At 35.4% G+C, this 139,589-nt stretch overlaps 8 protein-coding genes and 3 long non-coding RNA genes across 14 annotated transcripts; 4 read left to right on the top strand and 7 right to left on the bottom strand.

Annotated features, from left to right (window-relative positions):
- Positions 1–8,753: 8,753 nt before the first annotated feature.
- On the bottom strand, positions 8,754–11,774 carry LOC126713167 (heavy metal-associated isoprenylated plant protein 30-like). The gene is made up of 3 exons (XM_050412844.1): positions 11,210–11,774; positions 9,832–9,907; positions 8,754–9,314 (listed from the first exon to the last, which is right to left on the bottom strand). The coding sequence occupies exons 1-3, from the start codon at positions 11,357–11,359 to the stop codon at positions 8,992–8,994; spliced, it is 549 nt and encodes a 182-aa protein (XP_050268801.1). The 5' UTR covers positions 11,360–11,774; the 3' UTR covers positions 8,754–8,991.
- A 12,608-nt stretch (positions 11,775–24,382) lies between these two features.
- Positions 24,383–26,900, bottom strand: LOC126713165 (TNF receptor-associated factor homolog 1b). Its single transcript, XM_050412840.1, has 6 exons — positions 26,754–26,900; positions 26,053–26,182; positions 25,740–25,909; positions 25,213–25,504; positions 24,794–24,960; positions 24,383–24,669 (listed from the first exon to the last, which is right to left on the bottom strand). The coding sequence occupies exons 1-6, from the start codon at positions 26,785–26,787 to the stop codon at positions 24,512–24,514; spliced, it is 951 nt and encodes a 316-aa protein (XP_050268797.1). The 5' UTR covers positions 26,788–26,900; the 3' UTR covers positions 24,383–24,511.
- A 3,323-nt stretch (positions 26,901–30,223) lies between these two features.
- LOC126713166 (TNF receptor-associated factor homolog 1b-like) lies at positions 30,224–61,204 on the bottom strand. Of its 3 annotated transcripts, none has more exons than XM_050412842.1 (6): positions 61,105–61,185; positions 33,025–33,154; positions 32,721–32,890; positions 31,724–32,015; positions 31,334–31,503; positions 30,224–31,106 (listed from the first exon to the last, which is right to left on the bottom strand). In XM_050412842.1, exons 1-6 carry the CDS (start codon positions 61,133–61,135, stop codon positions 30,949–30,951), a joined length of 951 nt encoding a protein of 316 aa, XP_050268799.1. In that variant the 5' UTR covers positions 61,136–61,185; the 3' UTR covers positions 30,224–30,948. The 3 variants fall into 3 exon arrangements, with proteins under 3 accessions (XP_050268799.1, XP_050268798.1, XP_050268800.1); XM_050412841.1 differs by lacking the exon at positions 61,105–61,185 and adding an exon at positions 34,121–34,246 and having other exon boundaries at positions 30,800–31,106; XM_050412843.1 differs by lacking the exons at positions 30,224–31,106; positions 31,334–31,503; positions 31,724–32,015; positions 32,721–32,890; positions 33,025–33,154 and adding exons at positions 57,779–58,166; positions 58,396–58,562; positions 58,711–59,002; positions 59,688–59,857; positions 59,991–60,120 and having other exon boundaries at positions 61,105–61,204.
- Positions 61,205–65,693: 4,489 nt separating this feature from the next.
- On the top strand, positions 65,694–73,471 carry LOC126706290 (uncharacterized). The gene is made up of 2 exons (XR_007648548.1): positions 65,694–65,863; positions 73,064–73,471. It is a non-coding gene; the product is annotated as an uncharacterized LOC126706290 (long non-coding RNA).
- Positions 73,472–86,510: 13,039 nt separating this feature from the next.
- LOC126713161 (protein MAINTENANCE OF MERISTEMS-like) lies at positions 86,511–94,481 on the top strand. The gene is made up of 7 exons (XM_050412837.1): positions 86,511–86,870; positions 91,303–91,394; positions 91,506–92,287; positions 92,396–92,483; positions 92,703–93,098; positions 93,191–94,016; positions 94,111–94,481. Exons 2-7 carry the CDS (start codon positions 91,305–91,307, stop codon positions 94,158–94,160), a joined length of 2,232 nt encoding a protein of 743 aa, XP_050268794.1. The 5' UTR covers positions 86,511–86,870; positions 91,303–91,304; the 3' UTR covers positions 94,161–94,481.
- On the bottom strand, positions 87,466–110,414 carry LOC126697039 (uncharacterized). Its single transcript, XM_050393852.1, has 4 exons — positions 110,404–110,414; positions 109,861–110,165; positions 105,504–105,535; positions 87,466–88,775 (listed from the first exon to the last, which is right to left on the bottom strand). The coding sequence occupies exons 1-4, from the start codon at positions 110,412–110,414 to the stop codon at positions 88,437–88,439; spliced, it is 687 nt and encodes a 228-aa protein (XP_050249809.1). The 3' UTR covers positions 87,466–88,436.
- Positions 94,765–95,436, top strand: LOC126713163 (uncharacterized). The gene is made up of 3 exons (XR_007651294.1): positions 94,765–95,024; positions 95,101–95,215; positions 95,338–95,436. It is a non-coding gene; the product is annotated as an uncharacterized LOC126713163 (long non-coding RNA).
- LOC126713164 (uncharacterized) lies at positions 101,309–102,803 on the top strand. Its single transcript, XR_007651295.1, has 2 exons — positions 101,309–101,698; positions 102,341–102,803. It is a non-coding gene; the product is annotated as an uncharacterized LOC126713164 (long non-coding RNA).
- Positions 110,415–111,116: 702 nt separating the features above from the next.
- Positions 111,117–111,698, bottom strand: LOC126713162 (uncharacterized). The gene has a single exon (XM_050412838.1). The coding sequence runs from the start codon at positions 111,552–111,554 to the stop codon at positions 111,381–111,383; it is 174 nt and encodes a 57-aa protein (XP_050268795.1). The 5' UTR covers positions 111,555–111,698; the 3' UTR covers positions 111,117–111,380.
- A 2,820-nt stretch (positions 111,699–114,518) lies between these two features.
- LOC126713160 (protein NTM1-like 9) lies at positions 114,519–118,309 on the bottom strand. The gene is made up of 6 exons (XM_050412836.1): positions 117,910–118,309; positions 117,000–117,292; positions 116,572–116,892; positions 116,035–116,394; positions 115,359–115,766; positions 114,519–115,275 (listed from the first exon to the last, which is right to left on the bottom strand). The coding sequence occupies exons 1-6, from the start codon at positions 118,079–118,081 to the stop codon at positions 114,985–114,987; spliced, it is 1,845 nt and encodes a 614-aa protein (XP_050268793.1). The 5' UTR covers positions 118,082–118,309; the 3' UTR covers positions 114,519–114,984.
- A 7,039-nt stretch (positions 118,310–125,348) lies between these two features.
- LOC126713157 (uncharacterized) lies at positions 125,349–129,348 on the bottom strand. Of its 2 annotated transcripts, none has more exons than XM_050412834.1 (7): positions 129,186–129,348; positions 128,615–128,919; positions 127,340–127,474; positions 127,211–127,253; positions 126,004–126,060; positions 125,791–125,905; positions 125,349–125,697 (listed from the first exon to the last, which is right to left on the bottom strand). In XM_050412834.1, exons 2-7 carry the CDS (start codon positions 128,917–128,919, stop codon positions 125,567–125,569), a joined length of 786 nt encoding a protein of 261 aa, XP_050268791.1. In that variant the 5' UTR covers positions 129,186–129,348; the 3' UTR covers positions 125,349–125,566. The 2 variants fall into 2 exon arrangements, with proteins under 2 accessions (XP_050268791.1, XP_050268792.1); XM_050412835.1 differs by having other exon boundaries at positions 126,004–126,057.
- Positions 129,349–139,589: the final 10,241 nt, after the last annotated feature.

Genomic DNA, 139,589 nt, shown 5'->3' with positions numbered 1-139,589 from the left:
TAATATAAATAGAAATGAATAGAAAAAAAATAAAGAATTTAAGGAGAATTATAGTGGAGAGACAGTGAACCACGTAGTAACGTGGCCTGTAATATAAAAAAAAAAAAAAAAAAATCAAGTGGTAATGGTGAGTAAATTGTTGTGTTTGAAAGGACTATGAAACAAAGAAATAAGACAAGAATTCGGAAACATTCACTATTCATTTGTAATATAAGAATTTAAAGGGGTCCACACTCCACAAACTGATTGATTAACAGATGATTAAAGTCCATACAATCCTATTGTATTGTATATGGTTACCCTTTTTTAATGCTGAGTGCATATTATATGATAATACTAATTCCTTTTCAATGAGAATCCAACGGTGTAGATTCTACACCATTCTGCTTTCTTTTAGTCCTTCTTGCCTTCTCAACGAAGTTTCCAACTAGGACAAAATTGAACCCACCAAAAAAAGAGAGAGAAAATAAAAAGTAAAAGTAACCTGAGAGTGAGAGTGAGAACTTGACAGATTCTTTGTACGAAGGTACCATGATTTTTCTTTTTCTTTTTTCCTTTGTTTCTATTTTCATTTGGTATGGAAAATTCATAACATTCTCATTTTTATTTATTTATTTATTTTGGTGAACATAACATTTACATTCTCTTCCTCTAAAATATGGAGCTGTGTACCCGTTAATTCCAATGTTTATACTCGGATTATTTAAGAATGTGAAACTTCTTTGTCCTCTTTTCTGCTGTATATAACAAAGTCTCTTCTTTAATTTTCTTTTATTATTATTTTTTGTTTAAATAGAAGCTTGTTTATCTATCTATAATATTTATAAAACTAAGGCCTTGTTTGAATTTCCCTAAACTAAGTTAACAAATCCCAGTTTTGTTAACTCATAACTCAAAATCGGTGGAGCCCATGGGTAGCATGCTTGTTTGGATGAATTTCCAAACCATTAACTTAGTGATAATATCTCATAATTTTGAGTGATGGGTGAGCAATTTTGAAAATATCGTGAGACTGTTTTTAAGTTAAGAGTTTTGAGTTATTAGTGGCAGTTTTGTAAATTTCCAGCAAACACAAGTCCCACTGCAGGCTTTTGTGGAGAGAATGGAGAGAGAAGCTGATGAGATTTTGTGGGAAGGGCATGAAGAGGAGAGAGGTATTACACGTGGGTAGTTTGTTGCCGTTGTAGTGCTTTTGCAATGCAATCAATGCTATATGGGACTCAGTGAGTGACAGAAAGGTGGGTTTTTGAATTTGAGATAATTGTGAAAATTTTCAGCCAAACGAGTATAAGAGTGAGTTATGGGTTTTATTGAGATAGAGTTGTGAGATATTGGGATATGAGATTGAGTGAGGAGATTTGAGTAATGAGTGTTGGGATATGAATGAGTGACAAACCAAACAAGGTCTAATACTCTCTCTCTCTCTCTCTCTCTCTCTCTCTCTCTCTATATATATATATATATATTTTTTAAAGCAAAACTCAAGAGTCAAAAGCTTTTAAATGAAAGCTAATTTATTTATATATAATACACATTTACATATATAACAAAGTCTCGTAAGAAAATCCGTTATGTATATAATTATTATTTGACCTCATAATATTTTGCTAAACAAATTTTGGCTATAATTTCACTTAATATCTTTTTATTTAAAGTGAATTTTAACAAATTTACTAATATATTACATTTTCTTTTGATATCCTTCATACTTGTAAATTTTCCATAAAATCAAATATTATTAATTATGTTATCAATCAAATGTTTAAATTTTAAGTTTTCGTAATATAAAATTATGCATAAAAAATAAGTTTATGGATTGAATAGTAAATAACTTTTGATTGGTACACGAAATTTGACATGTGTGTTAAGGACATAAATAACATGTAATTCAACAATTAGATTTTCAAAATATATAGTTATGTTAATTTTTTTAGTGAAAATTGTAGACATTGTAGCAAAATTTTGTCCTATTTTACTACACAAACTTTTAAGGGTCTTACAATTTTACCAAATAAGTTAAAAACACAATAAAGTTTCACACCATTCCTAAACTAATCTATCGTCTCACACTTGAGCCCATCACAATTTGCAATTTAATTTTTTTTAATGACCCATATGTGAGGCGATAAACTAATTTAGGAATGTGGTGAAATTATTGCAAATTTTTGTTGTAATTATTAGGTCTACCAAGAGAACCAATAAAATGATGTCACTTATGCAAATGTATGAGTCAGCTTCCTAATTAGCACAAAAAAAAAAAAAAAAAATCACTAGGTGATGTCACATTTGTATAAATGACAATTGTGGGGCCTAAAATTTGAAATCCCAGCCCACTTCACATTAAGGGCCCAAAGCCCAAGCTGAGGAGCCTACTGCCGAGGACGTATGATGAAAGCCCCTTAATGGCCCAAGAATGTGGCCGAGGACGATCTCACGCTCAACACCTCACAAAACGCTTGAAGAAAAGGACAAACTCAGTACAAGAGCAGTACAAACGAGAAAGCTGCCAACACCATAATGTGGAGCCCAGCGCCTGACAAGCCCATACTCCATACCATGTTATCCAGCTTTTCTCAACCACTCTGACGTATGGATTGACAGGACGAGTAATTACCCCAAATAAGGAGAAACTGACACGTAGATGAAGAAGGGGAAGTGAATACTAGTATAAAAGGGAAAAGAGAGCTAAAAAGAAAGGGGGGGAGGCCCCGGAAAAAGGAGGAGAAAAAAGAGGAAGAATGGTGAGAATGGGACGCTCCTCGGATTAAGTCCGAGGAGTCAAATCCTTCAAGCTATATTGATGTAAAGCTCAGCTATTCAGGCCAAACCTACCTTTGTATGTGCTCTCATAAAATTAGGACTAGGCCATTGCCTTGCGTCCAAGGTCATGCCTTTCCAAACCCACTCTCTACAAATCATATTGTTCGGGCCCTTTATATACGAGTCCAACGTGGTCGTTAAAAATCGTGTCCCTACAATTGGCGCCGTCTGTGGGAAGGCTTGCGCGTTGGCGCAGATGGCAGTGGAGTCAAGCCTCTATCAGGCAGAAGTTCGTGAAGTTTCCTCCATCTCCAGCGACATGCAGTTGTTGCCCCGGCATAAACTTCAGCTAGGGGCTACGCCTTGCAGTGCCAATGGCACGGGCAGCCCTAGGGGCTTCCAGCTTTAAGCTAACTCTCCCCCTTGCATGGTCCTCGGACTCAAGCCTATGAGGAAACCAAGTACTCAAAAGAAAAATTACAAGTTTTGGACAGAACCAAGGCCTTGCATGGTCCTCGGACTCAAGCCTATGGGGAAACCAAGTACTCAAAAGAAAAATTACAAGTTTTGGACAGAATCAAGGCCTTGCATGGTTCTCGGACTCAAGCCTATGGGGAAACCAAGTACTCAAAAGAAAAATTACAAGTTTTGGACAGAACCAAGGCCTTGCATGGTCCTCGGACTCAAGCCTTAGGGGAAACCAAGTACTCAAAAGAAAAATTACAAGTTTTGGACAGAACCAAGGCCTTGCATGGTCCTCGGACTCAAGCCTATGGGGAAACCAAGTACTTAAAAGAAAAATTACAAGTTTTGGACAGAACCAAGGCCTTGCATGGTCCTCGGACTCAAGCCTATGGGAAAACTAAGTACTCAAAAGAAAAATTATAAGTTTTGGACAGAACCAAGGCCTTGCATGGTCCTCGGACTCAAGCCTATGGGGAACAGAAAAACTACAAGCTATGGACATGACCTGGACGTTATATGGCCCTTAGAATCTACCCCGGAGAAGAGTTCCCCATTGATACGTGGGCTAATCCCAAAGATGCATGGATTCCCCAGCTTACCCTCGGATTCTCGGTACTAGGGGAATTGGTGCAACTGCAATATAGTGTCATACGTTGTCAAAACGCAGTTAGTCCCTCACTGCTCGGCTACCCCCTCGGATGAATCATTTAGAGTTTATCGTTCTCGGACGGTCTCCTCGCACGCATTACGGAGTATTCAACTGTTATCTCGGTTAGTTTCATGAGTTTAATTTACTGGAAATTATCATTATTATGCCTGGTAATGTCGGTAAATTAGAATTAGTCGGATTATGTTTCAAGGTTTCCTGCTCTAAGTATCATTGAAGAAAAACACACATGGAGCACACCCATTCACAAAATAGTTGTTGCAGAAAGGAAAAATATTTAAAACAAGTAAATAAATTTATCTTTTATTAAGACGAAGAAATAGTACAGTGTACAACGAAGGAGCTTAAATAAGCTCACACTGAAGCTAACTGCAAAAAGCGAAAAGAAAAGATACAAGGGAATAAAAAAAAAGCCGAAGAGGAAGTGCAGAGAGGAGACGTGCTGCCGCTTCAAAATTTCGTCTAAGGAAGTCATTCCTCAATACTTTTACATGCCTATAACTCAGGCAGCCAAAGAGCCCCACTCGGGGCCTGCACCGTTGAAGAAAAGGCGCCGGGAGCCCGACTTCGGGCTAGCGCAGCTGAAGAAAAGGTGCAGGGAATCCAACTTGAGGCTAGCACCGTTGAAGAAAAGGTGCAGGCAGCCGGAAGTTGATGGGCCTCCACGGAACCACGCCTGCGGTATAGCAGACAGCGTTGATGGCGGAAAACCTTTCTTCTGACACACCAAAAATTTGGTATGACCAAAACCTGCTTCAGATTTTGACTGAAAGAGGTAGGGGTATCGTTCCCACCTTATCCAAGCGGGAGGATACCTTAAATCTGTGCCTCCCCTGCCCAGACCACACCACCTTAAGTCTTGGAAGGGTCCGGTGCCTCTATGGCGGGTGAAGTTCCTCCACCTCCACCCAAGCCTCAAACATATTGCACTAAGGGAAGACGACACTGGATGTGAGAACTGGTTATAGATCAAGGGTTATGATTTTGAAGAGGGCAGAAGGGTTTATATGCCAGGAGAATAACCACCTATCCTGCTTATATAAAGGGTAAGGTAGTGTCATTTAATTTGAGCAGATTCCCAAGAAACGCTGCGGACAAGGCAGCTTTGGCACAATTTCCAACACTATCCGTCACCATAAGATTTAAAGGTCCTCGTGAAGGCGCGCCTCAAATACTGAAACATCAAAGGACACTGCGTGGGTGAAGAATAAAGTAATGCCTCTTAATTCGGCACATCTCCCATGCAAATGGAAGAACACAAACAGCAATAAGGTGCGGAACTTGAGCAAACCGCGAGGTGGGCCCAACATCACCAAAACCCTCCTCCCTAACTAAAAAGTCGGGAAGCAGGATTTTGAGGGGCTATTGTGGGGCCTGAAATTTGAAATCCCAGTCCACTTCACATTAAGGGCCCAAAGCCCAAGCCGAGGAGCCTACTGCCGAGGACGTATGATGAAAGCCCCTTAATGGCCCAAGAATGTGGCCGAGGACGATCTCATGCTCAACACCTCACAAAACGCCTGAAGAAAAGGACAAACTCAGTACAAGAGCAGTACAAACGAGAAAGCTGCCAACACCATAATGTGGAGCCCAGCGCCTGACAAGCCCATACTCCATACCATGCTATCCAGCTTTTCCCAACCACTCTGACGTATGGATTGACAGGACAAGTAATTACCCCAAATAAGGAAAAACTGACACGTAGATTAAGAAGGGGAAGTGAATACTAGTATAAAAGGGAAAAGAGAGCTAAAAAGAAAGGGGGGGAGGCCCCGGAAAAAGGAGGAGAAAAAGGAGGAAGAATGGTGAGAATGGGACGCTCCTCGGATTAAGTCCGAGGAGTCAAATCCTTCAAGCTATATTGATGTAAAGCTCAGCTATTCAGGCCAAACCTATCTTTGTATGTGCTCTCATAAAATCAGGATCAGGCCATTGCCCTGCGTCCAAGGTCATGCCTTTCCAAACCCACTCTCTACAAATCATATTGTTCGGGCCCTTTACATACGAGCCCAACGTGGTCGTTAAAAATCGTGTCCCTACAACAATGTTTTATTATTTAGGAAGATCAAGAAGGATTACCTCAGCAGTCCTTTGGTGGACCTAATAATTTTTCACCTAGAGGGATATTGATTTTACATGTTTCAGATTTTATTCTATATTTAAACATTCCATTAGAATATTGTCACAATTAAAATAAAATATTATTAGTAACTATCATAATTATCCATTAGTAATTATTATAAAATCAAAATTTATATTTATACAAAAGTAAACAAGACAATTAATAGCTGCTGTAGTTATCAAATTTTATAACTAAAAATAATAGAAAGAAAAAAAATCATATTTTATTTAAATTTTTTGCACAATTTATTGAGTACAAAAAGAAAAAGGCATAGGCATGGTGATTATATATCTTACAAAAATAGGTATCATAAAATTAAAAAAACTCAGTACACACGAAAGAATGTCTTTGACTATGAGGGTTATTACCTTTATTACTTTAAGAAAAAAGCCAATGGATGCCGTTAGGGTAATAGTTAATAATTTATTTAAAGAAAGTTTTTATGGGGAAAAAAAATAATTAATATTTTAACAGTTTTTTCTATTTCCCATAAAAAATAGTGTCAAAACTTTCTTAAAATAAATTATTAACCATTACCTTAGAGGTACCCGTCCGTATGGCCATTCCTTTAATAGCCCAAGAACATAATTTAGATTTCCCTTTCTTTTCCTTTATTACTTCTTATTTTGCCTCCCAGGCCAGGCCCACCACACAGTGTTTAATAAAATCTTTCGATCTTAAAGTAGGTTTTTCTCAAGCCCATTAGTTGGGCCCAATCCGAATACCAACCTGACTACTCGAGTTAAAACTTAAAAGGAATCGAGTTTTGCAAACTTTTGTTGTTGTTGTTGTTGTTGATGGGAATCGAGTTTTGTAGCTTGATACTAAATGCTACCACACATTTCTAAAGGATTTTTATATTATGGATTATCCATTAGTTCTTGAGTCTTGGCTCTATATATGTGATGCACTTATGCACCTATATAAACTTAACAAATTTTGACACCATTTTTCTTTAGGTTGCGTTTATTAGTTAGCAAGGTATAACAAGGTTTTTTTGAAAATATTTTCATTCTTTATAGGTGTTTGGAGCAACATTAAATTCTGGTCAAACTAAAGATGTTTATGAGGACACCCAAAAAAAAAAAAAAAGTTGTAAAATAATTTAGTTTCAAACAAAATAGATCAAAACCACCATTGCAACAACCCATCGACCAACCCCATCCTCGTCAACTGATCATTGACCTACCCCAACCCTTGAAAACTGACCCATCCTCATCCCACTATCAGTCTATTACTACCCATCAAACCCAAGCACTTTCTATCTTTCTCAAAACCCCACTTCCCTCTCCCAACTGGATCTTTTACTATGCTAGTGTCAATTTATGATTGGATTATATTACTTATACATGAAACCACCATTGATATACCTTGATGAAAAAAAAAAAAAAAAAAAAAACTTCTACTATGTCTACTTACAATAAAGCTTACAAGTTTTAACCTCTCACACTTTGATTAGGTCTTCCTCTCTCATTGATTTGCAACAAAAATTTACTAGGAATTATTTTTTGAAAAAAAAAAAACGGTTTATTTCGTAATTTATTTCATAAGTCTTGACCATGTGATTTTTAATTCCCTTTTTAAGTCCATTGTTTATTTTCTATCACTCTTGGGTTGAATTAATCATTTGTTGATAAAAGAAATGATCTAAATAATACTTATATGGCCGACCTGCGTATCAATAACGTGTTGCTTGGGTACGTACTTATTGCTAGTTATTAGTATGTAGATTGGAATGAATTGGAAGTTTCAGATTTTTGTTGGCCAACACTTAGTTTGAGGTAATGCAGAGAGCTGGGTAGCTCAGTAACATTATCCGGTGTTTTTAATAGAAACTTCCAAGAGTTGAACCCCGTCCATTATTTAAAATATATCACTTTTTTTATAAGAAAATATATCAAAAAATTAATTTGAGGTGAGAAGTGATGAAGGCAATTGATGATAATGCCTCTACTACCTTATATATAAGTGTGGATATCTGACACATTCATATTGAGTATTTGATCATACAAATACAATTAATTAATTAATTTTTTTTTGGAATTTACATTTACATGTTTTAGAAGGAAACATCAAATAGCCCAAGTTATAGTTACAAATCGAAATTGGGAAAACCTTCTTCATCTTCTTCTTTTTTATTTATCTTATGAATGAAACTAAAAAAAAATAATAATTTATTTGTTTTCCTTGATGTATCGCAGCCCATTAACTAATCAACCAAACCAATAATATATTAATATCTTCTTTTCATATTTTTTGGATGCTGCACGCACCCAATGAGTGTATTCCCCAAGGCTCTCTAGTACTGAATTCTGATGAGTGATGGAGGCAAGGAAAATAAATGCAAAGCATCGCATGCATATATATATATATATATATATATATATATATATATATATATGGTGATTGCTGTGACATCGAGCAGGGGAAAGCCTGATCCCATGTTTTATGCTTAACTATATATTGTCAGTCATAAAAGGAAATATAATGATGCTAAAGATATTATTATTTTTCTATTTAGAGCTTACAAATTGATGTGTCACTAATTATAAAAAAAAAAAAATTAAACATTTATTTATTAGATATATAGTTGAAATTCACCAATTACATACATGGATAAATTAGTTTGTAAATTTTATATAGTAAAAATAGTAGTACTTTTAGCATTTTCCAAGCAACAATACTAATGGCACAGTAGAAAGCAAATTACGAAAACAACAATTGCATGAAAAAAAAAAGTACTTGGAAGTTGGAACTGTTCCATTGAATATATTCCCCACTCCTACATACAATCAGCATAAATGCAACAAGGCGCTTTGCATACTGTACAGTACAACGAAAGAGATTGATGGATCTTTTTTTTCCATCCAAACCATACAAAATATGCCCCTCTTATAAAATATGATACATAAATATTACACATTATGATGATGGTGATAGTACATTGATACATATGCATGCTTCATATATATTTCAATTACATGAGGCAGCACGCATTGACGTTATCATCGTTAAACATGTTGCTGACCTTGTCATCTCCTCGATGACTTATGGGAATGTTGCCATGCCTGTCCCCAATATTGTAGCCATGCCTGTAATAGTTGTAACTCTCTTTGAACTCATGAGTTGTGTCTTTGAAGTAGTTATTGGTGGACGTGAAGTACAAAGGTATTTCAGGGTAAGGCCAGAATTCAGCCCTCTTTCCAGCCCTCCTCACTGCCTTCAGCACCTTGTTCCGATCAACGTACCCAACTACGGTTACCTTTTCCATCTCTAGGTTCACCTCCACTGAATCAATCCCTGACAAACCATATATAGATGCATGTAATACAAATTTTTATATGTCACTAATTAGCAAACATTTGAAATTCCAAAATTATGTAGCTCAGCTCCATATGTGTGTTGGGCAAAAGGGTTATGGTAGAGTTAATTGCACCTCAAGAGAGTTGATTAATTCCTCTGAATCCAACATTGCCCGTATAAAACCAAGACTTGATACCCTAGACTAAGCAATGACTATGTTGCATGTGTTTCACAACTTTTAGTTGTGAGTCTCAGGCATTATGGGATCCAAAAGTTGTGAGATGCTTATTGCATATAATGAGATAATTATTGTTATTACATGGACAATAACAAGGCCAGTAGCTAAACATACATAGATATAGTATATTATTGCAATAGTCCCAAGATAAGGTGTCTCATGAAGCAATTCTATGAGACCATCCTTTTACAACACGTGTAACCTACACAAATATATGGATCCTATATGTACAAGTTGTGAAAGGGAAAGTAAAGTTAAAAACTAAAAGGCATGTACCTCTAAGTTTGTGGATGGCATTTTTGACTACTCTTTCGCAGCCCGTACAGCACATCCTTACTTTGAGCTCCACGGTCTGTAAAGCAAACACGGTTTCAACACCAAGGAAAAATAATATTATCATACATTACCCCACCAAAAAGAAAAGGCAAACACAATTTGCAGATGCTGCTTCCAGAAGTATTCACAGTTTCTTTCCTTTCTTCTTATTCTATTGTTCCATTTGTTCTTTTAAAGGCCTTTATACTTTGGGCGGTTATGTGTAGGCAACAAATTAAAGGGATTAAGAAAAGCTATATAAGCTTCATATTAATCTAATTGTCGTAGATTCTTTTTTTCACTAAGGCTGGGAAAATCGTCTTTTCAACTATTTAAATTATAACCAAAGCACTTTACAAAGATATTATTGTGATTCAAGGGGATTAACATGAATGAAAGTGAGACATGGAATGAGAACCTACAATAATTTATCAAAAGATGTAGGGATTTAAGTTAGTTCAAGAGATCGGATTTGTTCTCTAAATTTCTGACTGAATTTTGAAGAATTCATTGACATGTAATTTAAGTGACATCTTTTACAAAGTTCGTACATCCATTTTAAAAGTTAGAAGACAGTGAAAACAGTAAAGAATTCATTGACATGTATAAATTTAGGTGATACGTATCTTTTACAAAATTTCTACATCCCGATCTAAATTCTAAAAGTTAAAAGACAGCATCAACTGTAAAGAATTCATTAACATGTGTAAATTCAAATGACGTCTTTTACAAAGTTTGTACATCCCTTAAAATATAGCAACAGCGTCAAAGAATTCAACATATATAGGTAACATAATTTCATCACCCAATTCATGGCTGGTATCATGTTTAGTAAAACCCTATAGTGACTGCAGCACAGATTTATATCATTTTTAGTTTACAATAGTGTCAATACAATAACTTTCCCTACTAGAATTAGATTTTTTTGTTTTTGTTTGTTTCTTCTTTTTGGCTTCTTGTTTATATTCTAATGTTTTCTCTTTGTAGCCCATGGACAAAACAAGGACAAATGAATACGTCGCATATTCCAACAGATGAAATGATCTTTTGATGAAATGAAAGATTGAAACATGATTTGTATTGCCAAACCCATATAGTAAGAAGATCAATCTATTATGAGAGAAAGAAGAACAACAAAAAGAAGAAGACTTAATAATTTTACTTGCTTTTCGTCTGGTATGAGAAACACATATAAAGTCATGTCATGCAAATTGCTATGGTGGCTGAAACTACTCATGTCATGGTTAGTTGAAAATAACAAAAACAACAACAACAACATCATGGCAAAAGCTGAAGCCAGCGAGATACCTCAGAAAACAAAAGAGGTAAGAAAGCGAACCTGCAAAGAAAGGGGTCGACCCTTAGGCATGTTGATGTTGTAGTTGAAGTTGTTGAAGGTCTTGATTTTGTGGGTGTCTCGATAGTGAAAGCAACAGTATTTAATGGCAGATATGATGGTGCCAATTGCTCTCTTTAGTACGGTAGCCATGGCATATATAGGTTCCTTAGAAATAAGGAAAGAAAGAAAGGAAAACTTAAGACAAGCCCAGCCCTAGAAGATATTCTCAATGTGGCCTTAGTATCGCTTCCTTAAGGCTTAATCTCTATCAAAAAGATTCCAAAGTTGTATACTATTCAATGCAAGCTATTTCTTGTGATAAAATTCAGTGGACTTGGAGATAAAGTCTCCCTAAATTATTAGACCCTTTAGGCAGGGAATGGTATCAATATCCTGATCACATTAATGCTTCAGATGTGCGTCAAGCTAACATGGTTGCTATGCTGGTACTTGGGTTCCAGGGAATATCAGCTATATGGATGGGCTTAACGAAGGAAAAGCTGGATTTTTATGCTAAGGGAACATATATTCTCTAAAAATCTTCTTATTCCACCATCTTTGAATTGCTTACTACATAACATATGCATCATCTATCTATAAAAAGCATAACAAAGTTATATTCCCACATTGCTATTTGTTAGCCCTTCTTTTTATTTTTTATTTTTATTTCTATGGGGAGTTGCTAGCCCTTCTAGTTTATAATATGTTGTTCCAATTTTTTTTTACAAGCCTTGGAAAAAGAGAATCTTTGGATGATATACCTTTAACAGTTTAAAACATAATTGAGAATTTAATACTCTAAAGTGAATATGACCAATAGGTACATTTTTCAGTGAGAACAATCGAGTGCTTACCAATAAAGGCATTATTCTTATAGCAACTACACTACTGTCATTACACACCACTAGAAAATATTAGTAGAAAATCTTGTATTCTGTTTATAGAAATTGAACCAAGTCAGTTTTGCATTTAATTTTAACGATAATCTATAGTGCTAAATCACCGATCAATTCTTTTTGTGTTTCAAGGCAATTCTTTCCAAGCCCAGATTCCTTTCAGCGCTTAGGCATGATGATTAAGACTGTTTGAGATAGTGGAGAGGGGAGGTGGATGATTGGGAGTTGGGACTATTTTATATATATTGGCATCAATTAATTAAGTAATCCAAGCTATGCGAATAAGTTTTTTGTTCAAATTAAACTTCCACCTCTTCTAATAACGAGACCAATATCTATATAATAATTATAATAATAATAGACCAAAATAAAGTTGGTTTACCCCCCCCCCCCCCCCCCCCCCCCCAAATAAAAGTAATATTTTTAATATGATAAAGTTTGACTACAAACTTTGTTGTAGCTTAAAACTACAACTTTAATTAAAAGAATGAACATAACTATATGTTTTGAAAATCTAACGATTAGATTATATGTTGTTTATATGCTTAACACACATTTCAAATTTTATGTCAATCAGATGTTATTTACTATTTAATTCATAAACTTATTTTTTATGTATAATTTTATATTACAAAAATTTGAAATTTAAACATATGATTGATGATATACCCTATTTATCTTTAATCTTCTTGAAATTTTGTAAGCATAGAGAATATACTAAGAAAATGTAATCTAATGGTAAATTTGTCAAAATTCACATCTAATAAAAAAATATATAAAATTGTAGCTTTAAGTTACAACTAAGCTTGTTGCCAAACTTTGTTCTTTGTAATATATCTGAAATATTGGTTATTTAAAAAAGAAAAAAAGGAAAAAAAAAAAAAAAAACTACTTTTGCGCTTAATCTTTTACCTAACCATATATTTTCTAAGATCTTGTAAATCACAAAAGAGAGCTCCGAAAAAATATTCATCTACTAATTCATTATTTTAAATTTTATAAATGATGCCGATTTGTGCACTGGAAGATATTATTGATTTATTTTTAACGTTATCTGAATAATTACCTAAAAATGACATGTCATGATGATAATGCAAATGCATCTTTTTCAAAGGAATATGTGATTACCAGATTATTAATTTGCATACTTTTAGATTCTTCCACGCCAAATTGATAGTTTTTCACTACATAGGTAGGCCTGCTACTGTACTATTCATATCTGTTTATTATGAATAGTATAGTATACAATGTTTATTGTCAATGCCATGAACAACATTTTAGCGACAACCCGTATAAAAGAACAAATTTCTTTACATAATTTATCAGCGATACCATCTCGCTTCTAAGAACATGAAGTAGTACTAGTTCCCTTGTTTTTGTAAAAAGCTCCATAGCCAATTGGAAAGGTTGCTCACACTGAATGACTAAAATACTAGAGATTTTCATTTCACAATGCTAATTCTACAACATTTTTACAACAAAAGTTTGATAATAAACTATTAAAAACGAGTAAAAAAATGGTATAATAAAGTTCCACCTAATATTTATTGTAAAAGTATTATCGCGTATTGTTACTCTTTCACATAAGGTGCAAACCTGATATCAATTCATTAAGAGAATTGTGACATTTGTTCCATCGATTCTACCGCATACTTAATAATAGTCAATTATCAAATAAGATATGTTTTTTTAACAAAGAAGAACTTGTATTTCATTATTAAAGGGGAAGCCCTACAATAGAATAAATTAGGTGGGTGGAGGAGGGAATTAAATCATTCATATACAGTACGTCTTTTATATTTAATATAACTAGGCTAGTCATCAATGGACAAACTGCAGTTCTTATTGCCAAAAGAGAAAGAGAGAAAAAAAGAAAAGAAAAAGAGAGAGATATAAGAGCATTCTCATATCCGGCCCATTTTATAAATCGTTTACGTAAATTAAAGTCTTTTTTTTTTTTTTAATCATATTTTAGCTATATACAGTCTTTTCAAGATACAACTCACATAATATTCTATCATGTTAAGAGAGAATGTCTTGGAGAGACTCTAATTGAGTTGCTAATATAATATAGAACACCACTTAACCCAAAAACTTAAGTCTATGAGTTTGAATTTAACTATGTTGTATTAACTATTTATTATTTTCATTATTATTCAATATAGGACTTAACTCACACATGTATTCTCATCATATCATTTTATTGATTACTTCCAAAAAAAACTATTCTTCTAGAAACCAAAAACCATGAGTAGCAGAAGAGGAAATACCTGTGAGGCCCAAGTAAGGACATGGACTTTTGGCATTGACATTCTCTGTTGACTGCCTCAAAGTTCATGCCCAAATCCTTGGTCTAGGCCCTCCATCTCAAGGATCCCTCTTCCCTCCACTTTGAAATGCTCAGCCTTGAGAGAGAGAGAGAGAGAGAGAGAGAGAGAGAGAGAGAGAGAGAGAGAGAGAGAGAGAGAGAGAGAGAGAGAGAGAGAGAGAGAGAGAGAGAGAGAGAGAGAGAGGTGGGATTACATGGCTGCTCTTAGGGCTCACTTAGGACCGCTTTTGCGCATTGATAAGGTCAAACGCACATACAATGTGTTAACACGAGAAAAAAAAAAATAGTCTTTATGCAATTGGCACAAATCAATTGAATGAACAGATGAGTTGGTTATACACTTGTAATTTTAACTAGGAAGACAACTCACAAGTTGAACTTGGACTAGTTAGAATTGAAGAGAGGTATTCCTTTGGTATCATGTCAAAATTGATATATTGGGACTGGAAGTGAGAGGGAGAATGTTGAGATAGAAAGTATAAGCAGTATTTCTCAAAAAAAGAAAAAGAAAAAAAAAAGAAAGTATAAGCAAAATAATGTGATCCAGCCTAACAACCGACCCACACATCTAAGAGAAATGAAGGGATACATATTTACTATATTGAATTGTGTGTTACAACACACTTAATTGGAGGTATATAAAAAAAATAACCCTGGTGTGTAATACAAAAACTACAATATAATAGTAGAAGTAATATAGTACATTGATCTTGGATTAATATCTCTAACACGTCCACTCAAACTCAAGGTGGAAGTTTTGAGTATTTTAATGGAAAGAAACTGTGACCATATAAGAGTGCAAGCAGGACCAAATCAAATATAGAATGGACTAGTTTTGGCATTAAGTGAAACACGAGATAGCTATTGGCAATAGTAGACACTAACGACAATCAGTGATGGATGGAGGTCAAAGTATGATTACTATGGCTGGAGGACGGTTGCACCTATGACTAGATGATGGCTATCATATATAGTATAGCTACTCCAGTGCTATAAAACGAAGACAGAGGAATAGAGGCTCAATAATGGCATAAACGAGATAAATGTTGGTGGTGATCGCAGTTAGCGATAAACAGGGGTTAGAGGGCAATGGTTGAGCATAACATTGTAGGAGTCGGAAGACATTGGTTGAGGACAGCATTTGGCGAGGCGAATGAATAAGTTGGCGGCACTAGGGTAACTATACACTAGCGCAGCACTCGAAGAGATATAGCTCTATTTAATATTTTGTTATAATTGTTGGGTTGAAATTGACCCTAATTAATTACCCAAGTTGATTATTTATGCTAATTATGCAACAGTTCTATTAATTTTTTTATAGGCACATCCATATTATCAACAGCTAAGTACAACAAAAAATAAATTTGAACACAAGCAATGTGATCACGATAAGGAAAACTTTGATAAGGAAAACCTCAATAGGTGGTTAGAAGATCATCACCAACTTGAAGCATTCACTGTGAAAATTGAAATTACAATTACAACGAATACATGTAGACTCAATCCCAATGTAACTACCTACAATAAAATTTACTAACGCTATTCAAATGCTACTCTAATCCAATTGGATTACTCTTTCATGTGAATCTTTTTCGTGCACAAATATGCAATCCAAGTTTTACTTCACACAATCAAATCTTTTGATTGTTGAAAGTGTTGGTGCAAATGTCTTCGCAGGAAAACTTGGATCTCCAATGAACCAGAAAGCAACTCAATTCAAAACCCTCGGTGCACAAGGTCACAACCGCTTCTCCAAGTGTACAGTGCTCTTCCTTTTGGTGATGTGGAATGGAGGCATATGTCACCCCCCACACCCCCCCCCCCCCCCCCCCGCGGAAGTGTGTGCATATATATATATATATATATATATATATATATGTGTGCGTGTTCAGTATTTAAAAAAGTTTACTTATATGTGTTTAGTATTACAATCAATATGTTTGATGTTTGGGACCCAAATTAAGTCAAAAGTTTGAGAATTTAGATTTTAAGTAATGTTGTGCTACATTTCCACGTAAGTGTTTTTTTTTTTTTTTAATTTTCCTGTGTGTTTGATTGTCTTAATTTTCAACTTAACAACACTAATTTCTTTTTTAGTAAGAAGAATATTGGACATATTGTTGGAGCATTTTAATAGTAAGTAATTAAAATGAATGTTATAACATAAATGTAAAGATGTGGGAGTGAATATGGAAGATGAGGAGTTAGTGAAAATATTTAATCTCACATTGAAAAGGAGAGAAACTATTTTATTCTTTTTAATTGTGGTGATTAATGAGCTAACATAAATTGTCTCAGAACTTGGGCTAGATACGTGCGCAAGGGGGCTCATCAGATTAATATCCAACAATTAATCTTGTAACAGCCACTACATCAGAATAATGGACCTAATTAATCAGAATAAATTGGGTAATAATTTCGTGAGGCCCATTGAGCCTATAAATAGACTCATTCAAACTCAATCCAAGTTATTGCAATATACAATACACACACAAAAATAGAGAGGTTATTGGCAAGGAAGGGTGTTCTTTTTGGTGGAGCTTTGGGCTTGAACACTTTGTGCAGAGGTTGTTTTAGCCATACAACACTTGTTGGGCTGTTGTATCCTGGGAAGACAAGTCAGAGAAGGTCTGCATCGGTTACAAAGTTTAGCCAACCAAGGGTTTGAATCCCCTTAAAGAGAGCGAGTGTCGCGCCTCAGTCCAAATAGTGTTGTGTAATTTCATTCTTTACGTTAATAATATTCAGAAGTATTATTCAGTTTCTTGTTGTGTTATTTCCATTATTATTGTATTTGCACCAACAATTTTAAGGAGATTCAACACATGGAGCCTACACAAGAGAAACCAAATGAGCCTGTTGGAGATCTCAACAAGCCCTTTCGTTTTAAGGGAGCCCACTTCAAGAAGTGGAAAGGAAAGGTCCTCTTCTACTTGAGTCTTCTCAAAGTCTCCTACATCTTCACTGACAAGAATCCATCAAAAGTTCCTACCGATGAGATGAATGAGGAATAATATAGTCTCCATCAAGAAAAAATAGATAAGTATACAAAAGATGAATATAATTGTCGCTCTTATCTTTTGAATTGTCTTGCCGATTATTTCTATGATTATTATGATACAACTTATAATTCTGCTAAGAAAATTTGGAAAGCTTTACAAAGTAAGTATGATACCTAGGAGGCGGGTGCAAAGAAGTATGCTGCTAGTAGATTTTTCCGTTACCAAATGGTGGATGGAAAATCGATGGTGGATCAAGCACAAGACTTTCAAATGATTGTGGCAGAATTGAGATCCGAAGGCATAAAGATTGGAGACAATTTGGTGGTAGCTGGCATAATTGATAAACTACCACAATCTTGGAGGGAGTTCCAAAAGACTTTGCGGCACAAACAAAAGGAGACATCCTTGGAGACTTTGATCACATGCATCCGTGTGGAGGAGGAGGCTAGAGGACAAGATGCGCTCATGACACAAGAGAGCAATGGTAATTCCACGACAAAGGTAAACCTTATTTCATCCAATAATAATATGTCCAAAAATCATTTTCCTAGAAATAGTCAATTGAAGCCTAAAAAGAGAGCCTTTAAAAATAATAATAGACCTCAAGGAAGGGGAAACCCGAATAAAAATTATAATAAGAACCAAGGACCCCCTTCATAAGATCAATTTAATAGATCCTGTTTCGTCTGTGGCAAGAGTGGGCATATTGCTTGATTTTGCAAATTTCGGAAACGTGAATCTGTCCCGCAGGCTAACGTAACCGAAGAGCCTTTAGTGGTTATGATTATAGACATTAATATGGTGCAATATGTTGAAGGGTGGTGGGCAGATTCTGGTGCTAATAGGCACGTCTGCTATGATAAAAATTGGTTCAAATTGTACACTCTTTTTGAAGAAAAAAAAACTGTTATGCTTGGTGACTCTAGCAAAACCAAGATTCTTGGGAGTGGTGAAGTTGAATTGAAATTCACTTCTGGACGCGTTCTAACATTGAAAGATGTTCTTTACACTCCGTCCATAAGGAAGAATTTGATGTCAAGTTTTTTGCTTAACAAGGCTAGCTTCAAGCAAATTACGGAATTTGATAATTATGTAATCACTAAAAAGGAATTATTTGTGGGCAAGGGTTATGCTTGTGATGGAATGTTTAAATTGAATGTTGAGAATAATAAAGCATCTACCAGTTCAGTTTATATGCTTTCTTCTATTAATTTTTGGCATGCTCGTTTATGTCATATAAATAGTAGATATGTGAGAATAATGAGTAGTTTAGGATTAATTCCAAGACTGTCAAAAGATTTTGAAAAATGTGAAACTTGTAGTCAATCTAAGATTACAAAAAGGCCTTATAAAAATGTTGTAAGAAATACCGAATTGCTTGAGTTAATTCACTCCGATTTATGTGAATTTGAGGGAATTTTAACTCGTAGAGGAAATAGATATGTTATCACTTTTATTGATGATTTCTCAAAATATACAACTGTTTATTTGTTGAAAAATAAAAGTGATGCTTTTGAAAAATTTCAAGATTTTTTAAAAGAAGTTGAAAATCAGTTCGGTAGAAAAATAAAAAGAATAAGAAGTGATAGAGGCTGTGAGTATGAATCAAGTGCATTCGACTCATTTGTTCAGTCTTTGGGAATTATCCATGAAACTACTACACCATATTCACCTGCTTCTAATGGTGTGGCTGAAAGAAAAAAATAGAACTTTAATTGAGTTAACAAATGCCATGTTAATTGAATCTGGCACACCTTTACATTTTTGGGGTGAAGCTATTTTAACTGCATGCCATGTTTTGAATAGGGTGCCACATAAAAAGTCACACACTACAGCTTTTGAGATGTGGAAAGGACATAAGCCAAATTTGGGATATTTGAGAGTATGGGGTCTTGCTTATGTTAGGCTTACTGACCTTAAAATGCCTAAATTTGGTATAAGAGCTACTACCTGTACTTTTCTTGGTTATGCGATTAATAGTGCAGCCTATAGATTTTTTGATTTTGAAAACAAAATAATTTTTGAATCTGGTGATGCAATTTTTCATGAAGAAAAATTTCATTTTAAATTGAAAAATAGTGGGGGTGAAGAAAATATTTTGTCACAACCTAGTTCTTCTACTTCACATTTACAAAATCAAGAAAATTTTGAAATGGAATCTAGAAAGAGTAAAAGAGCTAGAGTTGAAAAGGATTTTGGTCCTGATTATTATGTTTTTAACATTGAGGAAAATCCTCAAAATTTAAAAGAGGCTTTTACATGCTATATTTTGGAAAGAGGCTGTAAATGATGAGATGGAATCTCTAATTTCTAATAGAACTTGGAAATTAGTAGATCTTCCACCGGGTTGTAAGACCATAGGTTGTAAATGGGTCCTTAGAAAAAAGTTGAAACCGGATGCATCAATAGATAAGTTTAAAGCTAGACTTGTTGCAAAAGGCTTTAAACAAAAAGCTGATCTTGATTTCTTTGATACATTTTCTCCGGTAACAAGAATTACATCTATTAGATTGTTAATTGCTATTGTTACAATTTTTGATTTGAAAATTCATCAAATGGATGAAAAAACTGCTTTTCTAAATGGGGACCTAGAGGAAGAGATTTATATGGATAAACCTGAAGGCTTTGTAGAGCTTGGACAAGAAAGCAAGGTATGTAAGCTAACTAAATCCCTATATGGCTTAAAACAAGCACCTAAGCAGTGGCATGAAAAGTTTGATTTCTGCATGATTGAGAATGGTTATAAATCAAATGAATGTGATAAATGTATTTATTCTAAATCATGGAATAATTTACATGTTATTATTAGCCTCTATGTGGATGATATGTTGATTTTTGGCTCAAATATGCATGTTATAAATGAGACAAAAAATATGCTTAAAAGCCATTTTGATATGAAAGATCTTGGTGAGACTAATTTTATTTTGGACATGAAAATTACAAAAGCATGTGATGGAATATATCTTGATCAATCATATTATGTTGAGAAAATATTGAGAAAATATAATTTTCATGATCACAAAAGTGTAGCTACTCCTTTTGATTCTAGTGTTCATTTATTTCCTGTGAATAATGATGATGAGATTTTTAATCAAAAGGATTATACTAGTATCATTGGTAGTTTGCGTTATGTTATTGATTGTACTAGACTTGACATTGCATATGCAGTAGGAGTGCTTAGTAGATTTACTAGCAAGCCTAGTAAAGATCATTGGCTAGCTATTAAGCGAGTTATGAGATATTTAATTGGTACCAAAAACTATGACTTATTTTATAAAAAGTACCCTGCTGTGATTGAAGCTTTTAGTGATGCCGATTGGAATACTTTGTCAGGTGATTCTCTCTCTACCACTGGTTATATTTTTACCTTAGGTAGTGGTGCTATTTGTTGGAAATCTAAAAAGCAAACAATAATTGCTATTTCAACAATAGAAGCTGAATTAATAGCATTAGCTTCAACTAGTGAAGAGGCAAATTGGCTTAGAAATTTGTTATATGAAATTCCACTTTGGGAAAAGCCAATTCCACCTATATTAATTCATTGTGATGGCACTGCCACTATTGGTAGAGTTAAAAACCTTTACTACAATGGTAAATCCAGACCTATAAGAAGAAAGCACGGTACCGTGCGATCTTATTTGAGTAGTGGCATCATAATTGTGGATTATATTAAGTCTAATGATAATCTTGCAGATCCATTTACCAAGGCCTTGACAAAAGATAGAGTCTGGAATAGATCGAGGGAGATGGGACTAAAGTCCATAGAATCATGAGCCATGTATGAGGATACCCAACCCAAGGACCAGAGATCCTGAGAATTAGGTTCAATGGGAAAAACAAATCATACGATGGTCGTAAGAAATGCACAATTTATTATTTAATTATTTATTTTGTAAATAATTTTTTAATTGTTCATCCCTATGATGTAAGTGCATTTATCCTGTAATGTGGAGAGGTTGAGTAAAAAACTCTTAATAAAATTTGTAGCTCGTATGAGTGGGGTGTTAGAATTATAGGAGCACCCTTGACAAAATTTCACCTATGTGAGTGTGGGGGTGGGGCTGCCCCCTATGAGATTTGGACTTAATCTCAAATACACTCATGAAACCGGGATCAGCACACGGCCGTAAAGTGCTAGCTATAAAAGCTCATGTCAACACCTGGGTTGTTATGTGTAAGCAGTGATACTTAATTTCCCTAAAGCAGTCCTAGTGACCCATCTTTGCCTGGTAATCTCTCTTTAACTAAAATTTAATATAAAAATGAGTGGGGGATTGTTGGAGCATTTTAATATTAAGTAATTAAAATGAATGTTATAACATAAATATAAAGATGTGGGAATGAATATGGAAGATGAGGAGTTAGTGAAAATGTTTAATCCCACATTGAAAATGAGAGAGACTATTTTATTCTTTTTAATTGTGGTGATTAATGGGTTAACATGAATTGTCTCAGAAATTGGGCTAGATACGTGCGCAAGAGGGAGGTGAAGGGTGGAGGTATCAAAATTGGAAATGAATTAGCCTCTTGGATCCTCCTACTTGACAGCCCATTCAGAGTAATTACCATATCCGTTGGTGAGTAAATGGCCCAAATTAATACTCCATTTTTATTATGGACAATGAAGAGCCATTAACCCACTTAATGGACTATCTATTTAGGCCTATTCATTCTTCAGAAACTCCTTATCTCACCATTAATTATGTAACTCTAGCCCATCAGATTAATATCCAATAATTAATCTTGTAACACCCACTACATCAGAATAATGGACCTAATTAATTAGAATAAATTGGGTAGTAATTTCATGAGGCCCATTGAGCCTATAAATAGACTCATTCAAACCCAATCCAAGTTACTACAATATACAATACACACACAAAAATAGAGAGGTTATTGGCAAGGAAGGGTGTTCTTTCTGGTGGAGTTTTGGGCTTGAACACTTTGTGCAGAGGTTGTTCTAGCCATACGACACTTGCTGCGCTGTTGTATACTGGGGGAGACAAGTAGTCAGAGAAGTTTTGCACCGATTACAAAGTTTAGCCAACCAAGGGCTTGAATCTCCTTAAAGAGAGCAAGTGCCACGCCTCAATCCAAATAGTGTTGTGTAATTTCCTTCTTTACGTTAATAATATTCAGAAGTATTATTCAGTTTCTCGTTGTGTTATTTCCATTATTATTGTATTTGCACCAACACATATAATGATGATAAATATGATTCTAAAATTGTGGTTAATATTATTCCTTTATAGAATAGTTGTATTTCTATTTATCTTTTTCAGTTTTTATTGCAAATATAAACCAAGCATTTTCAATAATGAATATTGTCAAAGCTAGTTTTCGCAATATAATAAAAGATGATTTTATAACGGAGTATTTGATTTTGTACATTATAAGAGAAATCATTGTAACATTTAGTCCAGAATCAATCATAGATGATTGTTGCAATTTAAAAGAATGTTGAATTACATTTAGATATATCACAAATGATTGAGTAGAAATGTATTAAGAAATTATCATTTCATATCTTTTTTTTGTTTACATTTTTTTAATATTGAATATGTACTAATTTTAATTTTCAATATATTAATTTAGCTTTAAATTTTACTATATTTCTAATTATAGAATGATTATTCTTTTTTTCCATGCATTTTATTTTAGAGATCGAACCTTAGTGTGATAGTAAGTAACTTCCATCCAAAGCAATGGGTGGTAGGTTTTAACCCAACAATCAGCCTCTAAAAAACTTAAAGGTTAGGCTAAAAATAACCATCACATCTCCTAAACCCCACAAAATTTAGAGTTTTGTGCATTGAGTACAATTTGGACCCCCTAAAGCAATAGTCATGGCTTCGTCCTTGAAAATATGGTATTTAAATTTTTGGGAACCCTAGCACATGAATCCCAAGTCATCATGGGTCACAATAGAAAATTCTACAGTCTCATGGCTCAATCAATCAATTGGTGTCGAGGTTTAATGAATCTCAATTGGTAGGGAAGAATCAAGCCTTGTATCGAGGCAGTAGTTCTTCCATTTTCTTAAGTAGTTCTCTTTTATTTTTAGGATATGTTTGGAAGGAAAATTGAGGAGAGAAAAGTGTAGAGATAGCATTTTAAGTGGTTGTTTGGTTGAAAGGGGGGAGGGGAAAAAAAGTGGTGGGGTCAGGGTACTTTCTCCCTGGGCCCATCAAAATGTTTTCTCCCTAAAATGGGAAAAAAAACTTAGGGAGAGGAAAACTCAATTTGAGTTGACCAAAATGTCTATGTGCACTTGCACATGGGGGCTGTTCTTGCCTTATTTATTTATTTATTTCTCTTGGGTGTTGTTCTTGCCACTTGCTTTTTTTTTTTTTTTTTTTTTTTTGGTGCTCATCTTCCTTTGGCTTGTGCTATTTATTTTTAATTTGAAGTGTCCATACACAATTTTTTTAATAAAAAAAAAGTGTTACTTTTTTGTTTTATTTAATGGGGACATAATTGTAAATTTATACTAACTTCATTTTCCATCATCTTTTTTTTTTTTTTTCAACCAAACAAATAAGTTTTTTTTTAATCTCTCCTCATTTCCGTCCTCCCAAATAAACACAAATGAAAGAAAACTAAATCTTTTTTATCCTCTTACTTTTTTACTCCTCCAACCAAATAGACCTTTAGAGTCTATTTGGTTGGAGTGAAAATAGGAACGATGGAAAATGAGGAAGAAAAAAAATATGAGAGAAAATGATAGCGTGTGCATTTGATTGAAAGGATGGAAAATGGAGGAGAAAACAATTTTCTCTCTAGGCCCACATTTTGTGAAGAGTGAGTTTTCTCTCCAAATCAGGAAGAAAATGAGGGAAAATCTGGTTTAAGATGGGAAAGTACCTATTTTCCTCTCACATTGGTTTCTTTTTCTTCTTCCTCTTGGCCGGATAATTTTTCAACTAAGAGGTATGTGAGAGAAATATAAGTCAAACAACCAATAAATAGGTTGATGCACTTAGTGCCTGCAACCCTATCATTCATAAGTGATAAGTCAAACAATTTCTTTAATGAAGATACAATTCAAATTTACACATGATTTTGTACAACAAACTCAGGACAGTGCATCAACCACTGCATGAACAGTGACCTCTGCTTCCACCAAGCAAGTGTCCTTCACCAGATAACCCATGTTCGTCAGATTCATATAACCGATTGAGATGAATCTCGACCAACCCAGCTCCTGGCTTGAGGCACTGAACCAGCGGCTAACTGCCAGATTAAAAGAAAGATCATAGCTAATTTATGGTTGTGGCCCTATCACATCCTCATAAAAAAATAAATAAATAAAAATAAACCAAACAATTTTGATAAAATGACAAAAGCTGGCATTTACCTTTGCCATAATGATGCTTGCTATACGTTTGGTCTAGAATACGCAATGTGAATTCCGCAAATATTTTCAAACCAGGAGGAAGGCTTGTTGGATCAGCCAGAGCCAAATACAGAGACACATGGCTGCCCATTCCAAGGCCTTTTCCACTGGGATAGAGACGTATCTTCCTGCAAAAACCAGCATTTGAACTATAATTCCTCCCTCATCTCTCCAGGTACAAGAAAGTATCTCATGTATACGATGTATACATCTGATAAATGCATCATTCCTCTCTCATAGTCAGGTAGGCTCACAATGTGTGAATATGACACAACAAAGACCTACACGCTATGAGAGAAAAGTACATATCGAATGCATGAGATAATTATTTTTTCCCATGCACACACACTAAAAAAATCAGGAAGGCTAATCATAAGTACCATTTTTGATCTCCAGCATTGAATGGCTTTGAGTCATAGCTTTCTGCGTTCAACTTAGAGTAGTTCTCAATTTTCCAAACATACTTGTTTGCAATGGCGTCCTTTATTAGAGATACACATTCTCCTTTGCCAGTGCTTCTTTCCTTACAGACAAAGACCTCAGCCCCAAACACACACGTGTCATCAACAAGAAATCCATTACTAACATCATTAAAAGCTTTAATAGAAATGGCTCTATCCAATCCCCATTCAAGCTTCATTCCACGAAAGCGCTTTTCCTTTTTGGTGGTATCTATAGGCAATACGATGTAACAAAAAATACAATTGGCAAATAGCAAATACTTTAAAATTGCATGTGTTTAGGCGTTGAGAGTTTTTGGTGATTAAGGAAAACAAATTTATAAAATGAAAAAATATGTTGTCATTTAATGTAGGAAAAATAAAACTTAAAATTTGGTACGCTGCAATAATTTCAATAATATTATAGTAAACAAAAGTGTATAGGTTAACAGTAAAGACTGGAATACCTTGAATAATCAGGTAGTTGTCCCTGATCTGATCAAGCAAGAAAAACCGAAAAACTGCATGCACTTCCCAACCAGGAGGGAGTGAATCTGCGGCTTCAATTGCCAAGTAGAGAGAGACATGCTCCTTTGCATTCTTAACCTTGTTTCCATTGGGGTAGATAACCAATTTCCTGTAAGCACATCTTTAATTGATTGATACATTCAAACGATTACATGTAAATACTGATAATGAAAGGTCGTGCCCCTACCAAAACTCAAAAACTAGAGCTATGGCTTGCTTTAGATTTAATTTACAATGAAAAAGAAAATGTACCACTTGTAACCTCCAGATTCAAATGCCCCCGTTTCATATCTTTCTATTGAATTCTTTGCAAGTAATGACAATGATTGTATTTTGACTGTGTAATGAGTTGGTGGTGCATCTGAAATAGATCTTGAAATGTCTGCAAATTGTGTTCACAAACATAGGAGGTAAAACGAGATGATCATAAGATTGGGTTATTTGGACATTTTAAGGAATATGAAAAAGCCTCTTGTGTTTGTGCATGTGCATTACAACATTCAAATTTTATTGTGAAATAAGAAGACATCACCTAATTACCACCATGGCAAATTAGTACATCAAGTTATAATAAAAAATTCTTAAAAATGTTATCTTTAAGAAGAGTATATAAGATTAATTGAACTCGACGATCATTTTTCAAATCCAATGAAAATCACAGTAAAGTACTGATTCAATCCAATGACATCGAATTGTCTCAGAAATGAACTATGAAAAATTAAGAAACATGTATTTTACTTGGAATCTCATAAATGAGACAATTTAACTCCCCCAGTTTGCATTATTTTGTTGTGTCCTTAATTGATATGGTGGCAATTGGATAAAGGAGCTAAGTAATAGCATAAAGGAGTAATTTAACTAGTCAAAGAATCTCATTTATGCAAATAATGCTTTCAAGATATGTACATATATAGACACACAAACACAGAAGAATAGAAAGATATATAGTATACCATCTTGGTTATCGAAGATAAGATTGGCCATCATAATGAAATTGAGCAGAGAGCTGTGTGTGTAGATACCCGTAACAACAATAAGATTGGATTGTTTTCTTATAAAGAGAGAGAGAGAGAGAGAGAGAGAGAGAGAGAGAGATAGAGAAAGAGAAGCTATTATTCCTAGCTGAAAAAGTTTCCAATGAATAAGCATCCATTCTCTGCTTGTAGGTGTGAACTTCAGATTTTAAACTAAAGAAACGTACATAACATAACATAGGAGCACGCATTCTATATATTTAATATATAATGCAGATTTTATATATATATATATATATATATTTGCACGCATTCTATATATTTAATATATAATGCAGATTTTATATTAAATAAATATATATATATATATATATATATATATATAAAATCTGCATTATATATTAAATATATAGAATGCGTGCTCCTATGTTATATATATATAAATATATATATATTTCGAGCTGTCCATTTCCCCCACGTCATATACAGCCAACGCTTGTCGTTCACCATCCTAACAACTACATGTCGTTTATCTTATTTGTTCATTTATATGCTATGATTAGTATCACCATTTTTTTTTTTTCTAAGTGAAAGACTTAGATGTATATTTTTTTTTAGTCAAAACATCATGTTTCACATCATTGGTTCAGAGTAAAATTTAGGGTAAAATGCAAATTACACTATTTGAATTTGGCTTAAATTCATATCATGTCTCTAACTTTATTTTTGTTCAATTAAGCAATTTAAGTTTCAATTTATTTCTCAAAAAAAAAAAAAAGGTTTCAATTTATTCAATTTAGGTTTTCGGTCCAATTTCATTAAAAAAAAATTTCTGTTAAAAATGAAATTAAATAATAAAAAACATTTTTTGAAAAAATAAATAAAATTTCTCACATGAAAAAAATCTATAAAATTAATTTAAAAAAATTTTCAGAAAAAAATTCATAATTCCATATTTTTTTTTAATAGCAAATTTTTAACGGAATTAGATGGAATGCCTAAATTGAATAAATTTGAAACTTAAAGGACGAATTGAACGAAAGTAAAGTTTGAGGCCTTAAATAAATTTCAATTAAACTTAGAGAGTACAATTTGCTTTTTATCCTTAAATTTATAATATTATTTGAAATCTAAAGATATAAGTTGCTTGTGGCTTACCCTATAAGATTTGATTTGATTTTACTGATGTTACTTGTGTAACTAAAATTATTTGTACTTTGCGAGTGAATCTTATGTTTTCTTGGTCCAAAAATTATACTTACTACCAAACTCAAAATTTAATCTTATGTTTTCTTGGTCCAAAAATTATACTTACTACCAGCCTCAAAATTTATAGCTTTATAGCTGGTATAAATTAGAAAACTTACCTTTTAAATTTTAAGAACACAAAACAAAATAATTTTTCTCTTTGCTTTAAGCGGCACACTATTGGTTGCTATCCCTGTCTAACTTTTCTTCTTCTCATGCACTACACTCACTTAGTTTTCTTTCTTCGCTTTGCAACATTAATCAAAACCTTACAAATTCTCTTTGATTTTTGTGCTTAGAAAAAATGTTATCGACAAAACCCAAACTTTATTATCTCTCTCCTTGCACTACCACGCAAGTGAAAATACTTTTTTTTTTCCTCTCTTGGTTTCATGCTCAATTCTGACTTTTTTCCTCTCCCCAGAGGGGAGAAGCCTTGTACTAAAGCCAACATATTCTTTATAACATTATCTATTTATAAGATTTCAATTCCTCTTTTCTTAGTGAACAAGTTAGAATGTGCAATACAAATATTGCATTATAATAGTATGAGTATGATAAGTATCCATACATTGAATTTGAAAATTGATATCTATAACAGTACTATACTTGAGCATGCAGTGGCCGGTCTGTGCCTTACAAGTTTTAAACTTAAGGATAGCCAGTGGCGACTTCAGGAAATTTTTTCAGGGTGTTCCTTAAGAAGTATAAATTACACAATTTAATAATTTGTTATATTGTTGTTTCATTAATATAAATTTATTAATTGTTGTTTAGCCTAACATAATTTAATTTGTTTTTCTTTTATTTATAATATTGGTTAATTAAATTATTAATTATTATTTATTAGTTGCTTCCCTTAATTAATTATTGGTTAATTAAATTATTGTTTATTAGTTGCATTAGTACACATCCTATGTGTATTTACTTTCTCTAATTCAAATATTCCACTGGCCCCATGTGTCTATCCACCCCACGCCACTCAACAGACAAGTCTCATGTCTCTAATAAAAAGTTTTCAATTTTAACTAAATAAGTTGTAATAAACCGTCAACAAGGATTGAACCAAAAAAATAAATGCACATACAAGGGAAAAAAAAATCCATTGTTGCACTATGTACACAACACAACACTACAATTCACTAAATTTATTATATCTCAACTCCCAATTAATTTCAAAGTTTCAAACAAACTCAATTTTTACTTTAAAAAAAAAAGACACTAACAAACAAACATAACTATTTACCATTAAAAAATCTGCTATTCATATAAGCACAAAAAGACCAAAAAAAAAAAAAATACAAAATTCAACTCATAGAGCACAACACGTGGGAGTAATGGAGGATATCAATCCACCACTAGACTCTAGACACTTCTACCACGTGTTGTGCTCAAACTCACCAGAGACTTAAACAATGACTTCAACTCACCAGCCCTGCCCCTTGACTTATATCAATCCACCACTAGACTCTCTCAAGACACTACATTCAACTCAATACTCTCTCACTCTCTGTCTTTTGTATCAAACAGTTTAAGAGATTTTTTTTTTTTTGTGCTCGTTGCTCACTTGCTCATGAGAGAGAGATACCAGATCCGGTGAGTTTGGGCTAGGGGCGGGGCTGGCGGCTCTGCTGCTGCCTCTCCCTTCACTGCTTTACTTCAACCATCAGCCGCTAAGTCTCTTGGTTAGGCTTAGGGTTTTATTTGTTTCTTTGTGTTTTTTTTTTTTTTTTTAATCTTTGATGAAATGACATATTAGTTTTGTTTTAAAATTTTGAGAGGCCGAGCTATTTGTTTTTGATAAAATTTGGTTGATTGGGTTAAATTTTCTTTAGCTTTACTATTTTTGTGATTTATGTTGTTGTGCTAAATTTTTTGGGCTTGCTAAATTTTCTTTTGTAGATTAGATTCATAAATTCTTTTTATGGCCTTTTAAAGTGCCAATAATATTGTTGGGCTTTTTGTGGGTTTGCTCTGTTACAAATTTTTCTTTTCAGATTTTAGTTCAAAATTTTTTTGGGCTTTTTTATTTTTTATTTTTTTTTCTGCTTGAAAGTAGAACAAACCTTTTTGTTTTTTATTTTTTATTTGAGGGTTTTTCTAATTTTTCTTGAGGTTGTTCCTAATTTTATTTTAGAGGGTAAACAAATAAAAAAAATTAATTATTATATATATATATATATATATTTTTTTTTTTTCAGTTCAGAGTGTTCCTGGGAACACCCTGAGCTTAACGTGGCGTCGCCACTGAGGATAGCCAGTTTGTTCATATTTATATCACAAAGTAGAAAGTATTGCGCTTATGTAAATTTTATCTAAGATTATCACACTCCTAAATATTTGAGAATAATTAATATTAGGATGGGTGACAACCTCCTGGGAGGTCCTCGCATCGTGTTGCATTGCAACCCTTTTTTGTTTCTAAAAAGAAAAATATGATTCCTATATCAGGTTTTGTTGATTCTCTTAATTTTCTTATCCCGTTCAAGAATTGTTGACTTATCTTATGAATACTTTTTCCGTAAACATTGAAAAGTTCTAAATATTAAGAAATGAGATTATTTATGCCTGTTTGCATATTGCATTATTCCAAGTTACTTAAATCGGGCAGATGATGGTGGTGGCTAGATATACTCTTCCACTACTGCTGTCTTTCACCCTTGCACGTTTCCCCTTTCTCTCTTTTTATTACTTTTGAGTTTTGATAAGTTAAAAGAAGAAGAGATGATATTTGAATTAGAGCTTATTGGCAACTCTATCGTGTCATATAGTGACAAAATTAATGTATAAATTAAAAACCATTTATTGTAATTTTCCACGCAGAATGTATGTGAAGGAAATTTAGGAATTGGATTGATGCACATAGTGCCTGCAACCCTATCATTCATATATACATAATATGATTTCAAATTTATATCAGATAAACTCAGGATGTTGCATTAACCACGGCAAGGATAGTGATCTCTGCTTCCACCAACATCGTGTCCCTCCTCAGTAAACCCAAGTTGGTCAGATTGGAAGAACTGATTGAGATGAATCGGTTCCAACCATGCTCATGGCTTGAGGCACTAAACCATCTGCTAACTGCAAAGAGTAAAAGAAGGATCTTAGCTACTTTTCAGAACCCCATTCCCATTTATGGTTGTGCGTGTGGTTCTATACCACATCTTAAGTTAAACACCTATAAATCTTGTTTCAAAACTTGACAATTAATAATTTAATACCCCCTGATGTCTTATCAAAGCTTGATTTTATGGCATCGCATCCTCAAAGAAAAAACACAAACAAACAAACCAGAAGCTGACAATTACGTTTAGCATATTGATGCTGCCACCCATATACTTGGTCCAGGATGCGCAACGTGAAGTCCGCAAAAATTTTCATACCAGGAAGAAGGCTTTTTGGATCAGCCAGAGCCAAATACAGAGAATTATAGATACCCATTCCAATGCCTTCTCCAATGGGACAGATACGTATCTTCCTGCAACAATCAGCATGAATGGTGTATTGTCAACATATAGCCTGTGGTATCTCATGCGTATATATTTGACAATCAGCATATATAGCACTTCTATCCCAGGATGTGAGTACAGGCATAATATATGTCTGATGTATAAGATATTTATTGCGCACACACACACACAAACACTTAAGGGGTAGGGAAAAGCTAAGAAAGCTGATCATAATTCATACATAAGTACCATTTATGATTTCCAACATTGAATGGCGCTGAGTAATGAGATTCTCCGGTCAACTCAGAGTAGTAATCGAATCTAATGACAGACTTTTTTGTAATGGAATCCCTTATTAGTGCTAGACACTCTACTTTGTCCATGCTTCTTTGCTTACTAACAAAGACCTCAGCTCCAAACACACACGTGTCATCAACAAGATATCCATTGCTGGCATCATTAAAAGTTTTGAGAGGAATGACTTTATCATAGCCCCACTCAAGCTTTATTCCACGAAAGAGCCTTTCCTTTTTTTTGGTATCTATAGAAAATACAATGTGACAAAAATAATTAGCAAAGAGCAAATGATTTGCATATGCGTAAGACAGACGTTTGAGATTTTTATTGTGATCAAGGAAAACAAATTTACAAAAAGAATAAATAATTTGTCATTTAATGTTGACGAAAAAACTGAAAATTTTATACACTTCGATAAAATCATTAAACTGAGACATTGAAGATGTGTTAACTAGACAAGAATACATAAACAATGCTTCATTAGCTCCCAGGAAAAAAAGTTAAAGTTGAGGTTTGATTTAGAGAGTTAACCACTTGCAACCATAAAAAAAGAAAAAAAGAAAAAAAGAAGAAAAAAAAAGAAGGGTTGTATGGGCTAAAAGTAAAAGTTTATTCAAGCTAAGAGAGGAAAAAATAGTAGAAGAAGACTGAAAATAACATTAATAGAAGTAGTAAAAACATAATTAAAAAAAAAAAAGTATTAGTAAAAAATGATATGCCAATTAAGGAAATGACAAAAAATATAACTTCGGATAGAATAAAATAAAAGAAAAGAATACAAGTGATAACTAGTTTGTTGAGGATTTATAACCGACCCCAAAATATTTTGAACCAAGTCTTTGTTATTGTTGTTGTTATAAAGTCATGTCAATAAATATGAAAAAAAAAAAAAGTTATTTAAAAAAATGGTTACGTCCTCAGACTTACTGAGTATGCAAAGAGTGGATACCTTCAATAGTCAGGTAGTTGTCCCTGATCTGATCATGCAAGAAAAATCGGAAAATTGCATGCACTTCCCAACCAGGAGGCCGTAAATCTTCTGCTTCAATGGCCAAGTAGAGAGACATGTGCTTGTCTACATTGTTGTTCTTGTTTCCATTGGGGTAGATAACCAATTTCCTGTAAGAAAATCCTTAATTGGTTGATGCAATTTAACGATTACATGAAGATAGTGATAATGAAAGGCCGTGCCCATATCAAAATGTAGCTATGGCTTGCTACAGATTAAATTAACAGAGAAAAAGAAAATGTACCACTTGTAACCTCCAGATTCAAATTCCCCCGTTTCATATCTTTCCATTGAATTCTTTGCAAGTAATGAAAATGATTTTATTTTGACTGTGTAGTGCATTGTTGGTGCATCTGAAGTAGACCTTGAAATGTCTGCAAATTGTGTTCACAAACATAGGAGGTAAGAGCTAAAATATATATAATAGGGTTGTTTAGACATCTTAAGGAATATGGCAAAGCCTCTTTTGTTTTGTGCATGTGCATTACATCATTCAAACTTTGTTGTGAAATAAGAAGACATCTCCTATTATCACCATAGCAAAGTAGTACATCAGGTTATGAAAAAATCCTTATAAATGTTTCTTTAAGATGAGCATATAAAAAATTGAACTCCTCAATCTCTTTTAAAATCCAATGAAAATCACAGTATTCTGATTCAGTCCAAGGACATCAAAATGTCTCATAAATGAACTACAAAAAAAATAAGAAACATATATTTTATTTGCAATCTCATAAAGGAGCCAATCATTAACTCTTTTGCATTATTTTCTTTTGGTCATTTTTTGCTGATATATATTCTGTTTTTGAATATTACTTTGTTACAAAGCCTCTTTCGCAATTTATTTAGTTATGTCGCCTCTTTTCAAAACTTAATTTTCTGAAAGTTGAGAGTTTTAGCATGGAACTCAATTTGCTAAAGTCGAGTCCTATGCAATTCAATAGAATATAGAACTCGAGTTTGAGAAAATCAAATTCTAAGTTTGCCATATATTACTAAATTGTATAAAACTCAACTTTATGGAAATTAAGTTGATCAACTTTAAACTCGATTTTGAGAAAGTTAAGTTCGTAAAAATGCTACATAATTGAATAAGTTGCAATAGAGAATTTTTAACAAAATAATTTTCAAAAACTGAATATTTAGCTTAAAAAAAAAAAAAAAAAACCCTTTAGTTTTGTGTTCTAAATTGATATGTGGCAATCGTATACGGGGCTAAGTAGCATAAAGGAGTGATAAAACTAGCCAGAGGATTTCATTCATGCAAATAATGCTTTAATATGTAAAAACTAAAAAGACACATACAAACTAAGAAGAACATAAAGATATATATAGTATACCATCTGGGATATCGAAGAAAATATTGGCCATGATAAAGAAATTGACCAGAGATCGAGAGCTGTGTAGACGCCGTTCACAACAATAAGTTTGGATTTTTTCTGCTTATAAAGGCAGAGAGAGAAGCCGTGTTATTCCTAGCTGAAAAGTGTTCCAAGGATATCTGTTGATCACTGTTATCCTTTCCTTGAAGGATTTCATTTTGTCGAAGGACTAAGCATCCATTCTCTACTTATAGGTGCTTTCCTTAAATTTTAAACTATAGAACGTACAAAGCCAGGACCACGCATTCTAATTAGCAAACATAAAACCCTTTTCAATCTCCTTTGACACAGTCACACAGGGCTATATATACCAAGATTATCGATTCCGTACCGTACTGGCCGGAATATACTGTACCGGCTAGCAATCTGGTACGCTCGACCCCCCTGTTTCGTACCGAAAAAAATACCAGCCGTATCGGCATCGTACCAACCATACCAGTGAAATCCGACTGTACTGGTCGGTAATTGGATACCGGACTGAAACATGAAATATACCTTTTTTTTTTTTTTTTAGTTGATGTTAAAGTTTAAAACTATGAATTATTTGTTCTTAATTGAAGTAATGTTTTATGGTAAACATGAATTTTTGAGGTATTGTTTTATGGTAAATAGAGATTTTGTGTGTGTATGTGTGTGTGTGTGTATATATATATACATATATTAAATATATAAAATAGCGGTAAACCCGAAACGGTACACCGGTATTGACCGGTATCCGAAATATATCGTACCAGTGGCCAAACCAGTACGGCCTCTAGTACGGTATTGACATCCTTGATATATATAGCTAAACGCTTATTGTTCATTGTCTTAACCACAAACATGTTTTATCTTGATTGTTCATACATATGCTATTGGACGTCATACGTTGAATATATATATATATATATATATATATATATATATATATATGAGAAAATGGAAAGATGGATAGAACGGAGATGAATGTGACTAGGGTAGTCCAGACGATCTACCCTAGGGACACATAGTACCTTGGAAATGAACTCTAGGGTGACTACGAGATGTGTGCTTCGGAATACCATAGTAAACCTAGGCACAGAGGTATCGATGGCATGTATAATGGAGTAGAATTTTTGTACGAATACACTGGGACACCTCTTGGGTATCTCACATAGAGAAGCCCAACCTCGAGAGCTAAAGACACCGGGAAGAGGAGTGTCTGGAAAATGAGACAGAATGACTTGGTGTTTTGAATGAATCTCCTAGTCAAAAAAGTTCTCATAGAAGTCCTATTTGACCTTCACATCATGGAACCTAAGGGAATTAGGAATGAAGGGAGAAGAAGAGAAAAAGAAACCACGACATGAGATCGGGTTCTTAGAAGGGACAAATTTCTTGGGTGCCATAGAGAGGAAACTAAATAGAGAAGAAAAGAAAATAAGAACACAACAGAAGACAAGGCTCAAGAAAGAAGAAAAAAAATGCAATGCATGATAATGCATGAGCATGTTACGTGCAAAACAAATTACATCATGGACAAAAACCCAATCCAAACTACTACACTCACATTGTTAAATCAAGCACACAACCTAGAATGCATGAAAACATGATTATAATGCTAGAGAATGCAATGCATGAGCATGTGAGAACAAATCAACAAAACCCAACCCAAAAATTTCATAGAAAACTCAAAAACCCAAAAATTTTTCCAAAAAGAGAAAATCTAGGTCTAAAATGCATGAAATGCATGAAGAAAGAGAAAAAGATGAGATTTAGAACACGTACCAAGAGAATGAGGCTTGGATTAGGCTGAAATCTTGAATGGAAAAGGTTTTTGCTGAAAAGAAAGGGTTTAGATTGAGAGAGAAGAGAGAGAGATCAAGATATTTGAGTTTGAGCAAAACTAGGTCGGACCTGAGATATATATAGAAAAACGCAGCTTGATAAATCGAGAAGGTATCGAGAACAAAAACTCGATAGATCGAGAGATATCGAGGAGGTATCAATGGCAAAAAATTCTCAATAAATCGAGGAGGTAATGAGTAGACAGAGACTCCAAAGAATTGACTCGATGGATCGAGCTATCTATCGAGAGGTATCGAAAAAAAAAACCTAAAAATCTTGATAGAAGAGACTTGTATCGAGATGCTATCGAGCTTCTATCGAGAAGGTATCGAGCATCTATCGAGAAGCTTGAAACAAGGTTTTTCAAGAAGGAAAAACAACAAAAGATGAATGCAATTAAGATAGATACCAAAACAAGCAACCAAGAAGCATGTTAAGCACTTAAACACATTAACAACTCTAGATGCAAAGCATTCCTAGATCAAAACACACTAAACAAGTCTAACCAATTTTATTTTTCAAAAACAAGTTTAGACTGTTTAGAGACCATATACTACCACATGTATTCCTTGTGATGGCCAAATCACATTGTACCTGTACAATAGTATCAAGAGTAGCAAAGAGTACGCGTGTTGTGTGTGAAACTTTTGCAAGAGAGCATAAGCAATTTATTATATGAAGAGTAATAATATAAAAAGATCAATTACATCCACACACAATCATAATTTTTTGATGGGGACCATCACCTTTAAGGTATATCATATAACTCCCACATCTCTTAGAAACACGCTTGCAACCATTTTAAAAGCATTTTAATTCTTTTTGCTTTTCATGTTCTTTGCATATTTTTTCTTTTAAGCATATCATGCATGGGCATATAAGAGAGAGAAAAGAAATACTCAATTATGTAAGCTAAACATTCTGTTTTTGCTGTGTAAGTTCTACACCTTACCGAGCACGGCTTTTATGAATTGCATTCAGATGTTTTATGATTGATGGCTTTTAGTGGTGAAATGGTTATTTATTCCTTTCTCTTAGGATTTTTAGTCCCTCCCATCAAAAAGAGTGATAAAGATATGAATAATAAAAGATCAACCAAAACATACAAATCACATAAACAATTCACAAAACTCACATTGCTTAGTTGTGCATGAAGATGCTTATCTAAGCTACAAGAGATACAAAATTGAGAAACTTTGTTTCAAAGGCCATCCAAGGTACACAAGTACCAATGTACACAAACACACATTGTTTTTGTATTTTTCAAACACACAAAAACATAAAAAACTAGACTGACTCAAACCACAACAAAACAACCATGTGTGAGATTAAGAATGTGAAAGAATCACTTGAAATCTTTTTCCTTTGAGATGGGAGACCTGGATGGAGAACCTTTCTTTTGTATAAACCTTTGTTCAGATGGATAAAAAGGAGAGTTGAATCCACTGAAGACATGACAACCTTAAGAAGTTCTCCAGAAGGAGCTAAAGAGAGTTGGAGTTGATTTTGTCTCCCAAAGGATGACACACTATTACTTTGTTAAGTGGCTAGCCACTAATAGCAATTTGGACAAGTGTGCTCGGTTGCTCCATAGTAATGGTAGAAATGTGGCTTCTTTGGTTGAGACTTCTTGTTGGTAGAGCGATGATTATTTTGCTTAGTCTCTTTCTTAAGAACCTTAGGGGGTGCTCCTAGGATGGATTTTCCCTTATCATTTTTATCTTCACTCACATTTTCAGTTTTAGTTCTAGTTACCTCACAGTTATCATCATTAGCAGGGGGGACAAAAATGACTCTATTTAAAGCATTAGAAGATGTCCTGCAAGAAGAGAGAGAATGATCATACCCGAAACTTGTCTTGTTAGATGCAAACTTCTGAAAGTTTAGCATTTCATCCAACTTGCACTTAAGGTCCTTTCCAATGGTGCTCTCACTTGAAACAATTTTGCATCCAGTTTCTTGGTCTTTTCAACAAGAAAGTTGTTTTCAAACCTCAGTGCTCTGATGGTTTGATTAGCTTTATCAACCTTAGTGGAGAGTTCCTCTCATTCCAACTCCACTTCACTTAGCTTCCTTGTAGCTAACCTGTAAAGCTTCTCATGCTTCTCAGAAACTTTATACAACTTAGAGTAGGCAGTGTGGATGTTATCTTGTTCATCCATCTTCTCAAACTTGGATTCCATAAGCTCTTCTTCCTCATTAACCAGTTCTACTACTTCCTCAGGAGCCTCATTGGTAGCTGTGAAAGCACTCACTATCACTATCCCCTCTTGATCACTATCATCAAAATCTCCCTCTAGTTCTGTATCACTCAAGGTGGTAGCTAGGGCTTTGCTCTTGCCAATGGATTTGAGATATGTGGGACATTCTTACTTCATGTGTCCATATCCTTGACATTTAAAGCACTTTGGCCCAACAGGAACATTATTGCTTTGTCCAACATCTTTGAATTCTCTCTTGCCTTTGTCTTGGGACTTGAATTGAGAAGATCCAGATTGCTTGCGATCCTTGTCACTTGCCTTGACTTTTGCATTCTTGATGAACTTCTTGAATTTTCTAGTGATGTATGACTTGAACTTAGTTCCCTCATCTTCAGACGATTCATCTTTATCATCATTATTGACCTTCAAGGCCATGTTCTTGATTCTCTAAACTTTCTTTCAAACAATTAGAAATTTCAATTGTATAAATTAGTATATATGACTAATAAATAAAAAAATAGTATATATGATACTTTTTACCAGTATCAATATCTTTAGATATGAAACTTAATGTTTCTTATGTAAGATAGATTTTTTTTTTTTTTTTTAAATAAAAAGATATTTTACTATTATTTCTTCTTCTCTCTTGCATCCTAGCCCCTGCTCCCCTTTTTATCTTCATAGAATTATTACACTTCCAATGGAATTTTTCTTAAAACTACAAAAGAATGGGTATAAGTTATGGTGCAACAAAACTTCTGGTGCTAGCTTTCAAATTTCTTGGAAATGAAAATTGAATTGTCTTTTTGGGTTTGACTATAATCATATGTTTGGCTTAGCTATAGATGCTTGTCACTTAAGGCTATTACCTTGATGCTTAAGAAGAGCATGACAATCTTATTAAGTGAGAAGGCATTTTGATTTTAATAGAAATGGAATCAATTTGACCAACTTCGATCTCCATTCTGCTCTCACAAAGGTATACCCTTTTTCCTTTTCTATTTTTTTTTTAAATTTTATTTGGAAACTGTGTTCAAAATGTTATATTTTCACCATATGCGAATCAGATTGTAACCATGTAATTTTTGTATTTTGAGTTTACGATTCTAATAAAGCCATTTAAACGCTCAATTTGTTTTTTCTAATAATGAATTTGGGTTAGTATTTAGTGAGAAGTTAAACCTTAAGTGTGTAAAATTTAGTTGTATTTGATTTTTTAACAATGCAGAGAAAATGTGAGTTGCTTTGAATTTTACAATAGTGAATTTGGGATATTTATAGGTATTGGAACAAGTGGGGTTTGAGGTAACTGATGGTGGAGAATGGAAGTTCTAGAAGTATGTGGAGGAAGCTGAGTTTGGACCAAGGCTGCTAGTTCATACTGTTTTCATTATGGGAAAATTGCTGGCAAGGGATCGAAATTTACTAGGTTTGTGTGTATATATATATGCTTTATTAATTTTTTTTAATTATCATATACAAGTTTAATTTTTTTTTTTTTTTTTTTTTTTTTTTGCAATGCTAAATATGAGGGATGTCTTCATTGGGTCTTACATTAAACACATTTGAGAAACAAACTATTTCTTTTTTTTTTAGTGCTTACTTTAAGAGCTTGTCTATTCATGTGGATGCTAGGTCTTTGACACTTTTATACCTTGATTTAATTGGGAGAATTTCTTAATCACATGAAGAATTTCTAAGTGATATCCACTTTAGTTATGCCTACAAATTTTGTTTCTTTACCTCTATAGTTTTACTTGTGTTTAGGATCAGCAAAGTAGGGAGCTTTCTCAATGTCATGTATCTAAGCTAGCCAAGAAACTAAGGGTAAAGGTATGAGTGATGAGTTGGTACTTTTCACCTTTATTTATGATATTACTAAGTTCATTTGTATTATTGCTTCTGTTGTATTTCTTCTACAAGTTTAGTGTGAAGTTTTTTTAACCCTTAACTACCATCTTGTTTTAGTCGTTCGGTTTTACCAATTATTTAGTTTTTATTTGTTGATTATTTTTCAGGAAGAAGAGGTAAAATTGAAGCCTGTTATTGCATTCAATTGTGGTAAGGTCTTCTTATAAGAGTTCTTTCAATGATTTTTGGTTACATCTTGATGTAATTGAGATGTGAAAAGGCTAATGCATTCAGTACTAATAACTGAAAGGTTTTCTGATTTTGGTCCTGTCATTTCATGGCCTAAAATGTGGCCGTTTCTTTTATTAGTAGGTTTTTAGGTTATGGGTCAAATGTCCTTGTCCCACCATCCTTATTGAGTATCTAGACTTGGCTGCGTTATATATATATATATATATATATATATATATATATTCCCCCCCTCTTTTTTGCTAATATGGTACTTTGCAGGGCATTTTTGTCAAACTAAAGGCTTACATTCATCTATGTCAATTCATGTCTGGTTTCTTAGCCAACCATTTTGTCTAAAGTGGACCCAACTCATTGAATTTTGTTTTTTGAGTGCTTAATGTAGCGTTGACCAAGTATACTAGTACTAAAAATATAGCTAACAATTGCAAACAACTAGTTCCAAATAACAATCTGAATTGACTTGAATGACAATAATGTATAAATACTATTATTTAATATGTAACATGCCTTTGCAATTTGACAATGCAATTATTTCTACCATTTTTATTCCTTTTGAATTGATGAGTGAGTTTTACTCTTGACTTCTTGCAGTCTTTTTTATATATATATATATGGTAAAAATACTTGCATAGTGTAAGAGAGTGCAAGATTTTAGATACATCATCTATCAATATATAACCCAAGAGAGAAATAGAGAGAGAGCTACAACTACAACTAGAACAACAAGTCTGCTATGGCACGTCTAATTTATCATTATTTCAAATATGAATCAAGCAAGCGCCTTTAACAATGCTTCTATGCATTAATCTTTCCACTCAATTTAGTTGATAATTTTATTTTACTTTGTCATTGTGTTTTTTATTAAAATAAAAAACAACTCAATTCTGACTATTGGATTTGTTAAATTGCTAGATTAAACATTTGGTGGCTACTGCAATATCTTTGGCATCTCCCGTGGAGCAAAGCAAGGTAGCAACTAGTAAGTTAACCTCTCATTCTCTTACTACATATGATTAAATTATTAAATAGCTCATGTTTACTATGGAACAAATGCAAACTAGCAAAATATTGGAGCTTATCTTTTGGTTTGTATATCTTTGCACACCTCTCCCTATTTTAGTTTATAGTTTGTTCTCTCAATGTACATAGTTTAGTAGTTTCTTCTCTTTTTACATGATTTTGGACGTGAAGTCACCTAATTTACGTCTTTTAAGTTATCTTAGTAGTCTATAATTTAGACTTAGATTTTGTAAGATAGCAACTTGTTGTAAGTTTGAGTTCCTCTTTCTGGGAGCAAACCAATGAATTGCTAAAGGGTGAGTAAAATCTACTTCATAATACCCTATTAGTCTATAATTATATGTCAAATTTTTTTACTGTGGTGGGTTGTTAATTTGGAGAAAGCGGGTGGCTTGCATGGTGATATAAGGTGGTTTACTTTTCATTATTGGGAGTGTTGATTGTCTTGTGAATATTGTGATATTATTGTTCAACTATGTGGGAATTTATTTTATCTCCTCTTAGTAAATTCAAATATTCTATTGTGGTGGGTTGTTGATTTGGAGCAAGCGGGTTGCTTGCATAGAGATATAAGACAGTGTATTTTATTTTGGGAGTATTGATTGTGTTGTTCTTGTGCTATAATTATTGATGATGAACTTAGTCATTCTCACTAGAATTTCCTTAATAATTCTATCTTTTATGTGATCATCTTAGTTTACTTTTGATCTATTACTGCTTGAGTAATACTCATGCATTGGTGTGTTCAGTGATTAGCCCTAGGCAGACCAAGTGTGGATCTAACTTAACTTAGACCTATATTTTTTAGTTTCGTGAACACTAGGTTCCTAGGTGATTGGAGTGGTCTAGCATTTTAAAGCTTTTTCAACATAAGCTATGGAGTCAAATTCAAGGCATTCTTGATTATTACCCATGATTAAGTTCAGATTTTTCATCATCGATAAGTATATGTATGGCTCCTTTGGAAGAATGGGCATGGCAATTTATGGTACAAGGACAATTATTTAATGCCCTTGATGAGAGATTGAGGGCTAGAGGTGGGTTTGATGAGGGGAAGATTGAGTTGGATGAGTTAGAAAGTGAGGACATGGATATATATTTGCTCCAAAAAATGAAATCCAAGGATATGTGGTCTGAGTTTGAACAAAATTATGTCTCTTCATTACACCCAACATTTGAAGATATTCTTGATTATTACCCATAATTAAGTTCAGATTTTTCATCATCAATAAGTATTGTATTTGCTATTGTAAATAATTATAAGTAAATATATTTAGTTTATTGGTTTAGTGTGGAATTGTATTTGTTATTGGAAAATATGAATTGTGATTCATTATAGGTGTTATAAAATAGATATTGGAAAATATGTATTCTAGGTACATTACAGGTGCTAAAAAAATTATAAAAAAAAAAAAAAAGACCTATACCAGAGCTTTTGAAAGCGTTGGCATAGGTCCTTTTAAATTATACTGATTCACGACCTATACCAGTGCTTTTGTGAACACTGGTGTAAACACAAATTTTTCCAATTGTAGAAAATTAAACAATTGAAAAGAAATATGGTTTGCAAATAATAATTTGTATTGATGAATAATGAGTATGTTAGGTTCTAAGAAATTAGGAACTAATGTATTAGAACTTTAATTTGTATTATGTTGGCAAACCATGACCAAAACATAGAGTCTAGGTTTAGGCTTGCTCAAAGAATGTTTATTTGTGAAATTGGAATCGAGTGATTGCAGAATTTATTGGACTAAATCTGCAAGGCTCGATCGATCGAACCACATGCAGATTTATTTTTCTGCAGAGTTCCAGTTCAGCCCAAACTCTACTTAAACGTATTAGGGTTCAAGTAAAACTCTCCTATATATAAGGGAAACCCTAGAACGTTTTTTTGGAGTTGTTTTTAGAGAGATTAGAGTGCCTCTTGTGCCTCTTTTTATTTTTAGGGTTTTGTACCCAAAGGCTCTCTAAAGGTTACTCATATTGCGGTTTGTGTAAATCTCTTGTGAGATCTAGAGGAGCTTTCCTTTACACAAACTTAGGGTTTTCAATGAGGAGATATTCTCTACACCTTGATGATCAAAACAGTTGCTGCCATTAAAGCTTAAAGAATACACAAGCGGGGGTGCTTGTAGCTGGTAAGAATCCAAGAAAGAAGGAGTCCGTGGATTTGGAGCTTGCACGTGGTCGTGTCAGTAAGTTCTACTGGTTGGTAGCATTAGGAAGTCAAGCAGGGGTGCTTGTAAGTCCTTTTGTATGAACTTCGATTCTTTCAAGATAGTGGATTCAGGTTTACCTTGAGGATAGCTAGGTCAAATCCTCCCCAGGTTTTTACCGGTTTGGTTTCTTGGGTGATCATATCGTGTGTTATTTATTTTCCATTGCTTTGCATGATTTGATCTTTATTATTGTAATAACCTAGACTTGTTTAATTGGACTAAGTAACAACTTGGCTAATTACCTAGATTTAATCAATTGTGTGATGGGTCTAAAAACTGTCAAGTGGTATCAGAGCGGGTTGCTCTTTTGTTTTAGATCTTTTGATCTAAGAGCAGATCCTTGACCCCTGTTGTCATGAATAATTTGAAGTGTCTTTCTGATCATGTTTCTGCTCATGCTTCTGTTGATTTTATTGATGTTTGTGAAACTCTTCGTAAGGAATTATTGAAATCTATGAAAATTGCTAAGAAATTCAAGGAAGAGTTAAAATTGGCTAATCTTGAAAAAGAGGAATTGGTTGTTAGATTAGATGAATCTAATAAAAAGAATGAATTTTTGAGAAATGAATTTTTGAGAAATCAAATTTCCTCTCAAGATGAGAAGATGAAAAGCTTGGAACAAGAGTTAGTTGAATCTAAAGCTAAAATTGAAAATTTGACTTGTACCAAGTCTGCTGTTGATAACAGAAGTATTTCTGTTTCTCTTAAGCCTAAAACTGAGAAAGTTTATATCCCTCCTTTCAAGAGGAATAATAAAGAAAAGGCTTATTTTGCTAGGTTAGACAAAGGTAAAAGTTCTGATGTTGACGCTGAAGTTTCTAAACCTAAGTCTAAACCTACTGTTAGAGAGCATAATAAATTTGTTTTTTTGCCTACTTGTCACCTTTGTGGTGTTGTTGGTCATATTAGACCAAATTGTTCTTTGTTGAGGAAAGAACCAAAGCCTGTGACCGGAAACCCCACTAGGAATACTGATGTTCCTAAATTTGTTCCTGTCTGCCACTTTTGTGGTGTCCATGGTCACATTCGTCCTAATTGTCATAAACTGAAATTTAAACATTCTATGTTTCAATCTAGGATTTGTGATGATATTTCTCCTGCCATAAGCCCATATAAACTGTTTCATATTCTTTTGACAAATTTGAACTTGTTGGCTTGTGAAAGGAATTTGCAGGATTTTAGTCTTTCTCAGAAGATTGATATAATTCCTCAAATACACTCTGCTTCTCATGGATTTTCACTTACAAAGCCGAAGACTCGTGCTATATGGGTGAGAAAAAATTCTCTAAGGTGAGTGTTCTTGACTTGTCCCTGATTTAATTCTTTCAATTGTTTGTGGACATGTCTTGTTTTTATTTTTGTTATTTTGTTTTTTAGTTTTTTTTATTAAAAAAAAAAATCCAAAAACATTGGAAAATTTCAAAAAGACAAAAATATTTTATTTTGAGTCTTGTTTTATTTTTCTTGAGGATTACATGAACTATGATATCTCTCTTGATTTAGAACATGCTTGACATTGTGGAGAAACTTGAATTGTATGTATTATATAAGTGCTAAGCTTTTTCTGATTTTGTATAAGTATGTACTAATTTGTACATATACTCAAGGGTTAATTAAGAAATCGATATTTCTTGTTTGTGTACCCTCTATAGCTTAGTTAAGCACTGTCATGCATTGCATTTGCATTGTTCATTTAGCATAATATGTGCTTTTTTGTTTTTGGTCATATAGTTTTTAAAACCAAAAATATTTTTGTGTTTTGTATTTCACATCTTGGATTTATAATCAAGGATTGGCCATATTATCTTTACATAACAAGTTTATGTACCTTGTTTAGCTTTAATGAGCTTATTTATTGCACTTGACTAGTTGAAACTTTGTGTGCATGTTGCGTGGGAAAGATGTTTATAGTGTTTATCACTTTGTTTTGATCTTCAAGTCACATGTCTTTGACTATCGGACTTGAACCTTTTGAGAAAGGCATAAATAACCATCTCACCACTGTTCACTAGCCAATCATGAACACCTTAGTGCATATCATAAGATTTTGTGCTCGAGAAAGTGTAGCACATGCCAAAAAGAACATAAGGTGTAGCCTCGGTTTAATTGCCTAATGCTTAAAATTGGTGTGTACTATTAGGCTTGATGCCAAATCACATAATTAAAATTGGTGTGTATATTATGAGGCAAATCAAGAAACTTACATGATTGCAAACTTGTTTTCTAGAAGATGTAGGAGTTATATGATGTAACTCTTTAGGTGATAGTCTCTTTTAAATTCTATGTGATGAATTTTGTAGACTTTATGATTGATTGCTATTCACATATCACCTCACATGTATCTCAAGTTTTTGCTAGTTGCACACACTACACAAGTTACTCTTTGTTAAACTTGGTACATTATATTGTGTGTGATCTTGTTGTGGCCATCCAAGATTAAAGTTCCTTGATTTTGATGCAAAATGTGCTTAATGTTTGAGTTTTTGAGGACAATTGGTTGAAAAACTTGTTTTTGAAAAATCTTGGTTGAATTCAAGTGTTTTTGAAAAACTTTTCGTCTCATACTCATGCATTTTATTCATGAAATACTATGCTTTGAGGAGTTTCTGAGTTTTTGACCAAACTTTTATCATGCATCATTTATGTTTAGGATTCACATGCATTGCATTGTTTTCTGTATCCATCTTGCAGTTTTGCGGTCATATCTCTCATTGTTTTCACACATAACATGCATACACTTTGGTACATTGGGTACTCAACTTGATTTAAAAATTGATTGATTAATTTTTGAGTTATGTACTTTATAGTATATGCTATTTTTATGTGTGAGTTGTAGAAAATTATTTTCTTAAGAGATATGATGGATAATCAATGTGCAAATATTTTCCCTACTCATGCAACTGTTTATGGGTCACATAGTGCCATGTTTGCATTTTATTGAAAGAGAGAATATTTTTTCTTCATGTGTATCCTCAACTTAGTTTTTTTTTAAAAACTTGGTTTGTGTCTTTTTATTTATCCCCACCCCCCTTATTTTTCCCTAAAACTGTTTTTCCCAAAACTGTTTTTCCCAAAACTTGTTTTGTTTTTCCTATTTTTATAGGGGGAGAAGCTTGTTTTTAACCTTTGTTGTTCATAGGGGGAGTTGTCTATATTTCCTATAGAGTTGAATTGTTTTGTGTTCCCTTCTTTCTCTATTTTCTCTTACTCTGTTGCGTATGTTTTCTGTCAACTCTTTGTTTGAGTTGTCTTTGTCAATGCGTGACAAAAAGGGGGAGAGATTTAGATGAAATGTGTGGAAAATACAAGAATGTTCTGTTTAGGGGGAGTTAACTTTGAGTTAACATTGTTTTTGATGTATCTAACTTAGGGGGAGAGTTAGATTGCATATTTGTTGATTTACTGTATTTGTTTTTCTGTCACACATGCGTTTATGCGTTTGTTGAGTGTTTCAGGAAATATACAGGTTGATTCAGTCATGCTGCTGTCTACACTTGCAACTGATAGATAGTAGTTAGGTTGAATTGTTTTTGGGCTATTTGTAACTTTGAGCATTTCATGTTTGTGATGTGTTTTGTCACAGATTGCCAAAGGGGGAGATTGTTAGGTTTTAAGAAATTAGGAACTAATGTATTAGAACTTTAATTTGTATTATGTTGTCAAACCATGACCAAAACATAGAGTCTAGGTTTAGGCTTGCTCAAAGAATGTTTATTTGTGAAATTGGAATCGAGTGATTGCAGAATTTATTGGACTAAATCTGCAAGGCTCGATCAATCGAAAATTAGACTCGATCGATCGAACCACGTGCAGATTTATTTTTCTGCAGAGTTCTAGTTCAGCCCAAACTATACTTAAACGTATTAGGGTTCAGGTAAAACTCTCCTATATATAAGGGAAACCCTAGAACGTTTTTTTGGAGTTGTTTTTAGAGAGATTAGAGTGCCTCTTGTGCCTCTTTTTATTTTTAGGGTTTTGTACCCAAAGGCTCTCTAAAGGTTGCTCATATTGCGGTTTGTGTAAATCTCTTGTGAAATCTAGAGGAGCTTTCCTTTACACAAACTTAGGGTTTTCAAGGAGGAGATATTCTCTACACCTTGATGATCAAAATAGTTGCTGCCATTAAAGCTTAAAGAATACACAAGCGGGGGTGCTTGTAGCTGGTGAGAATCCAAGAATGAAGGAGTCCGTGGATTCGGAGCTTGCACGTTGTCGTGTCAGTAAGTTCTACTAGTTGGTAGCATTAGGAAGTCAAGCGGGGGTGCTTGTAAGTCCTTTTGTATGAACTTCGATTCTTTCAAGATAGTGGATTCAGGTTTACCTTGAGGATAGTTAGGTCAAATCCTCCCTAGGTTTTTACCGGTTTGGTTTCCTAGGTGATCATATCGTGTGTTATTTATTTTCCGCTGTTTTGCATGATTTGATCTTTATTATTGTGATAACCTAGACTTGTTTAATTGGACTAAGTAACAACTTGGCTAATTACCTAGATTTAATCAATTGTGTGAGGGGTCTAAAAACTGACAGAGTACAATCTCTATTTCAATTATTTTACAAAAGAATACCCTCTGATTCTATCTTCATTGAACTTGACTCGAACAAGGAATCTTCTTGACTTTAGTTGAAAGATGGATTGAACAGTCTTCACAACAAATCTCTAGCGTTGAGCTTAGTAGAGATTTATTGTTCTTCAAGTCTTTGAATATGAAGGCTTTTAGGTTGAAGTTCTTCGGAGCTTTAGAGGCTTGATCCGTTGAGCTTCAAGGATTTGAGATTTGTTGAAGTTTATGGAGGCTTTTTCAACTTAATTCCAATAGAACTTCAAAGAACTTATTTGAATGTTCTTCATGTGTTCTTGAGATAAAATTTCTCCAGAGCTTTGACGTCTTAGAAAAATTGTTCTTCCGAAAATGAAAGGGGATGTCCTCTATTTATAGTGATTTCAGAGGATAAGCTCCACTATGAATTGATATGCTTGAAAGTATGTAGTAGACTTTTGATTGATCCAAATTCTTCTTAGAGATAATTATCTCTATTTATCTATTTTGATAAAGATCATATTTTGATAAAGACAATAATCAACAAAGATAAATAATTATCTCTATTTAATTTATTTAATAAAGATAATTATCTACCAATTTTGAATAGAAAATTTATCTTTATTTTATTTATTTATTTATTTTAATAAAGATAATTACCCATAAATTTTGAATAGGAAATTTATCTTTATCTTGTGGGCCAAATGACACATGGCAAATTTTGATATGCCAATGTGATGCCAATTTGGATGACACATGTCATCATTTGATTTAATTAATTTAGTGACATTAATTCAGAATTTGCCATTAAATTTTGATGTGGCATTTTATAATTGGCTTAAAATTTTGCCTCCTACAAATGCCCCCTCGAGACTTGGACATGTCCACAATTTTGAGTGTGGAAAGTGGTAAGTCTCAACAACTTCATGCTTTGATGCAATTAATTTCAGCACCTTTCATTTATTTGGAAATTTGCAAGCAGACAAACTTACTGGAGAACCATTCCTCCAAGGGCTTTGATATGTGCAAGAGTCTACCGCCATGAGAAGAGCTTCACTCCTGGCCTAATCAAAGTGTTCTGCGAAGATAACTTTAAGAAGGAAATTTGTTTCCTAGTCAAAGTGGTCTTAGTTAGACTCCTAGTACGAATTAAACAAATATCCCCACTATGAGAAGAGATTTACTCCTTATCAAAGTGTAATAGTTAAAGTAAGCCACGTTCAAACTTCAAAGCCTTCACTACTCTTTCTCTATCTTTTTGACTCTATCTCAATGGGTGCTCCTCAACTTTTTTCTTCTCTTAGTTGTGAATTGAGAATCATCCAAGCAAAAAATGTAGAATTTAAGTCCAAAGGTTCCTTTTTTGTCAGATACTATTGTCGAATGAAGAGAAGTCTTCAAAGTATGCCACGTTCAAATCCATTGGCAGGGGTATATCAAGACTTAAAAAGAGTTCTAATGTTACTCATTTATAGAGTTCCAATAGAACTAGATTTCGGATAAGTATATCAAGACTTAAAAGAGTCATAATACATGCAAGAATCCAGCAATGTAATACATGCAAGACTCCACCATGCAAGAAGCCACGTTTTTTTCTTTCTAGTCCAAGCTGAATAAGGATTTGAACTCTTATATCTCAAAGAGTCCTACTTGAACTTGAACACACAACTCAAGACTTCTTCTCCATTTTAAACTCTTCCTTCATACAAGAATTTTCCTTCATTCTGACTTCTTTTCCTAGCCAATCCGGTTTTGACTAGATGAGTCTTAATTGCAGTTGAACTCTCTCTGACTAGCACTATAAAAGGATAGCCGTAGCTGCACATAATTCACAATTTTTTTCATAGTGCGTAAGTTCGGAAATCATAAGCTTTTTCCTCTATAGAAGACGGATAGCAAAGAATATTTTCTTTTCTATATTCTTTTCTTCTTCCTTAGTCAGATAACAAGGCATGATCTCTTCTCTTCCTTTTATAACCTCGTGTATATTATTATTTTTGTTTTTGTAAACCGTACTCATGATTCTTTTTCTTCTTGCAGCCTAACAATTTTCATTGTTTCTAAAGACCATCACAACTGTGTCAAATTTTGCACAAGCTCAATTATGGAACTTTCTCTTCAAGAGGTACATTCTTGTACTCAGTTTTTTTTTTTTTTTTTTTTATATGCAATATTTTCTTTTGCATGTTGTGACTTTCTCTTGACATACATACTTGAGATGTGGGACTTGGGTTATCCATCTCTCTCAAGTGTGTAATTTTTTTTGAAAGTACTTGAGATGTTGGACTTGGGTTATCCATCTCTCTCAAGTATTAAGATTTGAAAGTACTCACTTGAGATGCGGGACTTGGGTTATCCATCTCTCTCAAGTGTGTAATTTTTTGAAAGTACTTGAGATGCGGGACTTGGTTTATCCATCTCTCTCAAGTATTAAGATTTGAAAATACTTACTTGAGATGCAGGACTTGGGTTATCCATCTCTCTCAAGTGTGTAATTTTTTTTTTTTTTTTGAAAGTACTTGAGATGCGGGACTTGGTTTATCCATCTCTCTCAAGTATTAAGATTTGAAAGCACTCACTTGAGATGCGGGACTTGGGTTATCCATCTCTCTCAAGTGTGTAATTTTTTTGAAGGTACTTGAGATGCGGGACTTGGTTTATCCATCTCTCTCAAGTATTAAGATTTGAAAGTACTCACTTGAGATGCGGGACTTGGGTTATCCATCTCTCTCAAGTGTGTAATTTTTTTGAAAGTACTTGAGATGCGGGACTTGGTTTATCCATCTCTCTCAAGTGTGTAATTTTTTTTTTTTTTTATATAGAAATAATTGTGAAAACTGACTTTTGCTTCTTTTCCTCTCTTTTTAGCATGTTCAAGCTTTTTCCTTCGAAGATTTGTATATTGGCGACGAACCGGCCCTATTCGTTTATTCGGAGAAAGACAACAAGGAAGCGAAGCCTTCAACTCTAATCACCCATCCTCCCATTATTGGAGAGTTTTCGAAGATGAGAGGCAGCACTATGCAAACTTTAGAGATGTAAGGCAACACAACTTAGAAGGAAAGCAATGAAATTCAAAAGAGAGGCAATGCAATGCCAACTTTGACAATGCAAGATGACATGACTTTGAAGAGTTGCAATCCAGACTTCAAAAATGCAAGAAGATATCACCAAGTCTCTGAAGATGTTAGGAGATATGTACCACCAAGACTTTATATGTGAAAGGTAGAACTACTTGACTTTAAGGACGAGAGAGAAAGCACATTTTAGAGATGCCAAAAGACATTCTCACAATGATGTTTGCTTTCATGGTGACTTTGCATTCCTTTTGGTTGCAATGTCTTACAATGATGTTAGCCTTCATACGGTAGTATTGTCTTCTTGTAGCGACTATCTCATAGTGATGTTCGCCCAAAAGTATGATTGAACTTAGTGTGACATACCAAGTTTTGCCTGTGTTGCACTTAAGAGAGATCGAGTCATCACGTGGTTCAATAAAGTTTTTTATCAAGTAGTTCAGGAGGAGATTTTTTTATTTTTTATTTTTTATTTTTGAGGATGTGACTAAACTCAATAAATGAGACCAAGCTGCCTACGTACCCGAAAGGGGATCAAGTTAACACGTAGTTCAGAAGGGGATTTTTTTTTTTTTTTTGAAGATGTGACTAAACTCAGTAAATGATACCAAGTTGCCTACGTACCCAAAAGGTGATCAAGTCAACACTTAGTTCAAAAGGGGATTTTTTTTTGAAGATGTGACTAAACTCAGTAAATGATACCAAGTTGCCTACGTACCCGAAAGGGGATCAATTCAACACGTAGTTCAAAAGAGGATTTTTTTTTTTGAAGATGTGACTAAACTCAGTAAATGATACCAAGTTGCCTACGTACCCAAAAGGGGATCAAGTCAACACGTAGTTCAAAAGGGGATTTTTTTTTTTTTTGAAGATGTGACTGAACTCAGTAAATGATACTAAGTTGCCTACGTACCCAAAAGGGGATCAAGTCAACACGTAGTTCAGAAGATTTTTTTTTTTTTTTTTTTTTGTTGCTCTAACTTTTTCCTAGGCTTCCTTTTAAAGGTTTTCAACCTAGCGAGCTTTTAATATCCTAACTTTTGCCTAGGTCGCCTTTAAAAAGATTTTCAACCTAGCGAGCTTTTAATACCCTAACTTTTGCCTAGGTCGCCTTTAAAAAGGTTTTCAACCTATCGGTTTTTTTTTTTTTTTTAAATAAACACTTTCAAGAGTAATGGGAAAACATCATGTACCCTTTGAATGTTGAGGTAGGTAGTTTTAGGCTCTTGCCAAGGAGCATTTCAAATTTCAAGCATAGTAACGTTTCAAGAATTTGTCGTTGATGGGGCCAGTTCTCAAAACATCTTCAGTTGTATCAATGTTGATTTCCTTCAATTCATCAACTGTAGCTTGTATGCCTTCTTCAAATATGGGTGGAGCATAACATGATCTTTGACTTCTTGGTTTGTGGTCACCATTGTACGCCTTTTTACAGTTAAGGCATCTCCAGTATTCACTTCCCAAATGGTTCTAAATTTCATACAAGATGGAATGGAGCTTCAAATCTCATTCAAATCTTGATCAATAATAAGTGTGTCATTAGCACCTCTAGGAAGGAAAATTGTCCTCTCATTCTGCTTTCGTCTTGCCTTTAAATCTTTTGAGAGTCGAGAAGGGATTGAATGACTAAGCCTTGTGAGAACTGAACCTCGAGTGCCAACTTGAGAAGGGGTTGAGTGACTAAGTCTTGTGAAAATAGAGCCTTGAGTGTCAACAATAGAGTTATCTTCTTGAGTCCCTAACCTATCAAAGACTGAGATATGTGAAGTGGGTCGCCCAATGCGGTCAAAAACAAATGAATTCTTTGATAGATTCGAAGATTGTTCTTCTTCCACATAATTTGCCGAAACTACAGAAACACTAGCTTTTCGGATGGGAATATGAATAGGAGTTGGTGGGGTGTATCTAATTCCAGCCTTAGAACTTGTTACATTGAAACCTTTAGCCTTCGACACCTTATGTTCTTCTTTTCCAGAGGCTTCAAGGATGAGCTTACCTAAACTACTCTGCTTTTCATGGTCATAACCAGCTTTAGCCATGAGTCTCTATGCATTAGGGTTAAAACCCTCTTTGGTTCATTTGGTAGGCAAAGTCCCATGTTCAACAATCGGTCCTTGGGATGGTCTTCTGAACCCTTTCAATGGTTGACTTGCGATTCTTGTTTTTGTGATTTTAGCAACTGGGAGAGTTAATCCCTGCAGATCTTCCAATTTTGACTCTCCATCTCCTGAAAAGGGTGATTAGCCCCCTTTTCTTTTGGTGACTGGGACATAGTGTAACACAGGAGCTGCCTTATTTGCTTTAAAAGCTTGATGCTTCTTCTCTTTTATGGAAGTCTTTGTTTGTTTGGTTTCCTTCTCCTCAATTGGCTTGGTTTTCTTCTCCTCAATTGGAGAGTCAATCTTTGAAGTTTTGGAAGGGAGGTTTGCTTCTTTGCTAGATGGTGAAACAATGACTTGTGCTTCCTCTAGCATATGATCTTCCAAGTAAAATTTTGCATCAGCAAAATGTGATTCTTCTACAGTAAAGGGCTTGTGATCAGCTACTATCTTCTTAACTTTTCCATCTTGGAAATATTTAAAGCATTGGTGATACGTAGACGGCACGACACCATACCCATGCAACCATGGTCTTCCAATAAGCACTTTGTAAGCGGTCTTGGCATCGATGACATGAAAAAGCGCACTTGATTCCATTTCACCAATGAGCATATGAAGTCTAATATTTCCAATAGCTCTTTGTCCACCTTGATTAAAGCCTTGAATCATCAATTTACTGGGAAGTAGTTCATCCAAGGAGATTCCAAGTTCTTTCAATATTTTGAGTGGAAGGATATTGACTGCAGATCCACCATCAATAAGGATACGATTGACTTCTTGTTCTCGAATGTAGCCAGTCACAAATAAGGGATGATTATGAATCTTGGATCTTAACAAACAATCATCATCAATGAAAATGATTGAAGACCAATATGCTCTATACACAATAGCTCACTCTATTTCTTCCTCACTATCTGAAGAGTCTTCTTCACCACTTACTTGATAACATGTAAGAGATGAAAAGATAAAATCCTCGGGAACTGGCCCTGGGAGAAAGCTATTTTCACCTCAATAGGCTCAAATGAGCCAAATTGAATGGTGAAATAAGTAGAAGTGGTTGTTGAGGCTACCATGGCTAGATTGGCAGTTGCAACTTCATCATCAAACATGATTTTTCCTTGATGGGTTAGCTCCATGATTTTATCTTTCAACACAAAGCATTGTTCTATGGGGTGGCCTTTGAGGCGATGATACTTGCAATGCTTGGGATCATTTGTTTGGTTAGCCTCTTCAGGACATTTCATCTCTGGTAGCTCAATCAACTTCAACTTAAGTAGATGATCCAACATTTTGGAGATATCGAAATCAGGGAATGGATATTGCTTTTCTTGCATTTCTTGTAAGGTTGATCTTCTTCTTCTTTCTTGTGTGAGAGCATATGTCTATTCTTTTATCTTGGGTTTAACTGGAACTTTGAGAGGAGCAGTAGTTACAATCAAAGACTGCTTGTTTTCCGGTTTAGGAGGGAATTTGCCCCCTTTGCGAGTATCTTGTCTTTCTCTCCCATTGTAGGGTTCTTGTACAAGCGGGCCTTGGTGACCATTGGAAGCAATACTAAGCTCCATGTCATGAGCACATGTTGCTAATTCTTCAAATGTTTTAGGCTTTATTCCTTGAAGAATGTAGCTTATAGCCCAATTCATTCCTTAAATGCACATCTCAATTGCAGACACTTCAGATAATTAATCCTTGTAGTTGAGACTAAGATTTCCCCACCATTGAATGTAATCAATGACAGGCTCTTCTTTCCACTGCTTTGAATTGGTGAGTTCTATCATGCTAATAGTACGCCGAGTACTATAAAAACGATTTAGGAATTCTCGTTCCATTTGATTCCAACTATCAATGGAGCCGGGCGCTAGATCGGTATACCAATCAAACACATTTCCCTTCAAAGAGTGAACAAATTGCTTGACCATGAGATCCCCATAAGTTCCAACATTGTTACAAGTTTCCACAAAGTGAGCTACATGTTGCCTTGGATTGCCTTTACCCTCAAACTGTTGGAACTTCGATGGCTGATAGTTTTGAGGCATGCTTAAAAGATCTATCCTTTGAGTGTATGGTTTAGCATAGGCAATGGATGCTTGACTTCCACCCCCAACTTAGTCTTTGATAGCCTCCTTGATTAACTCCTTGAGTAGGTCAGGAGAGATAAACCCCTCTGTAGAGAAATTGAGATCCTTTCTTGAATTTTCAAGTCTGTCATTATGGGTTTGTTTCGGCCTAGAGCTTTCATCTTCACGATTTAGTCCAGATGTATTCCCCATCTTATCCATTAGGAGAGTTATTTGTGCGTCTCTCATTGCTTCCCTTTCTTTCATAGACTTCATTAATTCTTCTAAAGTCAGGGCTATAGTCGATACTTGTTCCTCCAAAGATGTTGTGTTAGTCAGCATGACTGGCATGGTAGATGAACTAATAGAGTGAGGGGATTCCCTAAGCTTGGAAGTAGGAATATTTTCTGAAAAAGAGAATTCAGAGCCATCAAGTGCTTCATCCTCTTCTTCAATAATTGGAGCTTCTTGTGTTGGCTCTGGTGACAAAGCTGGTTGAGACAACATTTCTTTGATGAGGCCAACTACATCTTTGCTTGCCCCTCTGAGTAGATGAGGTTGTTTATGACTTCTCAATTTTAGAAGTGTTGAAAACAAATGAGGATTGGGGTATGGGTGTTGTTTGAGCATAGACTTCTGCAAGGGCTTTTATCCTTCCCCTTGTCATGGGTCCAGTATAGGGAATATCAAAGTTTGAATCAAGCATAGGATCAACTTCACTTGTTCCAAAAAGAGGGTTGTCAATTTGAGTCTTCTTTGAAGCCATATGGCTTCAAAGGATGTGAAAAGTTGATGAAGAAGAGATGAGAGGTAGAGATGGTCCCACCGGGCGTACCAAAAATTTGTAAACACAAATTTTTCTAGCTGTAGAAAATTAAACAATTGAAAAGAAATATGGTTTGCAAATAATAATTTGTATTGATGAATAATGAGTAAAAACTCTATTTCAATTCTTTTACAAAAGAATACCCTATGATTCTATCTTCATTGAACTTGACTCGAACAAGGAATCTTCTTGACTTTGGTTGAAAGATGGATTGAACGGTCTTCATAACAAATCTCTAGGTTTGAGCTTATTAGAGATTTATTGTTCTTCAAGTCTTTGAATATGAAGGCTTTTAGGTTGAAGTTCTTCGGAGTTTTAGAGGCTTGATCCGTTGAGCTTCAAGGATTTGAGGTTTGTTGAAGTTTATGGAGGCTTTTTCAACTTAATTCCAATAGAACTTCAAAGAACTTATTTAAATGTTCTTCATGTGTTCTTGAGACAGAATTTCTCCAGAGCTTTGACGTCTTAGAAAAATTGTTCTTCCGAAAATGAGAGGGGATGTCCTCTATTTATAGTGATTTCAGAGGATAAGCTCCACTATGAATTGATATGCTTGAAAGTATGTAGTAGACTTTTGATTGGTCCAAATTCTTCTTAGAGATAATTATCTCTATTTATTTATTTTGATAAAAATCATATTTTGATAAAGATAATAATCAACAAAGATAAATAATTATCTCTATTTAATTTATTTAATAAAGATAATTATCTACCAATTTTGAATAGAAAATTTATCTTTATTTTATTTATTTATTTATTTATTTTAATAAAGATAATTACCCATAAATTTTGAATAGGAAATTTATCTTTATCTTGTGGGCCAAATGACACATGGCAAATTTTGATATACCAATGTGATGCCAATTTGGATGACACATGTCATCATTTGATTTAATTAATTTAATGTCATTAATTTAGAATTTGCCATTAAATTTTGATGTGACATTTTATAATTGGCTTAAAATTTTGCCTCCTACTACTGGAATAGGTATAGCCTATGCCAACGTTTTTTAGAACGCTGGAATAGGTTCTGCCTATACCAGCGCTTTCAAAGGCACTAGTATAGGGCGTATGCCTTTCCCAGTGCTTTTGAAAAGTGCCGGGACAGGTCCGGCGACCCTATACCCACATTCACTGTGCAGCGGTTTGAAGCGCCGGAAAAAAAAAATGCCGGGATAGGAATTTTGACCCTATTTCAGCGCTTTCTGGGCTATCCCAGCGATTTTGAAAACGCTGGGATAGCCCTGTTTTTTTGTAGTGGATGGGTGACCTCCTAAGAGGTCCTTGTGTTGCATTGCAACCCCCTTTCTTATTCTAAATAAAAAATAAAAAATCTTGATCCCACTCTTAGGTTTTGTTGATTCTCTCAATTTTCTTACTCCGTTCAAGAATTGTTGTCATATTGTATGAAAATTTTTTCCATAAACATTGAAAAGTTTTGAATAGTAAGAAATGAGATTATTTATGCATGTTTGCATATTGCATTATTCCAAATTACTTAAATCGGACTGATGATGATGATGTTTCCCTCTTACTCGTTACTAATAATGGGGATTATTTGGTATCAAAGTCTTTTTCTCATTTTATTACTTGTTGAGTTTTGATTAGTTACAAGAAGAAGAGATGATATTTGAATTAGAGCTTATCGGCAACTCTGTCGTGTCATATAGTCACAAAATTAATGTATAAAAACAATTCATTGTAATTTTCTACGCAGAATGTATGTGAAGGAAATTTAGGAAAGAAAAGATGAAAATATATAGAGTACACACCTGACACCAAGAACTGATAAAGCAACCAACAATTGGGTTGATGCACACGTAGTGCATGCCTACAACCCTATCATTCATAAATCATATGATTTCAAATTTACATCTGATAATTTTGTACTACAAACTCAGGATGTCGTATTAACCACTGCAAGTATAGTGACCTCTGCTTCCACCACGAACGTGTCCTTCACCAGTAAACCCATGTTAGTCAGATTGGAAGAACCGATTGAGATGAATCGGTTCCAACCATGCATAGAGCTTGAGGCACTAAACCACCTGCTAACTGCAAATAATAAAAGAAGGATCTTAGCTAATTTTCAGAATTCCATTCCCATTTATGGTTGTGCGTGTGGTTCTATACCACATCTTAAGTTACCATGCACCTATATATCTTGTTTCAAAACTTGACAATTAATAACCCCTGATGTCTTATCAAAGCTTGATTTTATGGCATCACATCCTCAAAGAAAAAACACATACAAACAAACAAACCAGCTGAAGCTGACAATTACGTTTAGCGGAAGGATGCCTGCCATTTACTTGGTCCAGGATGCGCATCGTGAATTCCGCAAAAATTTTCGAACCAGCAGAAAGGCTTGATTTATTAGCCAGAGCCAAATGCAGAGAATTATAGCTGCCCAATCCAATGCCTTCTCCATTGGGACCGAGCCATATCTTCCTGCAACAATCAGCATGAATGGTGTATTAACCTCTGGTATCTCATGCATATATATTTGACAATCAGCATATATATCTCTCACACACAGACAAACACTTAAGGAGTAGCGGAGAGCCAAGAAAGCTGATCATAATTCAAAAATAAGTACCATTTATAAATTCCAACATTGAATGAAGTTGAGTCATAAAAATCTGCGGTCAATTTAGAGTAGTTCTCGATTCTGAAGACAAACTTGTTTGTAATGGACTCCTTTATTAGTTCTAGACACTCTCCTTTGTCCATGCTGCTTTGCTTACTAACAAAGACCTCAGCTCCAAACACACACGTGTCATCAACAAGATATCCATTTCTGGCATCTTTAAAAGTTTTGAGAGGAATGACTTTATCATAGCCCCACTCGAGCTTTATTCCACGAAAGCGCCTTTCCTCTTTTTTGGTATCTATAGGCAACACAATGTGACAAAAATAATTAGCAAAGAGCAAATGCTTTGTATTTGCATGAGATAGACGTTGAGATTTTATTGTGATCAAGGAAAACAAATTTACAAAAAGAATAAATATTTTGTCAATTAATGTTAGACATTGAAGATGTGTTAACTAGACAAGAATACTTGGACCAAAAAAAAAAAAAAAAAAAACCTAGCTAGACAAGAATACATAAACAATGCTTCATTAGTTCCCAGGAAAACAGTTAAAGTTGAGGCTTGATTAAGAGAGTTAACCACGTATAACCATGAAAAAAAAAAGGGTTGTATGGTGATGCGCGCGTAAACCAAAGGGTTATTATGTGTGATCAAATGTATTTATATTTTAGTAATATGATAATGTGTTATATCCTTATTGGATAGTGTAAACTCTCCTAATAGAATTCAATCTCTTAAAAAAAAGCACTAGTAAAAAATGACATGTAAATTAAGGAAGTGGCAAAGAGTATAACTTCAAATAAAATAAAATGAAGGATAAGAATACAAGTGATTTGTTGAGTTTTTATAGTCGACCCCAAAATATTTTGAATCAAGCCTTTATTGTTGTTATTGTTATAAAGTCATGTCAATAATTATGAAAAAATTTATAAAAAAAATGGTTACCTCCTCAGACTTTTTGAGTATGCAAAGAGTGGAATACCTTCAATAGTCAGGTAGTTATCCCTGATCTGATCATGCAAGAAAAACCGGAAAATTGCATGCACTTCCCAACCAGGAGGACGGAAATCTGCTGCTTCAATTGCCAAGTAGAGAGAGATGTGCTCGGTTACATTCTTGTCCTTGTTTCCACTGGGGTAGATAACCAATTTCCTGTAAGAAAGTCCCTAATTGGTTGATGCATTTTAAAGATTTCATGAAAATAGTGATAATGAAGGCCGTGTCCCTATCAAAAGGTAGCTATGGCTTGCTCTAGATAAAATTAACAGAGAAAAAGAAAATGTACCACTTGTAACCTCCAGATTCAAATTCCCCCGTTTCATATCTTTCCATTGAATTCTTTGCAAGTAATGAAAATGATTTAATTTTGACTGTGAAGTGCATTGTTGGTGAATCTGAAGTAGATCTTGAAATGTCTGCAAATTGTGTTCACAAACATAGGAGGTAAGAGCTAATAATAATAATAATAATAATAATATATATATATATAAAATATTGCCAATCATGTAAAATGAGATGATCATATGATAGGGTTGTTTGGACATCTCTTGTGTTTGTGCATGTGCATTACAACATTCAAATTTTGTTGTGAAATAAGATGACATCTCCCCTATTATCACCATGGCAAATTAGTACATCAGGTTATAAAAAAATCCTCATAAATGTTTCTTTAAGATGAGTATATAAAAAATTGAACTCCTCAATCACTTTTCAAATCCAATGAAAATCACAGTACTCCGATTCAATTGAAGGAAATCAAAATGTCTCAGAAATGAACTACAAAAAAAATAAGAAACATATATTTTATTTGCAATCTCATAAAGGAGCCAATCATTTTAACTCTTTTGCATTATTTTCTTTTGGTCCCTTTTTGCTAAATATATATTTGGTTTTTGAAAATTATTTTGTTACAAAACTTCTTTCGCAACTTATTTAATTATGTAGCCTCTTTTTTAAACTCAATTTTTTAAAAGTTGAGTTTCAACGTGGAACTCAATTTTGCTAAAGTCGAATTCTATATAATTCAAGAACGCAGAACTTGAGTTTGAGAAAATTGAGTTTCAAGTTTGGCACATATCACTAAATTGCATAAAACTCGACTTCGGAGAAATCGAGGTCTACTTTAAACTTGATTTTGAGAAAGTCAAAGACTACATAACTAAATAAGTTGTGATAGATATTTTTTAACAAAATAATTTTCAAAAACCAAATATTTAGCTAAATAAATACCTTTGGATTTGAGTTCTAAATTGATACGGTGGCAATTGTAAAAAGGGGCTAAGTTGCATAAAGGAGTGATATAACTAGTCAAAGGATTTCATTCATGCAAATAATGCTTTCATATGTAAAAACTAAAAAGACATATACACACTAAGAACATAAAGATATATATAGTATACCATCTGGGTTTTCGAAGATAAGATTGGCCATGGTAAGGAAATTGACCAGAGAGCTGTGTAGATGCCGTTCACAACAATAAGATTGGATTTTTTCTGCTTAAAAAGGCAGAGAGAGAAGCTGTGTTATTCCTAGCTGAAAGTGTTTTCCAAGTATATCTGTTAGCTGTTATCCTTTCCTTGAAGGAGTTCATTTTGTAGAAGGATAAGCATCCATTCTCTGCTTGTAGATGTTTTCCTAAAATTTTAAACTGTAGTACGTACATAGCTAGGAGCACGCATTCTAATTAGCAAACATAAAACCCTTTCCAATCTCCATGGACACAGGGCTATATAATGCCAAACGCTTATAGTTCATTGTCTGAACCACAGACATGTCGTTTATCTTGATTGTTCATAAATATGCTATTGGATGTCATACATTGAATATATATATATATATATATATATACACGTACTCGCTATAAAAACTTAGAAGCCAACAGAATAACTAAATAAATTAATATTCTAATTACTTTTTTTGTTATATATTTAAGAATTATTACATCAATTTAAGCGGCTAGTGTAAACTAAATTATATGAATTGGCAAGTAAATTTTAGAAGGTGTTTGGTCAAGTCAATTCAACCTGGTTTTTTTACTTTTTCATTTCTTTTTTTCAATTTTTAGAATCGTGGGCCCCACTAGTGTAATAGTTGTTTGGAAAGTATTTTCAGTTTTTAGCTTTCCAAAAGCTCAATCCAATTTTCACTGTGTCAAAACAAAAAACCAGAAACTAGTTTTTGGTATTTTTCGGAAATTAAGAACCAAATTTAGTGGCAATCTTGTAAATAAGTCGAAAAGTTGTGTGACCCACACCATATGTTTTCTCATTCAAACTCAACAAACGACAAATGAAAATCCCTTGTCAAGTCTCACTCATCTAACACTAAGCCTAGTCCCATTTCCTGCCATCGACCCTGGCCATTGGTAAGTACTCTCTCTCTCTCTCTCTCTTACACACCCAACTCGCCACAATCAACAAACCATTGTTGACCCAAGCCACCACCCGAAACCTTTTCTCTCTAAGATCCAAATTTGGTATTTTGTGTGTTTGCATGCGCGCATGCATGCGCTTGGATCCACAAATTTTGGGTTTTTTAGGTAAGGCTTTGGCTAATTGAGTTTTGGCTTTAGCTTTGGCTAATTAGGGTTTTGCTTTGGCTTTGGTGGCTTTCTTGGTCACTGTGATAGGGAGAGAGATAGAAAGAGAGTTGTGTTCATATGCAAGGGAGCTTGAATGGGATTATGAGAGGAAGAGGGATACAAAGGAGAGAAGGGATATCGCTGGGCTTTCACTAGATGACCGTTGTCAGTGTTAGAAAGTACAACTTTTCCTTAAAACTAAAAAAATATAACCCAGAGTAACATTTTTAGGTTTTCACTTTTTGAAAACTTTTTTAAAAAATCTATATAATATATAAGAATTGAAATCTAGCATTTATTACTATTGTACTCCTTTTTTTTTTTAGGGGGGGGGGGGGGAGGGGAGGAGGAGCGGGGGACTTGTTGTACTCCTTTTGAGCCACATCAATGTAACATTTCAATCCACTTCAGTCCATTCAAACCACTCAGTCTAATGCAGTCCACTTCAGTCCACTTAGTTCATTTTGAACTAATTGGACCTTGTGAGAGTGTCTTTTTCAGGATACTCAGGCCCAAGGATCCCGGGCCTGAAGGAAAAAGGAAAGGATTTGGTGGACCGGGCCTTGACTCACCGCAGCTAACAAGCTGTTTAAGAATCAAGTGAATGCAGAAAACACTCCTGACAATATACAGAAAAAATGACAAACAAGGATATCGAAGAGTGCCAAAAATTAACAACGTAAGTTCAGAAAGAAAGAAAAACAGGATTAGCAAGACGATAAAAAAAAAGAGTGCTGTGGGGATCCTGAGAATTATGAAACAGTATTTCATTAACACATTATATGTTTGATTACAGAAAGCTCACTAGGACGTGATACAAGGTCCAATCAAGCTCAAAAATTGCAGTCTTGAATGGCTATTTCAGCCTTCAAAACTTGCAAAGTTTGATTCTCGTTGAATCTGAGTATGTGCAATAGTGGCCTTTACAGGATATCGGGAAGCAGTATTTGTTTTCCCTTAGTATTTTCTTTCTGCACAGATTTTTCTGATAGTTTTTTCCTAGAGAATTTCTTCTTTCTTGTGTTTCTTTTCTTTTTTTTTTTCTCGCTGCCTTCTTCACAACCCATCCCCTCCTTTTATAATGGAGTTTTCTGGGCGTCCCGGGGAACCGTTGGTTCCCCTGTTTTGTTCTTTTGCAAACAGAGCATGCTCTGTCTCCATCGTCTCGGTAAGTCCCTTTTCCGTTTTTTCTTATTCTTTCCTTTTCTTGGTTCTGATTCCTTCGGAAGTTTCTGGTTGGCCATCCTCTTTGGGACGTGCTGAGGTATGCCCTTCTCGGCATCCCCATTTCTGGCGTCTTCCTCTTTTTCCTTTCTTTCCTTTTTGGGCGGAATCCTGTTCTGCCATTTTTGAAAGTCATTTGTTACCATTCTTCTTCCCTGACCTAGTTCCCCGAGGTCCTTTTCTGTCTGTGCCATTGAGAGGTCGCTCGCGTCTTTTATTTCTTGTTTTTCTTCTTCTGTCTTCTTTCTATCGATCTATCCCAGTCTTCCTTTCTATTTGTGCTTGAAGGGATCTGCGCTTATTGAGGATCCTTGCTTCTTTATACTTTGCCGTGGTTTCTTTTTTGGACGCTTCTTTCTTTTCTAGGCTTCAGGATCCTCTGGGCCTTCCTTTTATTCCCCCATGAGTCATCCGTATCTATTGCTTTGGGCTTAGCCTGAATTTTTCCTTTTGGGCTTGACTTGTTCTTCTGTTTTGGGCTTATTTTATTATGGCCCTTTCTTTTCAGACCTCAACAGACCTTAAATTGATTCATTTTGTGGGTTGCCTTTTAAGTTTTTGGTTAAAAATATAAACAAAATGGGCATTAGAAATTAGAGATATATGTCCTAAAAAAGCAATAAAAATAATAAATATTCAAAAAATTATCTTAAAATTCAAGTTTAAAAAAAATATAGACATTACACTTATATTTGAGAAGAAGAAAAAATGGTACAATTCTAAAGTTATATAGTAATTTAAATTTAATTTAACATGTTACATGTGTTCCATGGAATAAGGGTGTACATTTTTTACGATATTCTTGGATATTTTAAAATTAGTCAACCAATTATGGTATATTAAGAAAAATCATTTTAATAACTTCTTCTCCATTTATATGAAACAATATTGTAATTATGTAATTTAAATCTTTTTATTAAATTGTGTTTAATATATATATATATATATCATTATTTATTGTTGTTGAATGCAAAAAAGTAAAAATGGATAAATACGAATTACTATTTACTCACACAATTAATTTGTTAGAGATGGGTGTTGACACCCTATTTTGCAACCCGTATTTAACCTCATATGGAGGGTAAAAAGGTAATTTCACATTGAAAATATGCATCTTGATTCTGGTCATTAGATCCTTAATCTCATTTCACCAAAATGATCTTGATATTGTAACGATCAAATCGACTAGTCATGAGCCCTAATCGGACCATTAGATTGAAAGTTATCATCAAATCAAGTTTTAATGGCTGAGATGCACTATTACAAATTGAGTATGATTATATGTGATTATGAACAATTGATTTCAATTGGTTATAAATATAATCAATTTGAGATCGATGATGTGTCATAATTTGATTGGTTAGGACTACATTTTATGGTAGAGTTGCATACACCTAATTAACTAGATAGTTAAACATTAATTATTCAATGAGTAATTTGTGCAATCATCTTTTAATTAGAGTAAATTTAGAGCCAATTAAGTCTGAAATGGGAGTGATTGGAGCCATTTAATGTTAATTGGGAGCTAATTTGGGGACCTATTAATGTTAATTGTGCTGAAACCATTTTCTAACAAATGAACTCTGCTTACCATTTCATTGATATCTCTCAGAATATTTTGAATCTGTGAATGAGATTATTTTTTCCAGAAACTAGACATCCGGAGCTTCAATTTTAGCACAAGAATGAGACAATTCCGATCAGAATTGAGGCAGATATGATTTTTCAAAGTTGGCTTTATAAGCTGTGACAGCAGCTATGGGAAAACCGAATTTTGGCTTGCTCCTTACTCCCACCAATCTTTCCATTTAATGCACCAGATTTCCCCAAATGCTAAAATGAGGTCTAGGTTCATGATTCCTTGTCAACTCTTATTAAACGGTCTTCTATTCATATTTCCTCCACCACTACTATATAAACCCCCCTCTCCTTTATTCCAAGACACAAAAAATCCCCATCTCTTCTCTTCTCTTGAGTTCTAGTGAAGTTGAGTAGTCTTGTCATATCTTGGTCTTCCTGAGACTCAAGGCATTGAGTGAGACTCACTCTCCCTCTCCTAACTCTTCTTTTCCTCCAATCTTAGGACCTCCATCAAGAATCCCCTCCTCCATTATATGGATCTTGAATGAAGGTATAATCTCCTTCCCTAACTATTTGTTTATATTGCCATGATAAGAATTTAAGATTAAAGCATGATAATTCCCTTGAATATGTTTGAATGTTCTTATGTGTTCTTCACATGTTCTTAGTTGTTCATCACATGTTCATGCATATCACTAGATTTAATCTTAAATCCACATCAAAAATATGAAAAACATGTTTGTTTAGTAATTCTTTCAAATCCTTGAATCTAGGTTATCACTATCCACACACATTCACTAGAGTTTATTTTTCAATCCAAATGCCATGCTTAATAAATTGAATTAGAGTTTATCATATACACACACATTAAATTCAACATACAAATTTATTGACATATTAGATGATGTGATATGAATGTTGGCCACCATAGTCTAGAAGACCGGTTTCACCGGGCAAGGTGGGTGCCTAACACCTTCTCACCTTATAACATAGCCTCCAAGCTTAGATCAAGGGTTAGTAGATCAAATGCTTATCCATGTAATTTTTTATTTTTAGATTGTAACTAGGAAACAAAGCCATGTACTTTATCTTAGATTGTATCTAGGACCAAAGCCATGTAATTTTTCTATGATCAATGTAAATTCAATTTCAAATTAATAAAATGAGAAATTTTTCATTCATAGTTTTCTTATTTTTCCAATAATTAAATAAGTGGCGACTCCATTGTAAAACCCTTAATCTAAAGGGGGAAATACAACTAGTCGAACCTCCATTTTAAGAGGCAATAACACAACTCCACTCATTCACGTGGGTTTGGCCCAACATCCCATAAAAATGGGCCAGGGGCGCGGTCTCTCACAGTGGCGACTCCACTGGGATATTGAGGGCTAAGCTTCAATTAGGTTATGGTGGCCAACCATGTCATTGTTTGTTTATTGCTTTTTGTATATAATATATCTAATATGTCATTATATTGCATTTCATGCATCATTTGCTTGAATGAAATTTATTTTATTTGTGTGCTAGCCCGGAAGCTCGGTAGTATTAGTTGTGGATTGTGGTCTTCCTGAGACTCACATACCCAGCGGTGAACCTACCACCCACCGCGACAAGGATCATCTTGGTTATGCCATGGTGGTTCATAGGGACAAACTGTACCGTTCGGACCAACGCGGCGCTCCTGGCGTCACAAGTTGGGAGGTACGACGTCCTGCTTATGGGGACCTTTAACCTACCTTCTACCCATGTTGTAATGACCTATAGAACCTACCTTTAGGTCGGTCCATGTAATTTGCATTTCATTACGCATTTGTTTGGCCGTTGTTTGAACCATGATGACTCAAGTCCAACGCTTGAGCCCATCATGATTGTTTGAACATTTTATGTTGTGAATGAACTCAAACCCAAAAGCCTAAGATTGAACTCTACTTGAAATGAAGCCCAATTTGTTTCTTGAACGGGTCTAAGCCCAACACTTGAGCCCATCAAAGGTGTATACGCATGATCAACATCAAAGGCCAAAAGCTCACAAGATGCATGCCTTCCAAGTGTAAGCCCAAGCCATTTCAAGTAGATACCAAGAGATCATAATCAAGGTTCAAGCCTTCCAAGTGAAAGCCCAAGCCATTTCATCATAATCAAGGTTCAAGCACACCAAGCCTCAAGCATCCTAAATAGACCAAGAGAAAGCAAGTGGCCCAACTTTGCCTCACTCCACATTTGGTTTGCAACATCGTGGTTAAGCTTAAAGTTTGATTGTTTATTCCATGTTTCTATGTTTCTTTGAATTCAAATTTTTCATGTAGCATTTAATGAGCTTTGTTTGTGTATATATATATATATATAATAAAAAAACAAAAAACAAAATTTCAAAAAAAAAATTCAAGATTTCCAAATTTCCCAAAAAAAGAGAAAAATTTTCAAATGAAAAAAGCCTTTGGACAAGGGGCATTGAGACCTTAAATCATTTAAAAAAAAATTCCTTGAACTAGAGGCATTGAACTTCCTAGTGACTTTTTTAAAAAAAGACCCAATTTTTTTCTTTCTTTCAAGATTAAAAAGAAAAAAAAAAAAAAAAGAAGTCTCCTTTTCAAAATGGTACATGAGGATCCCTTGGACAAAACATTTTTAGAATCTTGATGTTTAAAGGCTTGAGCAATCAACTTGTACCAAGGAATGATTAATTTCATTTGATCCATGTAAAGACTTTTGCTACTTGACTTAGAATATAAGAAGAAATGGTCTTAAAAGGCAATCAAAAAGAATCCATCCATCAAAAAATCCCAAGAATCCATGCACTTGATCCAATTTTCAAAAGACTTTTGTTTCACATCATTAGAGCATTCATACTTTTTCTTTTAAGATGAATTTATTAAAAGAGCTTGAATCACTGTGCCTACAAGCAAGCATTACTAGGGATAGGAGGCCATCTTTGGTTAAACCAAATTATTTCCTATGACCTAGAATGTTCATCATCCATTGCTAGCCCATTTGAGCCTTTAAACACTTAGCCTCTTTTTTGCATAAACCCACTAAAATCTAAACCTAGGGTGGGAAAATTCAAAGTATGCATGCTTAAATCTCATGTTAAGGAGGAGTTGACCTTGTAGTTTTGAAACTAATTGATAAAGCGCTCCTAGAAGACATGAAAGACAAGTAAAGAATTCATTGAGTTAAAGATAAGAGATCATCAAAGTAAAAGGAGTTTTCACTCAATCAAGGAAAGAGAAATGAAATTCCATCAATGTGAGAGAAAACAAAATGTGCATCAAGTTTGAAGAACCTGAAATTCATCATGCCAAGAAGAGTAGAAGGTTCATCCAAAAGAAGGTTCATCCAAAAGAAAGTTCATCAAAAAAGGAAAAGATTCATCAAGCACAGAAAGGTGCAAGTGCATTGAGGCAATAAAGAAGTCTAAAGAATGCATCAAAATGACCAAAAATCATTAAGCTGAGAAATACAAGTAGGGCAAAAGGTCCCCAAAAGTTCATTCAATCAAGAGATGAAAGACAAAAAACAAAAAAAAAAAAAAAAAAAAAAAAAAAAAAAAGGAGCCCGCTAGGCTGAAAACCCAAAAGTGCGGTCTAGGCAAAAGTTAGGGCCAAAAGGGAAAGAAAAGAAAAGAAAGCCCGTTATGCTGAAAACCCAAAAGGGCGGCCTAGGCAAAAGCTAGGGCCAAAGAAAAGAAAAAAAAAAAAAAAAAAAAAGGTAAAATCCTAGCAAATTGGAAACTTGAAGATGTAATCTAAAAAGAAAAGGATTTTACAAGATGAAAGTCTAGAGGTATGATTCAAGATGAATGAGCATAAAAACAAATGTTGATACAAGTGACCAATGAAGACTAGTGAGAAGATGAGAAAGAAGAAATGTGACAACTCCTCCAATACTTGATTTTTGAGTAATGCATACTTGGGGGAACATCATAGGGAATTTTGAGCCTTTTTATATCCTTCATTTCATAACCTGAACTCGGCCTACATTACAACCCATGAGTAAAGACCTCCTTGAAGTCTTGCTAGTTGTAGGTGCATCTTAAACTCTAATAATATCTTTCTCTTGAATTAAAAAGGAAAAATGCTTAAAATTGTCAAACCCCACAGGATGATATGTCCGAAGACAAAATTTCTCAAATTCTCAAATCCTCAAAAGAACTTCCAAACCTGGAGCACTCTCCTTGTTTGCACCCAACAATGTGATTCATAAATATTATCACATTTCATTTCTTGATTGCCTTTGGAGACTCAATCTGACGATGTTTAAAAGGATGTAGCAAATTTGATTACATGAGTTTAATGATCTTGATCCTTTCTAATCAAAGAGATTTGTTTGGTTCTTAAACACTTTGATTTTCCAAAATGGTTGTTCAAAGGATCACATCTTGTTCAAAAAAAAAAAATGGAAATTTGCTTTTTTTCAAAAAAAAAAAAAAAAATCATTCTTTTTCAAAATCCAGTTCTCTTGAACTACGTCTTGACCTGATCCTCTGTGACAGAGGTACGTAGGCAGCCTTGCAGAGACTCGGTCCCTTTCACTCAAACAACCTTGGAGAACAAAGTCAAAATAATGTGACAAAATTGTTTGGGTGCATGTTAGGCTAAACTCATTTGTTTTGCATTAAGCATGTTTAAACTTAGAGCATTGGCCTATTTATATTGTATGCAAGTTTTCATGATAATTGGTTTCTAACAAGCTAGAGAAAGAAAGCCTTTTTGCAGGAACCAATGATGACGGACCGTGATCTTCTTTCATGTTCCCCAATTGTCGCAACATCAAATGAACTCAACTTCAATTTAAGCATGGAATATGCCTCAAACTAGGGGCATTGGGTAAATACTTCCAATTCATTTCAATGAATAAATCCATTGCTAATTTAAATTATCTTTTTGCAGGAATTAAGCAAGGACTTATCCAGTAATCTGCATCAACTCCCAACCAAAGTTGTTCTCATCCAAAGGATAGGTTTTTCAAAAAACATCATCATGAATAAATCTTCATCACTTTTACTCCATCTTCATCTTCTTCACTTTTTGATAATGAACAAATCTTCATATTTCAAAAAAAAAAAAAAAAGACAAAAGACAAAATTTTCAAAAAAAAAAAAAAAAAAAAAAGAAGAAGGAAATTTTCAAAAAAGGCCTTGGGACTACAGGCATTGGGCTCGTACTTCTTAGGTTGCTTTCAAAAAAAAAAAAAATCATCAATCAAAATTTTCAATTCCTTGAAAAAATTCAAGATTACCAAATATTTTTTTTTTTAAAAAAAAAAGAAAAAAAAGAAAAAGTCATCAATCAAAAATTTCAATTCCTTCAAAAAATTCAAGTTTTCCAAATTCATTTCAAAAAAAAATCTTCATTAAATTCTTCTTCAGGAACAGAAAGCTATCATCCTCTTCCATATTTCTCCAGTGGTGCAACATCAAGTCAATTGTCCATCCTCAACATTCATCGAAGCATGGAATATGTCCCAAACTAAGGGCATTCGCCAGGTATGCCAAAATCTTTTCAATGAATAACTCTGTTACTAATTGAAAGTATTTATTTTGCAGGTATTAGGGTAAAAGGCCCACACACATCGATATGAATAATACCTTTCAATTCCATCGGACCTCTGGGAAGCATGTCCAAAATTCAATTTCATCGGACCTCTGGGAAGCACGTCCAAAACTTCAATCCATCGGACCTCTGGGAAGCACATCCAAATTCAATCCATCGGACCTCTGGGAAGCACGTCCAAACTTCAAACCATCGGACCTCTGGGAAGCACGTCCAAAACTTCAATCCATCGGACCTCTAGGAAGCACGTCCAAATTCAATTTCAATGGACCTCTGGGAAGCACGTCCAAAATCAAACCATTGGATCTCTGGGAAGCACGTCCAAACTTCAATTTCAATGGATCTCTGGGAAGCATGTCCAAACTTCAAACCATCGAACCTCTGGGAAGCACGTCCAAACTTCAATTTTAATGGACTTCTGAGAAGCACGTCCAAACTTCAAACCATCGGACCTCTGGGAAGCACGTCCAAAACTTCAATCCATCGGACCTCTGGGAAGCACGTCCAAATTCAATCCATCGGACCTCTGGGAAGCACGTCCAAACTTCAATTTCAATGGACCTCTGGGAAGCACGTCCAAACTTCAAACCATTGGACCTCTGGGAAGCACGTCCAAAACTTCAATCCATCAGACCTCTGGGAAGCACGTCCAAATTCAATTTCAATGGACCTCTGGGAAGCACGTCCAAAATCAAACCATTGGATCTCTGGGAAGCACGTCCAAATTTCAAATCCGTGGACCTCTGGGAAGCACGTCCAAAACTTCAAATCCATCAGACCACTGGTAAGTATGTCTTGTACTCATTTTTTTCAAAAAAAACACACAAAAAAAAAACACAAACACACAAAAAAAAAAAAAAACAAAAACAAAAGGGGGGGGGGGGGCTGCATGCATGAACTACGTTCAGACCTGATCCTCCCACTAAGAGGTACGTAGGCAATCTCCCTCGAGATTCAGTCCACATTTTGATCCAGAACATGACCGTCTGCATTTTTATTTATATGCATCATACATTCACCACGGTTAAATACTGATTGCAAAGTTAGGTGTCTCTTTCATACATTGGCATTCGCTTTTCAAGCTCTGCCAATGAGGGGCATTCTGTTGACACCCTATTTTGCAACCCGTATTTAACCTCATATGGAGGGTAAAAAAGTAATTTCACATTGAAAATATGCATCTTGATCCTAGTCATTAGATTCTTAATCTCATTTCACCAAAATGATCTTGATGTTGTAACGATCAAATCGACTGGTCATGAGCCCTAATCGGACCATTAGATTGAAAGTTATCATCAAATCAAGTTTTAATGGCTGAGATGCATTATTACAAATTGAGTCTGACTATATGTGATTATGAACAATTGATTTCAATTGGTTATAAATATAATCAATTTGAGATCGATGATGTGTCATAATTTGATTGGTTAGGACTACATTTTATGGTAGAGTTACATACACCTAATTAACTAGATAGTTAAACATTAATTATTCAATGAATAATTTGTGCAATTATCTTTTAATTAGAGTAAATTTAGAGCCAGTTAAGTTTGAAATGGGAGTGATTGGAGCCATTTAATGTTAATTAGGAGCTAATTTGGGGACCTATTAATGTTAATTGTGCTGAAACCATTTTCTAACAAATGAACTCTGCTTACCATTTCATTGATATCTCTCAAAATATTTTGAATCTGTGAATGAGATTATTTTTCCCAGAAACTAGACATCCGGGGCTTCAATTTGAGCACAAGAATGAGACAATTCCGATCATAATTGAGGTAGATATGATTTTTCAAAGTTGGCTCTATAGGCTGTGACAGCAGCTACGAGAAAACCGAATTTTGGCTTGCTCCTCACTCCCACCAATCTTTTCATTTAATGCACCAGATTTCCCCAAAGGCTAAAATGAGGTCTAGGTTCATGATTCCTTGTCAACTCTCATTAAATGGCCTTCCATTCATATTTCCTCCACCACTACTATATAAACCTCCCTCTCCTTCATTCCAAGACACAAAAAATCCCTCTCTCTTCTCTTCTCTTGAGTTCTACTGAAGTTGACTAGTCTTGTCATATCTTGATCTTCCTAAGACTCAAGGTATTGAGTGAGACTCACTCTCCCTCTCCTAGCTCTTCTTTTCCTCCACTCTTAGGACCTCCATCAAGAATCCCCTCCTCCATTATATGGATCTTGAATGAAAGTATAATCTCCTTCCTTAACTGTTTGTTTATATTGCCATAATAAGAATTTAAGATTAAAGCATGATAATTCCCTTGAATATGTTTAAATGTTCTTATGTGTTCTTCACATGTTCTTAGTTGTTCATCACATGTTCATGCATATCACTAGATTTAATCTTAAATCCACATCAAAAATATGAAAAACATGTTTGTTTAGTAATTCTTTCAAATCTTTGAATCTAGGTTATCACTATCCACACACATTCACTAGAGTTTATTTTTCAATCCAAATGTCATGCTTAATAAATTGAATTAGATTTTATCATATACACACACATTAAATTCAACATACAAATTGATTGACATATTGGATGATGTGATTTGAATGTTGGCCACCGTAGTCTAGAAAACCGATTTCACCGAGCAAGGTGGGTGCCTAACACCTTCCCACCTTGTAACATAGCCTCCGAGCTTAGATCAAGGGTTAGTAGATCAAATGTTTATCCATGTAATTTTTTATTTTTAGATTGTAACTAGGAAACAAAGCCATGTACTTTATCTTAGATTGTATCTAGGACCAAAGTCATGTAATTTTCCTATGATCAATGTAAATTCAATTTCAAATTAATAAAATGAGGAATTTTTCATTCATGGTTTTTTTATTTTTCCAATAATTAAATAAGTGGCGACTCCATTGTAAAACCCTTAATCTAAAGGGGGAAATATAACTAGTCGAACCTCCATTTTGAGAGGCAATAACACGACTCCACCCATTCACGTGGGTTTGGCCCAACATCCCATAAAAACGGGCCAGGGGCGCGGTCTCTCACAATGGGATGTGAGGTCAACTTTAAATACCCATTCTGTAACAAAAAATGACAGCCATACCCAAGAACTATACACAAAATGGTATCGTTTCAACAAGAAATAGCTTGAAAATTGACTAAGTGTTTGTCCTCGGGTTCAATCTGAGGAGGAAGGTACAATGGGATGGATCTTTTCTCTCTTTTGTTTCTCCTCCACTATTCTTTTCTCTTCCTTTGATCCAGATGCTTCTTAGCTTTATATAACTCAGCAAGGATGCACCTAGATCTTACATTTGGAGGGTTATGATCAAACTCTCCTGACACTTGTCCCATAAAGACCTTGCTAGAAGGTGTTTACACCAGAATATGAGCTGTGAAGAACACTATTCATGATCATTTTCCCATTAATGTAGCCAACTAAGTAGTTGCAGTGCATTTAATGCGGAGAGGATGGTTATCTCGTCCTTCTTTTTTCTTCTCTTCCTTGTTTTACACCAAGTTACCTTTGTCCCCCCTAGGATTGCACCGTCCTCCCTATACACCTGATTCTCGGCCTTCCTAGCTTAATAAGGAGTCTCCGGTATCTTCATCAATGGCAACATCCTGAACTCCTTATTAGTAAAATAGGTCCTCTCTAAGGATTCCTCACGAAATTCTCCTCCTCGGAAATACCCTTGCCTACTTTATTATTGCTTTGGATCCTCGTGCCTCCATAATAGCCCCCAAAACCGCACTTTCCGTTCCTACCCTAGGAGAGGGAGGTTTTGTTTAAGGAGAACTGGTTGCCACAACATGCTTCCTACAAGTTCCCAAGTGAGAGCATCTCTTCAACTGACTGAGACACGCTCCTAACGCTTTGCAATCCGTAACTTCGCCATAAATGCTACGGGTGGCTTGCTGTCCCCCAGTTCTACGGTCAAATTCTCGTCCTATGGCCCTCATTTCTTCAATTAAAGAGGCGGGAAAATCTCCACTTCTTTTTTGTCTCTTATATAAGGGGAAGTTTGGAGACTCTTCCCCCATTTTACTCCTTTTAAAGCAAATAATACTCCTTACTCCAGATAATTCGCCTGAGGATCCTCTCTTCTTAAATTTTTGTAAGTGTTTTTTGCTTTTGATTCTTTCTTCCTGTGACAGATTTTGTTTTTAAGTCTTCCTTTTCTTTTTGCTACTTTCCTGACAAATGGGTAGATTCTTTAGTTTAGTCGATACTCCCGAACACAAAGAGGAGTTTTGTTAAGGACATATTTTGTGTAATTGACTAATCCTTTGACAAAACGCAATTTACTTGCATTTAGGTAGATCTAGGATGTGTTCAATAATTCAAGAAACCTTGTTTCAAGTTCAATTGTTGAAGTCATCAAGTCTATCCAAGAAACAAGTGAAGAAGTGCTGAGTTTTTAAAGCTTGATAGCTGTTCGACACCTCTCGACAGCTAAGCTATCTATCGAGCTTCTTAAGGTGTTTCTTATTGCAATCTCGACACCTTCTCGATAGCTGGTCGATCGATCGAGAAATATTCTATCTCCTTGATAGCTTCTCGACACCTAGTGGATCGATCGAGATGTTCCTCGACACCTTATCTGTCGAGCTTTACGAATTTCAGATTTTCAAATCTGATTTTCAGCCCATACTGACATGTATGTGTAGGGTTTCTTTTCTCACAACCCTAGACCTATATAAGGCTTATTTTAGAGGCCGTTACATAAGAGAATATAAGGAGAACATATGCAAAAGGTGATCGAAGCCTTATTCTCTCTAAAAGAAGCTACTACGTCTTTGCGCCTTAGGGTTTTGTAACCAAGTGCTTCTTGATCTTCATCGTGTGGATGAAGTGAAGAACTTTGCAGTCAACATCTTCTTCTAGTTGGTAATTAAGTTGTGTACTGGGATCCGTGTAATTGGTTAGTCACGTACTAGGATTCATGCATCAAAAGGGTGGCGTTCATATATTGAAGAGTTCAGAGGTTCTGAAGTGATAAAAGGTTTCTGCTGTGAGTTCATCTAAAGCGATTGTAGAGCTAAGCGGCAAAGGTTTTGTACTAGATCTGAAACTTCTCTTTACTATAATGGATTTCTTTTTGGGAAGGTTTCCCCCCAGGTTTTTTACTGTGAAACTAGTTTATTTCATTGGTTTTCCTGGGTCATCATATCTTGTCTAATTTATTTTTCCACTGCATTATTTTGACATGATATTGATGTTTGTTTGTTTTAACAAGTTTTATTCATAATAAATCTAATTAACAACTTGGGTTTAAAACTTGTTAATTCCATCAACTGGGGTCTAAATTTCCCAACTAGTTTAAGAAGCGATATAGGATTCCTAGCAATGCATCCATAGAACATTACAATCCAGGAGAATGGCATGAAAAAAGACCCACAGAGGCAGTAGCAATTCCCATGATAGCATTTATCAAAGGTGGGATGAGGCTTCCTATAGTTTGAGTAACTAGGGATTTTTTGATTCTTTATAGACTCTGTCACACCCAATGTGCCCCAAATATGTTTAGGATTTTGGGCGGTGTAGACGCCATGAATGAAAGGATGGGTATAAATCTTACCCATCACAATATAAATTGGGTTTATAGTTTTTAGAGGAATAACAAAGCGGGGTATTACCTAAAAACTAGGGTCCTAACAGTTAGATTAATTTCTTGCCTCCCCAAGACGAACCAGGGTATGGACAAGGATTTCCTCTTCATTTCAAGGGAATGGCATGATGGACTTTACTACCCGACCAAAGATGGCGTTCCAGTTGGGGTGGCTTAGGGATACCTTTAAGATCTTGTATTATTACGAAATGAGAACACACACATTTTATCTCCACCTTTCTATAATAACCTCTTTCTTTCTTTTTCTTTTTCTTTTTTTTTAAGAAGGCTACTGCCAAAAGACGCAACTTGGTGAACTTCGACTTGTTGAACCAGGTTCTTAGATCCAAGATCTTTTTGAATCGAGATGGCCAACTCCGAGCAATGCATGTCATCTTGGGTTTCAAACCCATTTCTACTCGCTTCCAAGTTTCAAAGAACGTAATCAATGCAAGAGATCCACGTTTGGCACTAGTTGACATGGCCATCGAGGGATTCATTAGAAAGCCTCCTCCTGCCGGAGCCCAACTTGTGGAGCTCCCAGTCTTTACAGATCCTCAAAACTTAACTGAGGAAGTTATATCCTCGGACGTCGAGCTTAAATCACAGTCTAAAGGGATTGAGGAAGAGACCCTGGAGGAAAGTACTAAAAGCCTCATCCACGATGAGGATTTCGAAGTCTTCTACCATCAGGATGAGATTGAAGACATAGCATCCAGCTCGAGGCTAGTTGTTGCCTCAATTAGTGCAGACCAAGAGGCCACTATGATTCTCAAAGCGTTGGTGTTGGAAAAAAGAATGCATACCTTTTGTCCTTACTAGAATCACACACTGGGGGTGCCACTCCTGAGGTTCCCATAATGCCCAGACCCCCACTCTTGCCCCTCCTCCTGCCTTTCAAACCGAAACAGTTGACAAAAAATGGAAGAGTGATAAAAAGGGAGGCAAGGGATCCTCCGAGGAAGGAGAAATCCATGAAGAGACTTCTCCCGAACAAAGTAAGGCCACTAAAGTAAGCCGAACTCAACAAAGGAGGGGGGGAGAGACTTAGGACATGATCCCTAAACACCATTCCCGCACTCCTAATTGGAATCTTCCTCTTATACTGGACGGAGCCCCCCTCCCTACGAATTCTTCAATCCACAATTTTAACAACAAAAGGTCGAGCTATATAGCCAATTCGGTTGAGCAAGCACTTCTACTTCCCCGAGATATGGCCAAGCTCTGGAACTTGAAGAAGCACTAGATATTCTTGTCCCTAAAAAGGGATTTAGCTCTGGTACATTTTCTTTCTCCTTGTAGTCAATTCTTGTTTTTGTTTTGTTCTTCTATACAGCATTTAACTTCTACTCTTTTTCTTACTTATGAATGCTTACGCCACCCAAGCAGCACATGTGGCCGAGGGGTGGGTTAATCAAGCCCTTTATGAGAAAAAAGAGAAGGAATCAAAGTGCTATGCCGCCCAGAAGGCCTAAGCCCTGGCTAACAAAAAACTAAAGGAAACTCTCCTTAAGTTGTTCGAGTGCAACAAAGCTAGGAAAAGTGCTAAAGCTGCAATTGAAAGCTTTGAGAGGCAAGCCCGGGAATAACTCCATCAGCTAAAAAAGGTAGAGGGTTAGCTCTCCCTTGCTCGAGCTCAAATCACTGAACTGAGTAAGGAGCTAGCCCAAAAATCTAAAGAAATTGACAAAATGGAGCAGACCGCATACGATTTGGGAAAAAAAGAAACTAAAGCACATCTCAAGTCTCAAGTCCCAACAGTATGTCAAAGTTTCTGCCTCTAGACTTGGATCAAGGCTTTGAATGCCGTCGATGTAGACCCCTCTTCTGAATTAAGAAATCCAAAGAAGGTGTTTTACCCCCCAGCCATAAGGGCACAAACATCTGCTCCACCTCCAACCAGCTTTACCACTCCTACGCAGCCTTCCTAAGTTGAGGATCAACCTCCAAAGTCTAGCAAGGCTGCCTTGATGGCCTCCATGGTGGTAGACGAGGCTCACTCCTGAGGCAGAGTCTCATCAACAACTGATATTGCTCCCCTTGTATCTCAACCTGCTACAGAGGATCAAACAACAGAGAGGGCAAAAAAAGAGAATGCTCCTGAGGGCCAAGGGATGAAATAGATGTTAGGTCGAGGACCTATTTTGTTATTATTATTATTTTATTTTTGTAATGAAGTTGGTGAATACTCTAACGAGTTAAAGCTTCACCCCCTGTTTTGTTATATACTTTTCTAGTTTCTAAACTTATGAATGAAAAGGTTTCTACTTATCTTTTGCCACATATAGTTTTCCTTATTCTGTAATAACAATTCTTTTACCCTTGCCTTAATACACATTCTGAACTACATGACTCTTTATTGAATACATTTTTTTTTTTCATCACATTTAATTTACCTAGATAGCCTACCATTCTGCAGCCCTCAGCACCAAGTTCTCCTATGGTTAATGTCAAAGGATGAGTATCTCCATAGTTGGTTGACTAAAGTGCAAGGCCTAATCTAGATTTCAATGAAACTGACTTAGAAGAAACCAGGTGCTGTTTTATACCAAGTTGAAGATCCTAGGAATCTCATCTATTGAGGTCCTACATTACAAGTTAAACGTTAATTTACCAAAGGCAGATGATCCAAGGAGTCTATCCTAGCCTTGGTTCTACTTAATCCATGATGACAAGTTAGGTGTTAATTTACTCAAGGAAGGTGATCCGAGGAGTCGAACTTAGCCAAGTTTCTGTTTAACCTAGGATGATAAGTTAGGTGTTAATTTACCCAAGGCAGGTGATCCGAGGAGTCGAACTTGGCCGAGGTTCTGTTTAACCCATGATGATAAGTTAGGTGTTAATTTACCCAAGGCAGGTGATCTGAGGAATCAAACCTGGTCGAGGTTCTGTTTAACCCATAATGATAATTTAAGTACATTTTTAATCAAAATGACAACAATAGAGATGATCAATACATTCAATTGCATATAAGCAAATAATTATTTACACAATTTCACATTAGAAATAATATTTTCGTAAATTATTCACATTCCATGGTCGGGGAACTACAACCCCATCTCAATCTTCCAACCGATAAGCCCCTGTTCTGGCTATAGAAGTTACCTAATAAGGCCCTTCCCAATTAGGACCTAGCTTTCCCTAGGAGGGATTCTTCATACTTTTGACCACCCTTCGCAAAACAAGATCTCCTGGAATGAATACCCTGACTTTTATCCCTTTATCAAATCCTTGCCTAAGCTTCTGCTGGTACTGCACTAATCTGACCGCAACTATTTCCCTTCATTCCTTAGCTAAATCAAGGTCAAGGGATAGTAGTCATTCATTGCTGCCATCGAGGAGTTGGCCAGACCTTAATGTTGGGAAACTTGCTTCTGTAGAGATAACTACTTCAGATCCATAAGTCATGGAAAACGGGGTCTCACCCATAGATCTTCTAGGAGTTGCGTGATATGTCCACAAAACATGGGGCAGTTCGTCCACCCACTTTCCCTTGGCGTCTTCCAATCTTTTCTTTAAACCATCCATAATGACTTTGTTTGTCGCCTCAGCTTGTCCATTACTTTGTGGGTACGATGGGGTGGAATACCTATTCTTTATCCTTAAGTCACAACAATACCTCCGAAATGCCTTACTACTGAATTGAAGCCCATTATCCAAGATAAGAATGTTCGAAACCCTAAACGTCGTCACAATATTTCGCCATACGGATCTTTTGACATCTTGATCTCACATGTTTGCTAATGGTTCAGCCTCGACCCACTTGGTGAAATAATCAGTAGCAACAATGAGGAATCTTCAATTCCCTGTTGCCTTAGGAAAAGGCCCCACGATATCCAGCCCCCACTATGCAAAAGGCTAAGGGCTACTTAATGAGTTTAGCACTCCCCCTAGTTGATGGATGTTAGGAGCATATCTCTAACACTGGTCCCATTTCTTAACGTACTCTTGGGAGGACTTCTGCATGTTCGGTCACCAATAACCTTGTATTAAAGCTCTATGGGCAAGTGACCTACCCCCTATATGACTACCACAAATTCCTTCGTGCAACTCTTCCAGTAATATTTCCATTACTTCAGGATGAATACACAGTAGGTACGATCGCGAGTATAAGCGTTTGTATAGTTTTTGATCCTCAGATAACCAAAACCTCGGCGCCTTCCTAAGAATTTTCTATGCCTCGATCTTGTCCTTGGGTAATATTCCATTCCTGAGAAATGTAAACAATGGATCCATCGAACTAGGGCCCACTCGCATAAAGTGAACTCCAACAGGAACCGGTACGTCATAAGCAGGTAATGCATAATCTTCCACAAGTATAATCCTAGGAAGATTCTCCCTGCTTGCGGTAGCCAAAGTTGCTAGCAAATCAACATGAGAATTTTTACTTTGAGGAACTTGTTCGAGTGTAAAAGAATGAAAGCACCCTAACAAATGCTTAACTTGATTTAAGTGCCAAAGCATCCTTGGGTCTTTAGCCTTAAAATCACCCTGAACTTGTCCCACTATGAGTCTTGAATCACAATATGCCCTGATAATCTTAACTCCAAATTTCTGCATAGTAGTCAACCCTACCAATAGAGCCTCGTATTTTGCCTCGTTACTTGTTGCTAAAAAGCTAAGCCTCAAAGACTTTTCTAAAGTGATTCCATCTGGTGAGATCATCACAATTCCTATCCCTAATCCTTTCCGGTTGGCCACGCCATCCATAAATAGCTACCAAACTTGCTAAACTTCCACTGAACTCACTCTCCCTCGGTCTTTATCCCCTCCTCAGAATCACCTAACTCCTCGGTAAATTCTACTACCAAATCCGCCAAAATTTAGCCTTTCATAGCCGTTCGGGGCAAATACTTAATGTCAAATGCACCAAGCATAGTTCCCCATTTTGCCACTCTTCTCGTATAATCCAACCTTCGAAGCAATGCTTGTAGGGGCAACTAGGTCAAGACGATCACGGTGTGGGCTTGGAAGTAGTGGGGCAACTTCTTGGTGGCATGGATGATAGCAAGAATTGCCTTCTCCAAGTAGAGATACTTAACCTCGGCGTCCTAGAGGGATTTGCTAACATAGTACACTAGTTTCTAAATTCCCTCATCCACCCATATCAAGACCAAACTCACTACATTTTGGGCAACAATAACATATGCATACAAAACCTCCTTTTTCTCTAGCCTAGACAAGACTGGTGGATGAGCTAAATACGCCTTCAACTCCCCAAAAGCCTTATCACATTCCTCGAACCAAGAAAAATCCTTCCATTTATGCAATAGCTGAAAGAACGGTCTACATCGCTCTACGGACCTTGATATGAACCGATTAAAGCTACTGTCATTCCAATAAGACACTGAACTTCTTTCGAATTCCGAGGAGGATACAACCCGTGAATAGTCCTAATCTAGTCGAGATTAACTTGAATCCCTCGATGGGTGATCATGTAGCCTAAAAACTTTCTAGACCCTACACCAAAAGAATACTTAGAAGCATTTAAGCGTAACTTGTGCTTTCTTAAGATTGTAAAAACTTCATCAAGATCAGACAGATGCCCAGACTCTTCTTTACTCTTAACTACCATATCATCAATGTATGCCTCCATGTTCTTTCCCAACTGGCTCTCAAACATTCTAGTCATCATTCTTTGATATGTAGACCCTGTATTCTTTAGTCCAAATGGCATTACTTTATAGTGATAATTTCCTGTTAGGGTAAGGAAGGCTATTTTCTCTTGATCGAGAAGCACCAACGCGATTTGATGGTAGCCTTGAAAAGCATCTAGAAAATTCATCCTAGGATGTCCATACGTTGCATCAACTAATTGATCAATTCTCGAGACAGGAAACGGATCCTTTGGACAGGCTTTATTAAGATCTGTAAAATCCACACACACTCTCCACCTCCCCGATTTTTTCCTTACGACCACAGTATTAGCCAACCATTCAAGGTAGAAAACCTCTTTGATTTCCCTAGCCTGTTTAAGCTTACAGACCTCGTGTTTTACAGCCTCGACATGTTCTTTAGACGAACGCCGAGGTAACTGTTTCTTCGAGGTAGCTTTAGGGTTAACATTCAAGTGGTAGCAAATAAACTCGGGATCAATCGCGGTTGCTACATATGCACTCCACGCAAAAACATCTAAATTACTCTTCAGAAAGTCTACCAGCTGCTTTTTATCCTTTACTGGGAGTAGAATCCCAACTTGAAAGTATTTATCTATATCCTTGCCAATGACGACCTTTTCCAACTCCTTACATGATACTGGACTATCTGAGGAGGTAGGCGGCCCGGGCTATGGTTGCTATAATGTTGGCACCACTTCCGAAGAGCCAATTTTAGCAACATGATGATCAACCGCCGCCACCATACATTGCTTGGCCACTAATTGGCATACCACTAGCTCTACCACCCCCTCATTAGTAGGATAGTTTACCTTAACATGCAACGTAGATGAGACTGCCCCCATGGCATGTAGCCACGGTTTGGCTAAGATGGCGGTATATGGTGAAAAAGCATCTACCATTATGAAATTCATGCTCACCACCTTATCCCCAGTTTGTACTGGCAATCGAATCATCCCCTTCGGAATAATAGTGTTTCCATTAAACCCGATCAATGGAGCATCATATTGGTCCAAATCCTCAAGTTTGAGTCCTAGACATTTAAACAAGTCAGAGTACATAATCTCTGCCTCACTGCCTTGATCAACCATCACCCTCTTGACATCGTACCCTGCTATCCGCAAGGTTTCCACTAGGGCATCATTGTGTGGCTGAATCGTTCCCAACTTGTCTTTCTCGGAAAATCCTATGATTGGTTGCTCCAAAATTCTGGCCTTCTTACATGGTGCCTCTTCTTCGGATTCTACATTTGTGGCAACACTAACATTACCTTGCTAATTGGGTGAGATTCTTTTCTTAGGGTTGCAAAAATGACGTTTATTTTTCCCAGAGATGACCAAGGTACTCCACTTCTCTGTGGTCCTGTCGTAAGTTGATTTCTTTGACTATCTTGCTACTGCAAAAATTGCTTCAACTTACCAGCTTTAATCAACTGATCAAGAAAGGCTTGCAAAGTTCTACATTCTTCGGTCATATGACCTTAATCCTGATGGTATTGACAATACAAATTCTGGTTTCTTTAAGTTGGGTCTCCAACCATCTTATTTAGCTATTTAAAATAAGGCTCGTGCTTAATCTTCTCTAGCACTTAATATATTGGCTCTTTGAACACCAAGTTCATCGCTTAAGGACCGGCAATACTATGGGGCGTTTGATTATAAAACTCCCTCCTTGGCCGGGAAGACGCAACCGGCCTATCAAGCTATCCTTTCGATCAGGTACAAAAGCCTTAGCTTTACCCTTGCTAAAGCTCTGGTTGTCCTCGACCCTTTTATACTCCTCAATCTGATCCGTTAATTGATGCATGCCCTGAGGCGATTTCATGGTAAATGACTTCCACAGGTCAAAATGTGTAGGAAGACCCACTTTGAAGGTTCGTACAACGACGTCCTCAAAAACTCCATCAATTTCATTATAGATCTCCCAATATCTATCAGAATAATTCTTCAGGGTCTCCCCTTCTCTCATAGACATCGAGAGTAAAAAGTCTAAGGGTCTAGGGACTCGGCTATAGGTTACAAATCTTGCCCTGAAGGCCCTAGTTAGCTCCTTATAGGAATGTATTGATTCTTCTTCAAGGCTGTCAAACCAGCTCATAGCCACCAGCCCAAGGCTTGAAGGGAAGACCTTGCACATTAAGACTTCATTCTTTGAGTGAATGATCATCCTTTAGTGAAAATGGCTCACGTGTTCAATTGAGTCGGTTTTACCATTATAGATGGTGAAAGTAGGCTAGTTAAAGCGACAAGGGAGCTCGACCTACTCGATACGTTGAGAAAATGGGGAGCAAGAAATTCGAAGGAGAGCTTTTCCCATCGCATCATGCCCCTCGCCTCTCCTTGGTGGTCAGTAACTTCCATCACTTCTAGTACTTAAATATTGGTCTAGAGAAAGGGTCCTATCTTCCCTTATTTGAGTTCGACAACGAAGACGTCGATGTAACCGCTCCACCTTCTTCTCCAAGTTATGGACCTCTTCATCACGTGAATGATTACTAGCCTCATGTTGTCTAGTTCATTTAGAATGAAAGGAAGGTGCTCACTAACTATGAGTATGAGCCATATCTTGATCCCTCCTACGTTCGAGATGAATGAAATGATCTCTGCACTGAGAGCCAACAGACTCCAGTGATTCACTAAGCCTAGTACCAGCCATGACTACGAGATTTATACAAGTACTTCAGGAGACTTTCCCACAGATGACACCAATTGTAGCGAGCGAAAAGTAAAAATGGATAAATACGAATTACTATTCACTCACACAATTAATTTGTTAGAGATGGGATGCGAGGTCAACTTTAAATACCCGTTCTGTAACAAAAGATGACAGTCATACCCAAGAACTATACGCAAAATAATAACATTTCAATAGGAAATAGCTTGAAAATTGACTAAGTGTTTATCCTCGGGTTCAATCCAAGGAGGAAGGTACAATGGGATGATTCTTTTCTCTCTTTTGTTTCTCTTCCACGCTATTCTTTTCTCTCCCTTTGATCCAGATGGTTCTTGGCTTTATATAAGTCAACAAGGATGCATCTAGATCTTGCATTTGGAGGGTTATGATCAAACTCTCCTAACACTTGTCATATCAAGACCTTGCTAGAAGGTGTTTACACCAGAATATGAGTTGTGAAGAATACTATTCATGGTCATTTCCTCATTAATGCGGCCAGCTAAGTGGTTGCAATGCATTTAATGCAAAAAGAATAGTTGCCTTGTCCTTCCTTTTTCCTCTCTTCCTTGTTTTACACCAAGTTACCTTTGTTCCCTCTGGGATTGCACCGTCCTCCCTATACGCCTGATTCTTGACCTTCCAAGGTTAATAAGGAGTCCTCAGTATCGTCATCAATGGCAATATCTGAAACTCCTTATTAGTAAAAATAGGTCCTATCCAAAAATTCCTCGCGAAATTCCCCTCCTCCGAATTACCCTTGCCTACTTTATTACTGCTTTGGATCCTCATGCCTCCACAGTTCTATTACATAAAACTTATAAAAATTAAAAAAACTTTTATGCACTATTTAACCTATAAATCTTACATTACAATCTTATAAAATAATTATATTACAATTTTTCATGCATCACGTGAATTTGCAACTAGTAGTAGTAAAAAACAAATCATGTCAAAATTGGGTTTTGAAGACTAATTTCAAATACCATTAGAAAGAAAGAAAGAAAGAAAAAATAATCTAAGTTTGGAAAAGGAAAATAAAAATCGAAGTTAGGAAAAGGAAAAGAAAAATTCTTTTTTTTTTTTTTTTTTTTTGAGAAACAAGGAAAAGAAAAATTCGGATGACCAAACAAGTTCCTAGGTTTATTTTTAATACAAAATCCTATGTTTCCTTTGGTCCAAAAATTATACTTATAATCAGCCTCAAAAGATTAATAACTAGTATAAATTAGACAACTAACATATTTACTTTTAAGAATCAACTTGGAGTATTTGGTAACTTAAGCAACTAAAAAATGATTTTAGAAAGATGATAAGTGAAAAAGAGTTAAATTAAAATCTTAAAATCTTTTCTAAACCTTTCATTAAAAAAAAATCTCGGGAAAAATTTCACATTACTAGGGGACTAACTACAGGTTTAGTAACATCCAGCACGCATGAGTTTTCATATGAATTCTTCTAGTATCATCAACAAACTCACAATTTTTGTCATAATACCATTTTTTTTTCTCCATCAATCACAATTAATCCCATAAAGAGTTGTGATTTTTTTTTTTATACTAATTTTTTTTTTCATATTGTTTTTTTTATACCTGTGCTTCAAAAATTATCGTAGTTTACATTACTCAATGGACTCAATAAGTTGAGGACAGTTATTTACTTCTTTTATGCGTACTCCAAACACTTAGCCAGATTTGGTTCTGTACCGTCCAATTGTATGTTTTCACATTGGGATGCTTTTATTAAATAATCTCATTATCAGTAGGATGACAACACCCAAAAAACCTATCTTTTCTTTATTAATTTTTTTTAAGGGAATTAAAATTAGAAATCAACGCCATATTTTACTCTCCCATGACGGCACTAAGTAATAATGCTGTGTCATTTGGGCGATTTTGGCCCATTAGCACTGATTTTTAAAATATTTAGGCCCGAAACACTGTTTGGGAAATATTTAGGTAAGTTCCACTTTTTTAGGTACTCGAGCTTGGAGAGCTCGAGTACCCCATTTTTCTGTTCCAACGTGGCACCTAACGTTGGAACAGGAAAATTTAAAAAATAAGCTTGGTACCCGAGCTCCTGAAGCTCGAGTACTGCTCAGCGGAACTGAAAATTGCCCCCACACTTAAACCATCTGTTACCCACAATACCCAACCAAGAACAGAGCAAAACATACCCACAAACCAAACCTCTCAATCTCGCTATCTCCCTCTCTCAATCTCGCTATCTCCCTCTCAATCTAAAGCTATTTCCACACAAATACTCTCATTCTGCCTCTCAATCTCGCAAATACTCCCATTCTCCCTCTCAATCTCGCGATCTGCTTCATTCTCCGTCTCCGTCTCGCTCTCGGTCTCCCTCTCACAAGGTATGTCTCGCTCAGCTTGCATGTTTAGCTTGTGGGTATTTTTGTTTGTAAATTTGTTATTTTTATGCATAGAAATGTTAAACTTACTAAGCCATATTGTGGGTATTTTTATGGGTATTTTTATGGGTATTTTTGTGGGTATTTTTATGGGTATTTCAAACAGAGGGGCATCATTTAGTTAGTTAGTTAATTTATATTTTTCGGTGATTACTAGAATGTTGGTCTTGTTGTGCTTGTCTTTTGGGTTCAATTCTGGATTCACTCATGAAAGGTTCTGTCCATGAAAGTCAGCAAATAATGAGGCCTACGGATTGAAACCCCAAATTCTACCTCAATAATTTAAAGATATAGGAATGATACCAATCTAGATATCGACATGGATGTTTCATTCAGATATGGACCAAACATAAAATTAAAAATTAAAAATTAAAAAGGATATTTTAATTTGGGACAAAATTTAGGCAAAAATAAGTTTTGTACATTAGTTCCCCAAATAAATACAAACACATGGTTGCATTGACCAATGAAACACAAACAATATTATATTTCCAAAGACAAGTAACTTCAATGCAGCTGTGTTTGAACATAATTGGGAAACATATATTGCACCTAAGCACCTAACATATTGTGCATAAACTTTACCCTTTTATTTGATTTAGTTTAACCACACATGAAATATAGAAGAAGAACAACAACAAAAACAAGAAATAAAAAACATAAGAATTTAGGTCTCCAAAGTTGTGCTGAGAATCGTCAGGCTACCAATGTTGATAGGAGGAAGTGCCTTTCATGTTATAGTAGATAGATCACACTAATTTGAAGAAAAGCAGATCTTTGATCTTTATCGTGACCCTGTTAATGATTCTTAAACAAAAAGAGAAGTTTCATATCAAGATGATTTGATACATAGCTTCATAATCTAAAAGGAAAATTTCAGTTTGAAATAATATATAAAACATCATTATACCATTAATTTTTCTATATATTGGTAATTTACACACACACCTTGTATGGGTCTTGAACCCACAACCACACCCCCTACCTTGCTCTTAGAAGGGAAGAAGCCATTCGAGCCAGAGCTCATTAGCTCTAATATCATTATATCATCACTGATATCTAGAAGCCTTTTACTGAACAATCGAACATAAAAACTATCCTAAAACCAGATAAAGTGCGAGCCCACAACAAAAATAGAATTAAACATAGTCCTCTTTACAAGAATGTATAATAAGCACCTTCTTCATGCGGGTCTTGATTTCAAATTTGCGGGATTTGTTGTAGATGCGCCTTTTCTCAGCTTCACGAGCCCTCTTTGCAGCTGAGTCTGCTTTCTTAGTTGGAGCCGCCTCACACACTGCTTTCTTGAAAAATTCACAAAACCCAGAATTTCAAATCGTCCTAAAATTTCATTACCAGAACTTGGGGTTCTGAGAAAAGAAATGAACAAGGAATTGTCATTCATTGGAACTTGAAAAGGCCAAGACATAAAATTAAAATAAAAAAAACTTTATTCAACTGTACTTTAGCAGCTGGGTTATTTTCAATTTTTGAAAGTAACAACATGAATCATAAAAATCTAGTCTGCTGTGCAGCCAGTGATTTATTTTGGCAGCTGGAATTGTTTTGAGACTGAAGTTCAGTTTGTCCTGAATCTTCTGGACCAGTGATTGAAATTTCAGTCTCTTTCATTGATTTAGTACTGAAGCCACCATTAGTCATGAAGTAAGGCTGTTGTTTAATAGAATTCATTTCCTCACATATTCTTCGCTGCTTTGCACCCAAACTAAGGTAGGCATGCTCATTTTGTTCCAATGGCCTTTTCCGAAATGATTCTTGACACATCACACCCTCTAATTCTCTGACATCAAGTAGAAGAACCAGTGTATTTAACTCTACTTGATTGCAGTAAAAAGAAACAAGATGGCCGTAAGTCATTTAAGACAACTCCTTGAGAGTGTGCAGAATCCACTAACTCCACAATCTGCCTGAATATAAGCACACTTTCAGCTTTGTTTAGTTTACTATGCCCAGGTTTAAGCCAATCCCTTAGGCTGATCCCATCATTGAACCGTTCAGGACTAGACCTATCAATTCTATGTGTGCAAGATTGACCATTGTTGGCACTTAATTTTATAATGAGAAATATATAATACAAATCCATAAAACATATTTTGTAGCATTGCTGGTTCCAACTTCCAAACATTTTTTTTTTTCAAAAATTCTTGCAATTGGATTTGAAGTTTAGACTTAAAATATGGGTTTCTTCAAGTTTCTGTAAGACTTCTTCCATGTTTGGTCTTTCTTGCTCATTTGGAGTAGTACATTGAACAGCTATCGATAATACATTTTGAAATTCAGTTACAATATAAGCCCCACTTAAGCATGGATCTGCCATGGCACTTATGCTTCCTCCTTTCATTATTGCATTCCTTGCCTGTATCAGTTACAATTGACAATAGAAATATATTCAGCTAATCCGCTGGAATTTACCATCTTAGGTGAAAAAACTACTTATAAAATAGTAACATGCTAAACTATATGGGAGACAACATGTTAAATAGAGCATACCTCTTTAAACAGAGATTTTGGCTTTCTTCCTGTCAAAAGTTGAAGTAGCACAACCCCAAAATTGAAAACATCATTTGTAGTGGTTTCCATCCTTTCAGTCTTTAACTTGTAGTTTGATAAGATGGGTCTGAAATCTTAGGCTCTAGTTTCTCAGTCAGTAATATGTTTGGTAACTGAGACATATTGGAGTATTAGTTATTAGCACCATCACACTTAATATTAGCTATAGGTGAAATTAATTAATTAATTTTACCTTTTTGTGACTCTACCTTTTAGGATTACCTTAAGGTATAGTTTTGTTCTTAAATTAGAAATAGATACTCAAACAATTAACATAGTATTGAAGTCATACATGCATGTACTTAGTTCGTTTTTGTCTTTGTTTTTGTTCCCCTTCTGTTGAGATCTTAGTCCACCATTTGATGTCATAGACTCACAGGCAGACAATATATGCAACTAGAGCTCAAATTTCAACAGTGAACTAACATATGGAAGAATTTCATAGGTTTTTCTTTCTTTTTGAAACTAACATATGGAAATCTGTTATTCTCTTCTTTATACAACAGTGAACTTCTAATAATCCTAAAAACTTTAGAGTTAATACTCTCAAGTCTCATTCTTTTCAAGTCTAAAGCAGCAAGTTAACCATGTGAAGAGGAAAGCTTGTAACTTGTTGGTTGAATTTGCACTTATAAAAATAAGAAGCAACATTTGTGATTGTTTTGGTCTTGTATGGTTCTCCATGATTTGTACTTTGTAGTTTCCCTCCCCATGTATTGATCTTTCCAACATTGTTCAATACGCATATCATGGAAGATGTTATTCTTTCTGCTAAATATAGTTAAGGAAGACAAGGCTCACACCTCAGTCCATACTTGTGGTGCTATTATTTCATAATTGCTGGAATTTTATTGTTTCTTCATTTTCTGTTTGATTTTGTTTTCTTTCATTCTTTCTGCTGCTTGTTTCTGTTCAAGAATGGCAGTGGCTTTTGTCTCCAATATTTTTTTCAGCATACTGGGTTAATGCAAATGTGAATATGCAAGTTTATTTGAATATTTTAGATTTATTAAAAAGAGAATTTATGCAATTTGTATTGTGAAGAATGTTATTGCACCACACAATCGCGTACTCAAATTTTTTTTGTAATTCATTTTATTCAAGTCAATAAGCCATTGAAACTCTATATTTGAGAAGAAAATTGAACTACCCATGATGCGCTTACATTTTTGGCATTTTTTGGGTGTGATTGGTATGTAAATAACCCAAATGGCGAAAAGTGACAGCATCAAAATTTATTTCAAGATTTTGTACTAATTAAATCAATTAAAATTTATTAATGACTGCAATCTCTTATTCTTTAAGGAAACTGATATGGTTTTGAGAATACTGATTGCCAATGTGAATGGGAACTTGGTATTGTGGTCCAAATGTATATCTTTCCAATGTTACTCGGAAAATTATAATTGTATCCCGGACCCATGAGCTGCACAAATCTTTTCACGCACTCACGCACATGCACACATTGCAAGATAAAAAGTTCTGTCTCATGTTAAAAAATAGTTAATTTAATTATTATTTTAACACGTTTTTATGTTATTTATAATTTATTTTAGTAGTGTAGAGATAAGTTTCAATTGTAGAAACACATGCTTTGATACTATGTTAATTTATCAAAAGAAATGTTAATTTGTTAAATGAATCAATTGTCGAAACACATGCTTTGATAACTAACTTTTCTAAAATAATTTATTAAATCACCTTAAGACTGTATTAGATGAATAATGTTGCCATTTTCAGACAAATTTGTTTATAATTAAAAATAAATAAATAAGACTGTCTTGATGTTGTTTCCAAATGCCAGATATGGACCCACATGGAGCTATACAGACTTTGTGCACGAGGCAGGATAAGCATCGTTCAAGTTTGCTTTTCGATGCTCATTTGGAAGGCGAGGTATGCACTTGTTCAATATATGTAGTCGAAAGATGGGCGGAATTTAACTTTGAAGCGTACTTATTATGTGGTACTGTAATTATTATTAATACTACGCTGCTCTATTTGCAGGAAGTGCCAGGTGTATTGACTTGTCGTCACCGAGACAAAGGTCTGGTTGAAGGAGGGGTAGATGGGCTAGATCCACGAATTCTCGCTTATATCACTGATGCGGGGTTAGATGGGCTGCTTCGGGTCCCACATATGGACATTGACCACGCATTGATCACAGCGTTGGTGGAGAGATGGCGGCCGGAGACGCACTCATTTCACTTGCCCCACGGTGAGATGACCATCACACTACAAGATATGGAGGTTATAATGGGGGTACCTGTAGATGGCTTGCCGTTGGTGGAATCTATACCCTCGACGGGCAGTTGGCGTGAAGTCTGCAGAAGATTGCTAGGGCGTATTCCGCCAAATAGAGAACTTAGAAACCCAAGAAAGAACACTGGAGTGCTGGAAGGGGCGAGCATAAAAGCCAAATGGCTTGAGGATCAGTTTCGCGACCCTCTCCCGGTTGACGCCCCTGAGGCGCTTGTGCAGAAGTATGCTCGTTTTTACATATTGGAGTTGTTAGGTGGTACGCTATTTATGGATAAGTCTGGAGAACGGATCTCAGTTAGGTATTTGCAATATTTCGATCCAATCAGCAATGGAAAAAAGTATAGTTGGGGTAGTGCAGCACTAAGTTGGCTCTATAGACACCTCTGTAAGGCATCAGAGAAGACAGCCAAGCAGATTGGGGGTGCACTACTATTGGTGCAGTTGTGGGCGTGGGCGAGGTTTCCCCACATATGTCCTGTGATGAGGCATCCACACCAGGCACTGCCTCCAGGTCCACTTGCTGTCAGGTATGTAGCATCTTAGATAGTTATCGTTTTACATTTCCTCAATAACTTTGTTCGCATGAGAATTATGTAAGTAACTAATATGAAGGTTATGTCTGTGTTGGTTGCTAGATGGAAAGGGGCTAAGATAACAACTGAACATTCGATGCACGTCCTACGTGCCTATCGTGTGTCGTTTACTTCACTGCGGCCAAATCAGGTATCGTGTCTTACAAGTGGAAACCGCTTTGGCATGTAGTTTTTGTACTTACTTATCACTTTGGAGTGAATAAACATTCTTAATTATATATCTTTCTTACTTATCAAAAAAAAAAAAAACATTCTTAATTTCAGAGTTACATGTATTGTTCACATTCGTTACACATTTTTTCTAATTATATTGTTAATATGGTTGTTTGCATCTGTTGAATCATTGCAGATTGTTTGGGAACCGTACAGAAATTATTTGCGTTCTCTACCCGCATATTGTACGGCAGGCCAACGTATATGGAGGTCTATTGTGCCGCTGATACATTTTTGGGTGGTTGAAGGCCATCATCCCGAACGTGTTCTCCGACAGTTTGGGATGAAGCAAGGCATACCAGAAAATGTTGATACTTCAATTGAACTGCACAAGATCACCCTCCAGGGCAAGCACGAAAAAGATTGGGCCCAAATACATGCCCCGCATATTGCTAAATGGGCTGCGCACGCCAAAATTGCCGATGCACCGGCCTTTCACGGGGAGATGAACTACAATGACGAGTATTTGGTTTGGTTTCGTCCCCGCACTATTCGCCATATTACAAAAGAGACTTCGTACTGGGACACTTTGGTAAATTTACAAAGACTGTTTCATTATAAATGTACTTTGCTTCGCATAGTTTAGTTAAACCTACTAACATTACTCTTGTATTTTTCTGACAGGTTGAATCACAGTTGCACATTATAACGAAGTGCGAACCAGGGTCTGAGATCTACACCGATTGTATTAATGCCTTGCAAGCTGTTGAAGAGATCGGTCGGTTATCCTTGGACCATGCACGTGACGTGGGCAACACAAGTGAACCAGCTGTACGACGTGGTCGGCAAGCAAGTGGACGTCAAGGGCGTGGAGGCTGTCAATCTAGCCAGCGTCATACATCTAGTCGGCCTCCCACATCTGGTCAGCGTCACACACCCGTGCCCACATCTAGTCGACGTCCCACATCTGCTCAGCGTCCTACATCTGGTTCGCGTCACACACCCGTGCCCACATCTAGTCGGCGTCACACACCCGTGCCCACATCTAGTCGGCGCCACACACCCGTGCATGACCACACCATGGAGGAAGCAAGTCAGACAACAGATGAGATGTGGGACGACACTGCTTATGACGTAGGGTCCATGGCACACGATGATACGGGTCCATCCCATACGTTTGCCCATAGAGACACATTTGGGTCCCCATCCATGAGGAGCGATGGTACTTGCCCACCCACACCCCCTAGTACATCTCTGTTGCCCACCACCCGTACGTCTCCCCCACTGACTGCCAGCCTTGCCCCCGCAGTTTTAGATGGTAGAGATGAGATGAGGTTCATGCCCACTCCTGGGCGACCCACCCCTGTTGCTGCCCCCCCTGAGTTTGTGCATACCGAGTTTATCCAGACACAAATACCCACCCCCCCAGCAGAGCCTTCGCACATCGAGGATCGGCCACGAAGGCCGCAACGCACACGGACACATCCTCCTGACTGTGGGACTGGACATGGTACTATAGTTTGATTCGATACCGATTACATATACATCGCTTTATAGTTAAATCATTTGCTTATTAATATTTGCTTGTGTTGTGTTCTTTTCAGGCAAGGTGAGACCAGTCAAGGAACCGGTGAGGAGAAGAAAACGAGAATGATTCAAGGGCAGAATTTGTGCTACTTTGGGTTTGTAATGGTGTATAGGATCTTTTTGTCATGTATAGGATCTTCTTGTATATATTTTATATGATGAGCCACTATTATGCAATCCACATGGATTACAAGATATAGACTGGAATGTTATAGGCATTCTTATATAGATGATTTCATGGTAGTGGTTGATAAGCATTGTGCATGCTTTAGTAAGCATTGTGGCAACAATCAGTTGTTATGGGATGTTTCTATTAATGGGTATTTCCTAATTGTAGAGATGAATGTGGGATGTTTAGAAATGCAATAGAAGGAAACTTTTTGTTGAAGTTGGGCGTAGCGAATGTAGATGCAATTATAACTGTGAATTTTATTATTAATTGTGTGTTCAGCCTCTAGAAAGGGTCTACGAAGTGGAATTATTAACATTGTTTAGATTTAGGTCCAATGTAGAGTGGATTTGGCAACCCAAACCTTTCAAATCTCACCTGCCAAGGGCTGGAATTTTTACTGTGTATTTGTATATTTGTGAAATGAATATTCTCATGAAATTCTATTTTTATGTAGTATTCTTTTGTTATATATTCATTTAAGCATAACCATGTCCTGTCAAATGCAATGAAAATTATCTGGCATGGCTACTGGATACTTTGGTCATTGATACTCAGAATATGCAGATAGGTTGCAAATGAAATTTATTGCTAATGGATGCCTGAGGTTGGTGATAAAGATCTCTTCTAAGTTCCTATAGGCTCATTATGGTAACAATTGTATGTGCAGGACTGTTACCAGCTTATACTTGAGCTTGATAAGCTGGCCAAAAGTGGCTCAGATGTTCAACAGTCTTATGAAACTGCCTCAACACTTAGAAGGTAATCTGTCTTAGTGGGGGAAAAAACTCTTACTCGGTTACCCTGCATTCTAATTCTGTGACTTCATCATGAATAGCTACGAGAAGAAAAGAATTTTCCGTATTAGCACAGTGCATGCAGCTAGCAGAATGGCATCAAAAATGATTGACACTTATCAACCTTACATGGAATTTTCACCCGGCCCTCTGTCTGTGAGTTATCATCCTCCTGCTTTTTGCATCACTTCATGTTAATTCTTCTCTTTAATTCTTCTCTTTGCTTCATTGCTTGAATTAGAAATGAAGTGTATTTCATGTTGTTCTTTTTGTGGCAGCATCTATCAACACTAAGGATTAAACATCCTTCAATTCATGTGGCTCGTGCACTTTTGCAGTTCTGTTTGCCACACTTCCTGACTTGGATGATAGCAGGCATGGGTAAGAGAAGGATCCCATGTAGAAAATAGAATTAAACAATTTCCATCCCCTCTCCACCATCGTTCCCTCCCTTGCCTTTTCTAATTTTTCGTGCTGCTGTTCTTGCAGGTTCCACATAAAGAGGAAAAGAAGTGCATGAACAAATACAACAAACTTAGAGCAGTTTCATTAGTGATCACAACACCTTAATTTTGTGCAAAATATGTTATTCAATGGTGATGTCCAGAGATGATGGAGAAGACTTGAACAAGAAGTCATGGAGACTATGTAGTAACGTCAGACCATATAACAGTATTCTGCAGAATTTTTCATATGGCTAGGCTAACGTTTATGTTGTTGAAACAAATATGATACCTATATGCAGAATGGGGGGAAGTGTGGGAAAATGATTAGATGGGTTAATTTCTGATAAACGCCAAACTCTCCAATGTTAGATTCCTTAAGACCCAGAAGTTACATGTACTTTAATCTCTATGATTTGTATTTTCACTATTTTGTAGATTGGACATTTCCAATGGGACCATCGCATTAGCAAGAGACATGAATTCTGCAGAGCTGCACCTTTATATTCTCATATATAAAGAAAAAGACTTTATAAGTAAATACAGTTAGATTTGTTTATATGGAAAATTTGCATGCAAGTGAGACCATATTTGATGAACATTATGCTTTATTTTATTTAAAAAAAAAAAACATTATTTATGCAAACGTAGCTGGGTTTGTTTCTTAATTCCTACTATGCCAGAAGTGGTGTGAATGAAAGAGGCTCATACTTGCTGGGCATGTTCAAGCTCGGGTTTGGTTAAGCTTTAGAAAGACCTAGTTGAAATCACACTCTTTCTTCAAGTTTGACTCTTCAAAGGAGCTACAAGATTGTTTCTTCAAGCTTGTTGTCTCCATGGTATTGTGGAAACCGCTGGCCCAGTACAAGGGTGATCTTGAACTTAGGCAGATTGGTACCCGAGTTCCCTGGACTCGGGTACCAATCTGCGTAAGTTCAAAATTGCGCTGGGCCACTCCTGGGTACTTTGCAAAGTACCCGAGTCCACCAAACTCGGGTACTCTGCTAGTGGCATTTTCAAAATTGCCAGGTTGGTACCCGAGCTTTCTGGACTCGGGTACCTTGTGAAGTACCCGAGTCTAGAAAGCTCGGGTACCAACCTGCAAATGAACAAAAGGTACTAATGTTGACGATTTTGCAAATTGGCAGGTACCAACCCGAGTTTGCTGGACTCGAGTACTTCACAAAGTACCCGAGTCCACCAAGCTCGGGTACCAACCTGCCAACTTGCGAAATTGTCAACATGGTGGTACCTTGCAAATTGGCTTTTTTTTTTTTTTTTTTTTTTATTATTGTAGGAAGTCTGCTAGTACCCGAGTATGGTGGGCTCGGGTACTTCACAAAGACCGCCACCAAGTAACGCGAACTTGGTTGGCGTTAATTATTATTATTATTTTTTTTTTTTTTTTTGATTGACGAAAAATTAATGTACAATGAAGCCAACGTTTTTTTTTTCTTTATTTTTGTCATGAGAATAAATAAAATCCAATTATATCAGGACATGTAAGTTCCCACAGTTTTTATAAAGTGTTTGTAGTAAAATTATAAATGTCATGTCACCTTTTCATTAGCCACATAAGTATTATTTTTATATTGTACACACAAACTTCCACACACATTATTATTTACACAAATAATATTATAACAAAAAATAATGCACACAATCAATATTACATATACTCTCATAGACATATAATATAAAGAATAATGCTAGAGATACAAACTGTCAATCAAATTTTTTTACAAATTGCTGTTGTGGTGAGTGATTAAGCTATTATGAAAAAATGCATATTATATGTAGGCCTAAATAAAAACCAATAACAAGTTGACCACATCAACATTTTGTACAAATTGTTAATTATGGTTGTAACATTACTCTAATATAAATTTATGATAGAGTGACACTTACAATCTACAAACACTTATTCTAATCTTCAAACAAAAATGAAAAAAAAAAAAAAAAAAAAAAAAAAAGCTATAAATGAGCATTTGATCTTCCAAATTTAAGTGAAATTCAGCTTTTTTTTTTCCCTGCCCACTTGTCTGACGCCAACCACTAAGTTAAGGCAAATGGTACCTTCTGACTCTCCCTCACCAGCTTACTTGTACACTTTATGACCATAATGACTCTTGCACTAACATCACAAAACTCATTGGTCAGAGTCAGTTGTTGCCATGTGAAATATTTCTGAAGCTATCATGAACTGTTGGGTCACCATCTGCAGCTGAAGTGTGTCAGTTTTTTCCATTGAAGGCAAACCGTTTCACCTTTGGGTCCTGCCTATTGTATACATAGAGGTAAGTTAAATGTTTTGTCTGATTGTGTGTGCATGTGTGGTTCGTATGACATTATTTTTGCATGACCACAGTTCATGAGTTCAGTTTTTTGCAACACCCTGCGTCCATGTACAACTGCTGATATATTAAAAATTGTGTATATTGTGAAATCTAAAAATATTAAAAATATAGCAAATACTTGTAAAGTTGTGTATATTGTTTGCTGTCTGATTGCTTCTCACAATATGCCCCATTCGTCATTTACTTCTCTATCCTTCTAAATATTTAAAAAACTTAGTTTATAACAAAAATTCAGAATTTAAAATTGTAAAAAAATTTATACATAACTGTATTGTTCACATTCATTTATGAGATAAGCAAGAAAGGCAAGTGATGTGAATAGTGATATTGGTAAAGGAAATGAACGTCTATACAATATCAAAATTCATTTGGGGGGAGCCACAGTTAACATAAACTATATCTAAATAACAAAAAACTCAAGAAGAAGAAAGAAATTCGTATCAGTAAAACTTATATTTGCCTATGCTTTGGGGAATTCATTTTATATTTTATGTTTCTATGTATTTAGTTATTTAGATGTAAAAGAATTTGTATCATTGTCATTATATTTGCCTATGCTTTGAATCTTAAATTTTATATTTTATTTTTCTATGTATTTTATTTATTTAGATGTAAAAGAATACTATGTCATTGTATATTGTTTATTCTATAATTTACAAGTTATCTAAATATTAAATAAAACACAGTTTTTGTTTACAATTTGCTGGCAGCCAAGTATTGTAATTAAATATATTATAAATTATAGATATGTGGTTAAAACGATTGAAAATTATTTATATCTCTACACAGAAAGTTTAGGAGGTTGAGTTTGAATATAAATTGTTTTTATCATACGTCATCTTTATTTAAGTGGTTATAGATGATGACAACTTTTATATTGTTAATAATAGGTCGGTGATGGATTTTCACTTTTTCTATGTGTACTACGACGGGGAGATGTATTATCATTCATTGCATGGGTTGTCATACCAAGGCTCGAACCAAAAGCAAAAATACGTTAAGGTGAAACGTGGGATAGGGCTTATGAACTTGCAACGAAGAATATTGAAGGCGATGGGGTTAGACCACTCTAGGCATAAGATTTCCATCGTGTATCGAGCACCTCAACGGGTTGTAGACACACAGGTTTTCTACAATTCACTACAATTATCGGGTGGCACCGAAGTGAAGATGATGTGGGAAATGGTTGCACAAATGGTGGCTCGAGGATTCATTGCTTCGGATCTCTATGTCACTGTTGAGCCCGCCACAGTAGAGGCTGGAGAGGGTTCAGAACATACTGTTTTGGATGGAAGAGTAGATGAGCACATCGAGTCAATACCAGAAAGATCTTATCAAGGGTGTGTAGAGAACACAGGAGATGGGTATGGCAATGAACCGTGGCAGACATTTGCCCATGGGAACTCGATTGAGGAGGAGGAAGGGCCCCAGCAAGTGCATGAAGGAGAGCATTTACCTGATGATGAGCTCCATAGGGGCACATCCGACAATAACCGTAATGATCACGGACTTGGTGATGATGCAACCCATATCGATGTTACTAGGGATGACTTCGAGGAGCTCCTAGATACCATGGGTGAACATGAGGATGTTGATCATATCGAAGATGTGGTTGTAGAAGAAAATAGAGAGACATGCCCCGGTCCCGATTCTACGCCGGAATGGTTCACCCAAAACACTTGGGATAATATGTTTGATCCATCACCGGTTATGCAAGCGGAAGTATTACCATGGACGCCTGGGGAGCAGCCAATTAAAGGGATGGTATTCGCAACTAAATTGGCGGTGCGACGTGCGTTGACTTGGTACGCAGTGCGAGATAATTTTAGCTTCAAAACTGAGCATTCAGACTCAGAGAGGCTTATGGTGAGTTGCGAGGATGATTCCTGTCCATGGTCAGTCCGTGCGATATGTTGCAAGGGAGACAATATCTGGAAGATCGCAAAATGCAAGGGCCCCCACACGTGCGACAAAATTCAGAATGCTCATGATGGTCGGATGATTGATTCGGTGTTCTTATCATATGTACTTGAGCGCTATATACGAGAAGACCCTGCGTATAAGATAAAGAACTTACGCCACGTTGCTTTGGCAGAGTTAAAACACGAAATATCTTATTACAAGGTATTCTATTCTTTAACTTGCATTATATTTTCAATACAACATAGAGACATCAGTCTTTTGGGAAGTATAATCATGATATTTTTTTTCCCAAAACCCATGAGTACTTTATATTATGAAAATTGAAATTGAAAAAAGAAAAGAAAAAAAGGAATGCGGAGCGAAGAAATAATATAGTCTTACAAGTCTTGATTTGTTTTCTTCAAGTTTCTTTATTTAACTTGTATTCATTTCTAACGTAATCATTATGGTTCACATACAAGGTATGGGATGCCAAACAAAAGGCCGTTGCATCTATATACGGGGATTTTAAGGAGTCTTATGCGGAGTTGCCGCGTTTTTTGGCAGGACTGAAGGACGCAAGTCCGGGTACAGAGTATAAGTTAATAGTGGACGATAATTATGAACAGGGAACCTGTACATTCAAGTCCGTATTTTGGGCGTTTCGTCCATGTATTGTTGGGTTCAAGATGTGTAGGCCTGTGATTAGCATTGATGCAACCCACCTCTATGGAAAATATAAAGGGAACTTGATGATTGCAATGGCGACAGATGCTAATAATAAAATTTATCCAGTAGCCTTCGCCTTTGTCGAGAGCGAGAGCACAGAGACTTGGGGTTGGTTCTTGGCTTGTATAAGAACGTATGTTACTGACCGGAGACACCTGTGTGTCGTATCTGACAGACACCCTGGGATACAAGCTATTTTTAGAGACAATAATCGAGACTTTTCCCTGCGGCCTCCCATGACAGAACATCGTTACTGCCTTCGTCATCTATGTAGTAACGTCAACACTAGATGGAAGAATGAAACTTTAAAGAATCTAGTATGGAGGGCAGCAAGTGCTACCCAAGAGCGAAAGTTCAATGCCACCTTCGAGTTAATTGAGAATGTCAACCGGGATGCGCACCAATATCTAAAGGATGTGCCCAAAGAGAAATGGGCTCTAAGTTTTGACAAGGGTTATCGTTATGGGGCAATGACGACAAACGTCTCTGAGTGCTTCAATGGTGTTCTAAAGGGTGCTCGTAGCTTGCCCATTACGGCAATGGTGAAATACACATGGTTCAAATTGAATTCTTACTTCGATGATCGTCGCAATAAGAGCATAGCACAGTCAAATTCGGGACAAAAATGGACTAAATATGCCTTGGATATCTTCATGAGAAATAAGGCGAAGGCGGAGCGTCATAGGGTGACAAGATTGAGCGCGCAACAACAATCATATCAAGTAGATACACCGCATAATCCAGAGAGTGCTGGACATGGGGATCACACACATGGAGTTAATTTGTTGCAAAGAAGTTGCACATGTCAAAAATGGAAGTTGTACAAGATACCATGTTCACATGTCATTGCAGTTTGTATTAGGTATCGACATGATGCAGAGCAATACATTGACCCATGCTATAGCGTGGATGCACTGTTTCGGAGCTATGCTCCCGTTTTCCCTGCGTTGAAAGATAGATTATCATGGCCGGATCCTGAAGAAACTCGAAGGGTCCTCCCTAACCCCCGATTGATTCGAGAGAAAGGCCGCCCTGTCTCAACACGAATCAGGAATGAGATGGACGAGGGTGGGAGACGGCGGAGAACCACACCGTGGAAGGAGGGGGGGAGGAAGGTGCAATGCGGGTTGTGTGACCAAGAGGGGCATAACCGAAGAACATGCCCTAAGCGGAATGAGGTACCGACAAGTGGTGGTGTCGCAGACTAGGTACGCTAATTTTAAACCGTGGCATTCTTCTAAATGCAACTTGAAACAAAATGCATGCTATATGCCATTCAATTATGTATTTTTATAACTTAAGAAAGATTGGAAAAAATTTGAAGGACCAACTATGACATATATCGTTAAAATATCATCGTTGCTTGTGTACATGTGGTTCATTCCAATTCCAAAGTTTTGGGACTAAGACTTTCTCTTCTTATGCTTGGTGTTGATGACTGCATTATTTCTAGTGTTGATTTTGTATGTGTTGGATCATTATGTGTAAAATGCTAATGCCCATTTCTTACAAGTGTTTTTCAATCGTATCATCCATTGGATTGAAACAAAAAATAGGATATGATGTGAATGAAGTGATAAGTATTCAAATTCAGCATGCTGAAGTCCCTATTTTTGCAAAATATTTCAACAATTGATGGTATTCTAATCAACTCATTTTCCCATTTATCAAGTGCTGTCATTTATCTACCACATTGTTAAAAAAAGTTCAAAAAAGTAGGACTTGTTTTGATTTTGTGTAATTATTAGAATGAACTTCCAGATACTAATACTATAGTCTATTTGTTTGATATTACATCATGAGCATGACTACTAGGTTGCTGATTTATCTGTTTCTGTTGTTTTCCAAAGGATGCTTCTTCACATCGTCTGGAGGCTTGAGGAGTTATGAACACCCCCTTAATGAGGTGAAGCCTGTGCCAAGGGTGGAAATTTCTGGTCAGGTGTGTGGTGTAACTTTCACCGTGGATGAAGAGTCGAAGAGGGAAAATGTCGGCATGCCAAGAGTTGGAAGTGCTACCAACTGCTCATCTAACTACTAATATTGTTATAGTTTCCTTTTATGGCATGGCTATCATTATTAGTGGGCCTTGCCTTTGATCTCCTTTTTGTTATCATACTACTCTCATCTTGAAAGGCTTGAAATGCTTTTATGGGTGCTTAGATTTATATCCTTTTTAGTACTACCAAAGACATGATTTTATGTTGCTGTACATGTTGCGTAATGTCAAACTAAGCCAGGATCTCAAGTTTGATACAAGAAATAATATGATTGCTCTTCAAGACTGATCAATGGTAGATTTCTATTTGATATTTTTCTCCATTTTTATCGCTTCTTGAATCAGGCTTTGATCATGATAATAATTTCGGTCACATTCTTGATGATAATCAGGGCAGCTAAAGCTTTTCATTGCTTTCCTATTGGTCTGATTCATGATTTACAACTTTAAAGTAAATCATCACATGACGGATAAATACTGAAATACTGAAAGACGCAAAAAGAAAAAAATGAAAGAAGATACGAAACCATTCTAATTAAGCCTCGCCAATTCAAAAAAAAAAAGAGAATTACCCATGTACTGAGCTTGGTGGACTCGGGTACTAATCTGACAGTCATTTTTTTTCTGTTCTGAAATTTGGTAATTCCGGAGTAGGCAGATTGGTACCCGAGCTTGGTGAACTCGGGTACTTTGTGAGGTACCAGAGTCCAGGAAGCTCGGGTACCAACCTGCCAATTTCGAAATAGGCCTGGGTACCACGTTGACAATTTTGAAAATTGGCAGGTTGGTACCCGAGCTTTCTGGACTCGGGTACCTTGTGAAGTACCCGAGTCTAGCAAGCTCGGGTACCAACCTGCAAATTTTCAAAATAGGACTAGGTAACCAATGTTGACGATTTTGCAAATTGGCAGGTTGGTACCCGAGGTTTGTGGACTCGGGTACTTCACAAAGTACCCGAGTCCACCAAGCTCGGGTACCAACCTGCCAACTTGCAAATTTGTCAACCCCCAGTCCTATTTTTTTCAGAATTACTTTGGGCTGCACGTGCTAGCCAATACCAACATAGATATAGTTGTAAGCTTTTTCACCCATAATATAAATCCCACATCTACAATAAAGTCCAATTCAGACACATATATATATTATATAGTCATGAAATAATGAAAGAATATTGTTACATGTCATAAAAATTGATCTTTCTCTTCTTCACTAATGGGATCAAATCGTCTTCTTTTTAGTCACAAAATTAAAACAACATATAAATTACATTCCCATCAAGATATTTGGACCCACCAGCCATCTAGGAGAGACTCTGGAACGAAGAATAATCCCATTAGTTGTACAAGACATGGAGTAGTACCTGAAAATGAAACCAATTTTATTGATGACCATATAGTGAGTAGTGAAGGACCAAGAGTGTCTCTCTCTCTACTGTATCTAAGGTAGAGTGCTTATGTTAGTGATTTTTTTTTAGGGAGGGTAAATAGTAAACACCTAGGCCATCATCTACTCCTAGTGTCCAGACCACATTTGATCCCAAATGCATAAACCTTTCACTCACATTCTTTAAAAATCCCTAAAGCTTTTTTTTTTTTTTTTGAGAAACCCAATCCACTCATTAAACACTAAAAGTTCCAACTTAACTTATTTTATAATTTGTTATGCTTCCACAAAATACACTATTTTTTGCTTCAAATTTATTTCTACTAAGGTGACCCCACTATTTGGACACTTAAGGTAAAGAGCACTGAGCACATAAACTTGTGGAGTATATTCCACTTCAAAAGTTCTTATGTGATCATTTAATATCAAAAAGTCTACCAAATAACTTAATCAAAACCAAATCTAACCCAAATACCAAAATCAAAACCAATCCAGCCAAAATACCCAAACCTATATCATATATATTAACCAAAAAAAAAAAAAAAAACCTTTATGGGTAGTGGCAAATTTGTTGGTTATGGGTTCTATAATGAGTAACTGGAAACTTTATAGTTGGCATGCTTTTCATAAGAATAACCCACCAAATTGTTCAAACAAATTTTCAAAGGAAGAAAGCATAGTTAACAATAACTAAGGCGCAAGTTAGAATGGCGCAGATAATAACATTTAGCATCTCTATAAAATTATTTTATGATTTCTCAGGTTTCTTTCTTGACTGTTCAAACTACCAACCCATAGTAAAATATTTACTGCTTAAGCAACCAATTAAAAAATGTAGCAAATGCAAACAATAACTCAATTGAGCCCCCAATATGATGTGAGAAAATAAAGATCCAAAGCTTCAAATCAGCAAACTATGATGTGTGAAAATAAAGTACCCGAGCAGAATGGAAGTCATATTCATAAAATATAATATGGTCACTCAATTTAGTGCCACTGATCTCCTATTCTCTCGCAATACATTTATCAAAAAACTGATAGGCATTTTTGACTAACATTGTTCTTTTGAAAGAAAGGAAAATAACCTCCAAAGACTTTATATGCTTTCTCACCAAAGCATCTCTAATGATGCCAACACAAAGTGTGCAGAAAATTATGAAAGGATTAAATGATTATAAACCAACTAAAGATGAATGACCCATATAGGCTAAGAACTACAATAATACAGTGGAAAAAATGTCCAGATTTAGTGGGGATATTGCAAGCAGAAGAACAAAGACAAAGGCAAACACAAAACTCAAATGATATGATCCATACAGGCTAAGAATTGCAATAATTCTTTGCATCGGAGTGGTAAAGGTTGGGCATGAGAAAATCAATTCCTAGCTATAAGTAATTATAGATATAAACATGTTTAGAACTCTATTTTAAAAGAATCCAGCCACAAGAAATTACAACTGGCTACACATATAATTCCTATGTCATTATTTGTTGTTGAAAATGTAACTTAATCTAAAATATAACTCAGTTAAATATGATTAAGCAGGATGAGAATGGTATGGACATACCAGAAATATTTCAAGACCAAAGAAGATATTGTCATTCATCTCTTTGAAGGCTTATAAGATGCAAAGATAAAGTGCATATACTGAGGCTAAACTGTCTACAATACAAAAATAAATATGAACATAGTTAGGCTACAACATTTAAGTTGCTCCACATCAAACACGTGGTGAGGGAAACTATCTAAACAAAAGCTAATTGTAAAATCACATTTCAAACAAAACATACATACACATGCATTTAGGTTACCAATCTCAGCATGTAATACAAAGTTTGAAGAGTATCAACCCAGACCCACAAACAAAAAGTAAATGATTTTTGTGTTCTATCCTCAGTTAATAGGTTGAGTCAAAATAATAAACAAATAGATAACATATCTTTCCGATTTCAATGCCTTAAAAACAAATATTTACCAACCAACTAACTAAATTTGAATGCTGAAACTAAAACTCTTTTCGATTCTCAATGCATCTATTTGGCTACATTGAACTTAAAAAAAAAATAACATTGACTCAAAATTCAATAGAATTCACCCCCTCACATCATAATCAATAATTGTTCAACAGCTATAGTTTTACATGTAACTAATTATTTATGTAGATTTTTGTCAACTGTGTTTCTTTTGTAAACTAACTCCAAAACTAATCATAAATTAATCTCAAAAACCAAATGTTGTTGGAATTTGAACATATAGCACAAATTAATCAACCATTTATTAACAAAAGATTAAATTAAGAATGGGACAATTAAGGGGGAAATTCATAAAAACTTACCTTTCAAAATTTTTGGTGCTCGTTCTAATGCAATGACGTAATCACTATAATCTGTGAACGCTGTAACCTATGTATCGCAACTACAAGGAAAAAATTAAATTTGATTTTAATTTTTTTAATAAAAAGCATTCAAATAACTTGACAAAAACGAACAAAGAGAACATTAGAAACAAGAACATAGGAAGAAGGAATGAAATAAATACCAATAAAAAAAATAAAAAAAATATAAACATAAATAAAAAGGCATGCATGTTGATTTTAAACAGATACCCAAAACGAATGCAACCTAAATAGACAAAAACAAAAACAATTCTAATCCAATTTCTTTAGGCAAAACCCAATATAACCCAAATACCAAAAAATAAAAAATAAAAAACAAAAGAACCATCAGTCCGTGCTGACAGTGGAGGCAACCCACAGATTTCAATCTCTACCTTACAGACTCAGACTCTCTCTCAGTTGTATAGGTCTATATCATCAGTCCATTTTTTCCCGTTGTTAAAAAATAGAGAGAATGACATGGGATTAGGCAAAAATGGAACCAAATTATGATCAGTGAAACTTCAAAGTGGAAATATTAGAGAGAGAGAGCATTTACCTATAGTGTGTTAGCTGAAAATACCAAAAATGGAACCAAATCCCCTTTCTCTATGATCTATTTCTCTCTCCCTCTTTCAATATCTTCTCACCTTAGAAAGGAGAAACTTCAATTAAACTTACCTACACTAAGTTCCAAAATCACCAACACAACCTCACAAGTCACAGCACCCACACAATCAAACTAGTTAAGTTCTTCACAACACATTATTCACCAAAAACTAAAACCCAACTAAAAAACTTAGTGGGAACCACAAATTCAATGAATTCTAACCCATTCCCATTATCACTGACCCTCATGCAAGAAAAGAAAACAGTCTTATCCACCTACAGAAACAGATAGAGAACAGCCTCAGAAGAAAATCATAATCAAACGGCCCAAAGAAATTATTGACCTGGACCAGGTCAGTCAGGATGGAAGTCCTAGTTTTGAGTTCCGGAAGACTAAAAGAATAGTTGAATTATCAAATACTGCAAAGCACGGGAGGTTCTTCTGAAGTTGGATGTTTGTGAGGAGGAGATTGCGAAACTGACTACGTGGCACCGTATTGCTATGATACGCAAACTTTCAAGTGAGCAAGCTGCATCGGGGATACAGATTGATCCCACAACTATCAGCAAGTATGCGCGTGGCCAGCAGATGTCATTTCTTCAACTGCAACAGCAGACAAGGGAGAAGTGTCAGGAGATTTGGGAACGACAAGTTCAGAGTCTTTCTGCCTTAGATCGTGAAAATGAGAGTGACTCTGAAGGAAATAGTGATCTTGATTCATTTGCTGGGGATTTAGAGAATCTTCTTGATGCAGAGGAATGTGAGGAAGAAGTAGGTAACTATGAGTCAAAGCATGACAAAGCAGATGGTGTTAAGGGGCTCAAAATGAGAAGGCGCCCATCCATAGCTCAGGCAGAAGAGGAAAATGAAGATGAAGCCGTTGAAGCTGCCGAATTATGCAGGTTACTCATGGAAGATGATGAGGCTGAGAGGAGGAAGAAGAAAAAGACTAAAGTTGTGAGGGAGGAAACAGGGCTGGCTTTGGGCTTGCAACCAAGTTTTGGTTTTGAGAACACAAATCGGATCAAGCAAATTGTCAGTACTGCCCAACCTGATGGGTCCTATTCTTCCAAAGAGATATTTAATAAAGACATGAAGGAGGTAGAAAATGTTATTGCGAAAAAAGGCAAGTATGGAAAGCTTTAGGTGAAAGCTTTAACGAAAAAGAATGATATCACAAGTGTTGGTCTAGTCAGTAAGAAAATCAAAATATCGGGAGATAAAGTCAAGGTTTTTAAGGACAGGAAATCTGCAAGAGAGAGTTTTGTTTGTGGGGCATGTGGTCAGCTTGGACATATGAGGACAAACAAGACAGGAACCATGAAAAATATGGATTTTAGGGTGAGATGGGCAGGGGATGCGCACCCTCAAAACCTTTTTCTTTTTCCCAGAGAATACACACCCCACAACCTTAATTATGGACTAACTTTTTTTTGCTGTGAGGTGGACTTATTCTAGTAATGATCTCCTTTTCAATAATAGAATCCTAAACTGAATTTATACATTAAGAGAATCATGAAGCACATGCAGGAAACACAATTCTTATATGCTGTATATCTCATTGAATCTAGAAACTTTTGCTTGCATTGTATTATTTACTCTATGTATTGGAATTGATACATTCGAGATTATGCAAGACTATACATGAAAGATCCTTTTTTGGCTCTCTTTTTTGCTAGTTTTTTTCTTATCTTATGTGTGCTCTAAAGGTTGCAGGGAAGTTTATGTTTGTTGTTTCTAATCAAATCCTTCATGACTCATGAGCCTTCTTAATCATTATAAATTCCTTTAAAACTCTTCCTAATCACCTATGTTGTCTCTGTTTGAAGAACCTGCTAAGCATTTAGAAATTGAAGTGTATGATGCTGATCAATTAAAAACGCAAACTTAGACTATAAAAAAGAGAGAATCAAATTAAGGCTTAGATTAGTCTAACCTCTCAAATAAAAGCTAAACTTCCTATAAGACACAACCACTCTGATTTGGAATCCAATTTCAACATCAAGATGTCAAATTGAGATATGGCAGCTCATGTACACAACAGAAAAACAAGCATGGTAGTCGGAATAGAAGCTTTTGTAAGTAACATTGTCATCAAGGTTTTAACACTGCACTTTGCAAAGTTTGGTGAAGCTCAAATTTGAGCAATATCAATTGTAGGTTTATATTTGTTGCCTTTGTTTGCTTCAAGAACTACAATTATACCACCACTATTTAGTGTTGAGGGTAAATTGCATTTTTGGTCCCTCAATTTTAAAAGGTTTGATTTTGGTCTTACAAATTTTTAAATTTAGCAATATAATCCCTGTCTAAAAGCCATGAAAGTTGAAATATTGGAAAAACACCCATTTCCAAGGGCAAGTGCAACTCTACAAACTCAACTAAAATATATGGTTCATATACGTGTATTGAAAATTTAAAACAAAAACCAAGACATGGAATTGCAGCGCCAAAACCAGTTGGATTAGTGAAAATTAAGAGAAAAAGAACTCAAATTTTTCGGAGAGAGAGAGCTTACAAAGCGCCATTGAAGGGGAAATGGTCCGCGTGGCGACTCTGTGAAATGAAATTGAAAACCCTAATTGGTCGGAGACAGGGAGAAGAAAGGGCGAAGAAGAAGATGAGGACGAAGACGACGTCGCACCACTGTCACCCAACGGAAAAGGCCATTACCATCGCTCCTCCAACAACCACCACTTTCCCTTCTCCTATTCCCTCAGGCGCGACGGCGACGGAGACCACGATTCCACTCCCCCGGCCATCATCGATACGCGAATTAGCCTTACAAATTATGCATAAAAATACCCACAAATTAGCCTTAGAAGAACTCGGATGCCCCTCTGTTTGAAATACCCATAAAAATACCCACAAAAATACCCATAAAAATACCCATAAAAATACCCACAATATGGCTTAGTAAGTTTAACATTTCTATGCATAAAAATAACAAATTTACAAACAAAAATACCCACAAGCTAAACATGCAAGCTGAGCGAGACATACCTTGTGAGAGGGAGACCGAGAGCGAGACGGAGACGGAGAATGAAGCAGATCGCGAGATTGAGAGGGAGAATGGGAGTATTTGCGAGATTGAGAGGCAGAATGAGAGTATTTGTGTGGAAATAGCTTTAGATTGAGAGGGAGATAGCGAGATTGAGAGAGGGAGATAGCGAGATTGAGAGGTTTGGTTTGTGGGTATGTTTTGCTCTGTTCTTGGTTGGGTATTGTGGGTAACAGATGGTTTAAGTGTGGGGGCAATTTTCAGTTCCGCTGAGCAGTACTCGAGCTTCAGGAGCTCGGGTACCAAGCTTATTTTTTAAATTTTCCTGTTCCAACGTTAGGTGCCACGTTGGAACAGAAAAATGGGGTACTCGAGCTCTCCAAGCTCGAGTACCTAAAAAAGTGGTACTTACCTAAATATTTCCCAAACAGTGTTTCGGGCCTAAATATTTTAAAAATCAGTGCTAATGGGCCAAAATCGCCGTGTCATTTGATAAGATTGAAAATTTGGCACTGATGAAAAGGAGAAGAAAAGGAGTTTTTAACTTTCTTGTCATATTTTAGTGGTAGAAAATCAGGTATTTGTATTTATCCATACTGATTATAGAAGATTCCGAGTACAATTAATTTACGAGATAAAAGAAAAGGAAATGTGGGTAACCACCAAGCGATAGAGATAATGAAAACCCAGGCTTGGCGTCCCACCTAGAAATCATAGGAATAAAATAGTTGAATATTACTTACTGCCATTTTCTCCAGTAACAGTTCCCAAGTTAAGATTAGATGAGTTCGCAAAAATGTTTTGTCCTCAATAAAATATAAAAATGATTTTTTTTTTTTGAAAGCAAAAATGAATTATTGAAACATAGTAGTCCTAATTAAAACAAAATTCAAAGATAACCAAGGAGCTTCCACACTCTTCTCTAAAGATCATTGCCAGCTTTTCAAAGTTTACATCACATCTATATATGCCTTGGCCTTTATGTCTCTCTCTCTCTCTCTCTCTCCTAAAGTATTATCTCTCTGTGAGGTTTAACAATTACCCACCGTTGGAAGTGGGGGAAAAAAATGAATTTCATGTTGGGAATCATATTCAATTCAATCCTTATTTTAAAGGGTACACAATTTTCGTCTTAATGTTAAAGCCAGAACCTTCTTCTAATATGGGCAATCTCTCTATCTAATTGTATCAATCATATCTCCCTACAAATGCTTTTTCTTATATACATTGAAAATTTTGAAACCAGAGCCGAAAAAAGTGAAGGGTATAACTCACAAGATGCACTTTATACAAGATGCTAATTAAATCAGAAAGAAGATAACTCAAAATAATATTTACAGAAATTTAGGACCACCGCATCAACTTAAAATCCAGAAAAGAAAAAAAAAAAAAAATTAGAGACTTCTGAAAGCTGTACATGAATGAATAAAGTAAGAAGCTGAGATTAAAACATATAATCCACAGGCACTGTTTGCTTCTTACATTCATAGGGGGAAAAAAAAACCAAAGGGAGGGCTAAGGACTAAGGGGTTAGAGTGAGAGGGCCAGTTGGTGTGGAAGCAAAAGGAAGGCTGCGGAGGATGAGAAAACGAACCCTTCTTGGGAAAGGCACAGAATGAAACACATGCTCTAGCACCCTCGCCAGCAACACTGTGTACTCCTCCATCAGCTCCGCCATTATAGCCACCAGTATCATCACTTCTGCTCAAAGATCAAAGTTTGGAAAAGATTGGACCAAGTAAGAATAGGAGAGTCAGTCAACAACTAGCTAGAGAGAAACATGTTATATAAGTGTGTGTTTGTGTGTGTTTTGTCTCTAGAAGATACCCAACAAAACCACCAGAATCTGTACCTCACTGATCTGGTATTTTCTTTTCCTTCACCAAGGTGCGCCCACTTCTTCTTCCAGTGTGCTGCTGGGCTTCCACGTGGGCGTCTTTACCTTACGAGATATTATGGATTTAGATTTTTATCCATATCTTCTTGTATTTTTTTTTTTAATTATTTATACAAGGCCAGCGGAAAAGGCTTTGTGCATTATGAGCTGTGACTATCGGCCTCTGTCATCCTTATCCCCTCCATCCATTTATATTTAACCAGCAAGTAGTCTAATCTAATTTTAATTGGAGAGAGATGTTTTACTTGTTCAAATAAATTAGATTTTTATTAAGCTTAGTTACTTTAGTTTGGACTGGGATAAGTTATGATTAGATACTAGACAAAATTAGTATTTAATCTTTAACTATTTGAAAGTTGTTTTGTATAAATTCATTTGTTGAAAGTGAAAGAAAAAATAGTATTAAGTCATTGAGTTTCGTATTGTTAGCTGGTCTAAATTTAAGGCCGAAAGACTCGAAGTCTCTGAGTCTCAAAATAAGAAATTTTGGTTTCTCTTTGAAACAACCAATAAAAAATAAAAAAGAAATAGATGCACAGTCATCATATGCATTGTTAGCTGTCTGGTTTTTTTGCCACCTGGACTGTAAGCTACAGTGGCTTTTCTTTCATTATATTTACCAAGTTTTTTGTAGCCGCAATTTCTGGATGCATCCAAAATCTACTATTGAAGAACTGCTCCTATCCTATGATTAGCTAGTTTTATTTTTGTTCTCCCTCCCTTCCACTTTGTTTATCCGGTTTGAAAAGTCAAATTTTTTAAGGAGACATCATTTATTATCTTGTCTATTTTTTAAAAATGTATAAATTTTCTCTTCAAAAAAAAATGTATAAGTTTCCAAAACTACTCTTAAATAAATTTATCAAAAAATTGAATTATTAATAAAATAGGGGTATAATAGGAACATTAGTAAATTAATGACTTATTTTTAGAAACAAGACAATATTTTGGGACATTCTATAATAGAATAGAGGACAAACAAAATGGAACGGAGGGAGTAATAGTTATTGGCATTTGGAAAACCCGTTGTCCCCTGTTTTTCTTATAAGAACTAGCGTGTAAATCCTGCATACGTATGGAAATTAACATATTTTTAATTATAAAAATATAAATAACTAGTCAAATTATTAAAAAATATATATAATTAGTTAAATATTAAAATTTTCACCTAAATTTAATACTATTTATGATTATTTTTTTAATTTTTAATAAAATACTAGAATATGTGGTGATCTTTGTTGTGTAATAATTTTTATTAAGTATGTATGATTGATTTTTTTTTAAATATAATTTATTAATATTATACTCTAATTATTTTGTATTCATTAACTCATTTAGCAAAAAAATTTAAAAACTTAAATAAACATATGACACAAAATTAACTAATAATTGAATTTTAATTTAAAATTTAATTGAATTCTCTCTAATTTAGAGAGAGAGAGAGAGAGAGTAGTATATTTCAAATTATTATTGTCGTCGGCAGTGGAATTGCAATTGAATTGAATTATTAAATAAAAGACGTACATAACAATAATCAAATATTATAAAAGTGAATAGGACAAACCAGCGCAGCAATGGCTTACAGGGCCGGCTTAATCCAAAAAACCGCTTTCAGCATTATAGTGGTATTCCAAGAAGCCCACCGATTTTACCCGATAAACCACCAAAAACTAGTGGCTTCATCTACCAAACTTTATTTTAAAAAAGTAACCCCTTAAAAAGATAATAAAGTATTTTTTTTTTTTTTTGATAAAGAAAAAGATAATAAAGTAAAGGAGATGATGATGATGATAATAATAATAATAATACACGAAAGCAATTTTAAAAACAATTGATTATCTATGATAGCTTAGACAGAGATAAAAAAAAAAAATCAAAAGCTGATTTATTTTTAAAATATTAGATTATTAATTTATTAGAAATAATATTTAGACAAAAAATAATATGAAACTCATAAACAATACATAATATAAATAAAAAGTCAACTTATAATTGGGTGTGAAAACACAATACTACGCTGCTTATGACTGCTTTACCAACGGATTCTAGCAACCTTTAGTTTTTCAGTAAAGGGCAAATTGATGTTATCTGATTTTGAGGAGTGCACATTCATGTAGCATGCATACAACCGGAAGTTTGACTCAATCCTCATTACATGATGCCAAGACTAATGGCTCATTTGGATTGAGAAGAGTGAGAGAGAAAGAAACAATAGAGGAAAGTAGAGTAAAGTTAACTGAAAATAAACTAATTTTAAATCAATTCTATTTTACAATCTACTATACTCCCCTCTCTCTAAACAAAACAAAACAAAACATAAGAGAGTGCAGACTGTCATACTCGGTAACAAAATCCCGCCAAAGAATCGGCCACAGACTGGTTTCCCAAGTATATGCATGCCTGTGTGAACAATATCTAAACAGAACAGACAAAATGAATTTAGCACTAACTGAAGCACCACTAGACACAGAAATATGGACCCCACAACATATTGGAATCTACTACATGTTTGTGAGAATTAGGTGTGATATGCATTTGTTTAGATGCAAAACACCACAAGATACCTTCTCCTTCGTAAGAGCTTCCAGCACATGGTACAAACCCCGCAAAGACAAAGCAACCAGCATAAAGTGTTTCCATGTACTTAAATAACCAAAGTATGCACACACACACACAAAAAAGAGCCAATACAACAAGCTAGTTTGATTCATGAGTACAGAACAATAAATCCAAAACAAAATTCAGAACCTCCAACAAAGCTACTAAAAAAAAAAGAAAACAAACTTAAATTAAACAACGTTGTTCGATAATAGAGTACACAACATTTGGCTATTCTAGATATATATACGCGTGCATACAGGAAAGCAGAGGAATCTACAAACCTAACCCTGCTTCTAAGCAACTAACATACACTGGAACAGACTACCTATAGCTATTCCTGTGCAACATCATGATCAAACTCAGCTCCCCCAGTCCATTCCCCAATAAATAGTATGGACACAACCACAACAAAAGAAACTACTCCGATGACTGACGTATGATAATGAGGTTCCTGGGGCACAATGCCTGGCTGCAACCAACAGACCATCACGATTCACCCTCAACCTAAGTTGTGTAGATGATTCTTCATTAGTTACTCTGCTCTCCAACTTCAGAAAACTGCTTATTTACCTCGTCTGGCAACTAAAAAACACAGGAGCGGACTACCTATAGCTATTGGTGTACAACATCAAGATTTGAGGTACCCCCATACCCCAATAAAGACAACAGACATGACTACAACTAGAGAAACTCCTGCTATATAGACTAATGAGGATCGTGGGGCATGATGTAGAGCAGGTGCCTTCGCAAATTCTGACATCTCCAGCTGGCTACCGCCCGGAAGAGCATCACGTTTCACCCTAAACCTCAGTTTTGCAGAGGATTCTTCATTAGTTCCCCTGCTCTCCTCAGACTTCAAAAGCTCGCTCTGTTCCTCTATCTCAACAACAGGAGGACAGTGTTCTGAAGCTTCTTCAGCCTGCAGGCAACATTATTAGACTCAATAATTGATAAATACATATGAGCAGAACTTTCATATCAGCTTCATTTAATGAACCTTACCTTAGTAACTGTTGATTGCACTTCATCTTCTTCACTGCAGCTTGGACCTCCCACTTCACTATGGCAAACTGATTCACCAGAACGCTGGACAACCAGACGGATTCTTCTTGGAGCAGTACCTTGAAATGGAATATTGTCTAAAGTTGGTCTATTCTGAGGTTGCCGGGTCCTAATCTTGATTACAGTTTCACCAACAGGAACACTGCTGTAGTTATTGGGTTCCTTCTTATCGGTTGGTTCTTCTGAGCTGGGCGCCAAGGATGAGCACACAGCAGAATAAACAGACAAAGTATCTTGTCCAACAGAATTATCCCAAAGGTCATTCCCCCAAAGTTCTTGGTTGGAATATACATGCTCACTATCAACATGTTCATTGAACCATCCAGAAACTTCCATCTCAGAATCACGCTGGTGGATGACAACAAAACATGTCAATTTCAGAGTTAGATTTGTTCACTAATTAACTACATCAAATGCCCATAAAAGCAAAGTATATATATATTTTTAATGATGTGAAACCTCACCAGGGATACACGCCCCCAGCCATCAGAAAAAAGCAATATATAAATACCACAGTGCCAGAACTTCAAAGTAAATGCAATGTGCAAGCTAAACTGGAAACAGACAAGGATTACCAATAGCGTGTCTCTCATAATCCGAAAGAGTATTGTTTTACCTGTAATTGAGCCATTTCAGTGTCCGCATCACTGTATGCACCACTGTCTTTAACATAAATGCTTCCAGGTGGTACAGCCTGACTGGTAAATAGGGTGTCGCTTCCACCAAATGAGTTCTTTTGACTGGCTGATCCATCAAATGAGTTATCATCAGGGTTATTCAAGAACTCATCTAACAACTCTGTGAGAGATATATCCTGTTCGCTGGTACCATCCTGAAATGTTAGTGCATTATTGCCATTTCCAAAGTCACTGGGAAAAGGTGAACCCACTTGGGGTGCTATCTCCATTTGAATCTGTGATTGCAATGTGGGGAAATCTTGAAAATCAATCTCGCCGCATGAGGGCTGCTGATTCACCTAAATTGAAAAGCAAGAAAACAACAACTTTTAGTCATAGAATGTCTCTTAATGATTCAAACCAAAGAAAAGAAATTCCTCATTATGAAGGGCTTATACATGGTAAAAGATAGAGAAACAGGATGACGAACACACAAAGAAAAAAGAATACAGATACTATGTGAGTCCGCTTCTCACCTCTAAAGCATCTTCTTCTAGTACATGATCGTCCACATCAGAAGGCACATAACTATTGGAGCTAGTTTCAGCAGGGACTAGAGCATTAGGGGTCATGTTATCAGACTTATCAGTCAACCATCGCTTTATACCTTCAGACTGGCTCCTAACTGGCATAACAGATGTTGCTGTTTCTTGAAGTTGAACTACATCTGACAATGTATCATCAGGAGAGGACTTGGTAGTGGTAGGCGACAAGCCAGTAGGGTCTACTTCATCGTACTTTGGAACTGGTGACTTCTCCTCAGGCTTGTGGAACAAGCGACAGAGAACAAAGGCAGCCTGCACAGTATGAAAGAAGAAATGTAAGACAAACGTAAGTCTTAAGTGTATATGAATTCCAAGCTGTTTCCAGACTAGAATAAAAACTTGTTAGGAAAGAAAAGTACCTGGCCGGGACCAGTACCATCCAGGTCTTTCTCAGTAGCACGATACTCATGCATGATCCAGCTTGTGCGCTCGCCCTTGGGAGCACGGCCTCTGTAGAAAACCAAGGTCTTCTTCATCCCAATCATGCTGGTATTGGAGCTAGACTTGCGGGACTTTATGGTGCGGTCCTTACCCGTGGCTTTCCAGTAGCCAGCATCAGTGGCTCTGTTGGAACGATGACCATTTGGGTACTTCCGATCACGCGGGCAGAAGAAGAACCACTCGGGATCATCTGTCTTTATCACTGAGAGCCCTGGTTTCAGCCCAAAAAAAAAAAAAAAAAAATCAATCCTTTTTCTCTTTTTTGATTTGCAATGACACACACACACACACACACACACTCAATGGAGCTTGATTTACAATCTCACTCTCCGGTCTCCACCTTGCTCTTACAAGGAGAGCAGGTGCAATTTGATATAAAGCTTATTTACCAAATAATCAATAATACAGAATATGAACCAAAATCAGCATATAATCCATTCACAAATCAAGAAAGGATACAGATATTTTGAGTATAGAAACAGATCGAACCAGAGAATCAAAATCTAAATTTCTATTGTAATCCTCTTTGTTTTGATTTATAATTTTTTAAGGGTTAGAAAATAGAAGCTAGAAGAATGTCAAAAAGGAATCTTTCGCATACAAAATAGGGATATATGGATGTGCTTTTTCAAGGGGAATTATTCATTTATTCATGGGAGAATAAAGGGAAATGAATTGACAGTAAAATTAACCAATCTATAAAATTCCCAATCCTCACAATCAAATATTATAAAATTAAGAAATGAGCTTTAAACATAACCATAAAAGAAAAAAACTAGAAAAGAAAAATAAAAATGAAGAAGAAGAAGAAGGAAGATAGAAATATACCAGGTAAATCCCAGGGCTCCCATTTGCAAACGTCGATTTCGCGAATGACCTGGACCTCGGAATCGCGGCCGTTGATTTTCAACCTGAGGTAATGGTTGATAAGCTCTTCGTCGGTGGGTCTGAATCTGAAACCCAGAGGCAGAGATTCCATTGTTAACACTGCAGCACCCATCTTCTTCTTCTTCTTTTTTGCTTGTTTTTTTTCTCTCTCTCTCTCTCTCTCTCTCTCTCGCACTTTACTCTTTTCTTTGGCAATTGGTAGATTTTTTTTTTCTTTTTGAGAGTCAAATATTATGGGAGCAGTAGTAAACTGAAACAAAACCTTGGGAGTTGGGAGACCTCTTGCTGGTTAAGCAACATAATATTAGGACATGTACATGGATAGATGTAACTCTACTATACAATCACAATGTTGTTTTGTTTTGTTTTGCTCTGTGATACTATTTTTGGGACATGCACAACACGTGTTGCCGTTCTCTACTCGTTTTTCTATTCTTGCAAATGCAATGCCCACCGTTACCGTTACTATGTTCCCAACTACCACCACTCTCAACCAATGGGATTATGACACGCAACGACTTTCTAATCTTTGTGGGGCACAAAATTGTGTGCTGTTACCGCGTGATTGGAATCGGCAAAGTTTTGGGCAGACTAGTCTAAACGCGGTAGCTGAGCTCCGTTACCGCACAGCGTGCCACTCTGCCGCGTCCTTTCTAGAAAGTAGTAAGGGAGCTGCCCTCAATATAGTGATATACCGCTGTATTACTGTATTATATATTGGGATAATTATAGCAAATTCATTGGAGTTTTGGCCTGTTTGCGCTTTGTCTATTCGTGATTCAAAACTTATCACTTTGTCTACCTGTACTTCAATTTGTTACTCTCCTGTTACTCACCTCACCCTCAGACATTAGAAAAACACATTTTTATTTCAAATTAGAATATAACACGAATCAAACAACACGAACTCACTCTCTTTTCCTCACGACCAACATGAGCAACGGGCCAAAACCCAACAGGCCCAACCTGGTGGTTTTAAACGCTTGGAGAAATAGAACCTTCTAAGCTCATTGGAGATGGATGAAGGATCGGGCTCCCACGACTTAGCCAAGAAGCCACCAATGGTGTCTCCAAGCTCCGACGAGGTGGGTGGGGTACTTCTGAGGTTTGACAGAGGCCTTGATGTGGTTGTGGCTGGCGGCGCTTCTTCTGGGGGCCCTCCAAGTAGTGGCACCGTGATGGGGCAGGTAGTTTTTGTTGCTACAGCCATGGACTAGTTTTTGTTTCTACAACCGTTGATAGTCCAATCACTGGGCCTGAGGTGGGTTTGCTGTTTTCGAGCTCCAATGGGCTTTTTGACTTCACCAAATCTGTTGCTTCTTCAAAGTGGGTTCTCTAACGTCGATATCGGTTTTCAAGTTCTCCAATATACTTCACCATCAACAGTTCTTTTTGAGCTGGTTTCTGATCCAAACGAAGATAACACTCTATTATTAATTAGGACAGTTTCATGGGTTTAGGTAAGCTGAGGAAGATTAGAATTCTTTGGATTTTGTACCTTTGGCTCATTGGGATCCTAATGGGGGTCTAGATTTAATAACAAAGGTAGGGGTGTCCAACCAGACTCGGTACCTGACCCACCCGCCCAACCTGGCCTATCCGACCCGAGAATCGGCCGACCCAACGCCGGCGATAGTCGGCGGCGGATCCCCAATCCCAAAATCCGAGACCGGCGGGTCGGTTGATGGGTTAGAGCATGGAAAACCAATTTCAACCGATCTGACCAGAAAACACACCAGAAATAGCTTTCTCCGCCGATTGAAGTAGTTCACCGGTATGATCTTGTCCAATCTATCGAGATCCGGTGAGATCTCGTCGAGATTTGGCCTAATCTCTTCGAGATGTCTCCGGATCTCTTCGAGATCGGGCCTGATCTTGTTGAGATCTGCAAAGATCACTTCAAGTTCGGCCTAATCTCGTTGAGATCAGCCAAGATCTCTTCAAAATCCAGTCAGATCCAGCAAAAATAAGTAGATTTCGGCAAAAATTCGGCGCGATTCGCACAATCCGAGCCCGACCGAAAACCGACTGGAAAACTTTGACGTCTGACCACCCGAACCATTACCGTCGGCGGGTCGGCAGCGGATCCATTTTTAGGAGACCCGAAGTGATCGGGTCGGTTCTAGGTTGGGCACAAAACCGACCCGAACCGACCCGTGGACAACCCTAAACAGAGGAGGCTGACTCTTTTGCGGGGTATGACTTGGAACCTTCAGTTTAGGTGAGAAGGATGATTAAGAGCTTTGATAAATTCGTGGGTTTTTCTATTGGTACCAGTTAGAGGCAGTGTAATTTCAAGTTTCTAGGGCTCGTGAGGAAAAGAGAGTGAGTTCATGTAGTTTGATCCATGTTATGTTCTAATTTGGAATAAAAATGTGTTTTTTTAACGTCTGAGGGTGAGGCGAGTAACGGGAGGGTAACAGATTAAAGTACAGGTGGGCAAAGTGATAAGTTTTGAACCACGGGTAGACAAAGCACAAACAGGCCAAACCTCAACTGGGTTTGCTGTAATTATCTCTTATATATTATTGGCCAATCAGCCCTGGCATTGCGCCTGCTCAGTAGCTCTTTTATATTTTTTTGGTAAAAATTAATAATTTATATTTATTAAATAAATAAAAATGATAAATTTTAAAAATAAACAGTGACTATAATTTCTTTTAAAATAAAATGAACTTGAGGGCAAAAAATGCTAAATTTTAGGGATATTTTACTTTTATTTAGATGAAAAATGAATAAAAATTCTTTTCTTTTTTTATATAAGATAGATACTTTAGTCTAACCTAATCTAAGTGTATATGTGTGTGAAACTTCTTCTTGGAGACTTGAACCTCAGCCATTACCCTCCACACCCCACAAGCACTTATACTTGTGAAATGACCATAGCACCAAGAGTGTGCAGTGGTAATACTAAATTTGTATACGTGAAGGGAAAAAAAATCCTAAATTTTAGGAGTTCTCCTTTTAAATTCAAAATGAAATTTGTTAATTAACATTTATAGCCCTATTTCTAAGAGAAGTTACCTTCCATTAATGAGAGTATTTTTGAACTATATAAAAGTTTTGTTCAAATAAGCGAATCCTTTTTTATATATAATAATATAGTATGGATATATTGAAATTAAATTTTATAAAGACGTGGTATATTGTTGTATTACTCTATTATATACTGAGATTATTTAAATTCAACATACCACATCACTTTATCACATATTAAAAAATAAGCACAATGACTCACAATTAATTCTAAGAGCATCTGCATCAGACGTGGTAAATGTGCCAAATGCCAAATATTTGGCACATTTGTCACACCAAACACAAAAATGGAGGTTTATCAGATGTTCCAAATCCCAAAAATTATGCAACACGGCTACAGTACCATCTCAAATATGAGATGGTACGAATAGATGGTGCAAAATTTTTTATAATTTTTTATTCTCTTTTCTCTCTCCTATCTCTTCATTTTTTTTTTTCTTTTCTCTTCTCTCTCACCGGTTCCCTCTCTTTTCTCCTTGTATAATCTCTGTACTCATCTTTCAGGATCTTTGACCAGTCCGGGATGTTCACTAACAACGACGTCGGTGTAGCTCCGACAACGACAGCGCGCTCCGCTAGCTAGGGCTTGGAGGAAAACTTCTTGGAAACGTGCACCGATCTCACCCAGCCACCGTCAATATCTCCCAGCCACACTCGATCTCGCCGATCTCACCCCGAGACTGTCGTCGATCTCACCCTCTTCCCTTTCCTCTCTATCCGCCTTTCACTTTGCCTCTCTTTGGTTGTGGGTTTTTTTTTTTTTTTTGGTTGCAATTTGAGTTAATCTGATATTGGTGAGTAATTGTGGTGGTTGGTTTGCAGTAGAGGTGGGTTGTAGTGGTGGTGATGGTGGGTATTTGTGTTTGTTTTTTAAATTATAGGCGGCAGGTGGTGGTTCAGTTGATTTGGGTGGTGGTGGGCTGTGGGCTATGGGCGATGACAGTGGCAGTGGTGGTGGGCTGTGGGGGTGATGGCCGGTGGTGGCTGTCGGTGTTGTTGCTACAGTGGATATTTGTGGCTGGTGGTTGTGTCGTTGATGTTGTTGCTGTTATTGATGATAATGGAGGAGGGGATAATATATTATTTTAATGTGTAGTAACTATTATTTTAATGTATAGAATTGAATGATAAAATATCTAATAAATGAGATATTGTAAAATGATGTGATAAAATAATAAAGTAGGTCTTTAGTATGGCAAAATGGCATAATTTTTGCCACATCTGCTATAGATGCTCTAATGCCTATATGAAAATCCAATCAAATTAGAAGTTTTTGAGTTATTATTAGGTGTGATAGGATATATTGAGTTTTAAGTAAAAATATGATGTGGCAATCTCTGATTAGATAATGTAAACCGTGAGTTTGAATTCAAACTCTTATATATTTTATCTTTTGTTTTTTGTTAAAAGTATATTAGTCTTCCCATAAAAGATAAATAAAAAGAAGAAAGAAAGGGGTGTATATTAGTCTATGTTTATTGTTTACGCCAATATGAATAATGAACACATTGAATAGCATGTATAGATCATTTCTTACCACTCTCAATAAGATAATTATTTAGTGAAGAGTATTATAGTTCAATTATTTATTTATTTATAGAGTTTTAACTTACGGTGTCTTGTTCTCTTCCGATTATTATGCTCTTTATCATTAGACTAAGACACCAATCAGTTTTTAGTATAAGCTTATTCAACTATTAGAGACTTTATTAGTTGAGTTTAAGGCTGTCTAACCCACTTGGCCACCTACCTAACCCGCCCGAGCTCGACCCACCGCCACCCGATCCGACGTCTCCAATGGTCAGACGCGGGTCCGAACTCTCTAACTCGACCCCACACGGGTCGGTTGCCGGTTTTATGTTTCAAAACCCATGACACCTGACCCAAACTGAAACAATCATCCTTTTCGGCGAAATATAATGAATTTTGGACCAAATCCGACGAGATCCTTCGAGATTCGGTGATGTGTTGGTGTTCCTCAACTCCGATCCGACCATCTTTGGTCTTCCTTCGCTCAAATCCAGTGTTCCTCAACTCCGATCCGGCCACCCAAGTCTTCCTTCACTCAGATCTGGTGTTATTTGCTTAGATTCACTCAAATCCGGCCATGATCTACTCTCCTCCTTCGCTTAGATTTGCCCAAATCTGGCGGTATTGGGTTAGATGTAACTTAGATCTACACAAATCCGGCTATTCTTAGTTAGATTAGGCTCCGATCTACTCAAATCCAGTGATAATCCATTAGATCCGGTTGGCCTTTAACTCAAATTGACGAAGAGAGATCTTCTCCTCCGCTCGCCATCACTCATCATCAGACTTAACCGACCCAACCGTTCGCTCCCCTAAGCCCGGCCAACTTGACCTGTGGTGGTCGATGGTCAATTGCGGGTTTGTTTTTGTTCCACCCGACCTGAGTGGGTCGAGTCCGGGTTGAGGCCAAAACCGACCCGGACCAACCTGTGGACAGCCCTAGTTGAGCTTACTAAAACCCACATATTATAGCTCAATTAATTGACAACTCCATATTTTTAAATGAGAAATTCAGAATTCAAATCTTCCTTCCTCTAAGTATCAAATTATCAAACCAAAAATATATTTAATGATAATAATAATAATAAGTAACCACTTTTTAAACTTTTAGGGCCTATTTGGTAGAGCATTTTAGCAACATATTTTCAGTTTTTAAATAACATTACACGCATTTCCATACATTTTTTCACCCACACATATTTCAAAAAAATACAAACAACATTACTCACACTACTCTACCAAACGGGCCTTATTCTTTGACGGAATACAATGAGAATGCTATAAAAAACTATAGGCCAACTATGTTCCATGGTTTTAATATTTTAAATTTTTTTTTTTTTTTACTATATTCTCTACTTTTCTATGTTTTTAATTTTTTGTTGCTAAAGTCTACCTTTCTATGTATATAATTATTGTCATATAGTTTAGAATTTTCTTGAAATGAACGGTAAAACCTCAATCATTCTTTATGTTCCGAATGTAATAGACCTTCATTACATTTGAACCATGTTCTTCCTCTCATTTTCTCTTTCATTCTACAATTTCTTTAATTCATTCAAATGCTAATAAAATATTGCCAGCATAATCTTTCACTCTACTCTTAATAAGTCTTAATAAATAGGAACCTACTTCTTCAATCATTTGGAAATTTCCATGAAATTTCTCTTACCAATTCTTCCTTGGGACTAAAATTAAAATCTAATTTTACAAGTTATCAGGTATTAAACCGTCAAATCTTTTGCTCAAAAATTGCTACGGATGTCACAATCGTCCTCAATTTCAAAATTTGTGTAACGACTTTCCTATTATTAACGAAATTGTTTTCTTTGTTTTTTTTTTTTTGGGAGAAATTAAAAAGTATTAATACAAGTTAAGGTTAGTGGTGACAAACTGACAATTAACAAAAATCCTGAGAAAAAGGAAAAGGAAAAGGAAAAGGAAAATGGGTTTTTGTAACGGAACTGTGATAGTTGAAGCAACGTGAGAATTATAAAAGACCGTGTCAAAAGGGCTTTTTACAGGCCCAATAAAAAGGAGAGAGGCGCCACCCTTAAAAAAAGGGATGATTCTACTAGCACATGCTTCTATATCTTTTCCCGCAGAAAGTTTAGATTCAGAATGTGGGCTTCACCCAATTTACCTCATGCAGCATCTCCCTCTCACTTTTCTAACCTATGTTTCCTATCTATGATGGTAAACTAGTCTGTCAAGTGTTAACCATTAAAAATTCAGAATTTTATTCATTTTAATTTATTTTAAAAGACTTAAGATTATTCATTTAATTTATTTTGAACACGAAACCAAACTCAAATTCATCAACAAATTAGATCACATGTTTATGCTCAAAGTTTGGCTTTGGCCGGACTTATTTTTATCAGATTATTTTGTTTATTAATTTATTTTTAAAAAAATACAGTTGTAACTTGTAACTTGAAAAATATGGCGTATTAAGAAGGGCAAAAGCTATGTCCACAACATTTTTACAATAAACTCTAAATGGTAGGTTATTATTGGCTGTTATAGATGGACAAAAAAGTAATTTAAGTTGTAAATTCAAATTAGAACCAATGACAACTTACCACTTATAATTTGTTGTAAAAATGTTGTAGACCTAACACTTTTCTTTAAAAAGCTATAATTTTGTTTTAAGATAATAATAAACTCATAGAGCTGGGGGTATGAAGATTTGAACTCTAAATATTTCCGTTAGAAACACCAAGAACTACAAAACTGTTGGCTCATCCAAACCAATATAATATAACCATGAATGTACCATAAAATAAACTTACAGCACTCGTGTCTAAGACAAGTGATTAAAACTTAAAAAGAAAGTAGATTTATCTCAAACTCAAATGCTAAGGTTCTTAATAAATTCAACAACAAATAATGTTGTCCAGTGCATCATGGGTATCAAACTAAAAGGCAAGAAACAGAGGTTCCCTCACAAATAGAAAAAACATCATGAACACTTATAAACAGTAAACAATAAATTAAAGAGTTTACTTGTAAATATTATCATACATAGTTTTACCTACAAGGTAGGATGGTAACCAAGATTCCCATTTGTTTCAATACTTTGCACAGCTCTTCTCAAATGCCACTCATGAACGAATTCCAGTGCAAGTCGCAGTGCAGTTCCAAGTCCAAGCACAACAATAACACCTATACATAAACTCAAGTTTTTACCATCATCAAACAAACTTGTCCTTTGGGAAGAATGAGTAGAATTGTACACAAAATTATGGAACTACATACCGATTATAATGTTGATAGGCAGTGCAGAGACACCAAGGGTAATGGAAATTAGCACATCCAACAGGAGACCACCAATGAGGATTGCAAATGCCACCCAAAGTGGACTAATACATCCCTGATACGAAGATCATTAAATGCAAAAATCATAGAAAATGAATATTATTTTCAGAAAATAAAGAGTAACTCAGCAGATTGACCACAGTAACCCCTTACCCTTTGATGATTTTGAAGTCTATAGTTTTCAATCCTCCAAACCCAGTAATTTGTCTGCTGCATGAAACATAAGAGAACAAAAATTCAGACTTGTCTGTTAGACACTAAACATACCCTGAACTGAAAATAAGAAATACATCACCTATTCTGCCTCTATGTAATGCAGAAGCATCAGTAATTGATAGAAAGTGCAGAGCATACTACTGGGTATATTTCCCCACATATTGAAATTCCCTTTTTCGGCTTTCAAACACACTACTAACTTAATGCTTTGTTACAATGGTGTATCTTCAGCATAAACCCTAATGTCCAGAGTCATCATATCGCAGTTTTATAAACTTGAGTTTGAACCCAATTATTAAACTAGAAAAATTAATAACCAGTAAGATTTTTGGATTTGGAACACAGAAAAAAGAATGCAGTGGCAAAATAATTAAAAATAAATCACTGCAAGATCTTAAGCTTCTTCTTCTCAAATCTTTATTTCAGTGGATGAATGCTTCCTCTCTATTTTATTTTGATAATATGTTTGATATGCTTGATAGTTGTTCTTTTGGTGCTTAGGTAGTTGTACCCTGTGTACACATTGAAAATAAAATTCTCATAAATACTTTATATGCTCATGGTTCTTCAATATTATATTCTCCATATCTCCAGGTCAATATACTAGGGTTTGTAACCACTATACCGAGTATATGCTATAATAAAATGTTTTCCACTATACCGAGTATATGCTATAATAAAATGTTTTCTTTTTCTAAATCTATGTCAACCTTTTTTCCAGTTCTTAAATATTTTATGAGTATATGCTATATTGGTCTTTTCATAAAAGCATCCGTACTTTAGATGTCCTTGAAAACATATATCATAAACCCTTCAGGTGCTGTTACTAACAATTCTATGTTCTGGTCTATCGTGGAGAAGTTCATATCCTGAAAATTTGGGTGCATCCGTTACAACTCAGTAAGTTCCAATTAGTTTTAACAGAGCAACTAAATAATATTTCCAACTTTTTGATATAATTATGAAAGACAAAATATCTATTGGGATATATCCAAGAAGCATCTAATTTGACACAGATATGATATCACAAATCCCATTCAAATTGCTAACTCAATGCATATCTTAAATAGCTCAATAGAAAAGGCAAAGAATATTCTCAATTGCATATTACAAGTCTTTGCAGTAAAAAATACAGAAAACATACACTGGGCTGGGAATCTGGAGGTGGCACATTTGTAGCTACCTCTCTGCATAAAAAGGCAAAACCAAATTATAATATCCTTTAAGACTAAGCTGGCTAAATATCTTGAACAAATTTAGTCAAAAGGCTTACTGGCAAATCTCGCATTTGTTTGATCCTTTGGAACGAAACCAAGTATCTATGCATGACCTGTGGGCTTTTGCAAGACCACCTCGACAGTGGCACCCAAGCTCTATTAGAACTTCCTCCTTCTCCTGCTGACAAACTCTGAAACAATAAAATAGCCAATATGATGGTTCCAGTACTTTTTGAAATGACACAACAAGATAAAGCAATAAGTAATTCGCTAATGCTTGTATCCATCAAACTCCATTTCCAACATGAAAATAAAGATCATGCAGTTAAAGTAAAGAATCTGTCCCACACATATATATAAATAAGAAAGATGCTTAGAAACAGGTAGTAGTAACTTCAAATGGATGGCATGATTCTTGAAGCATCAAATTCTAATATAAAAAAACTCCTTAAAATCAACAGAGCAGCTCTGCGCGGCCTAAATTTTATAAGCTAACTTGAATGAGACCAAAATGATTAGATGCAAAGGAAGTACAGGTTCAAAAAACAAGGGCAAGAAGCCACAATATGAAAATCTTACAAACAGTAAAATGAATAGAAGGAACCAAAATAGTCATCAAATATAGGATGAAGACATTGTTGAAAAGATTGAACCTTTTAGATATACTCCTACTGATATAAAGTGAAAATTTATTTTCAATCACACTACGGTTTATTATATCTTCAGACCCTAATTTCGGTCTTTTAATGAAATTTGGTGTGGGTGTATCACACTGCTGGTTTTGTGGTAATTATAATAACCCAACTTGAAGGTGGTTTGCATGCAATATCATCTAATGAAGATTCATCCTAATGCGCATTCCAAACTAGCATGCTTAATCGTGTATGTAAATTAACTACAAAAAAATTGGGTGCCCTCTAATTGCCCAGTAAACACAATTAGGAGATGAGAAATATTCGAGCTTATGGTCTTGTCTATAGAACACTAAGATTGTTAGACTAGCCAACTTAAGTTCCAATTTTGAAAAGTTCAGTCAAATTTACAAGACATTCATGTGACGCATATGGTGAGTTTAGGCAATAATCAATAGAATGCCCAACATAAGAAACAAAAGCAAACACATTTTATAATTTATAAAAACCAGAGGAAATGCTAGTTATGTCTGTGTTTTACCCAAAAGGATTAGTCAAGTTACAATTGGGGTTCCTTGTAATTACCAACATAGCCCAATTCAATGTGGTAAGCACCTGATGCAGGAGTCAAACCACGCCTCGATAACACGCTCATCCAATCCATATCCACATAATCCAGGGAAAGGAAGTACAACTTACCTGCATTGCTCAGGAGAACTTGTAGTCCTAGTCAAATATGGCTTCTTAGGAGACACGGGAGTCGGCAGTTCTTGCTTAGAGGTGTCGGTTGCTGACAGCTCTGGCTCTGGTTGGGGAGTGGTTGTGAGTGAATCCCCACCAGAAACCACGACGGTGACTGAGGTGTGATCACCATGATCGCCGCCGGAGTCCACCGTCACAGCTGTGTTATGGTCAGTACCCTTTTCCAAGTCGGGGACATCACCATCATCAGCAGCAGCACCATCACCAGCATTATCCCCAGTGGTGCCCGCGTCTTTCACCATCTGATTCGATATTTTTGCCAAACACTTAAGAACCAACCTTATAATTTATTTATTGTCAAATCTCTATCTATCAATTACCGTAAAAATAAGAATCAAACAAACGCTATAGAACTCCAAAAAAAATAAAATATATAAATAAATTCATTGAGACATTTTGACAAACAGAAAGAGCGCGATATAAAGATTAATATATAAAAAAGAAACCAAAAAAAAAAAAAACATAAATATATAGGCTGTTAGTTACAAAGGAAGATCGATCCTCGTACCTGGGAAATGCTGTTTTGTTTTGTTGGTTTTGTTTTGTTTTGGTATTTATTAGTAATGAAAGCGTTGAAGAATTAGAAGAAGATGACTAATTACAGATATGGAGGATTTTTTTTCTTTTCTTTTTTTAATTTTTAAAGAATGAAGAATTTCAGATATAGTTTTTTTTTTTTTTTTTTTTTTTTCTAATTATAATAGAAAGTGTTTTAATTAATTAATATAAAGTATTATCCAAATTCCAACCTAACTTAGCAGCGCAAGAAGCATGTTTGGGGGTTAACTTATTGAGGTCACGCCCACGCGCCAAATCGATTACTGCTATGACAGACTCATCTCATCTCACTTAACTCACCGTGTCAGACACTGCACCTCTTCTTCTTTTCTTTCTTTTTTTTTTTTTTTTTCTTTTCTTTTTTAGCATAATGTGAGACTACACCTCTAAATATTAAAGGGTCCTAATCCATTTACAGATATATGCTAATAACAGATTACAATTGTTGACATAGTGAGTTTCTGTTTGCTATCCCTTAGTTTTTGGTAACTAACTAAGGTAACTTATTTGCTAAATATGAGACAAAAACATATATATATATAATTTTTACTAACTTTTGTGCTAAATATGTATCAAAAAGATAAAAATTGGCTTATTTTAATATATATATATATTTATATAAACACACTAGTTTTATTAAATTAAAAAAAATTAAAACCCAAAGCCTAACCTTATTCCCCAAGGATGTAGTACTTGGGAAGGTACAACTATCAGCTCATGTTAAAATATTATATTAATACTTATTTGCTTTAAGAATTGCAAGTTTTTATATCAGGTGGCCGACCTTATAGAATAATTTATAGAATCTATAAATTAATAGTTAGTGTAAATGAGTGGACTTGCTTGTCACAATTCATAAAATATTTAATTTCATGTTGATTAGCTTAACTTGTAACTAATTCAAAAAAAATTCAAAATGATACGATTCATTCTTTGTGTTAAGGCAGGTTAGACTGTTTCAAAACTATTCTGTATAACTCCATAAATAAATGTCATTCTTATTTTAAAAGAAATTGAATTTTAAATATTAATTAAGTAATTAAAGTGTTAAACTAATTTTAATTGTTATAATGATAAATTCTACTATGGAACTCTAAAGTCGCTAACCGTTTTACCTGAAATAGGTAACAAAAAATCACTTATTCCATTTTTTTTTTAATGAAATTTCATTGGGTTGAAATAAAACTTCTTATGTTGTATACTGTATAACATTTTCGAAGATGTTTATAATGAAATAGAAATTGTATCATCCTACTTAATAAATAAGTTATCTTAGGATTTTGATACGAATATTAAATGGGTCTCATTCACATCCAGCTATGGGTGCATGACAAATATGATCCACCAAAATTAGATCCCCACCCCCCCCCCCCCCCCCAAAAAAAAAGATTCCTCCTCCTTTGGGGAAAAAATTGTCTTTAACGTTAGCATTTATATGTCACACATGTAATTTATTTATGAAAAAATTTTCAAAGTTTAAATTATAAATTTTTACATTTGTATATTTACTGTCACCTAGCAAGAGCCCTCTGGTTTAGCACTAAACGGAGCCTTAGATTAGACCAGTTAAATTTGGGATCCATTGCACATGTTGATCCAACATTAGAGCATTCATATTAGTTTATCTAAAATTGTCTATTTTAGCATAAGAATTTACTTTTTTTTTTTTTTTCTATTTTACACAACTACTTCTAAAAAAACACCTATATCAGATTATCTATTTTACAAATTTATTAAATAAAATATTCATTCTTCTACATTTTTTTTATTTCCTTCAATATTCTCTCTCTCTCTCTCTCTCTCTCTCTCTCTCTCTCTCTCTCTCTCTCTCCTTCAATCCCTATCTATTTTCTCTCTTCCTATCTCTAGAATCTCTCTCTTACAATTACAGAGACTCAATTCGTAGCCAAACCACAATCTCCTCCCACCATCCAAGGCACTTTCACAAATGCAAGAGTAAGAAAGATCACTAGTTCACCACATAACAACACATGAACAACCTAGAAAATTCCAAAAAAGAAAAAAAAAATTTATAGCAACCCATAAACCCAAAGAATCGTAGCAACCCAAAAAATTCTAGAAAATTTCATAGCCATAAACCCATAAAATCATAACAACCTAGAAAAGTCATACCCATAAACTTACAACCTAGAAAATAATACCCATAAACTTGCAACCTAGAAAATTCATAGCTATAAACATGCAACCCACAAAGCAAAGAGAAACCCACATTGTCGAACCCATCCCCATTGCCATGAGGTGACTGCCTAAAATCAAAAATCCTACCACCAATCAACCCAACAAAAATCAATCAACCACCATTGTGCTGCAACCATCGCAAAATCTAACCATCAATGAATCTCAATGAAGCCTCCAAAACCCATCAAAAGAAAACCATCCTCGGCTTGACTTGAAACAAATCAGCATCGATCCTTACTTGACAATCACCTTACCACCACCAGAAAATCCAAGTGAGCCCAAGCTCTCCCAAACCTTGGTCACTAACGAGGGAGAACAAAAGAGAGAGAGAGAGACTTAGTTTACTGAGAGGAGAGAGAAAAGTAAAAGTTAAAAAACAGGAAAATAATAAAATATTAAATACACAGCTATAGTAACCGACCAAATGTAAATATACATGGTTATTGTAGTTATTGTGTATATTTACACACTTTTGCACTCTCTAATGTAGATTAGTTTTAAGCCAAATTGTGTACATTTTGCATTTTTTTCTATTATGCACCACTGATGTAAGTGCTCTTGTCTCTTCCCCTCCCCCCCCCCCCCCCCCCAAAAAAAAAAGGCCATACACTAGATATGAAAAATAAGGAAAGTCCTTGTTTTCTAAGAATCAATGGTTGATATTGGAAAAAATTCAATTCAAACTTGAAGAACACTTGGCTTCCATTACCCCAGCCACTATCCAAAAGACCTCTGTTAAAAATGTGGGTTGGACCAGCCAAAGCAAGGGGTCATCAAAAATAAATTGTGATGATGTTATCAACCAAGATTAGTCCTATGTGGCTATAGTTGCAAAAGATTGAAGAGGGGCATTGGTTTTTGTTCAGACAAAGTCGGTGAAAACAATTATCCCTATCCAAGCTGAAGCAAAAGCCATCAACTAGGCAACTTATAAGACCCTAAATCTCAACATAAACCATGTCATGGTAGAGAGTGATGCTAAAACATGTGTGGAAGCCCTACTGAAACAAAATAGTGAAGTTTCATGGAGAATTGCAGTTTTAAGTGCTAATATGATTAGACTGGAAAAGCTCTCTCAGAATATCCAATACAATTGGATTCCTAGATAAGCCTACATTGCAACTCATAGTTTAGCTACTCGATCATTCTCTAATGGAAAAGCTCTCTCAAAAATACCCAATTTAGTTAGATTCCTAGATAAGCCTACAATGCAGCTCACAGCTTAGCTACTTGGTCATTCTCTAAGAACATTAGCATTAGGGGGTGTAACTCCCCCCCCTCCCCCCCCAACTGTTATTTTACCCTCTCAAACACCAAAAACAATTCATTACTTGGGTTATTAAACCTAAAAAAGCATACAGCATTCCTAAAGTAAATCCTTACTTTTACACAATACTGTAGCAAGCTTCTAAAACTAAATATTTATATTTTATTCTCTTCTCTCTCCTCATACACTCTCTTTCCACGTCTCTGCCTTTTCTCCTCTATCACTCTCCAAGCCCCTTCTCTCTCTCTCTCTCTCACATCTTAGCCTTTCTCTCACCTCCGCCTCCCTCTCGTCTCCGATGGATTTGTGGGTTTGGATTTGGATTTGTGTGGGTATTTGCGTAGATGATGGTGGTTGCTAGCAATGGTGGTTGTTGTGTTTTTTGTGGTTGGTGGTAGTGGGTTGCAGTTCTGAATTAGTTTATGTTTTTTTTTTTTTTTTTTTGGTATGGATATGTGATTTTGGCATTTGTTGATGCTAGTGGGGGTGGTGGCTGTTATGCTATAGGGTTTGATTTTGGGATGTGTACGTACTAATTGTGGTGGTGGTGGCTCATATTGATTATGGTGTAGGTGGCTAGTTTTGATTGTGGGTGAAAAGAGAAAGAGAAAGAGAGGAAGAGAGAAATTGCAATGGGCAAAGAGAGAGTGAGAAAGTGAGATAAAGAGAGTGAAATGAATAAGCAAATGAATAGTGTTAGTTTAGATATGAAAAATAAGAATTGGAATATTGGGTGAGTTGTAAAATGATATTAAAATAGATAAAGTAGTTTTTTAACGCTTTGTTTGTTTCGTTGGAAAACCTTATGTAAAGATAGTTTTCCACATTTTCCAATATTTGATAGCACAAAAAAAACGGGTCAATGGAAAATTATCTTGAGTCAATGGAAAACCCTAATAAAAATATGGCTTATTTTTTGTAGGCTGTTTTCCAAAAAAAAAATTTTGGAAAAAAATCTCTCTCTCACTCGTTGTATCTCTTATAAATATTATTTTCGTTTGTAGCCGTAGGAAACATTATTTTTTAGCGTCTTCTCTCTCTAATGGTAAGCTTTCTCACTTTTTCTCTCTTCCTTTTTCTTTCTCTCCTCACACCCTCACTGTCACTAACTCCAATCTCTCCTCTTCCCATAAATCTATCTCTTTCTAACTGTCTCTCTTCTCTCTTTTCTCCATGTTTCTCTTCCCTTCTGTAACACAATTCTCTGATTAGATTTTTTTTTTCCCTTCATTGATCGGTCAATAGTTATAACTTGTAAAGGAGAACAAATTTGTAGCAGTAATTATTTCATTCCTCTCTACCAAAATCCCAATTCTTTGCTTTGAATTTCAAGCTTGATTTTCTTTTTTCTCTAAAAAATTTTCAATTTGATGAATTTCAGGCAGAAGTTACTTATTTTTCGTACATAAAATGCAAAAAAGTAAAAATTAAAAAAAGAAGAAGAATGAATGAATGAAGTAAAAGATGAAAATTTTAAACATAGTGCCTATATTGCTTTAAATTGCTTTTACATAGGATAATCTTTACCATGGACTAATAATATTGTTATATAATGAACGATAATTGTTTAGGGGAATTGCATTAATTGGTAGAAACTTTTTTTGTTGGCAGATACTTTATGCAAATACTATGCAATGATGATATATTATGCAGCTACATTATGTAAATACATATTGCAGACTTGTGGTTGACCATAGTAAACAATTAGTATACTAACATAAAGAGTAGACAATTAAAAGTTATTATTATTTATATTTATTGAAAATGTATTACCCTGTCAATTATATATATAGACAAATGGTTGATGTGTGTGTGTACGTACATATGTACGTATGTTACTATCCATATATATGAGAAAGATGAGTAGTAGAGATCATGAAAATTTGACTACTAATTAATTAATTTAATTTTGATTGTATCTATTATCAAAATTTTAGTATAAAAACTAAATTCATTCTTGGTTTTTTATTTATAATGATTATATTAGTTAGTTTACATAGTACACGTCTTTTAAATTATACAAGAAATATTTTTTAAAAAATTGTATACCAAACACCAGAAAACATTCTCAAACTCATTTTCAAAGTTGTTACCAAACACTGGAAAATGAAATAGTTTTCTAGAAAATGCTCTTTGGAAAAGGAATCATTTTTCAGAAAACGTTAATGCTGAAACAAACAAAGTGTTAAGATGGTGAATGAGTATTTTGTTAGACACTTGGAAGTAACTAATAAGCTAGTTGATTCTTTTGGTTAGGCTATGCTCCTCAAGCTTTTACTGATGTTGTACTAGTTTTTTTTTTTTTTTTTTTGAGAGAGAGACTGATGTTGTACTAGTTGAGCTGTCCTTTTGTTGTTACTTATCTTACTTTATGCTCAGTCTCCTTTATTTTAATAAAATCATCTAGTTTCTCATAAAGAAAAAAAAAAAAAAAAAAAATATATATATATATATATATATATACACACACTTATATTGAGTGTGTAATGTCATATCATGAGAACATCTTACGTTTAAGTTTAGTTTATTTAATAGTCGAAACTGACATTATGGTTTTTTTTTTTTTTTTTTTTTAAATGGAGAAACTAACATTAGGTTTGAGCTAGACTCTTAAATAAACAATTATAAACATTTTTTTTCGAATTGAATTATTCATAAATTTAATCTATTCATTTACACTTTTTACAACTTTGCTTCTACTTAACCTCTGAAGTACCATTAAGGAAGGCACGGAGTGAAGCTTGAAACATTACGTGAGATTATGACAATAAAACCACCACTTCTTTTTTTTAGTGCTGTATTTTCAATTTAATAATTAAGTTGAGAGCTTGTCGCAGACAATGGCGGTATTGGGCACAGTTACAGAAACAAATTAGGCACACAACACATTCCGAAAGATATATTTATACACGGTATACACTATATCATGAGGTGGACGCAAAAATACTGATTTTATAGATGAGTGTCCAATTACAGGTGTTTCCTTGCCTACCATTAATTTAAACCTCATAGGAAGGAATCCTTGTGTTGTCACTTGTCATTGTGATTGAGATTGAAGTTATTGTAGAAAATGCAAGCGAGGCATTTTATCACTTTCTATAATATGGGAAATACCAAATTTCAGAATCAATCTGGTTGGAGATGGAGACACATCATAAAGTTGTGTGGTGAATTTGAGTCCTTTTCAACCTACGCATCAGCCAAAAGCACATTAGAATATTAACACAGTCACTTATATGGAAGGTAAATAAATGGTTTTGGTTGGGAGCTCAAATGTAATAGCGAATACTGCAAAACAAATCCAGCCCAAGTGCCCAACACATCCAAGAATTTAAAAAAAAAAAAAAAAAAAAAAAAAAAAAAAAAAAAAAAAAAAAAAAACCAATAATTCTTACTCCTTCCGTCCCACTTTTTTTTGTCATGTTTGAAAAGTCAAATTTTTTAAGGAAATATCATTTATTGTCTTATTTACCTTTTAAAAATATATAAGTTTTCATTTGTTTAAAAATTGTGGTTATTTATTTCTTTTTGAATATTTCAAAATATTATTCTTTTTAAAAAGTTAATAAATAAATTTCTTAATTTACCATTTACTTTATTGAAAAGGTTAATATCATTCTATCACTACTAGAATTTAAATTAATGAGATTAGTTTTGGTAATTTGTACATTTTCAACTAACAATAAAAGATGGAGGTAGTACATTTAAAAATAAATATATTAAAGTACATTTTTGGCTCTTAACATTTAGAGTAATTTTTCATTTAGACCCTTTATATTTGATTTCGTTTCATATTGGGCATATTGTCCATTTATGTTAGTAATCCGGTGACACATGGTATTATATAGGTTATGTGTCTTAATAGACGGCACATAACGATCAAATTACTAACAAAATTAAAGCTTGTACAAGTGACATGTCTTAATGAATAATATTTATTTTACAATTAAGGGTTAGATTACTAACAAAAGTGAACTTATATGGATGAGAATTACTTGGCACTTAACAATTAGATTATTATAAATAAAATAAAAAATGGACAGCATGACTAATATGAAAATGGAATGAAATATGAAGAGCCAAAATGAAAATTTTGAAACCCAAAGAGCTAAAACGAGAAAAATCTCAAACCTTAATGACAAACTTTTTTTTTTTTTTTTTTCTAAAAAACAAAAAAAAATGGGGTGTTTTTTTTTTAAATTTATTTATTTACTGGAGTAAGATTTAAAAACATAAGGAAATTTTATGAAGTTAGGCTTGATATGGGGGCCACACATGGACTCTGCGAAATTCCATAGGATTAAGTGGGAACTATTACTGCACACCTTTGATGTGATGGTTACTCTATAAGTATAAGTGCTTGTGAAGTAAAGGCCAAAATTCGAGTATCCAGGAGGGAACTTTTACACACATATAATATATACACTTTAGATTAGATTACAGTAGAATTTCTATCTTGTAGTAAAAAAAAAAAAAAAAAAAAAAAAAAAAGAAAAAGAAAAAAGGAGGAGGAGGTTGGGGGTGGGTGGGGGAGCTGAGAATTGCCCAAAGTCCCAAAAGGCCAAAACTTCAATTGGGTCAAGTGTTACTAAACCGTGGACCAAAATCCAAAGAACATAGATAAGCCCAAAATGTGAGGTTGCATCATGCACTTTAATTTAGGCCCAAAATGCGAGGGTGCATCATGCACTCCGACTTTATTAGAAAGCCTAGCATAATGATTTCAATTTTCTATCACCAAAAAAGAAAAGAAAAAAATCATTTTTCATGTGTGTAGTATGTGTAACATAAAAGTTGAGTGACCACCACGTGCGGTGGTCACTTTACAAGTATAAATGCTTGTGGGGTGTGAGAGGCAATGATCAAGGTCCAAGTTTTTAGGAGAGAGTTTTACACATATATACACTTATATTAGATTAGAATAAAATTTTTATTTTGTATTAAAAAAAAAAAAGTTACAACTTGCAAGCAACATAATCTCGCTCTCTCTCAGTTTACTAATATATACTTCCTCCGTCCCACTTTGTTTGTCCTGTTTGAAAAGTCAAATTTTTTAAGGGAACATCATTTATTGTCTTGTCTACCTTTTAAAAATGTATAAGTTTCCAAAACTACCCTTAAATAAATTTATCAAAAATTTGAATTATTAATAAAATAGGGGTATAATAGGAACATTAGTAAATTAATGACTTTTATTTTTAGAAATAGGACAATATTTTGGGACATTTCAAAATGGAATAGAGAACAAACAAAGTGGGACGGATGGAGTATATATATATATATATAGCAGGTCTCTCATAACAAGTGCCCACAAACGTGTGGGATTTCGTCATGGTCCAAAAATTGCAACATAAAACCTTACACATGATCACGCTTGTCTACCAACATTTTACAAATAGAAAAGTGTGCTTAGGACTGAATCCATGTAATTATAGTTTTCCATTTAGGAGAGGATGTTTTGGGGAAAAGAGAAAATGCTCCTCAGTAAAGCTTAATTATTGGTTGAATTGCACGGATTCAGATCCTCTAGATTTCCTAGGGTACTCTACTAGTAGATTTTTTTTAAATCCTAACCATTCTTTAATGATTTAATAGTCAAGATTCTGTCATGTTAGTGTTCCACTAACAATATTATTAAAATGGATTAAGATCTTCTAGATTTTCTAGGGTACTCTACCAAATAGATTTCTTTAAATCTTAACCATTCTTTAATGCTTTAATGGTCAAGATTCTGCCATGTCAATATTCCATTAACAATAATTTTAATTGTTTTGTTTACGACATTATTTTATTATTTTAATAATATTGTTAGTGGAACGCTGACATGATAGAATCTTGACCATTAAATCATTAAAGAATGATTAGAATTTAAAGAAATCTACTAGTAGAGTACTCTAGGAAATCTAGAGGATCTGAATCCAAAATCATTTGTTAATGAACTATTTTAAGAATATTTTTATGGGAAAATAAAATAAGCAATTAATATTTTGGTACCTTTTTCTATTTCCTTTAAAAGTGATGTCAAAATTTTCCTAAAATGGTTCGTTAATAATTACCCTAAGAATACCCGCTAACATGACCCTTCCTTTATTACCATTAGCAATGTTATTCGAAACCTTGAGATAATTGCAGCAAAATACTAAAATAAGAGTATAGAATAATTTGAAAAGGACAAAATGAAAAGGGAAAGGTTTTGCTGTTTAAGGGTGGGCCCTTGGACACATGAGATTTGGATCACTTTCAAACACACCCTTATATCTTCAATTTAGTGTTATAGATGCTAGAGCTATCAATAGCTAGAGGTGTGACTAGGTTGAGTTGGGTTGAAGGGTTTTTACACACTAATTTGACTTTGTTGGGTTAAGAAATTTTCAACCCAACTCATTACATGTGTAGAAATTAATCTAACCCAATCCACATTGGTCAGTGGGATGTGCATACATATTTTATGCATTGTAAAAGATTAGGCTTTCATCAATTATTTAAACATTTTTTAATATAAATTTTTACTATCCATATAATAAGCTTAAATTATATTCTAAAATACAAAATTCATTAAAATTGGTTCTAATAAAATACCATAGTCAACTTAACTACAAATTTAAAATAAACTAATATATATGGTGGATCAAATTGGGTTAAATGGGTTGAAAAAAATTATCAACCCGAACTCGACCCAACCTAAGGCATTAAATAAAATTTCAATCCAACCTAACCTATCCCACCAACTCACCTGAGGTGTCAAGTTTGATTTGTTTCGTCAACTTGGTGGGATTGATACACACCCCTATGAGTTACATATCATTTTTGTCAATTTCAAATAAAATTTATTTGAGTATAAAAATAAATTTATTATAAAAGTTCATTTTAAATACATTTCTTTAAAAT

Source organism: Quercus robur, chromosome 2 (genome assembly GCF_932294415.1).
Source record: "Quercus robur chromosome 2, dhQueRobu3.1, whole genome shotgun sequence".
Lineage (NCBI taxonomy): Eukaryota > Viridiplantae > Streptophyta > Magnoliopsida > Fagales > Fagaceae > Quercus > Quercus robur.
This window is presented reverse-complemented; position numbering and strand designations above follow the sequence as displayed.

Excerpts from the sequence above, each read along its gene's own strand:
- LOC126713167 (XM_050412844.1), bottom strand. The coding sequence starts at position 11,359 with ATGGCTACCGTACTAAAGAGAGCAATTGGCACCATCATATCTGCCATT. Across the intron at positions 9,908-11,209 it reads GTCGACCCCTTTCTTTGCAG|ACCGTGGAGCTCAAAGTAAG; the intron begins GTTCGCTTTCTT and ends TTTGCTTTACAG. Across the intron at positions 9,315-9,831 it reads TGCCATCCACAAACTTAGAG|GGATTGATTCAGTGGAGGTG; the intron begins GTACATGCCTTT and ends ATGGTTTGTCAG.
- LOC126713165 (XM_050412840.1), bottom strand. The coding sequence starts at position 26,787 with ATGATGGCCAATCTTATCTTCGATAACCAAGATG. Across the intron at positions 25,505-25,739 it reads CAACTACCTGATTATTCAAG|ATACCACCAAAAAGGAAAAG; the intron begins GTATTCCAGTCT and ends TATTGCCTATAG. Across the intron at positions 24,961-25,212 it reads AATGCTGGAGATCAAAAATG|GAAGATACGTCTCTATCCCA; the intron begins GTACTTATGATT and ends TGGTTTTTGCAG.
- LOC126713166 (XM_050412842.1), bottom strand. The coding sequence starts at position 61,135 with ATGGCCAATCTTATCTTCGAAAACCCAGATG. Across the intron at positions 33,155-61,104 it reads TATCTTCGAAAACCCAGATG|ACATTTCAAGGTCTACTTCA; the intron begins GTATACTATATA and ends CACAATTTGCAG. Across the intron at positions 31,107-31,333 it reads GCAGCATCAATATGCTAAAC|TTAGCAGATGGTTTAGTGCC; the intron begins GTAATTGTCAGC and ends TACTCTTTGCAG.
- LOC126713161 (XM_050412837.1), top strand. The coding sequence starts at position 91,305 with ATGGACCCACATGGAGCTATACAGACTTTGTGCACGAGGCAGGATAAG. Across the intron at positions 92,288-92,395 it reads CCAGGTCCACTTGCTGTCAG|ATGGAAAGGGGCTAAGATAA; the intron begins GTATGTAGCATC and ends GTTGGTTGCTAG. Across the intron at positions 94,017-94,110 it reads TGACTGTGGGACTGGACATG|GCAAGGTGAGACCAGTCAAG; the intron begins GTACTATAGTTT and ends TGTTCTTTTCAG.
- LOC126697039 (XM_050393852.1), bottom strand. Across the intron at positions 105,536-109,860 it reads CTCGGTCTCCCTCTCACAAG|ACAGTTTAGCCTCAGTATAT; the intron begins GTATGTCTCGCT and ends TTTGTATTGTAG. Across the intron at positions 88,776-105,503 it reads CAGTATATGCACTTTATCTT|TGCAATCAAGTAGAGTTAAA; the intron begins TGCATCTTATAA and ends GTTTCTTTTTAC.
- LOC126713162 (XM_050412838.1), bottom strand. The coding sequence starts at position 111,554 with ATGATACTGGTGGCTATAATGGCGGAGCTGATGGAGGAGTACACAGTG.
- LOC126713160 (XM_050412836.1), bottom strand. The coding sequence starts at position 118,081 with ATGGGTGCTGCAGTGTTAACAATGGAATCTCTGCCTCTGGGTTTCAGA. Across the intron at positions 116,893-116,999 it reads ATGGTACTGGTCCCGGCCAG|GCTGCCTTTGTTCTCTGTCG; the intron begins GTACTTTTCTTT and ends CATACTGTGCAG. Across the intron at positions 116,395-116,571 it reads TAGAAGAAGATGCTTTAGAG|GTGAATCAGCAGCCCTCATG; the intron begins GTGAGAAGCGGA and ends TTTTCAATTTAG.
- LOC126713157 (XM_050412834.1), bottom strand. The coding sequence starts at position 128,919 with ATGGTGAAAGACGCGGGCACCACTGGGGATAATGCTGGTGATGGTGCT. Across the intron at positions 127,475-128,614 it reads AGTTCTCCTGAGCAATGCAG|AGTTTGTCAGCAGGAGAAGG; the intron begins GTAAGTTGTACT and ends TTATTGTTTCAG. Across the intron at positions 127,254-127,339 it reads AACAAATGCGAGATTTGCCA|AGAGGTAGCTACAAATGTGC; the intron begins GTAAGCCTTTTG and ends CTTTTTATGCAG.